This window comes from Neofelis nebulosa, chromosome 10 (assembly GCF_028018385.1).
Source record: "Neofelis nebulosa isolate mNeoNeb1 chromosome 10, mNeoNeb1.pri, whole genome shotgun sequence".
Taxonomy (NCBI): domain Eukaryota; kingdom Metazoa; phylum Chordata; class Mammalia; order Carnivora; family Felidae; genus Neofelis; species Neofelis nebulosa.
In genome coordinates, this window is record NC_080791.1 from 88,424,646 (window position 1) to 88,567,915 (window position 143,270).

Here is a 143,270-nt window from a genome sequence, read left to right on the forward strand (position 1 = left end):
CCCATTTGATAACAATGACAAATTAGTCAATAACTCAAGATTTAATTTTCCAACTTGGCTCTTTAAAGACCTAGAAATCTAAAATTTTTAGAGTTTTTCAAAATTCTTATTCTTAGAAAGGCAGGATAGCATAGTGGTTCAGGACCCAGGCCCCCAAGGATCTAGGTTCTGACATTTTGCTGGCTTTTAAGTTCCATTAGGTAAGTTCCTCCACCTCTCTTAAGCCTCAGATTCGTCATATTTCAAGCGGGGGATACTAAAACTTTCGTCATGAGATTGAAAAATTAAACGATATAGTCTGGCAAACATCTAGCAGCATCTGGCACACAGCAGATAGTCCAAAACGGGGAACTTCTAAGCCGAAAGGGAACCTAAAAGGCTGAATTTCCTTCCTAAGGATTTTAGACCATGAAGACCCTTAAGAACTTGTCAATGTTTCATTTTTTTCCGTGGAAATAGTCTGTGATCCAGGAAAACTAACGTGACATTTGAGAAGATTACTGGAATTCATCCCAGGATTTCTGACTTATTAAAATGAGCTGAGATCGTGTCTACGCCTCAAAGCCCCACCCCGCAGCGCCTAAGCTTTTCCTCAGCAAAACAGGCAGGCCACCAACCGTCGCTTCGCGTGGCAGCCTGAAGGATGCTGATAACCGGGGGGCAACATTGAGGGCCCCCTAAACGGGGTCCAGCCCCGGGCTCACAAATCCCGCCGTTTGGGGGGCGGAAGGGCGGAGCTCCCCCGCTTTTCACACACCTCTCGGGCCTTTCCCAGCCCCCGGGTTGCGTCTCCCTCCCGGAGGCCCTGAGCCTGGCCCCTCTTCTCCCGCCCATATTTGGCTTCCAATCCCATCCTGCCTGGCGCTCGAGCGGCCAATCAGGAGGCGGCCCTCCCTCGGGGGACGGGGCGAGGGGCGGAGCTGAGTGGCGGAGCCTGCGGTCGCTTACTTCAGTCGCGCGGCGGTAGACTGGTTCTCCAGCGGAGGGTGGAGACGCGTCGCCGAGGCTGCCAGCAACGTTCTGCGAAGCCAGTCGGACACCATGGCGGACAGCCGGGATCCAGCCAGCGACCAGATGAAGCTCTGGAAGGAGCAGCGGGCCTCGCAGGTATACCCTGCGTCCCTCGAGCCGGCCTGAAGGTTTGCGCAGAGAGCTGGGCGTGGGCAAGTAACGGCCCGGCTTCTGCGCTGCGGTGTGGAGAGGGGCAGTACCACTGATCACGCGCCGGGGTGGGCGCTGCTTGGGCGCTGCTTTCCTGTTTCGAAGGACTGTTCCATTCGTGGGGAGAAGGGGAGAGGTTTCTGGGGCCGGGGGCACGCCTGCAGGATTTGTCGTCGGCCGCAGGGCGTGAGTGATTGGCTCCGATTTTTGCACTTCTGCCAGCTGGGACAGAGGTCGCAGCTTGAGGGAGGAATGAAGGCTCATGGGGAAAGAGGCAGAGAGCCGCAGCAAGAAAGGAAGTGGGGGTGGGGGGGGAGTGGGAACGGGGCTCCAGCCTTGACCTTGATCTGGCAATAACTACAAGCTTCCATATTTGACGTGGGGGCAGGGATCGTGTTTTATCATCTCGTCCCCAACACTGCTCACGATACGAGATACTCAGTACGCACTGCATTGAACGACTAAACACTCCTAACATCCATTATTCCATTTGCATTTTAAAAACACCATGCCTAACTTTGTAGAGCTGGAAGCGACAGTAGGGATTAATGGCGTTTATTCACACGTATTCTTTGAGAGCCTGCGTAATCACTGAGCCGAGACAAGGTGTACAAATGCCAGTGAGGCAAGAACGGTAGCATTGAGAAGCTCAAAGTCTAGTCAGGGAGACAACACAGATAAACAAATGATTAACATACAGGGAGCATGGTGAGGGCTCTAATAGAGGTTATCTGTAAAGTGTAAAGGGAATGACCGGACTTGGCTGGAAAATTTCCCAAAGCACGTGCCATCTGAACGAGAGCTGTAACGATGAGAAGGCTTTCAGCTCAGTGGTGGTGGGTGAGGCATTCCTGGCCAGTATCCACAGGCGCAGTCTTAAAGAGCATCTTTGAGCAGGTTCGATCAGTTGAGAGTGCATCTGATCCGAGTCTTGTCATATTGGCCCACAGAGTCTGAGGGACTTGCCTAGTTCGCATGGCAGTTGGTTAATGGCAGAGGACGAGAGCCATGCTTTTTTCTCATCTTAATGCTCTTTCTCAAAAATAGGTTAGTATTCATGAACTGGGGTATTAATGCTAAGTGTCCATGGGTTGCTTTATTGTTCCCTGCTCTTGAGAAGGCTGTCTGTCATTCTCCTCTAAGGGCCTGGAACATCTCTCTTCTCATTTTGTCCTTTATTATATGCCAGGAGGGTAGTTCAGTTTTTCATGAGTTCCTGAAGTGAACCAGAGCGACTTAGAGTCTTATTAATTAAGGACAGGCAGCTAGTGGCAGAGTCAAGATTAGAACGTAGCTGGTGGGGCCAGGATTCTCTCCATATCCAGTGGTCACTAAATCCTGGTTCACGCTGAAGTTTTCATGATACTCTGTGAACTGAGAAAAATATGGACTATATGGTGAGTTTTTCATAAGGCACAATTTATTCATTTTTAAAGGCCCCCCCCCACGCCCCCCTTTGTTCTGAGACTAGCTTACCTCTTCATTTGGAGAATCAGTAACTGTTGTTAAGTCATTAAGACCCTACTGGTGATTTTCCCTACATGGTTGCCTGTGTGTGAAGCATCTGGCTCACAAAAGCACATCTATGATCGGGGGACTCATAGTCGAAATAGTGCTGTCTCCTCTGCCTGTGGTATGTCCATGCGCTGTGTAGGTGATCCTGATTGGCAGTCACTTCGATGTCTTGTTGCCCTTCACTCTTAGCTGCTCTGAGTGAAAACTACTTATTTCTTTGAGGTGATCCCCTCTCCTGATCCTCCAAAAGGAATTTCACATAGGTAGCCTTTACAATTTCCCAGTGCTTTTTGTGGAAAATTTCAAACAGAGCAGTTGAAAGAATTGTGCAGTGTACACTTATGTATTCACCACATTTTGCTACGTATCTTTTATTGTTATTCTATCTGTCCATCTCTTTGTTCATCCATTAACCTTCCCCTTTTTGGGGATACATTTCAGATTAGATTTTAGACATCAGTAGACTTTACCCCTAAACACTAAGCCTGCAAATGAACAGAGTTCCGTGTTTGATTGTGTGTTTAAGGTAATACCTACAGTGAAGTGTACAAATATTAAGTGTACCATTCCAATGTATTTTGATAAACATATACACCTGTGAATCCTTTTCCCTCATCAAGACATATAGAAGGTTATTGTCACCCTGGAAAGTTCCTTCATGCTGCTTCCTAGTGATTTATTGCATCCCCTGCAATCTTGCCCCACGCAACCACTGTTTTGACTTTTTTTTTTTTTTTAGCCATTGGCTTATGTACTTTTTTGTGTTAACACTTATGTACTTTTTTGTGTTAAATCTTTTTTTAAGATTTAAAAAAAGAAAAAAAATGTTTTAAGAGTCATTCATGTTGTTGCATGTATCAGGAGTTTGCTGTTTTTATTACTGAGTAGTATTCCACTAGATGAATACACATCACCATTTGTTTATCCCGTTGCTGGACATGTGAGCTATGTCCAGTGTTGGGGTGTTATAAGTAAAGCTACCTTGAGAAGTCTCATACAAGTATTTTTGTGCACATTTCATTTCTCTTAGGAAATACCTAGCAGTAGAACTGCTGGGTGATGGGGTAAGTGAATATTTTATGAGAAACTGCTAAGCCTTTTTTTCCGCAGTGTTTGTACCATTTTACACTTCCATCAGCAGTGTGTGAGAGTTCCATTTGCTCTACATCCTGCCAACATTGGTGTTACCAGCTTTTTAATTTCAGCCATTGTTGGGGGTATGAAATGATGTCTCTGTGGTTGTAATTTGCATTGTTCTGATGACAAAAGATAGCTGTCTTTTCATGTGCTTAGTGACCATTGGTATGTGTTCTTTTGACATACCTGTTCAAATCTTTTGTCCTTTAAAAATTAGTTTTTAATTGTTGATTCATAGCTCATATTTTAAATCATACACAAGCTAAGTACTGCAATAATCTCCAAATCTCTAATGGTATAAACACATTAGAGATTTCTTTCTCTCTTACCTGATGAGCTAAAGTGGTTTGAGGTTGAAGAGATGGGGTGAGTACTCTACTGCCACAGTTATTGAATGTTCCAGGCAGAAGGAGTGTCCCCCTTTGACAATACTTGGCTTTAAAGGTTGCCCTGGGCATCACAGTCCAGCCATGGAAGATTAAGGACACGGAAGAGGGTATGTGGCAAGGTTAGGGACCAGGCTGGAAGTGGTGTAGATCACTTCTACTCACATTCCATTGGCTGTGGTGCCACACCTGTTACATGACCACAGCTAACAGTGAGGGCACCTGGGAAATGCAGTCTACCTCTGTCCAGGTAGCCAGCACTACTATTTATCCGAACCATACATTCCATGTGAAAATCTGGCCATTTCTTATGATGGGGTGATGGGCAAGCAGATATAATCTTTTTTTAAAGATTATGTCATTTTTACCTTCTGGCATTAAAATATCCTTTGTTAGAAAATTATGATAGTAATAGATAATGTGTGTGTGTGTGTGTGTGTGTGTGTGTGTATTTCTTCTCTCTCCATACTTGGCAAATGCCTCTCTTTAAGTGGGCAGCTCTGTATCAACATCCTCCATTCCATTCCTTGTTTTTTTAGTTTTTTACTAGACTGTGAGAACTTGAAGTTTTGGAATTACTATAGGAAGGCACCCTGTTATCTCCTCCCTCAAGAACCAGTTGCAGAATGCCAAGCTGGGCGTATCCTCCTTTGGAACCAAAGTGTCAACCAATGTGAAAACAGTTTATTGGGAATCTCTCCTTGTAGTCAGATTTTGTTGCTAAAAAGTGAATTAGAAGCTTTGTAAACCTTAATAAGTGATCACTGAATCAAATGTTATAGGTATGACTTGGATTTTCTTAAAAATCTTTATTTCAGGGCGCCTGGGTGGCTCAGTTGGTTAAGAGTCCAACTTCGGCTCAGGTCATGGTCTTGTGGTTCGTGGGTTCAAACCTGTGTCAGGCTCTGTGCTGGAGCCTACTCTTGTGTCTTCCTCTCTTTCTGCCCCTCCCCCACTCATATTCTCTCTCTCTCTCTCTCTCTCTCAGAAATAAACATTAAAAAAAATCTTTATTTCTCCTTCTCTCAAAATTCATTGAAGGGAAGGAATTGGTTTTCCAGGTATTCCCAGTCACGTTGGATGAGCTTGAATAGGAACATTCTTGCTCATCAATTAGAATATTCTTCCTTTTGGATACTTAGGCTTAATTAGTAGCTTCTGATCCCTTTAAAATTGGAGAATTTGAACAGTTCAAGCTTTACCTTAAAAAATTTTTTTTTTCTTAATGTTTATTTATTTTTGACAAAGAGAGAGACAGAGCATGACAGGGGAGGGGCAGAAAGAGAGGGAGACACAGAATCCGAAGCAGGTTCCAGGCTCTGAGCGGTCAGCACAGAGCCTAAGCGGTCAGCACAGAGCCTGACGCAGGTCTCGAATTCACAGACTGCGAGATCATGACCTGGGTCGAAGTCAGATGCTCAACCAACTGAGCCACCCAGGCGCCCCCAAGCTTTACCTTTTTTAGACGGTTCCTTTATTACCTGGGAGAGAGATTGGGTCTTAGTCCATCCATTCCTATCGTCGTAAGACAGAGCCCATGAGGATTTATGTATCTTTCAGGGTAATTTGATAATACCTACATCGATATTACACTGCCAGCATTTGGGATGGAGAAGGGGTGATTTACAACTCCTTGTGCACATGTGCTTTTTTTTCTTTTGGGAATTACATAGGAGTGAGATGGCGGGGTCGTTGTGTGGCAGTGAGAGAGACATGAGAAGTGGAATCAAAATTTCTAAGCTTTCATGTGTTTAGCCAGCATGTAGACCACTCTATATTTTTCTCCAGGTAAGAAAAAGAGTGGCTGATGGCAAAAGGTAAAACAAGCAGATCTTTAGTTTTGTTTATTTTATTCTTGGTTTTGTTCTTTATTTTCCTCCCGAGTATTGTGACTGCTATGGTTTCTAATAAAAAGAGTCAAGGAATCATTTACATTTGTGGATCAATTATCCTTCATTTTTTGAGCCTTTTGTTACCATTTCCTCTTATTCCCTACTGTTTCGAAAGATTAAAGGACTAGGCCAGTTCTTAGTGCCCCTGTACTTATTTTAGACAGTTACCGAGGCAGAGAAAAACCTTTTGCAATAGCTATTCTTTTGTGTATTTTAAAGGTTTTATTATTGATAGGATTATTCTAAATGTTTGCTAATGATTGAAAATCAATAGCAATATTTTGACCATTTCTTAATGGAGACGTTAACAGCTCACCAAGAAGAGAGAAAAAAACCATTAGCAACTATCATGACCCTTTTGCTATTACACATACTAATATGAAACAGCAAACAGCCTTGCTTGGAAAACAGACGTGTCTCGTTGGGGCGGAGGAGGAGGTGTGTTCAGTGTGTGTGCGCAGAGATCCAGCCATGTGACCTTTAAGTCTGACATTTATCTCCCTTGTAAAAGGCAACTTTTGTTTCATTTCTTCTTGAATGAAAACTACCCACTAGTTCTCTTTCCTGGGATCCTTGGAATCACTTTTTATTTTCTTTTGTCGTTTGCTCCTCCTCCCTTCCCCCACTCAGTTCAACTCCGTGGACAGGCAATTCTTGTTGTGCCTGATAGATCTTACTGTTCCTTGCTCAGGGCATTGTTAGTCTGAGGCCATAAAGGTTGCAGATGTGGTAGCAAGGCACTGCTGAAATGGCCTGTTCAGAAGCTTTCAGATACTTTGTTTAGTACCAACAGGATCCCTTTGTGTTCTTTGTTAAGAACACAGTTGGGATATTGTAATAACATTGTAGGGTGACAGATGGTGACCACACTTATCAAGGTGAGCATTGAGTAATGATAGAATTATGGAATCAATATGTTGTAGATGTATGTTAATTATACTTAAAAAAAAAAACAGCTTGATTTTTTTTCTTACCCTTTTTGGATTTCACTTTTTCCATGATACGTTATTTAATTTTTTTTTTTTTTTTTGAGTGGCAACAGCCTAGATGGAGGATATAGGATAACTTAGACAATGAGTAAAATAAAATGAAAATCGGTCTTGCTTCTTGAACTCAGAATGACCAACTGGCATTGACTTTATACCATGGTGGCTTGACCATGATGAAGTCAGCTTGCAAAACAAAGTGTATCCCAGTGATGAAGTCCCCATGCCTAGCCCAGAAAGCATAGCTTTCAGTCATAAAGGCTATCAGAAACATTTCCTAGTGCTATCAATTCACGTATTTTATGCTTGTGAATCACCCTGGTGTGATGTGGCATTAAGGGGGGCACCTTCTGATGTTTGGAATGTTTTAAGGTTAATTAAAAAAAAAAAAAAAAGCCTATCAGGCTGAGTCAGGAATTTAGGATTAAATAGTCTACATGGTAGTTAGGGTTTTCCACATTTTCTGGTGACAATAAGCCCTCTCTGGGCAGGAGCCAGCATTAACCATCTGGCTGGTTGCCTCATGTGTGTTTTGTGTACAGGGCTGAGCTCTGCTCTTTGTCTTGACCAAACGGTTTAGGGTGGCAGATGGATTCAATCCGGAGTGTGGTCAGAATGAGCACCCATGTGTTAGGGTGACTGATGCAGCCCTCCCTTTCTCTTCCTTCAACTTCTTCCTTATTTCTTTTATCAGACACTTCTCTTTGATTCTTGATTTAAGAAAACTCTGAAACTTTATATTGCGGAAGATTTCAAACCAGAACTGAAGTAGAGAGGATTGTGTAATGAGTCTGCCAAGTGCCTGTGTCTCCAAAAGATAAGGACTCTTTGAGAATACCATTGTCGTGGGGCGCCTGGGTGGCTCAGTCGGTTAAGCGGCCGACTTCGTCTCAGGTCATGGTCTCACGGTCCGTGAGTTCGAGCCCCACGTCAGGCTCTGTGCTGACAGCTCAGAGCCTGGAGCCTGTTTCAGATTCTGTGTCTCCCTCTCTCTCTGCCCCTCCCCCGTTCATGCTCCTGTTCATGCTCTGTCTCTCTCTGTCTCAAAAATAAATAAACGTTAAAAAAAAAAATTAAAAAAAAAAAAAAGAATACCATTGTCGCATCTAGAAAAGTGAGTAGTAATCGCTTACTGTCCTCAGCCAGTCAGTGTGTTCACTTACCTTGATTGTGCAGAAGAGAGTTTACCTATATACCAGAGAAGACGGTCTCTAGAAAGGCCTACCTGCAAGGGTGGCCCTGGGCTGCAGTCTGGAAGTTGGATTTCAGAATGGCTCCCCCCACCTGAACTGATAAGAATGGCTGACCATGCCAAAGGGTGCAAACAATGTGGTTTATGTACCGAACACCTGCTTTCCTTCTGGGAGCCAGGGGGCACCTCCATGATCAGCTCCTTATGTAAATCCCTGGGCACTGAGTCTCTCATGAGCTTTCCCACTATACAGCATTTCGCATGTGTTGCTACAACTCGCTGGGGGATTAAGCGTGTCCCATGTGACTCCCCTGGGAGAGGACTCTGGAAGCTTGTGCTGGTTTCCTCCGGACTTCACTCCATTGTGCCTTTTCTCCTTGCTAGGGTTTTGCTTTGTATTAAAATGCTGTAAAAATTATAGCCCGAGTATGACTAGCTGCGACCCCTCCTAGGGAGTCACCTAGAGGTGGGTGGTCTTTGGGGACCCTTGACATGTCTGTCTGTCTCTTTTAGAATGCTTTGTTCAGAATAAGGTTAACACATTGCATTAATTGGTATGTCTTTTAAGCTCCTCTTTATCTTCTGGTAGTTGTAAACACAGTTTATGGTGGTTTAGTGAAGCAGTGAAGGGTCAGGCTTTACAGTCAGATAGGAGTCAGATTGTGGTCTGACTGCTTGTGGGCAGGTTACTTCACCTCCCTCCCCCATGGTTTCCCCATTTTAAAAATGAGATAATAATTCTTCCCACCTTGAAGGCTTGTTGAGGATTCATTTATGTAATATATATGTGTAAATTAATGTATGTTGATTACTCAGCACATAGAATGTCTACAGGACATGTGAGCTGTGTTGTTTAAAGAAATGTTATAGTGGTATGGTTAAAAGTTTGGGTTCTTGAGCAAGTTTGCTTGGGTTTAAATTCTGATTCTGACCTTTTCTAGGTGGGTGACTTGGAGGGAGTTGCATAACTTCTCTGTGCCTCAGTTTCCTTTATTGTATGATGGGAATTATAATAGTCCTTAATTAAGAGAGCTTGTGATAACCCAGGTCGAGTTTAGAACAATGCCTGCTTAGTAAGCTGTTATTACTGTTGTTCTGCGGTTTGAGAATGTCTAATGAGAATGTCTAATGAGAATGAGAATGTCTAATGTCACATGTACATTCCATACCCAAGCCGAAACAAGGAGTCAGTGGGATGAGTAAGTTCCAAGTGTGAATTGGAGATTGTGGCTTGGGAATTTTGGCCAAGAGAGCTTGCTGAGATTTTAACCCCTGTGTTGAATTGACTCCTCGCATTTAGGCAATGAAGATTACCAGGACTCCCCCTGGGAGAGCAGGATGTGTGCTGAAGGATGTGTGCTGCCTGTGGCCATTGGTTTCTAAAGGGGAAAGGAGTGGGGTCCCTGTGCAGGCCTGGATTCTTTTCCCAAACTGCCCACTCAGGGAAGTCTCTCCCCTTCCATGGAATGGACCAGGAGGCACTCTGCTATCTCTCCCACTTCCCCAGAGAAATTTGAGGGCCAAGACAGTCTTCGGTCTTCTGTACATGGGTCTGCACATTGTAGGTACTTGATGAACCTTTGTTGAATAAATGTAGTGTTTTAAGCAATAATTTTCTAGAAAATATCAGGCATATTCTGTGTTGGACTCTGAGAATGAGAAGCTGTGTCATTATGACTCCTTTGGGACTGAAAGTTAGGGAGGGGCGTATTACCAGTCTTTATCTATTAAAAAACAGGAGAACGATATTTAGTGAGTTCTTGGGCCTTCTGTGCGCTGAGGGCACTAATAAATGGAAACTACATCAATAAAATATTTTATCAGAGAAAGCCAACCTTACTCCTCCCAGGAAAATTTCTTCATTCATAGCTTAACTCCAGCCAAAAGATACAAAGAGCAAAGCTAAAATGGAATTTTACTTTGAGTCCCTACTTTTAATCATGGTGTCAGTTTTTAGCCAAGCCAAAGTACTTCTTTACCAGTTTCTGCAGCAGTTTTCATAACATTTGTCTGAAGGTGTTTGATCACAATTTGAAGTTATGAATTCAAATATTTCTTGTTTATTTCAGGGAGGGGAGATGCAGGGAGAGAGGTAAACTCTTGTTGCTTCCTCCTCCTACTTAGGGATAATCTTTCTTGGCCATTTTGGATTGGCCCATAGTTTAATTTATTCACACGTTGAATCCACAAGCATTTTTTTGTGTACTTGTTGATAACAGCATCGTGTCAGGTATCAGGGATATAGATGTAAAACAAGTATACTCTCTAGAGAGGAAAAACAGTGAAGCAGACCGGCAGTTATAAGGATTTTGTTCAGTGGGGTACAAGAAGATGCCCTTGGCCCAGCTCAAGGGATGGTGTAGGGGTGAGAGCAGGAAGAGTGGTTCAGGAGAAGCGTGTATGAATATCAGGAATAATTGGCAGCCAGAAGGATGTAAACACCTGAACAGGTACAAAAGCTGCTTTTCCTGAGAGAGAGAGAGCTCTTAGAATTATCCAGCAATTAAAAGCTTTTCTGTCATTAAAATTTCTAGTTCTAAAGTGATCTGAGTTTAAAAACAACAACAACAACAACATAATGATAATAATAATCAGCAAGTTGGAAGAAATCTCTTTGCCCATCCTGCTTCTTATATGTAACAAGTAAACCTGGGCTCCAACATTGAAATCTGTGTAAAATCAGTCAAAGTCTCTGATCATACATACAGCATCACTCATTACATGGGAATAATAACATGTCTCTCACTGGATTATTGGAGGCTTAAGTGAGGTGACTTATGCAAAGGTAGCTGGGATAAAGCCTTGCATATGGCAGGTGCTCCAGAAATGGTGGTCATAAAGGGAAATTAGGAGTTCTGTACAGTTCTGTCAACTGCATTGATTCTCCGCCTTTCTTGATTAACTTTGGACTGGAAATGGCCACCCTCCATCCCATTAGCAGAGCAAGCTTAGAGCTTCCAGCTCTAAGCTTGTGATGTTGTTTCTGTTTAGTGTGTGTGAAGAAAGCTGTTAAAAATTAGGGCCTTTGATCTATTAGAGCAAGGAAGAGAGGCTGAGTGCTACATTTGTAACTTTGAAACCCAGGTTTCATTTCTTAGCTTGATTGGTGTTGTGGTGGACATTCTTGCACAGGGTGGGAGGGAGGCCAAAACGCGGGAAAATTCCGGCATTCCTGCTTCCAAGTTTCCATGAGTCTGGGCCATGAGGGGAGACCATCTCATTCTTCAGTTCTTCACTCAGCCATTCATTCATCCACCTTACTATGCATGTACCTCCTCTGGGCATAGTTTTTATTCTTGAGCCTATCACTCTGACCTGGTCCACAGGAGGGGACATGTGATGTGGTTTTATCGCTTCCATGAGTGATGGAGGGATGTACGTGACACTGACCTGTTTACCTTTCCTTTTCCTGAGCTTCTTTGTATCTCCTGTCATACTTTCCTCCTTTATGCGATGTCCCCTCTATTTATTTATAGTTTTAGATTTCCTTTAGTGCCATGTTTATATGTTGAAAAGAGCACAGGAAGGTGTCGACAAATTATTTGCTCAGATTCTTATTATTTTAATTGTAGTTCACCCCAAAGCTTTAAGTCAGTGGTTCTTAATCCTGACTTCACTTAGGAATCACCTGGGGAGCTCAAAGCAATCCTGATGCCCAGGCCTCATCCGGACTAATTATATCAGAAATTTCTAGGTGGATGACCCAGCTATCAGTATGCATTAAAAAGCTCCCCAGGTGGAGCGCCTGGGTGACTTAGTCGGTTGAGTGTCTGACTCTTGGTTTTAGCTCAGGTCATGATCCCATGATCCCAGGGTTGTGGGATCGAGCTCTGCATCGGGCTCTGTGATAAGCATGGAGCCTGCTTAAGGCTTAAGATTCTCTCCCTCTGCCCCTCTTCTCTGCTCGCACTCACTCTCTCTAAGACAAAAACAAAAACAACAACTTTGCAGGTGATTCCAGTGACAGCCATAGTTGAAAATCAAGGTTTTAGGTTTCAACTAAAGGTGAACTTGTGCAATTTCTTCCTTCCTTTTTCTGATTCATTTTCCACTTTATCTTTTTTTAAGTTTACTTATTTATTTTGAGAGAGAGAGAGAGCATTCCTTAAATGGGGGGGGAGGGACAGAGAGAGAGAGAGGGAGAGAGAGACTCCCAAGCAGGCTCTGTGCTGTCAGCGCAGAGTGGGGCTCGGTACCATGAATGATGAGATCATGACCTGAACACACATCAAGAGTCAGATGCTTAACCGACTGAGCCACCCAGGTGCCCCTCAGTTTCTACTTTAAATTAATAATAATAATGAAAAGTATATAGTATCCCATGTGTTAGTACATGTGTATCTTCAAAAGAGAGTGTGGCACGATTGGGTGGTATCTGCTGATTACACCCTTAAACTTTCTTATGTTTGGGAGAGTTTGCAGCTGGGTGAGGAAGGGATAGGGTAAGGGAATCTGAATGGATGGCTGCACGTGTGCCATGGTTGTTAGAAAAAGATACCTAAAATGCTTTGCTTTTGTTATCAGAGCACGTTCACACAGCCAGTAAAACGTTAGCATGTGTGTGCCTTGTGTGGGGCCCTCATTTGGCATGAACTTAGCATTTTTAATCCATGCATTAACTCTAGGAGGTAGTTGTTTCTTGTCCATTTTACAGGTGAAAAGTTGAGACTCAGAAATAGTAAGTAATATGCTAGTACATACACAGAGCTAGCTGTACATACACAGTTGGACCTAGTGCTCACAGTTCCTCCACGGTTCCATGTTGGCCTCTTCCTATTTCCATGTGAATAGAACTCCGGTGGGCAGGGGGGGTATCCTAGTGTGTGTATGAGTCTTGTTTATTAATTCTGCAGATTCCAAGATCTCTCTTATTCAGTGCATTTTCCCAAAGAGCTCATGGTATTTTTATAGTTTTTTAAGTGACCCCTCTCCTCCTCATATCCCCTTGTAGAGAAGAGACAGGTATTGAGTTTATTTTACTACTCAGAGCGGGTGTGTCTCGAGAGCAAAAGTTATCCACTCCATTTCAGGTTTGCGAAAATTCTGTGCATAGTGCTTTTCTGGGCACAGGAAGCTGGTATCGTGGACTTCCATCACTGGACCTTTTTGAGTTGTTCCCCTAGAATGGAGGTGGCTTAGCTCTGCTTCACCCGCACATCTCCCCTGGTTTCCCAGAGGCCAGGGGAAGACATTGGAGAGACATTTGTCTCTGGTCAAGAGCAGTGTGTGACCCTAAAGCAAGATGATGCTAAGAGCTGTGCAGGATCACTAATTAAAACATACTGCTGGTCCCGTCCCAGAGAAGGGACAGCTGAGGGGCTTCCAGTGTAACTGACATTGAAGAATTGGGTGGATTAAAATGAATTCTTTAAAAAAAATTTTTTTTTTTAATGTTTCTTTTTGAGAGAGACAGAGACAGAATGTGAGTGGCTTAGGGGCAGAGACAGAACCTGAAGCAGGTTCCAGGCTCCGAGCTTGTCAGCACAGAGCCTGACGCAGGGCTCGAACTCACGAGCTGTGAGATCATGACCTGAGCTGAAGTCGGACGCTCAACTGACTGAGCCACCCAGGCGCCCCTAAAATGAATTCTTTATTACAGTGAAATAACCTGTCCCATTTCAGGGACCTTTGACATCTTTAGCAAGTTAATACTATAATCCATCTTGACCATCAACGGCTTATTTTCAGTGACAATAAAAGCCATTGAATTTTTGGGGTTTTTTTTGTTTGTTTGTTTTGGAATTGAAAAGAGATATTGGAGATAGCTGGTGTTTGCTGCTTGAGAGAAATGAGCGCACCATACAGATGACCCAGTTTCACATCTGTAGCAGTCTTAAAGCATCCGCAAGCATTAGCCAGCATGGCTTCTCCGGAGACCATCTTCTTACTATCACTTGGACATTCAGTGTTGAGCACATATGATCTCTTTAGGGGGGGTCCCCATCTGGGGGTTTCCAGCCCACTGGTGGCTGTATCTAGAGCAGGGGCCGAGCGAGGTGGCAGGCTAGGGAGCCTTCTTTCCACTCTTCAGAGCGGATTTCTTAGCAGATTGGGGTTGAGATTTTTCAAGGGTTTCCAAGACTGGCCTATACATTTCAGGCAATGGCATATCTTGTAGTATTTCAGCAGTTTCAGACACAGGAAATTTAAAAAGAGCTGGAGCAGAAGGTATAAAAATTGGAAAGCGGCGTGCCCTCTGGCAGTGTAAATAATGGTTCGATTGTACTCAGTCTCTGCACACTTTTGTGTTCTTTTGTGTTTGTTCACTTTAGAAACCTGACGTCCTGACCACCGGGGCCGGTAATCCAATTGGAGACAAACTTAATGTTATTACAGCAGGGCCCCGGGGACCTCTTCTTGTTCAGGATGTGGTTTTCACTGATGAAATGGCTCACTTTGACCGGGAAAGAATTCCTGAGAGAGTCGTGCATGCTAAAGGCGCAGGTGAGAGCTGTGTTTATTTGTTGTGAAAGGATTGTTTCATAACACCTGGGTTAAAAATTTACCTTTCACAGGGTTTGGGCTTCTTTAATAGAAGCAGCAAATCTCCATTCTTGGGAGAAAGGGAAAAAAATGTCCATCAGGAAAGGAGCTCGTAATTAAATGATGGTTATTTCTCTGGATTGAACGTTATATGTAAAATGCTTCATTTTACTAAAAATGAAAGTAATCTTCCTTTTCTTCCATTATACACTTTAGTGAAGAAATAAAAATATGAAAATAGAGACATGGGCATTCTGGAATTGTAGCTAGATTTAGATGGAGCCCTAATTGGCTACATACTGGGAAGAATGGTGCAAAATTGAGGATAGTTGTGTTAGGGTGGTAGATTTCTGGTGATTTTTCCTTTTTGTCCAAAAGTTGTGAAAACTTTTATCTTGCTTTTATTACAGAAACAAAAGATAGGGTGCTGTTTAGAATAAGGCCAAAAACTCAATTGGACAAGCAAGCTTGATGGGAAGGAAGAAAAAATTTTTCTCCTAGCTGCTTGCTTGGACTCCCGGTTAGAACTTTCTAGTTTTTTTAATTTTTTTCTTCCATCCCTCTCCAGCTTTTTCTGTGTGGCTTTTCAATCACGACTTTGGTATGCTGCTCAGTTTGTTGTTTGGCCTGTGGTGTCTTATTTGTGTTTATCCTATTCTTTCTTTCCCTGTGTTTTCTCCTCTTCTCCCTGTTCTTCTCTTTATCTCCTAGGTCCTACCTGTACTTCAAGGCCTCCTCAGGCCCTGTGTCCTTGGGTCAGCCTTGACTTGCTACTTCCACCCCCATTCGTCTCTTTTTCTTCTTGGCTCCAGCTGTGTAGCCCTTGGGTTACCGCTGAGTGGTAACAGGACTTTGCATTTTGTCCCCATTTTGTGTTTGGCCATCTATCTCCCCTTCTCCCATCATCTCAGAAGCTCCCAGAAGGCCAGTGCCGAACCATCGGCTTCCCTTGTCACCTAGCTGCCTATTGGCAGTGGGCCCAGTGGTCTGTGATGGTCTCACGATGAGGGTTTCTGTGTCTTTCTCATTAGGAGCTTTTGGCTACTTCGAGGTCACTCATGACATTACCAAATACTGCAAAGCAAAGGTGTTTGAGCATATTGGAAAGAGGACTCCCATTGCGGTTCGATTCTCCACTGTCGGTAAGTCCATCTGTTTGCGTGACTGGCACTGCGTAACTCAACCCTGTACCTTATTTTGTGCATTTATAACTTCATTTCAAGAAAAGCGTACTAGAAGGTAGAAAAAAAAACACTTCTCCAAATTATACCAGGTTTTTACAGCAGAAAAATTGTTTCGAGCCATGCAGGAAGTTACTTTTAATTCTGTTTGTCGAGGTCTTAGGAAATCACACTTATGCAGAGGCCACCACTGCAATTCTGTGACATTTGGAAAGAACCTTCCCACAAGTGGTTGCCTCAGATGGAAATGTGGAGTGGGAAGCTTATTCAGTAACCACAACAGCTACCCTTTATTGGGAATTAACTCCGTGCCATTCATCGTTGGGCACTTTACAGACATTGTCTGTAATCTCATCTGTAGGATCTGCTTTGCAGGGTGGGGCTGTTTCTATTTCCAGTGGTTAAGTGATTTTTTTCAGTAGCACGAGTAAGAATTAGATCTATCAACTACATCTTAATACACCACATGCATGAATAATTCCGTTTCTGTTTCAGTCTGTGTTTGTGCATTTGTAAAATACTGTGGATGCAAAAAATAAATGACGCTAAGAATAAGAATCTATATTTTAACTCATTTTCTTAATATTAACCTCATAATTTTGACAACTCACTTATTCTCTTTGTGTACTACCTTAATCTTTACAATTATTTTCTTCCTTTATTTTAATTTAAAATTGAATTACCTGTTTGAACTATTTTATGTTAAGTGGGTAATCTTTCCAGCTTTCACAGTTATGTAAAACTCTCTTTTTTTTTTTTTTAAATGTTTTTTATTTATTTTTGAGACAGAGAGAGACAGAACATGAGCAGGGGAGGGGCAGAGAGAGAGGAAAACACAGAATCTGAAGCAGGCTCCGGGCTCTGAGCTGTCTGCACGGAGCCCAACACCGGGCTCGAACTCACAAACCAGGAGATCATGACCTAAGCCGAAGTCGAATGCTCAACCGACTGAGCCACCCAGGCGCCCCAAAAACTCTCTCTTCTTAATCTCAATTATTTTGTTTAATTTGGGGACTGAATTGGCTGGCAGGTGGTAGAAATAATGGCTCAGGCACTTAAGTGACTGATTTCCTTCTAGGAAGTGGGTTGGAAATCATAGATCCTAATGTTTTTTATGACCTTAGGCTTATGCCTCATTTTTCCCATTTGAACCTTCTAGCTGGAGAGTCGGGCTCAGCTGACACAGTTCGGGACCCTCGTGGGTTTGCGGTGAAATTTTACACAGAGGATGGTAATTGGGATCTTGTTGGAAATAACACTCCCATTTTTTTCATCAGGGATGCCATACTGGTAGGTGATAAAGTATCTTGCACTCTACAAATGTTTGTTGATTTAAATTGGTTTCAGACAATCTGTTTTGACTGTCCTTTGAGGAGAGGCCTTGGGAAAAGCAGAAAGAAGAGAATTTGGGTTGGTTGGATTGCCTTTTAAAGCACATTTTTCTGTATTTAGTATCTTTTTATGAGATCAAGTAACAATTACTGTTGGTCCTCAGTTTGGCATTTCAAGATTCACTGACTTAGTGGGAATAGTCCAGTTTTCCATGTAATGGGACTATTCCCATTAAGGCCATGAATGAAAAGAGGCACTTTGTCCTGGGAACATGTAGAGGGTAAATTTTGTTTTAGGGTTTGGCAGTGTGAAATTCTGGAATTATACTATTCAGAATTATCATCCAACAATTATAACAATTATATTGCTTGCCTAACAATAGGCAATGTATAATGTAAGACACCATCACTCCGATAAACTTGATTTTTGGATTTTTGTCTCCTTTTCTGTTTAGTTTCCGTCCTTTATCCACAGTCAAAAGAGAAACCCTCAAACGCACCTGAAGGATCCGGACATGGTCTGGGACTTCTGGAGCCTGCGCCCTGAGTCTCTGCATCAGGTGGGGGCTCTCCTTTTTCACTGTATCAGAACATGTCACTGTTAATTATGCCCCGTAGTGCCATTTCTCCAGTGCTGGTTATCTCACTGCACTTGGTTTCTGGCTTTCTTTTTGGGAGCTTCCTCAGGTTGCTTGATCCTGAAGAGTTTTATAATCTGCATTTGTTCATCTTCCCTCACTCATAGGCCTTAAATGATCTAGAAACATTATCAATTGATATTACCCAATACTAAGGATTAAAGCCTCTAGTATGAAGTAAAGCTCTTTGTATCAGGGAGAGAAGGGAAAAGTGGTACCAAACACGTTTACTGTTAAAATAGATTTTGAATAACAAGTTAGCTAGTTTTCAGATTTGCTTTTGCTTTTCTTTATAGAATTTTGAGCCATGAGGCTAATGATTTACATATCATTCTGCTTTAAAATTCTTGTTATTTTGTATAAATGATACTAATGATAACCTTTCCTGTGGGTACTTGGTTAGTGTGTCCCATGTCATTAAGAGATTTTTTTGGAAACTTAGGAATGTCTTAAGAATCTAGGATGTTTTGATTGAAACTGAAAAAATTTAGGCTTTATTTACTTTTCTGTTTCTTAGGTTTCTTTCTTGTTCAGTGATCGAGGGATTCCAGATGGACACAGGCACATGAATGGATATGGATCGCATACTTTCAAGCTGGTTAATGCGAATGGAGAGGTAGTTTATTGCAAATTCCATTATAAGGTACGTGTTGCCTTTGGGGAAGAGGGGACAAAGCTCTCACCACCCATGTCTCCTTACTTCTCTTGAGGATTGGGCAGAGATCAAGGCCCTTTCCACCTTTCCCTTATGTCCACTCCGAAGGCTGGGAAGTATTGACTCAGTGGATCAGGACCATGACTCTTCTGTTGGCTATGCCCAAATGAACAGGTGTGCACTGCCCTGTTAGGGGAACTGTGTGGGCTCTCTTTGGTCTCTTTCCATGTGGCCAGAGGGTAGGAACACACAGCTGCTGGCAACGGTCAAGCTCTCTTCTCCTTCTGGGGTCCTGGGAGAAATGTGTAAATATTTGGGAAAATACTCATTTCATGCTGGCTGGTTCTCTGGGTTAATGTTTCTGGTGCTGGCAGGTGCGTATCCATTCTCCCTGGAGAGGGAAGACCTAAGGTTTTGTTTTGGGCTCAAACGTAAGGAGATAATACAGGCCTTCATGCTATATGAAAGGAGATTTCTACCATGTTTAGCCTAGCTTTCTAGACTTCTTTGTTGGAGTTTAGAGTCAAGCCTTAGCAAACAGTAAAGTATTATGTTGCTTTGCCTTTCCTAGCCCAGAGTCATCGATTTGAGCATAGATACCTTTTGTGGTCCAGGAGGGGACAGTGGCAGAAATGGGGACTTCCTGTCTATAATACCAATCTCACCATTACTCTCAATGTCTGATGCTATCTTTCCAGAAACATTTCTTATAACTTTTTAACTCCTCCATCCATTTATTTAGCATTTATCAAGGGTATATTCTGAATAGGGAAAAAAGTAAAATCAGTTACAAATGTAAGAAAATAAAAATTCTGGTTTTTTTTCATTTACTTTGATACAATCATGTCAAATAACTTTCCTTCAGGGGAAGCTTTGAGAACATTTGAATTAACTGAAGTGTTTTAAAGGGCTCTTCCTTCTTACTATGATCTTGGCATTTGTTGCAATAAGCAGTATTCTCAGAGAACTCTAGAAGGTTATTTAAAGAATCTCTGGTTGCCTAAGAACATGTTTCCAAATACTACTGCTAAAATAAGCACAGACAGAAGTGGACTGAGGACAAATGCAGTCTCCCTCTTAATGCTATCTGTCCCAAGACCTGTTCTTTCCTTCTGTCCTGTTTTAATCTTTATCTGAACAACTTATGTATGTATATCAAACAGGAAAACTGTCTCCCTTCTTTGTACTTATAACTTGGATCTATAATCTTTGGCAAGGAACAGTTTTAAGAAACAGTTGCCCTGTGGGCTTGTAAGTGCCAAGAGGAGAGGTGTAGTGTCACTGGGAGCCAGACTAAGTGATTGTGTCTGGTGCACCGGCATGGTGGTGGCTTTGTAGTTGGACCAGTCTGAATTCAACTCTTCCCTCTTCTAGATATCTGTGACTTGGTCTGCTATTATTGAAAGTTCTCTGTGCTCCAGCTTTGTCACTCTAAAATTGGGATAATCATAGCAACTGTCCATGATCCTGCAAGGATTGGGTTGCTTATGGGTCTCTTCAGCAGAGGGCCCTGGGATGGCCTGAGACCTACTTGGATGTATCAGTCTGGATTATTCTGACCTATGGTTAGTCTTTTCTGAGCCCAAGGGAATTCAAATAAAATCAGAAAAGTATTGCAATATTATTGCACAATTTAATGGATTCGCTCTCTGGGTGATCTGCAGATGGTGACCTCCAGTTTTAAATCTGGAAGGTGATTGTACTTCTGGTCTGATAGTAAGAAGAGTTCAGGTCTTGCCACTGGTTAGAGAGACTTGAGATTTCTGTGATAGAAAGAGTTTCAGAGTTCACTTTGCTGAGGAAATCTTTCGATGCTTGGCTTGTGGGGATCTTCAGAATAAGATATAGGTGGAAATCTGTTGAAGAGCAGTATGGTGTGATAATAGGAACACTGGTGACAGTGACTAACTTATTTGAGTTTTAATGGCTTGCTTGGGAAGTCAGAATACTAGTTTTGCCTAGTCGTAGTCAGAGAATTGGTTCAGAGTGGCTCTACTGAAGTTCTTTTCAGCTGTATGAACTATGATTCTACGATTTCTTTTAAAAAAAGGAAGACAGTAGAGGTGGAGGGATGCTAGCTGAGCATAATCTCAGTAATTTATTTGAGCTATTATAAAACAGGGAGTTAAAAATTACTTCATGAAAAAAGATAGTCCTTTTATTAATTTTTTGCTCTTTTTTCTGATTTGAAAAGTAATATGAGTATAACAATTGAAATAATAGCCACCTGGAAAACAATTTTGATGTTCCTCAAGAAATCAAACATAGAATTACCATATTACCTGGCAACTTTATTTTGAGATATATACTCAAAAAAATGTACTGAATTGGACACTTTAAAATGGTTAAAGTGGTACATTTTATGTTTTGTATATGTTACACCAAAAAGTTTTTGGCTTTTCTGAAGACAGTATCACAGCATTCTTATTATGGGTGAGACGTTGAAAATCAACTATATGTTAAGAGTTAAATTAAAAAAATTCAGGGTACAGAAAGGGAAAGAGAGGACTAATTTTAAATATGAAATGCACCTACAGAATCCCTGCATATTTAAAAGAATGAGGGTAACCAAGTGGAATTTCTTGTTAATAAATTCATATTTGGATCAGAGTTAAAGAGTGGAATTGTCACAAGGAAGGTCCAGTGTTTGTGTAGCATTGCTCATCCTCCTTAATGCATAACTGATTAAAGTTCCGTAACTTTGCCAGTACATTTCAGTGTGAGCTTCTTTCTCTCATTCTGCAGACTGACCAGGGCATCAAAAACCTTTCTGTTGAAGACGCAGCACGACTTTCCCAGGAAGATCCTGACTATGGCCTCCGGGACCTTTTCAATGCCATCGCCACAGGCAACTACCCCTCCTGGACTTTTTACATCCAGGTCATGACGTTCAGTGAGGCAGAAACCTTTCCATTTAATCCATTTGATGTCACCAAGGTGAGTCCGTTGACAGCCAAATTGTTTTCTTTTTTAAGTCTCTTTGTGCCTAATTTTACAGATTCCAGTCAAGCATTCATAATGATAGAGAAGTCATGTACAAAATGGCAGTGGTGCCTCTTTGGATTTTCCTAATCTGTGCATCACACTTCTAGTTCCTGTTTGCTGAGTTCACTGAGTTCTTCTATGTGGCTTGATCTATCGTTGTTAGCAGGGAACAGATCTTGAAAAGCTGATGTAGGGGCGCCTGGGTGGCTCAGTCGGTTGAGCGCCGACTTCGGCTCAGGTCACGATCTCGCGGTCTGTGAGTTCGAGCCCTGCATCGGGCCCCTGTGCTGACAGCTCAGAGCCCGGAGCCTGTTTCAGATTCTGTGTCTCCCTCTCTCTCTGACCCTCCCCCATTCATGCTCTGTCTCTCTCTGTCTCAAAAATAAATAAACGTTAAAAAAAAATTAAAAAAAAAAAAAAAGAAAAGCTGATGTACTTGTGCCCAGGGAAGATGTCAATATTTACCATTAACTGTTGTGAAAGATTCAACCAATGTACTCAGTTGAAGTTCTTTTCATTTTATTGGATTAAAAAAATCACTATTTTCACTTATTATCCTGGGCTTCATTATATTAGTTTCCTGTAGTTGGTTGTCTGGTAATTGTGAATATGACATTTATTTTTAGGTTTGGCCTCACAACGACTACCCTCTTATCCCAGTTGGTAAACTGGTTTTAAACCGGAATCCAGTGAATTACTTCGCTGAGGTTGAACAGATGGCATTTGACCCGAGCAACATGCCACCTGGCATCGAGCCCAGCCCTGACAAAATGCTTCAGGTAAACCCGGTGGATTGAGATGTTCAGAGGCAGGAGCACACACACACACACACACACACACACAGTGTAATTTGGCCTGACTTTTTGTATGAAGAATTAACCAAAACATCACTTAAATTTTCATCTAGGTCCTTAGTTTCCTCAGTTCCTGTGGGTCTGACTGAAGCATTTGTAGATTATAGTATTACAGTATAAAGCAAATTTCATAGTAAAGTCTCTCAGTATGTTAAGACTGACATTTAGTCTCTTAGTTTAAAAGAAGTTACATTAGAAAAACCTCAGTTATCCATAGAGTAAAGCACTCTTTGTTCAGTCTGTAATTGGTGGGAGGGAATATCATTAATTGATTATAACACCTTGGTCAGTATAACTTGATTCATTTCCTCTTCCATGGTGATGCTTGAATTTTTCCATCTGTAAAAGGAGACAGGAGATGGTTTTTATGAACTAAATGTCTGTTGCCACTGATTGAAGGCAGTGGGTTAATTTAACCATTTGTCTCAGTAATGTTCCTACTCATTCACTATTTTTTTTTAAATCACTTTCCATTATGCTCTTTCAAGAGTAGAAAGAGTAGGGGAGCCTGGGTGGCTCATTTGGTTAAGCGTCCGACTCTTGATTTCGACACCTATCATTATCTCTAGGTTCATGGGATTGAACCCAAGGTCAGGCTCTGCCCTGACAGCTCAGAACCTGCTTGGGATTCTTTCTCTCCCTCTCTCTATGCCTCTTCCATCCCCCCGCCCAAAGTAAATAAACATAAAAAAAAGAGTAGAAATAGGGAAAAATATTTTGGGGGGACCAGAAATCAGTAGGAAAATAATTGGTTTAATAATTAGTGAGTAAATCAATCTCTTGTGTTTTCGGACTCTGACCATGATACAGGGGTTAAAGATCATTACCCCAGATCAGACCATAGTGACGGATGCTTCTTATATAAGTGTCCAAGTCCAGTTCAGAAGTCACTGTCCATGGAGACAAGCTAAGGTGCCCTGTATTTTTTTTAATAGAACCTTGTTTGATTTGACATTGGGAACATTTGGGACTTTTATAGAAAATAAGTTTTTGTTCGTTTTCAGTTCAATTTAACTACTATAAATTGAATACCTCTGTGTGTGGCAAACTGCCCTGGCTGCTATAACAGATATAAAAACTCACAATAACTATAATATAAAGCAGAAGGCCCTGTGAATCAGGAGAAATCTTGTCTGTTAGGAGGATGATGACAGAGTTTTGAGAATGAGCTATCATTTGAGATAGCATTTGAAGAATGGATAGGATTTCAGTTTTCAACAGAGATGAAATGGGGCAGGAGAGAGACCTGAGTATAGATACAATGGTGGACCGTATTTAAACTGTAAGCAGTCACTTTTTCCTGAAGTAGAAGACGTAGGATTGGGTACATGGAACATACGTCAGAGGGGACTTCAGTGCTTAAGTAGAAGTTTGTACAGTTATACCTTTTAGGAAAAGAAGGTTTCTTCCGTTTTTAGAAATGTGATCTGTGATCAAGTAGCATCGCTCCAGTTGGTGACAGAACAAGAGAGAAGTGAAGGTTAGGGAGGAGAGAAGAAAGGCCAAGCAGAGTGCAGAGGATAGGCAGAAGTGCCTGTGTTGAAACTGGAAAAGAAAGGAAGCCAAGACAGCATGACCCTGGGCCCTCAACCTCCCCACCTGGAGTTGGAAGGCGGCTGGACCGTGTGAAGGAGGTTAATGGGATTTGTCAAGGCATGAACTTGGCATGGGTAGAGCCAAGACTGCATAGCCTTGGTATTGAGGAAACAGGGTGAGGAGCAAATGTCATCAAAATTCTTTTCACAATCCATGTCACCATGGGTCTCTGGGACCACAGTGAGACATGGAGACAGTTAACAACACCGAGTCATACAATTAGAAGAGCACTGAAGCATTGGGTGGAGGCCTAGGCCCAGGGAAAGGACCACATATCAAATACATGTTCTCTGCAACAAGAAAAAATAAATGTCTAAGCCATTTCATTGAAACTGTTGGGAAGAGAGTCCTGAGAAAAGATGATAAATGCAAACCATGCAATTATATGGGTGAATTGAATTATATGAATGAATCATATAATTTCTATCAGCATTGTGGTTGTGGCAAACATGTATTTTATATTCAATGTGCTGTCTTTACAGTTTTTTAAAAGTGTGTTTAGAAAGTGAAAGGGCTTTATGTAGTGGGCACAGTCAAGATATCAGTCCCTAGCCCGGTGTTTCCACAACTTCTCAAGTCATTGGCTGTGAGTTCTAATGCCTTGGAGCATGTGAGGAGACATGTAGGGAAGAACCGTGATACTCGTTTAGCCACTTGGTGACCAGTGAGGAAAGGTTTAAAGTAGGTAAGTAACGTAATCGGTGTGGGGCCTTAGGCCCATTCTTGTGGCGGGAGCGTGTAGGACGATACTGTCAGAGGAGGGGCGGGAAGCGGAGAGCCAGTGAGGAGAACTTTGAAGTTACTCCAACAGGAGCTGAGGAGTGTCCGAGGGTGGTAGTGGTTGTATGGTAATGGACAGTGGGTTCAGTTACCTTTCAGCAAGGTCACGTTAATAAATTTTCAAGGGTCATCCAAAGTGGTAAGCCAGATCACCGTGAAAAGGACACAGATTCCAGTTAGTTGCCTACGATGTGATACATCTCTGAGAGTAGGAAGTAATATAAGACAGGACGCTAACTTGTTATTTGAGAAAACAAAGGCGTTCTTACCGAGAACAGGTGTGAAAATCTGGAGTTGTTTCGCTGTGTGACGTGGAAGATTAAGAGCTGTTCAGTTAGGGAGAACTCATTTCATAAGGGAAGAAACTTTGCTGTCTTCAGGGGATAGTAGGCAGCGTTTTGTGGAACCCGGTACAGAGTGCTTTGTGCTACAAAGTTGAGAATGAAGTTTATAGACCCTTCTGTTTTGTTTGTCACTGCACAGCACCAATGTCTGTTCCATTTATAACTGTAGGGCCGCCTTTTTGCCTATCCTGACACCCACCGCCACCGCCTGGGACCCAACTATCTTCAGATACCTGTGAACTGTCCTTTCCGTGCTCGAGTGGCCAACTACCAGCGTGATGGCCCCATGTGCATGGTCGACAATCAGGGTACGCCTAAGACATTCGGCTCGCCCAGGGAGGGCAGAGGGCCCTGCTGAGTGGGGAGAGGGCAGGGGACGCCATGCCAGGCCAGCGGTTTGCCGTGTCCTGCTCTGTGGAGAAGACCCAGGGGACCTTCTCCTCTATGAAGCAAGGAAAGTTTATCTGTATACTTTATCTGATAGGTTTTATTGACAGTTCCCATCTCACATTTTTACTTGCTGTCCATCTGATAGTGAAAGGCAGGGAGGAAAATCCTTCACACACTGGCTGTTGTCGAGTAGCATTCAATTTAGGGGTTAGGTTTTAGGGACTTCACAAAGTAGATAGTTTCTTAAATCGCTAGGACTTAGACTCTTGGAAGTGCAACAGCCAAGAGTTCCTGTTTCTTGTTCCTCTTTGCACTTTGCCGGGGCTGAGGAGGAGCAAACGTAGCTAGAGTTTAGAGGGGATGGGGCAGGTGAGATAAGGGAGACAGAGTAAATCAAGGCATTCTTCCCTTTTCACTAAGGGCATGTAGTTGAATTCATGTAAATCAACTGGTGAGATGAGACTGTAGTGCATCATTTTGTTTTTTGGAACTCATTTTTCAAATTTATGATTTTTTTCTTTTGACTTCTGTTTTTGGTGCCATGTACCAGCAGCCTCTATTTGTGATAACTTGTTCTAATTAGAGACTGTTTAATTAATGTTTTTTTCCTTTTAATATTTTCTAGCTTAATATAGATTTTAATTTTCTTTTTGTTTTCTATTTAGGACACATTTATTTTAGCAATAGGCTGCTTACATTGATCCCTTTAGAAATTTTACTGATGATTTATATTTATATCTATGGCTATAGATATCTATATTCAAAGATGACTTTTCTATGATAATAATAATACATGTGCCCTAAAGAAAATTTGGAAAACATAAGGGAAAGAAGAGAAGGGAGAAGGAAAACCCACTTCCAGCCCCAGCCCTCAGAGACCACAACTGTTGCATTTTGCTGTATTTCTTGCTGTATTTTTTTCTGTGACTATTTTTTAATATACTTAACATTATTTTGTTTATATGATTTTGTGCCTTGCATTTGTTATCATCATGACTAAGCCTTTTCTATGTACTTAACAAGTTTACTTACTCACTAACTGATTATATTAGGTGTTTGCAATACTTCTGCTTTCTGAGGTTTATAGGGCTAACGGGGTGTGTTATTACCCAAAGTAATTGTTACTTCCTTGTATCTGTCTTCTGTATTTTTATTCTAAAGTGATTTTTTTTTTCTTTCATATTCCTCAGTCCTTCTGTTATTGAGACTACCTGTATCAGAGAGGTTCATGTAGATTTCAGAACTTCATTAATTAGTACCTGTTTCATGTTTATCATTCTTGTTTACCATTATAGTGGCATATGTATGAAAAAACTACTTAAGGCTACATTTTGACACACCCTTTGCCCAGTTTTAAAAGCCAAGCATTTGGGTTGTGCTCTTGAGTTTTGATGAAAGAGCTCAATTGTTCCCAGTAGTCAAAGACTCGAAGACAACTCCTACTTTGAGTAAAGGTCGGAACTTATTTGGAAATAGAATTTTAAGATTACCCAAATAGGCACATTTCAAAGAGCTGATTCTAAATGCAGAAGACCACTGTAGTGGCTGGTTGTTGGAGCACAACACCTTTGATATAGACGAAGCTCGCCTAGAATGACTTCCAAGGGCTAGTAATTGGGCTCCGTAATAGTATGGTGCCTTGCTTCTTCCTACGTGCACTTGGTACCTTGATCAGTGTCATGTACAGGTGCATCTTGATTATTCACTCTGGATAATCTGTTCTGGCAGTGAGCTGGTTAAAGTTCCAAGCTCAGACTGGTTTGTTCAGAACACTTAATATGTTTCTAGGCCACTCCTATTTAGGCAGCATGTGCTCAGGTAACTCAAGCTTCAGCTAATACCAGTCAAAGCAGGTAGGAAAGTAAATATGCCAAAATGAAAAAGAAAAGCCTTTTCGTTTATTCCAGAAGTTGTAAAATATGTTTTGATTGCATTTTATCCTTATTTTTTCTAGAAGTCTAGATAAATGAGTGCTGACATACCTGAAATACCAAATTTTTTTGAAAACCCTTTTTGGGGCGCCTGGGTGGCTCAGTCGGTTAAAGCGTCCGACTTCAGCTCAGGTCACGATCTCACGGTCCGTGAGTTCGAGCCCTGCGTCGGGCTCTGGGCTGATGGCTCGGGCTCTGGGCTGATGGCTCAGAGCCTGAAGCCTGCTTCCGATTCTGTGTCTCCCTCTCTCTCTGCCCCTCCCCCGTTCATGCTCTGTCTCTCTCTGTCGCAAAAATAAATAAACGTTAAAAAAAAAAAAATTAAAAAAAAAAAAGAAAACCCTTTTTTATTCATCTGTGGAGGGAAGCGAAAGTGAAGCTAGAGCTGAATAAAGTCATAGTCAATAAAGGAAAGAGACTTCGAGAATCTTAAAAACCTTGAAGGAAGGGTGAAGGAGAGCTCTGGAATGGGAAATGGGAAGATGGGTGTGCTGCAGTGGAAGGCACGAAAAAGATCCCCGACACCAGCTCTGCCACTAATGACCACGTGACCATGCGGCAGGCAGTTAACAGCTCAGGGCTCCGTTTATGTGTCTGTAGATTGAAGGAGCAGAGCAACTTTCAGTTGCTCCCAAGAATTCTGTGATTTGGGGTTTGAATTGAGCTCAAGCCCAAATGCAACTCTCAGATTTGAAACGTGTCTTTGGGTCTCTTCTTCTGTGGGGGCCAGATCAAACCTGTATGAATATATTCGTACTGGTAAGCACCGGAGGATTTTAAAGGTCAGATCCCTTGAAGTGTTCAAGCAACCTTGAGATGTCTTCAGCAAGACCCAGAGTGGGCCCGCCCATGTGAGAGCATTTGGAAGCTGGCATTGTTCTTTAAGAATCTGAGTCCTGCCTGTAGCTAAACAGAAGACCTTAAAAATAATAGGTACATGGCATGCATATGTATTGTATGTGTATATACGCAGGCATGTGTGTGTATATATGTGTATATGTAATTGCCACTTGAATTATATCTTATCACGTTGACTGTTTTCAGACTTACTTCAGTTTTCATCTCCCTAAGTGAATCCATATGGTTTTTTTTTTTGAAGGTGGTGCTCCAAATTATTACCCCAATAGCTTTAGTGCCCCCCAAGAACAGCGCTGTGCCATCGAACATAGCAGCCGGTGTTCTCCAGATGTGCAGCGCTTCAACAGTGCCAATGAAGACAATGTCACTCAGGTAATGACTCCTTTGTCAGCTGTGAGACTCATCAGATCAGTTTCTTGTTAGTGTCTGCATATTTCCCCCTCCTAAAGTGTCTAATATGTCTTAAACTGAATTCATGGAAGACATCCCTAATCATAAATCAGTCCCTTTATTAGATGGAGTTGAAGAGCTGTGTTGCTATGCTCTTTCAGTACAAGGTATGGAGACTCATTTCAGCTCCCCCAAATTTTATTGAAGGGGTTATAGGTGGGGGCCATTGGGGAAGCAGTGACACATAAGAATGTAAGAGATGGGCAAATAAGGCAACTAAGTACAACCACATCTAAGAAGATGGGCAGGACAGCCTAGATTTAAGGGGCTGGACCTTGATTCACAATAGCTCTAGGAGCCTCGGTAGCAAAAGTATGCATGTTTCCATCGTAGGGCACCCTGTTCATGTTACTCCACTGCTTTCCACCTGTCGTCTTCTGTTTTCTAGAACTGATTTCTTATTCTTACCATGTCCTCCCGAGTTTCTCCTCACCACCTCATAGCTTCTGTTTTAACATTGCTCTGACCATGGCCTAACCTTCTTTATGGCTTCTTTTGTATCACTTTTTTTTTTTTTTACACCATTTTTCACTCTCTCCCTCTCTCTCTCTCTCTCTCTCTCTCTCTCTCTCTGTCTGTCTCTCAATATTTATAACCTTCTTTATGGCTTTCTCATGTATCACTTTTTTTTTTTTTTTTTTACACCATTTTTCACTCTCTCCCCCTCTCTCTCTCTCTCTCTCTGTCTCTCAATATTTATATATCAGTTTCTGGAGAGAGGAAGTCTGATTGATTTGACTGATCTTTTCACTTCAGTTTGCATCATTGGCCTTTGGCCAGCCTATGGTTGACTGCCCTTGGTCAAGTACCCACCCTCTTTGCAATCCCCTGTGGCTGCCTAAGAGCTGTTCTGTGGATGCACTGCAAGAGACCCTTTGACTTTATAGAGCAGCCTCCTCATTAACGTGCCCAGTACAACTTATACCTCACACAAGAGAAGAATGAAATTAAAGAGTCTAGTTGCCTTAAGAGCTCTGTTTGGGTAGCTGGTGTTAAACTTAGTGTATAAACTTAGAATAGGACCTATATCTAGTTTCTCAGTTTATAAATGTGGGTTCCAAGTAAAAGATATTGAAATACATGAATTTATTCACTGTGGAGATACCTTTATTTGAAAGGCACATATGTGTATACATAGATATGTGTATATAATAAAGAAATTACTTTATAGTAGGATATAAACCACATTTAGATGAAATTAAACACCTAAAAGCCTTTTGTGGTAACTGCATTATTCTTGGTGAGGCAGGTGTTACCAAGTATATTATAATACAATCCCTGCCTCTCAAAGAATTTTGCCTGCATGAGGCCTATTCCAGTGTTAAACTAGTGAATACAATGTCTGCAAAAATTAATTTAGATAGTAAGTGGCTTCTAGAGTGAGAGAATATATTTGCATTTCATCTAACTAAAGACTCATGTCCAGAATATGTAAAGAACTTCTACAGAGCAGTGAGAAAAAGACAAATGAATAGAAAATGGGCAAAGACTTGAATAGGTACTTCACAAAAGAGGATATCCAAATGACTGGAAAACATACGAAAGGTGGTTTATCTCAGTAGTCATCAGGGATATGTAAAATGAAACCACAAAGAGATAGCACTACATATGCTCCAGGATGTCTAGAATTAAAACGACTGCCCATTCCAAGTGTTGAGAGAACAAGAAACAAGTCTAACTCTCCTGTGAGTGTAAATTAGTCCAGCTGTTTCAGAGAACTGTGTATCAGGATCCATTAAAGCTAAACACGTGTGGGTCTTTTCACCTAGTAAAGTACACTCTTGTGTGGGAATGCAATAGAAATGTGTACATATGAGCACCTGAAGAAACGTATAGGACTGTTCATGTTAGCAAATGCTCAACAAGAGCTTGGATAAGCACATTTGGCAAAACACAGTTAAAATATTAGAAGTCGGGGCACCTGGGTGACTCAGTCAGTTGAGCATCTGACTTTGGCTCAGGTCATGATCTCACAGTTCGTGGGTTCAAACACTGTCAAGCTCTGTATTAACAGCTCGGAGCCCAAAGCCTGCTTCACATTCTGTCTCCCTTTCTCTCTGCCCCTCTCCTGCTTGCACTCGGTCTCTCTTTCTCTCTCAAAAATAAACATTAAAAAATTCAAAATATATAAATAAAATATTAGCAGTCAAAAGAACTGCCTTTAGGGAGGCAGTTGGAGGGGAAAGAAAGTGACTGGGAAAAGGGACTACAGTGGGCAGATTTCTGAGTGTGAATGATCTGGGTGGTAGTTACATAGTGTGTTCACTTACAAATATTGAACCTCACACTTATGGTTGGTGCCCTCTACTATAGGCCTATTATACTTCAATTAATAAGCTTACTAAAGAAAAAAATCATTCTCTCACTTTGTATAGACTAGTAAAAATACCAGTTTTCTGGGGGCACCTGGGTGGCTCAGTTGGTTAAGCGTCCGATGTTGGCTCAGGTTATGATCTCGTGGTTCACGAGTTTGAGCCCCATGTTGGGCTCTGTGCTGACAGCTCATAGCCTGGAGCCGGCTTTGGATTCTGTGTCTCTCTCTCCCTCTGCCCCTCCCCTGCTCATGCTATGTGTCTCTTTCTCTCTCAAAGATGAATAAACATTAAAAAAAATGTTTAAAAAAATGTTTAAAGGGAATTTGGTCAAAGGTCTGTGGTTAAAGTGTTGGAGCTGATAAAGCTGTTCAGAATCCTTATCTGGCTAATAAATTAGAACAGCCGTCCCATGTGTGGGGTCCGTGCCACCTATAGTGAGCAACTGTAGATGGTGGTTGCGAGCCAGGTGTAAGAACATGCAGATCACAGCACCCTGGAGACTTCTTCAGTTTGACTTCCAAGTCCCAGCCTGCCTTTGACCTGAGTGGTGTGAATGCTGAAGCCAGGCTTAGATGGTAAGGGTTACATGCTATTTACATTGCAGTCGTCTTGTCCGCATGATGAGATAGGGGTGCTGTTCATCTCTGTTTGTACGTGTACTTTTTAAAAAACTTCTTGGAGCTAGACCAGCCAGATCCTAGGCAAACAAGTTTTTTGTATGGCTTTTATTCAGTGGTGTGTTGATAAATATTAGCAGTTGTGTGCGGGGCGGGCAGGGGAAGCCCTGGATTATAGTGCTTGTCAATTTTCTTGATGAAGATATTCCCTGGAGCTGATTTTAAGCTAGCAGCATGGTGTCACTGAATCTGTGGCATCGGGATATGATGTTCAGTATTTCCACTGTAGAGATACAGCAGACACAAATAACCTCAGGAGCATAGGTTACATGTATTAATTGGGAAATCATACATTTTGGGAGTTTATTATTTTTAAAAAAATTTTTTTTAATGTTTATTTTTGAGAGAAAGAGAGAGAGAGACAGAGTGCAAGGAGGGGAGGAGCAGAGAGAGAGGGAGACACAGAATTGGAAGCAGGCTCCCAGCTCTGAGCTGTCAGCACAGAGCCCAGTGCGGGGCTTGAACCCATGAACCGTGGGATCATGACCTGAGCCGAAGTCGGACACTCAACCGACCAAGCCACCCAGGAACCCAGGAGTTTATTATCTTTGTTTGTAATACAATTTATTTTATAAATAAAGTTTATAATGTAAGTTTATGTAATTGAATTTTTAATAACGGCTATGGTGAACAGGTCACAAAATTTGTAAAAAGATGACAATATGCCCTCATGAGCAAGCGCGCTCCAGCACCCTACTGAAATTGCAGGACCAGATTCCTTTCAGTTTGATGGTGATTGATGGGACACAGGATGCCTTACTTCTACTCATCACACATAGACATGCTAGATTTAAAAATTTTTTTAAAAAGTGGTTGAGCTGACAAAATTAAATCTCTAGGAATAACAACAGTGTGTGAACATTGAAGGAATATATATTACGGTGTGTAACCAGACCCTATTTATGACTTAAGGGGGTAGGAGTATAGGCTTCCACCAGACTGAGGCTGCAGCTTGTGGCATGTGGGCCCTAGATTTCCTGAGAAACTGGGGGTCCCACTCTTCTGCTCCTCTCCTCTAGGTGAGGTCTCTGTATTCTTGTTCCACTTAGAACCATAAAGAAGCCCTGAAGTGAGAGACAGTGGGTCAGTGAACCCTGCTAGGCTTCTGCAGAGATGGTGAAAATATCCCAAGACACCTTCATAACTTGGATACAGTTGGTTGTGCAGAAAACTCCTGTTGGACATGAGTCACAGGGAAAAATTACAGTACATATAGGGAAATCCATCGCCCTGAGAAATTGCACATGCAATAGATGGAAAAATCCTGTACATTATAGAATAATCTAAAAGGGCTTTAAAATAAGCATGTATACAGTATTCAAGGAGATACAGAAAGGAATATGATTTACAAGATAAGAATAGGATGTGTGGAAACAAAAACAAATAGATTTAAGAAAGATCCAAAGAGATATTTTTAGAATCAAAAAGTACAATTTTTCAAATAAGAATTTAATGGATATGGGGACTCAGTGGATGATTAAGCAATATGTTAGATATAGGTAAAGAGAGAATTAGTGAATTGAGGGAGAGATCTGAGAAAATCCCCATAATGCAGTACTGTGATTGGATTGTCTTCTTATCAAAAGTCAGATTTTTAAACTTTGGTATCAAACGTAAACTTTGCTCAGATTTTTAAACAATGTTTTTATGGCTTGATATTTGATAACATATTTAGAAAAGCTATGAACATTTTGACATTTTATGAATTTGATATTTTGGATAATGGGATTTTTTTTAACTTTATAAACATTAATATAAAGTGCATAGAACAGTGCCTGGTACATTATAGGTACTCAGTAAATAAGTATCGGTTGATTGAATGAATGAAATAGTAGAATAAAATCATAGCTATTACCTTGAAATGGTTGATTTCAGAAATGAACAAAGTCCATTAGGGCTCCTATACCAATACTAAGCTCCAATTTTCCATTTTAATCTATTGATATTAATTTTAGAGGTGAGCTCAATAATATAAACAAAATATCATTACTAACATGTATCTTCATAAAAAAATTTTTTTTTTCATTTTATTTATTTTAGAGAGAGGGAGTGCAGGGAGGGGCAGAGAGAGAGGGAGAGAGAGAGAGTCCTAAGCAGGCTACACACTCAGTGTGGAGCCCAATGCAGGGCTCGATCCCATGACCCTGAGATCACAACCTGAGCTGAAATCAAGAGTCGGGCGCTCAACTGACTGAGCCACCCAGGCACCCTGTGTCTTCTCCAAGAAAGCTTGGCTTCTGAAAAGCTAAGGATATATATTAATGAATTAGAGTTTTTTTCCTCTGTGGTTCTGGGTGAATTGAACAAAGGTTGTATTGTGCTGAATTTCTATGTGATGACAGCTTGCACACTTTGGACTTGGCAGTGTTAAGGTGTGGTGGGATTCTTAATTGTAGACTGTATGGTTTTCTGTTCATAAGAGATTGACAAACACTGACGAAGAAGGACGTTACGAAGAAGCAGTTGTGGGCTCTGATCAACTGAATTCTTTCTGTTTTGCTTAAAATAAAACAAAAAAAAAGTGATGAACTCCGCACAAATGACAATTTTAACTAGAACTTTAAACTATCCTTAAATTCTAAAATCATTTTCATTCTTATGCCAATAAGAAGTCTTACTTTTTCATTTCTTTTTTTTTTTTTAAATTTTTTTTCAACGTTTTTTATTTATTTTGGGGACAGAGAGAGACAGAGCATGAACGGGGGAGGGACAGAGAGAGAGGGAGACACAGAATCGGAAACAGGCTCCAGGCTCCGAGCCATCAGCCCAGAGCCTGACGCGGGGCTCGAACTCACGGACCGCGAGATCGTGACCTGGCTGAAGTCGGACGCTTAACCGACTGCGCCACCCAGGCGCCCCATTACTTTTTCATTTCAAAAGTGGCCCATCGGGTGAGTTTTGTTCATGATAAACTGGTTATTTGATTCTCTGCACTGTGCATTTTCACTGAGCAGGTGCGGACCTTCTATATGAAGGTACTGAATGAAGAGGAGAGGAAACGCCTGTGTGAGAACATTGCTGGCCATCTGAAAGATGCACAACTTTTCATCCAGAAGAAAGCGGTGAGTCACGCTTTGTAAGCCGACGGGTGACATCTGCTGGCCGAAGAGAGTGCAGCTGTGTGAAAGAACCCTTAAAAGGAAGTGTCATTTTTATTGTACTTGAGCTAATTGGACTTAAAAAAAACATCAATACTAATCCCCAGCCAACCTCTGATCCTTTTCTCTGTGTCTTATCTGCAGTGAGTATGGTGTATCCATTGATCCATTAGCTCCTTGTCCAGCGTGTAATAATTTAGTTGAGTTCGGGTGAATTCTCTCCTATGCTCTTTATTGACTGCAGCCAAATTCTGTTCAAGAGAGTACTGTCCTATATAAAAATGTGGGTCCTGCCACAATTTTTCTTAGACTTTAGAAGATAAGAAATACAGGGTGGTGCAGTTGGTTGAGTGTCTGACTCTTGATCTCGGCTCAGGTCACAATCTCCTATTTTGTGAGTTCGAGCCCTGCATCGGGCTCTGCACTGATGGTGTGGAGCCTGCTTGGAACTCTCTCCCTCCGTCTTTTTGCCCCTCCCCCGCTTGTGCACATGTGCACACTCTCTCTCTCTCAAAATAAAAAAATAAACTTAAAAAATTAAAAAAAAAAGAAGGTGAGAGATACAGATTGCAACTTTATATCGTGAAGCCTGTCTGGGTGTCATGACACGTGACCCTCTTTCAGAAGCAACTAGAAACTTCCATGCTCTCTGGGGAAAACTGAGCTGCTTCCAAAACTCAGGCTGAACTTCTGAGCGGAGGTACTGTGGTATTTCTGATGGCAGTTCACTGTGCTACACGGAGTCCTTCTCACTTGGCAGTTTTCTGGCCAGCCGCAGGGCTAAGCTTCACGTAAATTTAGGCAACCCCAGTTTCCTCGTCTCGTGGTTGCTGCTTTTCTGTTCAAAGGAGCAGCTGGCCGGCAGCTCTCTGGGATGTGTTCAAAGGCCTGGAGACAGGGACCAGCAGGCTGGGCGCTTTCTCTGTAGGCAAAGTTCTGTGTCTTTAACTGTCTTTCACAAGTGAGTGTATGAAAAATAACCCTTTAAATTCCTGAGGCACTATTTAATTATTGCCGCCTGCAGCAGAGAGCTGGACAGTTGCTCTGTGAGATAAGGGGGTACGGGTTTTAGCTCCTCTTACTGATGAGAACGAGTGAGACGTGTAGAAGTAGCAGAACTGGGCTCGGACCCTTGGCGTTCTTATCTCACATGCGCCGAAGCCGGGAGGCTTCATGTGGGTTCCCGGTGCCCCACCTCCTGCTGTCTGCTCCGGATCAGCCCCCGGTGAGGAATTCCTGCTTGAAGTATGTGGAGTTGTCCAGCAGGTGCCAGTGTCTTTGTGCACGTCACTTAAAATTCAGGTAGCGTCTGGGCCCATTTCTGTACACGAATCACCGTGACTTGAGCCACTCTGAGGTCAGTTCATCACACGTCGTTAGCGCAGCTCACCTCGTATGTGTTTTTCTTATAATGTTCTGTGAGGTAGGCTTAATTATCTCACTCATTTTATGGGGAGTGGACACTGAAGCTCAGAGGAGTGACTTATCCAAGGTTGCTCAGCCAGTATGGGCCAAGGTTTTCCCCAGACCCCGTCCCAATCTTACCCCGTGTCGACAGACCCTGTGTGGTTCTACCCTTCCTTCCTTCCCGACGAGTAAACACTGTGAACCGGACACCGGGGTCTGGCCTGTTAGGGGCTTGGGTAACGTTTACATCATTTTCATTTGGTTTCAGGTCAAGAACTTCAGTGATGTCCATTCTGACTATGGGGCCCGCATCCAGGCTCTTTTGGACAAATACAATGCTGAGAAACCTAAGGTGAGCCCAGTGCAGCCTGGAGGTAGAGGAAGGGTATCCTGGATTAGACGAGGCGTAGTTTGGTTTCCTTTTACAGTGATTCTTCTCAGGGCCAACTATTAGATTTCCGAAGCTGTCCGGACCCTCATTTGCCACGTAAAGAACTCACTTGCAAAGCCCATACTCTTCATTTTAGCTCTGGACGATATAAGGCAGTTTAGATAAACGAATTCCCAATTGTTACTATTTTAGTGTGAGCACACATTAAAGCAAAGACGAAAACCATGTTGCTGCTGAGGGAGTTAATTAACCTGCTGGTCTTGTTCTTTTCAAACAGAAAGCCATTCACACCTGGGTGCAGCATGGGTCTCACTTGGCTGCCAGGGAGAAAGCGAATCTGTGAGAGTCGGCACCCTGGTCCGGCCCCAGGTTGCTCTCCACCTGTGAAGCAGCGCACGGTGTCCACTCTTCGCTGGATAGAGCCTTCTCCTGTGCTAGGTGTGCAAAGGCAAGCTCATGCCTTTAAAATGATAATCCAGGTTTCTATAGCAAGTAATGCAGCAATGGCTTTTAATGCTGTTCCCCTAGAAGGAAGTGAGGGTTAGGGCTTAACCGGTCATATTAAAGAAAATGTATTTGCTGTGACATTTGGATTATTCACTTAAGATGACTGGAATGAAAGTTTCTAACAGAAAGATGATTTTATTTGATAAAAAAAAAATCTTGCTGAAGTTAGTATGTTTACATATCATCTCATGGCCTTATTAAATAAAAATATGTCTGTGATTATATAAGAAGAAAAGATAATCTGCTCAGAAATTTTAATTTCTCTCAGTTCCCTATAGAAAAAACACATTTAATGAATTGATATTTTTTGACAGTAACTTCAGTGACATCATAGCTTAATGCTTATTCCTGCTTGGAACTGCTCAGCTTTTTTAAACTTGGGATTACACTTATGCTAATATAGCATTGATTTTACGACAGACTGATTTGTAATTGTTACATTTTTACAATAAAATAATCTGTACATAAGAATAGAAGAATGGTATTTGATTTCTTTAGGCTCTTTCTGGAATTTGGACTCTTAATCCGAGTATCATGTGTTATCAGATGCTTACCCTTAAAATTGAAAATAAACCAATGTCACAAGGATGCTATCGTTATTTGTTTAAACCAGTAGCCTTCTGAGACACTGGGGACCAGGACTTTTTTTTTTCTATAGGGAAAATAGCAAATTTCCTCAAATTTGAAAATTGCCGAGATCTCTTGTCCATTAGCTCACTTCCTTATCTTTTCTTTCTTTATTTCTTTGACTCGTCTTTGCCTGTCATACCGAAAATCAAGTAGAGTGCTTTGAAGTACTCAGTGAAAACCTGTTTTCTTTGAAAACCCTTATTCCCTTCATCTCTGATCTTGAAAACCAGTTTGCACTCTGCTCGCAGGAACTCCCTGAGATCTTTTCAATCTTCTAGTTCAAACTTCTTTAACCCCCCACCCCCACCCCCTGCCAAATCCTACTCCCTAAATTCTTCCTGTGTGTGTTTTTGAAACTATTACATTTGTCAACATAGAAAGTAAGATTATCCATATGTACCCAGTGGTGAATACTTTCAATATGGTGACCTCACTACAGTTGTCTTTCTACAGTACATAAAAGATAAATATATGTATCTTTATGATATAAGATAAAGTCATACAAATTAATATAATTTGACAGTGGGGAAGGAGTTGATTTGAATATTGGTTATAAACACAGAGAGGGAGTTTTTGAGATAATTTCCCGTTTTTGGTTTATTCTGTCATCTAGAAATAAGTCAGTAGTTAAAATCACGTGCATTTAACGTGTTTCCTGTATATAAAAATCTGACACCTGGAAGTGTCTCCAGTTTTGCTCTGGAGACGTCTTACTGTAATTTTCAAAGATAAATATTGATGAGGTTAACTTCCCCAGTTAGGTTTTCCTTCCTGGGAAGTAATACCTAGTTGTATTCCTTTTAAGTGACATTAAGAGACATCCTCAGAGTTTCTGAGCTAAATTCATAAGGTGACTAAAATTAGTGAGACATGGTGTGTTATCCACCTGTGGATATTTGAGTAAGTTGCTTTACCTCTCTGAGCACTAGTTTCCTCATCTCGAAGTGGAATCAATAATTGTTCTTATCTCCCTAGGGTTGTATGGTGGTTATTCAAAATATTTGACTTTGACCACCACAGCTTTCCAGTTCAGCCCCCTAGGACTGTGTCTTGGTCAGATTTTGCATTGTAACAAACCACTTTAAAATTCAGTGACTTAAGTCAGATATCACCTATGTGTCCAAGTCAGCTAGGGATTGGCTGATCTAGGCTGGGCTCAGCTGGGGCAGCTTGGCGATGTGACTCTGTGTCACACGTCTCTCAGCCTTCTGGGATGCATGGTGATGGCTAGGCCATAGTGATGGCAGAAGTGTAAGAATGCAAGAAAAGGAAACCTCTTTTTCCTTTCTCTGGAAATTGAGATTGCAAGAGTAGAATCCCAATTGCACAAGGGTTTTGAAGCCTTTGTTTGTGCCATGCCCACTGATATTTCATTGGCCAAAGCAAGTCACATGGCTAAGCCCAAAGTCCAAGAGTGAGGAATTGAACTCCACCCCTGGAAGTGGAGTGTGCGCGCGCGTGTGTGTGACTGTATCTGAACATTAATTTACCATAGACTCCGCCCCCCCATTAAGTTCCTCAGCACTACTAGAACATTCAATCAGTTCTCAATGATCATCACCCTCTTCATGTCCTCACTTCCCTTCTTACTCTGTTTAAATTTTATGTAGTTCTAAATCATAATTATTCCAGAACCCAGCTTTGGTAAGGGACACCTCTCAGTGACTCAGTTCCTGCACTGGAAATGACCGTGACTGGAACAAAACACAGCCCTGTTGGCTGGACTTTTTAAAATTTGACCCCAAACCTCAGGTGGGCCTTCAGCACTGCCTGGAAATCTGTCTTTCCCTCCTCACTAAACTCTCCCACTTGGTTCTTCCTTTCCCTCTGCCTCTCAGCTCCTTGTTTCACCAAGGATAGAATAACTTCCTTAGTTTTTCCTCCACCGGAATCTTCCAAACTGCCAGCATCGACATCCACATGCTCCCCTTTCCTTTCTATTGACAGAGGTGAGCTCTGCTCCTACTGAAGGCCAGACCCCTCATGTGCACTGACCGCATGCCCTCCCTCCTACTCTGGGTTCTCCCTGTGCTCTCGTCCATCACCCCTGTGAGTATGAAAACCTGCTGCTCTAAGTCAAATCGTCTCTTGCCCTCGGAGGGCTCTCCTGTTATTGCCCCCTTCAGTTGACAGTTCTCCTTTATGGAAAAACGTCTTAAAAGAATTGCCTTTCCTTGCTATCCCCTCTGTCTTCTGTCCTCCCTTGAACCTACTCCAATCAGGCTGCCCTTGCCAGGGTCACCAGTGGCTTCCATGCTGCTAAAATCCAGTGGTCCCATTCAGCGATGCCACTTCTGGGTATATGCCCCAAAGAAGTGAAAGCACTGACTTGAAGAGCTGTGTGTACACCCTGTGCTCATAGCAGCATTATTCACAATGTCCAAAAGATGGGTAGAACCCAAGTTTCCATTGATGGATGAATGAATAAACATAAGTTTGGTATATCCAGACAATGGAATATGCGCCAGGCTTAAAAAGGAAGGAAATTCCAACACATGCTGCAGCATGGATGACCTCTGAAGGCATGATGCAAGAGAAATAAGCCAGCTACAGGACAAATATGGTATCATTCCACTTATATGAGGTCCCTAGAGGAGTCAGACCCTCTAGACCTAGAGTGGAATGGTGGTTCCCAGGGCTGGGGAAGGGGGACGTTAGTGTTTAATGGTCATAGAGTTTCAGTTTGGGAACAGGAAAAAGTTCTGGAGATGGATGCTGGTGATGGTTGCACAATGCTGTGAATATATTTAATGCCACTGACTTGGGGACGTACCATGATTAACTTATTAAATTTTGTGTTTACGTATTTTACCACAATGAAAAACAAAATCCCATGGTCCATCCTCCTTCCTTCTCCCACGTGGTCTCTTAGCAGTGTTTGACACAGTGGATCATTGGAACTTTTTAAAAAAAGATAATAGGGGCGCCTGGGTGGCTCAGTCGGTTAAGCGGCCGACTTCGGCTCAGGTCATGATCTCGCGGTCTGTGAGTTCGAGCCCGGTGTCGTCTCTGTGCTGACAGCTCAGAGCCTGGAGCCTGTTTCAGATTCTGCGTCTCCCTCTCTCTGACCCTCCCCCGTTCATGCTCTGTCTCTCTCTGTCTCAAAAATAAAGGTTAAAAAAAATTTTTTTTAAAAAAGATAACAGCTTTTTGAGACATAATTTACATACCGTAAGATTCAGGCAATTAAAGTATACAATTCAGTGGCTTGTAGTATATATACAGAGTTGTATAGTCATCATAATTGATTTTAGGACATTTTTGTGCTCCCCCCCCCCCCCCCCCGCAAAACCCAATCACTCACCCTGCCCCCAACTGAACCTTGCCCCAACCCTTGGCCATCACCAGTCTACCTGCTGTGTAGAGACGGGCCTGTTCCACACGTTTCATTTAAATGGAGGCCTACGACACACGGTCTTTGTGACTGGCTTCTTTCCCTCAGCATCGTGTTTTCAAGGTTCTTACATGTTGCAGCGTGTACCGTGCTTCATTTCCTTTTATTGCCAAATAATATGCCACTGTACGGATGTGCTGTGTTTTATTTACCTGTTCGTCAGTTGACAGACATGTGGGCGCCTCCACTTGTCGGCTACTCTGAATGATGCTGCTGTGATCGTTTGTGTGCCTGCTTTTGTGCGGACACGTCCTCTTCAGTTCTCACATCCTCACCTTAAAGGGCATTTTCCCTTCAGCTCTGGCACACTGCTGCCTGAAGATCAACTCCCGGTATTTTAAAATCGATGATTTGTTCTCCTGAGAGGAGTACTTGGTTGGGGCTTTTAAGCTCTGGGAGGGAGCTCCTTGTTCTCGTGAAATCCAGTGTCAGAATTTTGATGTAAAAACACATTCATCTTGTATTTCCCTGGTACATGAGCATCGCTCCAATTTATCTATGAAGGAAATGAGCTTTAAGACCTTAGCACGTGCGTTTCTGAGAGAAAGGCGGTCAGGCTCTGTGGCCACTTCTTGGCCTCTTAGTTCATGGCACCACAAAGCAGATGGCCAAATTCCACTTTCAATGAGCTGCTGAGACAGATTGAAGGCTTGAAAGTCCTCATCAGAGCTTTTAACAACGTGAAAGGTTAGGAGAGGTGAACTCAAAAAGTTCTGTATACTTTTAGATTTTGGACAATTTTCAACAGTCACGAATATACTGAAAGCTTTCTATCTAAAGCTCTACTGTGATCTTTTTTTTTTTTTTTTTTTTAATAAAGCAACCACTTTTCCCTCATTTGACTCTTTGAATTTTGCATTGTCATTTTTAGGGTTTTTTGTTTGTTTGGTTTTGGTTTTGTTTTTTTGCTCTAGTATCGTTTGCTGGCAGTGTGGTATTTTAAGCAGCTTTTCACATTTTCCGTTCTTTAGTGACTTGTGTCACGGAGCTCTATGTTCAAGTAAAGCTCACATTTAAATTTTTTTTTTTTACATTTTTTTTTTTTTTTTTTGAGAGATAGAGTGAGACAAAGCGTGAGCAAGGGAGGGGCAGAGAGAGAAGGAGACAGAATCTGAAGCAGGCTCCAGGCTCTGAGCAAGCAGTCAGCACAGAACCAGATGCGGGGCTCGAACCCATGAACCGTGAGATCATGACCTGAGCCGAAGTCAGACGCTCAACCGACTGAGCCACCCAGGCACCCCGTAAAGTTCACATTTTAAAGAGTATAGTGGGTTGAATTAAGTCCTCTAGAAGGATAGCCCGTGTCCCAACCTCCGGAAGCTGCGAAGGTGACCTTATTTGAAAGGAGTTTTTGCAGATGTCATTAAGTTAAGGGTCTCAAGATATGATCATCCTGGATTATCCAGATGGTTCCTGAATCCAGAGATGAGTATTCTTCTAAGAGACCAAAGGGGAGAAGGAGGGGCAGGCCACTTGCAGGTGGAGGCAGAGGTTGGAATCTTAGAGCCCTAAGCCAGGGAGGCCTGGAGCCACCAGAAGCAGAATGAGGAAAGGAAGCATTCTTTCCTAGAGTCTAGGGAGGGGGCATGGCTCAGCCAACACCTTGATTTCAGACTTCCAGCCTCCAGAACTGGGAGACAATACATCCCTCCTGTTGTAAGCCACCAAATGTGGTCATTTGTCACGGGCAGCTCTAGGAAACTAATGCGAAGAGGATGCTGGTTTAATGATTTTGTAAAGGGAAAACTTCTTGAGTGGCAGAGGGATACATTCTTTTGTTCTGTGAATTGCTCGAAGCCCCCCCTCCAGGGCTGGGCAGCATCTCTTAGGTAGCGTGTTACTCCTCCCCCTCCACTCCCCCACCCCGCTCTGACCCCCACCTCAGTCCCCGCCATCTCCCCCCGCCTCAACTTCTTGGTTCTTCTTCTGCCAAACTCTCTGCTGGAAAGTTCCCAGTCCTCTCCCGTCAGCAAATTTACAATTTTCTGGACAATCTCTTCTTTCAGTGGGACTGTGGGCTTTGATCCATCCACGGCCATGGCACTTACCTCTTCAGATGGCCAAGACGGAGGTCCCAAGTTCAAAACGTACAAGCATTCTGGGTGCATGGAAACAAACGCCACAATAGGGCGAGAACATAGCTGAATGTCCGGAAGGAGGTATGAAGTGGTGACCAGATGCTCTGCCCAAAGGGGGCAGTTTCTACTTAGCCCCAGGAAATTATTGCCACAAAGCATGGAGAAAACTAGTGTGGCCGGATCTGAGTTTTTAAAAGAAGCTGGAAATCTGGATTTTTCAGTCAATCCCCTGATTTTTAGATAAGGTAACTAATTCAGAGTGAGAGACAAAACCAAACCTCAAAACGAGCAAAAAAAAAAAAGTGTGTGTGTGTGTGTGTGTGTGCATGCCCACACGTGGATACCAAACAGAAACATATCTGTAGGTCCCACTCACCTCTGTATTCCATTTTGTTAGGGGAACCTCTGCCTTAGGATGTAGAGGTGGTGGGTAGGATTACTGCATATATTTCTTGCATCTTCTGGGGCTCTTTACACGTCCAAAACGCTAAGAAACGGAAGTGTCGTCAAAGGTTTCCCAGGTCGCTAATGCTTTGCCGAGTCTGCCTTGTGGAATTTAACGACACAGAGACACTTTAACACGTTAAATATTTTATTCACATTGTTTACAAACTATATCCACCTGGAAAACACGTGAATCCAAAAATAGATTATTTTACAGTAATTCACATTTTTTAAAACACGTTGCTTTTGAAGTTAAACTCTATGCACGGAGGTCCTCAGCCTGTATCCTGTTTCAGTGCCTTGTCACATGGAAATCCCTGCTCGGGTGGAGTAGCAGTCCTCGGGGCAGGCCACCTCATTGTAGGTCACTAATGGCTCCCCCCCGCCCCCCTCCTCGCCCCGTGAGTAATGAGAAGATGTCAGTGCAGACTCAAACCTGTGAACATTTACTGGTATAAATTCACTCTCGCTACTTTTGTCAAGGAAATGTGTTTTAGAGCTTGAGTACATGCCAGGAAGACAAAGCAAAAGAGGCTTATAAATTTAATCGGCCATTACAGAGTGGTCAGGGCACTGCCGGGTCTATAAAGGTTTAACGCCTTGGCCACTGACGGAATCAACGAGTTACAATTTTGTGGCACTGACGGCTGGAATCAGAAACAGCGGTGATTTGGAAATCGGTACAAGTATCTGTTGATTAACTTGGCTGCCCCCCGCCAGGAGGAGAAGAGGGGGAATAAACTCAGCAGGAGTAAATAACGTGCCTAATTTTAAGTGTGTTGCTCTAGAAAGATGGCCATGGGAGTTTTGCTGAGCGGCGCAAGAGATGCTCTGGTTCAGAAACTTACTATTAACCCATGCTAAATCCAGTCACGTCCCAGCTTGATGGATTAGCTCCTTTATTAATTAAGAAACTTTTCTATGGCGTTTGACGTGAACGACTTAAAATCTACAGTATGTTTGTCTCACCCACGTCTCACCCCCTCCCACTATACTAACTGCTTTTCCTTTGTGAGCTGCCACGGTTAAAAATGTGAAAACTTCTGAGCCTTTCGGACGGGAGCACCGGACGAGTCTCCGGTGGCAGAACTGGATCCTTTCCTCTGAGCAGCACCAATAGCGTGGGCTATTGTGTGTCTGCAACTCTTGATTCGGGAAGTCATGTTTCATCAAGGTACTGTGAAAGATCACCCCCTCCTCCCCCTTGGGTAAGAAAAAAAAAGGGAATTTCTTAAGAGCTGCTGCCGCTGTCCCCACGCAGATGACAACAACTCTGAATCCAAACGTAAGCTGACAGGTGGAGAAATTTTATCAGCACATTTGCAGGTTGACAACAACAAAAAGACTTTGCAATGTCTCTGGTGATCCGATTGTTTTAGAAGACAGAGATCCGTAAAACCGAGCACATCATAGCTTGTCTTCCTGCCACCCGTGTGCATTTTTGCCAAATTTGTACACTAGCCTTCGGTCGACTCGTTCCAGAATTCCCGTTTTGTAGTAGTACCTGAGAAAGGCAAGCAGAAGAGGAATGTGGGGAGGTCCACACCCCCGGAGAACAACAGAATACAAACCCTGTCCTTCGTTCCTCTTAGGTGAGCCGGCTGGTCTTTGGTTACCCTGGTATTTTCACACCCTGCTATCAGCTTACACTTAAACCTTTCCCAGACATCTTGAAGACTGAGCCTCCCCACTCTCAGTTCAAAGCGCGTTTTGTGTGTGTATGTGTGGGATGGCCTGCACTCGGCATGATCCCCGGGGCCACTGCCAAGAATGCGAAGGACGGCGTGTCCATTTACAAACCATAATCCCACCTGTAACTGAGAACCACAGTGTTGTCTCAGGACCTTTCGATTATCAAGGAAAGAGCTGCAAACACAGACTAATCCTCTGTGGCTCGCCATTTTGTAGAACTCTGCCCGAAGGCTCATGGCATTTGACGCTCTTAACTTACCTCAGGGCTCTGCTCAACTTTTCATACGTCATTCTGTCATTTTTCTTCCTTTGTCCCCACATCTTTGCCAGGGCTTCTGATTTTACCACCCGAAAGATACCTTGCTCCCTATCTTCCCATTCCAGAATGCCACAGTTTTCTTCAGGAGATAGAAGCAGGTCTCGCACAAATTCCCAGAGATGAGAACTTTGGAGGCCTTTTGAGAAGGGGGAAAAAAAAAAGTTACTTAAAAATCTTTTAAGGGGCACGTAGGTGGCTCCGTTGGTTGAGTGTCCGACCCCTGATCTCAGCTCAGGTCATGATCCCAGGGTTGTGGGATTGAGCCCCACGTCGGACTCTGGGCTGACAGCGCGGGGCCTGCTTGGAGCCTCTCTTTCCCTCTCCATCTCTCTGGCCCTCCGCCCCGCTCATTCTTTTCCTCTCTGTCTCTCAAAATAAATAAATAAACTTAATTTTTTTTTTTTAAATTCTAAGAGAAGTATACAACTTCTCATTAATTTATGAGAATAGCTGCTTCTTTTATGGGGTTATTTTCCATCGTTACAACCCAGTGCTCCACTTGGAACCTGACTGAGCTGTGAAATGTCTGTCTTCTATGAAAGCAATCAGAAAACACACTTACGGGGACGCCAAATTTATACTGACTAGAAACACCGTGGCTCACACACTGTCCTTGCTTCGTGGAGCTATGGACTAATTCTTAGGAATTAATTAAATGACAGTCAAATGGGCCGACAGGCATTATGGTTGTACTCAAATCCCATAACCCTACCTCTCTGGGCAGACCAATCCTACAATTATGTTTTTCATGAAAAGCTGGTATTTCTCTTGTTTTCTTAACCACTTAACCACACTTTTCCATTGTGGTTAAGACTGTCTGGAGAGTCCAACCACCTGGGTTTGGGTCCTGAATTCACCTCTTCTAGCTCTGTAATCGTGATCTCTCTAGTTATCTGTGAAATGGGATAAGAGTACCTACCTCCGAGCAGACGTTGGAGGATTACGATTTAATACAGAGTTAGTTCTGCACTGGGTAGATTTTAGGGCCGGTAAAGGCTAACAGAACTGCCAACACCTGGTGTTTTCTCTACTCTTGTCCATGAGTACTTCAGAGAGAAAACTCCCCAGTAGACCAGGAGAAATAGACCCTTATTCAGAAATTCAACACGGTTAGAAAATTTCTTTCCTTCCTCATTTTAATTCTTGTAACACGATGTCTAAGTGAAAAGCAATGTGATTTTGATGCCATAAAAGTCAACTTTCCTGGTACCTTCTTCGGGAAACAACTGGTCCCATTCAAACATTCAGTTTGAAAGGGTATTAGAGTGCTTGTCTCATGAGTGGTTTTAGGAAATTAGAAATGAGAAATGGCATCTCTACACTTACTCGTTCGACTATGACTGTGACAGTCTTGACTTTTGGTGCCACTGGTTTTCAAGCAGTTGGAATCGGCATCTGAAATAGAATCATTTGTAGCAGGAGAAGTCACTCAGAGCTTAAATCACACCAAAATGAGCAACTCTTAACTGGCTGCCTTTGTGGCAGCCAAGGCGCTTTGAGGGTAAATAGTAGGTGCGAGGTGTTTGCCTGCAGGAAGCGTTTGTACGCTGACCCGCTGGGTGCCAGGTTCTGGGCTCTGTGCTGGGAACAGGAGAGAACGAGACAGACCTGGTCCCTGTGCAGGTGGAATTTAAGGACCCACAGGCAAGGCAACACATGAGTCAAACAAACAATCCACCTATTTAAGGTGTTGGGAAGGAAGCAAGACATCAGATAGAGAACAAATTGGCGGTGGGGGGGGGAAGTGCCCACGTTAGGTGGGGTGGCCAGGGAGGGCCTCCTGTGCAGGAGGGATCTGGGCAGATGTGAGGAGGTGCGAGAGGGTCCCGGAGGGAGGGAGCAGCATGTGCAGAGACAAGCATGCAGAGAGAACCAGTGAGGCAGGCATCTGTGCCCAGGGGAGGGGCAGACAAGGATGCTGGGGAAGCCGGCTTCTGGCAGAGCCCACAGGGCCTTCCTTACAGGCCATAGTAAGGACTCAGGGTTTTATTCAAAGAGTAAAGTGAAGACTTTGGAGTTTGACAAGATCCACATTTAAAATTTTTTTTTTATAATTTTTTTTAACGTTTATTTATTTTTGAGACAGAGAGAGACAGAGCATGAACAGGGGAGGGGCAGAGAGAGAGGGAGACACAGAATCGGAAGCAGGCTCCAGGCTCTGAGCCATCAGCCCAGAGCCCGACGCGGGGCTCAAACTCACGGACTGCGAGATCGTGACCTGAGCTGAAGTCGGACGCTTAACCGACTGAGCCAGCCAGGCGCCCCAAGATCCACATTTTAAGAAAATTTTTCTGGCTCGGGTGTGCGGAACAGACTGGAAGGGACACTAGCAGGAGCAGAGAGAGACCAGAGCTGATGAATAGCATCAAGCAAGGCAGGAACTCAATACAGAGCTCAATTAGAACTCACGCTGTAAGTAACCGCTTGAGACCCTCGCACAGCATCGTTTCAAAGTAGTATATGGTTTACGGATAAACGAAACAGGTGGTACCAGATCTCACCCCACCCCCACCCCCACCCCCCCCCACCCCCGCCGCTCCCCTTGGTCACTTTGCTCCAGCCACACTGGCTTCCTGGCTCTTTCTGAAACTCACCTGCACATTCTACCCCAGGGTCTTTGCACTTGCCCTCCCTCTGCCCTGAGTGCTCTTCCCTCGGATATCCGTGGTTCGGGCCCTCCTCTCCATCTTTGCTCAAAGTCACCATCTCAGTGGAATCACACACACTCACCCCTACTCAGCATCCTGTATCCACAATCCCTTATTTTACTTTTTTTTTTTTTTTTTGCCTTAATATTTATCACCGTAGAACCTGGTAGAACATCTTTTATTTAGTTCACGCTTTATTCCCATCAGAAGTCAGGGATTTGTGTCTCCAGATGTATTGTCCCCCCGACACCCAGCCCAGGGCCTGGAGTATGGTAGATACTCAGTAGGTAGTACTGAGCAACCACTACACCACATGCCATTCTGTACTAAGCATGTGTACTGTGAGTCTAGTAGGTATGCTAGACTATGCTATAATCACTGGATGAAAGGGTAAGTATGTTGTCAAGGAAAGGAATGGTGTCCTGTGTCCCACACTGCTGACCAGGTCAGTCTGTCTCAGTGCTACTGGGTCATGTCTCTCCCTGGCTTACCATCCTGCAGTAGCCTCCTCTTGTCTCCAGGATGAAGCCCGCCACGTTAGTCAGGCCTTTCACAAACTGACCTCCACCCAGCTCTCTAGCCTTCTGTCTTGCTGCTTCCCAACTTCTTCCCTGCTCTTGAGTTAGACAGTCCCAATGCAAATCGGCTTTCTCCTGCCTCAGGGCCTTTGCATAGCCCCCTGCTCCCCACTTCCACCAAACCCACTCTCGCTCTCCAGACCTCTTCAGGAAGTCTTCTCTGAACTTACCCCTGGGTCAGGTCCCCTCTCTGTCTCCTAGCGACTGTGCGTGCCTTAGTATCACAGCACTAGTTCTACTCCACTGCAGTGGTTGATCTTGTCTCTTTTCTGCTCTACTGTGGAACGCTTGCTAAATGCCAAGTGCTTGTTAAGTGCTTCACGCAAACTATCTGATTTAATTCCTGCAACCACCTTGTGTGGTGCTGTTGCTATGTCCACTTTATGGAGGAAGAAATGGAAGCCCAGAGAGCTGAAAGATTTCATCCCCAGCGGTGGAGGCAGGACTTGAACCCAGGGCAGTTCCGTTCCAGAGCTGACGTCTGGAGCTATTACTCTAGCCTGTCTCTTTCATTGTAGGTGTTTGACAGACATTTCCCGACTAACTATGAGCTAAGCTTGTTGAGCGTGTGCTGTGGCCGGGTACTCACCTCACCCACCCTCGTGGTGACCCTCTGTTCCTATCCCCACGTGACACGGAAATAAACGGCGGCACAGGGGGCTCGGGGAGCACACTGCAGGTCATTGGCTCGTTGGTTCGCGAGTAGTGAGCCACCGCACGCCCACGCCACGCGGTGCTGGAGGCACGGCCCAAAAGAGGTCCAAGTCTCTCCTCTGAGACTTCCGAGTGGGTAGCAACATCTCACCAACAAGCCAATATGGACCATTTTGGCCGGTGATAAATGCTGGGAATATTGAAACCGGGCGGGGGCAGGGAAAGCGGCGCCCCGGATGGTAGGGGGGCGGGGCACGGGGCAGGTCACGTGCCTGGCCAGCGCCGGAGCAGGCCGACCTCAGAGCCCTAAGCTCCGGCAGCCCCAGTGCATGTCCACTGGAGCAAACAATGAGGCGCACGCATGCCTTCAGCCTTCAGGGTCCCTGGGCCTGTTCACCCTTTCAGATGCTACAGCCTGGAATTGCACTGATGTGGAAAAACAGGCCCACGCACACGGGCAGGTATGTGCAAACCACAAGTGAATGCCCGGGCGAGGTCAGTGGAGAACGGGGACAGCTGCCAGGTGGAGAGACGTGAAAGCAGGTGAGCAGGACAGACAGCTGGTCGACTGCGACAAGAAAGACCGATGCCCTTCTGTCCCCTCAGACTATGCTGCATGCACAGCATCCCCCACGGGGCAGACCTGTTGTTGGGTTAATTTAATCTTTTAAGAAGAGAGAAAGCAACTGGAGTGGTGAAAATAGACGAAGGTGAATTACTAACCGGTGAAGAGACAATAAGGTTTCGCTGAAATGCCAAAACGGCAAGAAGAGGGAGGGGAAAAGTCGGCCTTTTAATTTTTATGATTTCTTCCATGTGTTGCAGATGAGGGGTATTCGGCTGGCTGGGGTGAACACAGGATAGGTCAGTGTGAAACGGGGTTATGTGGACTGTGGGAGCCTCTCCTTGTGGGTCTTGCCACACATAACTCTGTTTTATCTGCCCCCAGTCCTCACTGGTGGCTTTGAAGCCACTCACGGGTCCCCTAGACTGGAGGCCTGGCTTGGCAGGGTGGCATTGGGGGGCCCCGGGGGCAGAGGCGCTGTGGCCATCAATGAGATGGCCAGGCAGAGGCAGGTTTCCAAGTCAAAGCCTCCACTGATGCCAGCCGGAGGCCACAGCACCCCCACGAACCCGCAGTATTTCTTTACCAGTGGTATTCTGGGGGACACTTCTCCCTGTCTCAGAACTATCTTTATCTTTTTTTTTTTTTTTTTTTTTTTCCAACGTTTTTAATTTATTTTTGGGACAGAGAGAGACAGAGCATGAACGGGGGAGGGGCAGAGAGAGAGGGAGACACAGAATCGGAAACAGGCTCCAGGCTCCGAGCCGTCAGCCCAGAGCCTGACGCGGGGCTCGAACTCACGGACTGCGAGATCGTGACCTGGCTGAAGTCGGACGCTCAACCGACTGCGCCACCCAGGCGCCCCAGAACTATCTTTATCTTGAATGTGTCCCCGCAGCTAGGCTGTGCCAGTGTGGGGTGACTGGGGCGTGGCCTCGGTTCTCTGCTGTCTCTGGGATTTGGAAAGGTTCGGTTGCCTTGAGGCTGGAGACTGTTAAAATGTGGCCAAAGGATATATTCTCAGTCATTGACTGAAGTCCAGAAGCCAATATGGGGCAGGAGAGGCAGAGTTTCCAAAAGCAGCTCATCACATCCCCACGACGTGAGCGGTGCCATAGAGCCCAGTCTCCGTGTCAGGAGGAGAGGCTCTGAGCCTAGAACCCAGGCCTTCAGGCTTTGTTTTCTGGCATTTCTGCAGTGGGGGGTGGGAGGGGCTGGGGCGTGTCACTTGGGCCAGTCCAACAGTTTCAGAGCTTGTTGGGCCTGGGTCCCTTCAGCAGGTACTAAGTTGAAAATCATCTCGTTCTCTGGATCACTGCAGAGCTGGGCCCAGACCCAGAAGATTCTTGAGCCTTGGGTCTCAGCTGAGGGGGCAACAGAATGAAGAGAAGGGTCTAGGCGCTTGTGCACATGTGCATGTTTGCGTGTGTGTGTGTGTGTGTGTGTGTGTGTTTGGTGAATGGCATAGTGTATACAAGAACAGACTTTGAGAAAATGAATTGGAATCCCATCTTATTTGCAAGTTATTGCTCTTCTGATTTCCTCAGGTGTGAATGGGAGTGACAAAACCACCTGTTGGAGTTTTAATGAAGATTAAATGGGCTAAAGTATGTGCAGTACTCTTCCTGGCACCGCTCTGGGCACGTGTTTTACAAATGCCAATGAGTGATGTTAATCTTCACCGAAGACTCATGGGAACGTTACCTGAAGCCTCCAGGATGCCAGTTGTCTTGGTTGGCCAAGGCCTTGGCCTCTGGCTGGCATAGCTCATTTCTGGGGTGGATGGTCATGAAACATCACCTGGGCGGTGAGCATCATGATCATATGTCCTGGACTTTCTAGAACAGGCCCCTTATATGATCTGTTCCTACTAAACTGTACATTAGGGTTTCTGTTTGGGGAAATCTGTGAGAGAGCCAGGGGCCCAGTGGGAAGGCTGTGGTTTCCTGGCTGTAGCCGTGGAGGCTGCAACTCGGCAAAGCTGTGGTGCTCATTTTCGGTTGTACTCACCAGACCACATGACCCTGAGTTCAGTCTAGAACTTGTTCCTCCCTGATTGCAGCAGGCTGGGCAGGGCATGCACTGGGAGTGCTTGTCTCCATGGGTGCATGTGCCAGAGAAGCCAGCTTAGAGTCCTTGTCTTATCACCACCTCTGCCTCCAGAAACTTCTCTCTGTCCCTCCTGTCACCTGGTCTGGGCCACCATCACCATCACTCTCCTCCTGGACAGTAGCCTCCTGGCTGTCCTCCTTCCTGACCTAGACACCGCAGTCTGGGAGATCTTCTTAAAATGCAGACGGGATCTTATCGTTTCCTGCTTTAGTGGCTTTCCAGACTGCTCAGAATGAAATCCAGACTCAAGAGCTGTACATGACCTGCCTCTGCCCTGCTCTTGGCCTCAGCTCCCACTCCTCCCTCTGCTGATGTGGCCAATGATCTACCAAGGTGCTGTCCAAGAGAACTTATCATGGTGACAGGAAGCTGAGCAGTCCTATGTGGTAGCCACTGGCTACCTGTGGCTATGGAGCACTTGGAATATGGCCAGTGTGACTCAGCAGCTGAATTTTAACTTTACTTAATTTTATTTAAATTTAATAGCCACCTGTGGCTAGTGGTTACCATATTGAGCCTCCTAGTGTGAGAGTTTCTAGCCTTTTTTTGATTCTTCCTCAAGGGCTCCAAAATTGATCCTGCTCCAGGGCCTTTGCACTTGCCACTCATTCCCTGGACCCTTTTCTTCCTTCTTTTCCTGGCTAACTTTCATCCTTTAGGTTTAATTTAAAATATCTCTTCTTCCAGGAAGTCTTCCCTGGTCCCTAATTTAAATACAATCTTTCCTCCATCACACACACAGCACCCTGTCTTTTTCCTTTGTGATATCGTCATACTTAGTCATCACATATTTATTATGGGGATTATTTGTTTAATGTCTCTCTCCCTGTCTTGCTTTATGAAGGCAAGACCAAAGTTATCCTCATCAGTGCATACATGGCACATAGTAAGTGCCTGGGCCTGGCTCATAGTAGGTGTTCAATAAATATTTGTTGAATGAATGAATGAAAAGGGAAATAAAAGGGGTGCCTGGGGGATTAAATTAAAAAACCTTAAAAATTAAAAAAAAAAAAGGGAAAGAAAGAAATGGGTAGGAGAGTAGGGGTTAAGGGCTTCAGATTTAGACACACTTGGGCTGCTCACCTTCCTAACCTTTAACCTCTAAGCTTTAGTTCCTATGTGGTACTAGGTCTTGTCTTACAGAGTTATTGAGAAGATTACCTAAAACAGTATCTATAAAGATTCTAGCACAGGGCCCAGCTCTTTGTAAGCACTCAGTAAATGCTAACTGCCATTATTATTATAATAGCAATGACTCTAATTGGGGCTAGTTGTATACTCATGTAACAACTTCTTCTAAAGAACTTATGACACGCTATCTCTTCCTAGCTGTGAGGAAGGCAGGTTGGCAAAAAGACACCCATTTATAGGTAGAGACACTGACCCCTGAGAAAGGGTCAGGCAGGTCAGACTCATTGCTGCTTAGGAATACAGCAGGTGCCTGCCCCTGGGCCTCAGTGGGCTCATTTCTTCCAGGGGCTTCTCCTGGCCTGGGCTGGGTGGAGACAGCTGGGTTTGCACCCTGCAGACTGCTGCGGAAGGATTCTAGTGGAGCTGGGAGAGGGACGAGGCTATGCTCTGAGGCCTGAATGCAGGGACGCCTCACGGAAAGCAGAGCTGCTCTTGTGAGGTCCACTGGGGTCCATGGGGCACCTCGGGCCTCTGTAAGCCTACAGAATGTGGTTCATGGATGCAGCTATTCCTGCACTAAAACTCTGAATGAAAAAACCCTTCATGGGGCACGTGGGTGGCTCAGTCGGTTAAGTGCCTGACTTCGGCTCAGGTTATGATCTCACAGTTCATGGGTTCAAGTCCTGCATCAGGCTCTGTGCTGACAGCTCAGAGCCTGGAGCCTGCTTCAGATTCTGTGTCTCCCTCTCTCTCTGCCCCTCCACTGCTTGAATTCTGTCTCTCTCTCTCTCCTCACAAATAAATAAACATTAAAAAATTAATTAAAAAAAAACCCCTTCATTAACCAGATAACCTGAATCCTCAGTTGATTGCTTGGGACTTTCAGAACAGAAACAATAAGTCATAAGAACCCATCTGTCTGTGTCTGCCCCTCAGAGGCCTCAGCAGTACCCATATGCTCTGTCCTGTCTCTGTAGATGAAGGAGCGAAGTCTATGGAGGGAAGGGGCCTGCCCAGGACCCAGCACCCACATCTCCTCTTAGTTCCCAAGCCAGGGCCGTTGTGTGGGACTTGGCAACTAAAAGTAATAACCATCATCGTCTTTAAAAAAATGAAAGCTCCAGGGGCACCTGGGGGGCTCAGTCAGTTAAGCGTCCAACTTCGGCTCAGGTTATGATCTCGCAGTTCATGGGTTCAAGTCCTGCATCAGGCTCTGTGCTGACAGCTCAGAGCCTGGAGCCTGCTTCAGATTCTGTGTCTCCCTCTCTCTCTGCCCCATTCCCACTCACGCTGTGTCTCTCTCTGTCTTAAAAATAAATAAAACATTAAAAAATTAAAAAGAAAGCTCCAAAGTTCCCTTTCCTAAACCTCCGTCTGCAAAAGTGAAACTGTGAGGGTTAGTTTTCAGAATCAATAGGGCTCTTGTAGGTCCTCCATCCCCTTGTAATTGAAAACTGCTTAGTGAGCTCAGATCTTGAGAGACATTTGCAGCTACAAGGCCCCCATGGCTAGTCATTATGATGATTATTGCTCACAGATACCAGTGTTTGGAGCGTCCACGTCGCTGGCATCTGCCAGCCACTTCATGTGCACTGTTTCTCCAACTCACCACGACCTGGCGAGGGCCACTCCATTTTACAGATAGGGACACTGAGGCTGGGGAGGGCAAGGAATCCATAAATCCAAGCCCCGTGCTCTGCCCACCACATTTCTCCCTGCTGTCTTCTCCTGGTCTGTGACCGTTTCTAGGTCATCAGCTTTTCAACGTGGTCACAAAAGGACCATCAAGCCCCCGTGCCCAACAGCAGCCTCAGCACAGCCTTGGACAGCTTGAACTTGGTTACTTACAGTCTTTGATGGCAGCCTTGGTCTCTTCTGTGTCATTAAAGAAGGAGTAACCTAGGAAAGAAAAAGAAGTCCACAAACCGCACCGTGATCCTGGGTTCCTTGGCCAGGAGAGGGGGTGCGGGGAGAAGGGGGGACAGCTGTCCTCTCTGTGGGGTAGTTTTATTTCAGAAAGAATTTTGGAGACCACCTGGCGCTAATTGGGCCACCCTGAAGCCATCCTTGGGAGATGACAGTCTCCTGGTTTTTAAAGGCCTCCTGGAGAGGGCCCCAGGGCCATGCATTCCAGCAGCCTCTAGGATTTCCAAGCGGGCCTGGACTCTGAGCTGGACCTTGTCACTGACCCCAGTGGGACCTTGCCAGTCACTCAGTCTCCAGGCTCGTGTTCCTCACTGGCCACAGGTGACAAAACTACCACTGAGTCCCCCTTCCGCTCTCAGGGTCTGTGGTCTATGATGTAGCCTCTAATCCTCTGGGGATTTAAATGCCTGCTACGTGCGGGTCACAGGGGAAAATGGACGCAGGAGGCCCAAAGAAGTGCAAGGCCCGCTGAGAGGCTTTAACAAGGATTTGGGGGGCCATGTTGGGGCCTTGGTTTCCTCCTCTGAAGCATGGGGTGAGTTGGGGGTGAATCTGGAGTTTCCAATCAAGTTACCATGTAGCAGTACAGGAAAAAGGACACCTCTGTCCTAGCTTGGTGGCCAGTGAGCACTAACTTCCACTGACTCAGGAGGCCGGGACAGGGCACATTTGGGACTGTTTATTCCTAGCGCCATTTTTTTTTTTTTTTTTTTTTTTTTTTGGGACAGAGAGAGACAGAGCATGAACGGGGGAGGGGCAGAGAGAGAGGGAGACACAGAATCAGAAACAGGCTCCAGGCTCCGAGCCATCAGCCCAGACCCCGGCGCGGGGCTCGAACTCACGGACCGCGAGATCGTGACCTGGCTGAAGTCGGACGCTTAACCGACTGCGCCACCCAGGCGCCCCTCCTAGCGCCATTTTCTGATGGGTTCTGCTCGGCCGGGACACCACGGTCCACTCTGCCCACAGGGCCACCAGAGCACAGGATAGAGGATTAACCGATGAGGGACCCGCTCCACCTCCACTGTGGCCCCCGCACTCCTTGCTGACCTCATCTTCCAGCAACCAGCGTCCCCGGGTTTCCAGGCCCTTAAATCTTACTGAGATACCTCCGAACCGGACAGCACGCTGGGTCCTACGCTGCCCCGTAGCTCCTCCCGCTGTCAAAACGTACTTGTTTTGTGTCCTATTCTTTTTTTTTTTTTTTTTCAAAAAAAAATTTTTTTAGTGTTTATTTTTGAGAGAGAGACAGAGCGCGAGCAGGGGAGGCACAGAAAGAGAGAAGGAGACACAGAATTTGAAGCAAGCTCCAGGCTCAGAGCTGTCAGCACAGAGCCCAACAGGAGGCTTGAACTCACGAACCAGGAGATCATGACCTGAGCTGAAGTTGGACGTTTAACCGACTGAACCACCCAGGTGGCCCTTCTGTGTCCTATTCTGCCAGAGTCCTAATCTGTGCAATAATAGAAGGCCTAAACTAGATAATAACCAGATCACCATATAATTAATTTATTATCCAAATGCAGGCACTTTTGAGAATGAAAGACAGTGCTAGTAACAACTACTCTGGGATAATAGGTGAAAACGATGTGTCCCAGGCAAATTGGGCCACCGTGAAGTCTGGTCACAATACGTATACTTCAGTTCACAATACACAGCACACATTCCTGCTTGAAGAACGTTGCTGGCCTGAAATTCCCCCGTTAGAGTTGGCTTTGTGACTCCAGGGATTCCTCAGAATAAGAAGGAGCCAAATATGGTCTGTTTGAAAAACAATTGTTTTGGGCTTGTTTTGCACCGACCCTGGGGCACTGGCACCAGGAATAGGGATTTGGGGTTGTAACATGTGTCAGGGAAGGGAGGTACCCATGCGAAGAGACCCCAGCACAGTGGCTGCTGGGGGCCTGGGGACAAACTTGATGGACACGATGTTTGGCTAAGGCCGGCAAAGCCAAGCTGCATCCTCTTCCTGGATGGGACACCTCCCTCTCTGTGGCCCAGGGGTTCTCATGCAAACAGGTTCCCTCAGAAGGTGCTGGAGCCTGGAGCTCTACTCGGAGCTGCTGTGATTTACTCAGACTTTCCCCTTTTCAGGGAGGGCCCACTCTACGCCCAGACCACTGCTCCTGGCAGGGCACTGTCACTTGCTAAAGAAGCCAGGACTAGACAACAACGGACAGCAGGTCTCTTTGTCCCTTCCCTGCCCCCGATGGGTCGTGGCTCCCAGGACAGAAGCTGAGCAGTGCCCCAGGGCCAACATCTATAGCTTGCCCACCCTCAGGCACTCATGATTGGGGAGAGCAAGGGGAAAGCAAAGAATTCTTAGAGTTGGAAGGTCTTCTGTGGTTTTCTGCCCAGACAGGAATCACTGCCCCAGCACCCCCATCGATCAGGGAGCTATTAGACTGCTTGATTATCTCCAGTGATGGGGAGCTTCCTACCTTGAGTATATTCTGAAGCAGTCTTCCCCCAAAAAAGGTGCTAACCTTTAGAAATGTCTTTTCTTAAAATTGAGCTGAAATATGTTTCCTTTATTTTTAAAAATTTCTTCCCCTTGGTTATATTCATAATGACAAAAAAAAAACCAAAAACACAACAGCTGCCATTTATTGCATTTACCCTTTTTTCTGCTGCTCCAGGCAATGTTTCACTGAAACCTGTCACCTGTGAAGGTGTATTATTATCCCAGGGTACAGACGAGGCAGTGGAAATCCAGAGAGTTGGCAAGCCCTTTGCCAGAGGACCTATGGCTCCAAAGTGTTGGAGTCAGGATTGGAACACAGGTCTTTCTGAACTCAAAGCCTTTGCTTTCTATTGATTTTCCATGAATTAACCCTGTTTGCTGTATGACATCGGAGAAGTCACTTAATAGCTTGGGACCATAGTTCCTTTATGTGTGACATGGGGATGCAGAATTATACGTTCTCAAAAAGAAACCTATCCAGTTTTAAAACACCTGTTCAACATTCCGCTCTCGCAGGGCCTGTTGAAATGTTAAAGAATGCCACTGACGCCACCTTCTGGCTGTTTCTCCTTGACCGTTAGGAAAGTGATCACGAAATGTCAATGAATCGGACTCCTCTGGAAATGGGAAGAGAAAGGGTCTAGTTAACTTTCTCCTCCTTCTGCTTAATGAAAAGTCAAGCAGAAACCTCTTCTTCCATGGTTTATGGTTGCAAATCTTAATTAACACAATACATTGTTTTGTTGTATCTGGTTCCTGAATGTCTTTTTAGTTTTTCTTCTCGTATAAAAAAAAGCACTCAACTTGCTTCCCCTTAACTTGCTCCCTCTGACCTACGATCTCTAATCCTAGCAAACTAGAACTTCCAGGTATTGAGAGGTTTTGGTGACGGGGATGTTAGTGAACAGAGAGTTCCAGCGAATGAGATTTTGCCGTGTGAGTCACATTGTGGGGTCATTCGGTCCCAGTCCCGGGCCCCTCCCCTGGAGGCCCGGCCCTCTGGACACTGACCTTGCGAGCGGATGTTCTGGAGGATGAAGTAGAGGTACTCCCCACAGAGGCCGGCCGCCTCGGTGAACTCCTCCTGAGTCATGCTGCACAGCTGCGGGCCGCTGATGTTGAAGTGGCAGAAGGAAATGCAGTTGGCATCCAGCTTGTACTGGTCACAGCAGAACTGGAGCCATTCCCAGACGTGGCGCTTGGTCCAGTACTCGGGGTGGACGGACGTCCAGTAAGAGTCGCAGGCTACGCCAGAAGAGAGGGAAGTGAGGGACAGCCGCCCCCAGGGAAGCCTCTAGAGGGCCCCCGAAGGAGGCTTCGGTTGTGTTAACACCCCCACCCCTCTGCTGTGAGTTAAAAGAGCCTCTGGCTTTGGGGTGCTCTGGGGCCCAGGTTACCTACTCCACTGCAAAAACCAGAAGAGACTGGATCTTACAGGTGGACGTCGGGGCAGGAGAGAGGATGACGGGTGAGAAACCCAGTCATGGCTTGAGAGTGCCTGGACCTAGTCCCGATGCTTAGAAAGAGGAGAAGTAGCGGAGAAGGGGAGAACAAGGCCCTTCAGTGGTTCGGTTTCAGACAACAGGTTATCAAGAGCACCCTCTTTGGGGCCTGACGAGCCCGGGTTCCAACCCTAGTTTGGCTGCTTGTGACTTGGGCGGGGTCCATAGACATTCAAGCCTCAGTTTCCTCATCTGTAAAATAGGTATAATATGCCCAACTCACAGGGCTGTGATGCAATTTGGAGTTAATGTATATAGGCTGTGTAGCGCCTAGAAAACGATCAACAGCTCAATAGTTATTAAATGCTGACTGTGTGCCAGACACAATCTGAAGCTGATTTGATTCCCTCTGCTCTTACAACAGTTGCCAACACTAGCTGTTGGTTCGTGCGCTGTTTCTGGTCATCTAGGGCCGAGGGTTCGAGCTGGTGAGACATTGCCCGCAGTCCGACAGAGCTTGGATCACCTTAGCGGTCTCCTCTGGGGAAGAGAGACGTGGGGGAGTTGATTGTATTGTTGCTTCTGTGGTTTTGATGATGCTTTTCTATCCTGAGGCCAGAGCCCCGTCACTCCGTCAGAGGAGCCCCGTACAAACCCAGAGAGAAGTGGGCACCATCTTGTCTGGGAGGCTGGGAAGGGGCCATGCTTGGCTTGGAACAGAGACTGGGTGCTCAACAGCTCTGTCCCAATGCCAGGAGAAAAGGGTGGCAGACGAGTGTGGAAAAAGTGAGGAGAAAGGCAGAACGTAGAGGATGGCACAGTGACTGGCTCAGGCTGTGTCGACGACAGAAAGTGTCACTCAGAGTTAGACTCCACAGCAAATGTCAGTGAGGCTATTCTGACTCCCTGGCAAATGCTGCATTTGCTGCCACAGTGAATCTATGGAGCTTCGAATCCAAGGCAAGAGAGATGTTCGCTGCCTGTCAGGAGTCTTGCTCCTTCAGGAGCTCCTCAAGCACCCCTGGTGTGTCAGCTTCTCAAGTGCCTCAAATCCTCCCAAATAGGAAAGATCAGGCTACTTCACAGAGGGGGAAACTGAGGCTCCCCCTAAAACTCAGAGCCCTTCCAGAAATCTCTTTCCCTACCGTGGAGTGGATTGAGGGGTGGTCAACTTAAACAATAGATTTGTTTTCATTTAAGTTTGTAATCAGAATTTTATATGCATGTGGATAAAGGGTCGGTAGTCTGGCAAGATGGTCGAGATCAATGTTGCCTCTACCTGGTGGGTGAGGAGAGCGAGGAGGCCGCCTCACTTCTTGCTTGCTGGTCGCTGGCTGCGGCCCGCCCACTAGCCCGTGAGGGGCACCTTGGGGCCAATAGGGTCTACTGGGAAAATAGGGCGGCCATTCCCCTGTCTGGTCTGTGCTTTCATCTACTGATTTCTGGCTTGAGTAAACCTCGGGGGCCTTTGACATTCCTGGTATTCTGATGAGGGATGTTTATGAGCCTTGAAATTCTTCCACCCTTGGTCCCTAGCTGAGTCCCCAACGGAGATGGCTATCGGTGTGCAACAGTTGGAGGATACAGTTTATTTCTTTCCGTGGAAAGGTTTCGCCAAGTCTCCATTCCCTCCTCTTTCCACTTCCACCCCCTTGTTATTTTCTTTGGCACGTGAAGAGGGCCATGTTGTTTCTGGACGCTAAAGGGCCTGGAGGATTCGGAGAAATGCTTGGGTGGGGGTGGGCACTGACACGAGGAGGTGTTGCTGGCAGGCTCTGTTCCCCTCAGCTCGCTCCTTTGAAGCTCACCCACAGAGCAGGCTTTGTGTGCGGCTCCCCCTGGAGAAAAGCCAGAGCCAGAGCCAAGCATGGCGGGCTCTCTTCAGGGAAGGCCTTCCCACAGCCCCCGGAGCTAAGAGGAAAATGGCTGTTCTCACTACACAGAGGGCAAAGAGAGTCAGCATCATGGGGCGCTTTCTGGTTGCCGTGTGTTTCCATGGTCCTGTCCTCACTAGAGGGGTGCAGCGATGAGGCTGACAGAGGTGAGGAAGGCCTGCTTCCTCTGGCCCCTCCTCACCCTCTCCCCTGTGGCTCCCTCAGGATTGCTTCTGGGCCAGAACAAGGTCTCCATCTACTGTCTCCTAACTAATTCTTGCTCATCCTCAAGACCACAGCTCACTCCCCCATCTCAGGGAGCCTTCCCACGTCCGCACAGCCCCCTCAGGTGTCCTTCTCAGAAGCATTCATGCCTAACCGCCGCCCCCCCCCCCCCAAACATTGAACTCCACATGGCTGGCCAGCTCTGCTTTGCTCACCCTGAGCCAGGAGTGCACACGGCCTGGCCTACCCCGCTGTGGGTGCTCAGTGAGTGGAACTGACTGGCTGAATGACCAAGGATTATTGTCCCCACTTTATAGTTGAGAAAAAGGAGATTCTGGGAGGCTATGTGACTCTACTAAGGCCATGTGGGTAGTCAGTAAAGGAGTTAGGTCCACATCAACTCTTCCATCTTGCATCATATCATACCTCACTGTCCTCGGTTGAGGAGGACCCAGTCGGACACATCTCAAAGACTGACTAAAAAAGATTTGGACGAAGGCATACTGAAGGCATAAACGCACATGATAATTATACACACACACACACACACACACACACGTGTGTGTGTGTGTGTGTGTGTGTGTATGGTATGCTATACATAAAAAGTTTATGTCTAACGTGTAATATGTAAAATATAAGATAATGTGAAATTTACATATATATGTATAATATCATACATGTATAAAATTTAGTTTAAAAAGGTTTAAAAAATCAGAAAGAGGATGAGAGACTGATGATGACCAGATTTACAGTCTTTAGAATGGCATGAAGAAGACTCTTTTGCCACCTGAAAGACATGAACTCAGGGCAAATAAAAGAAAGGATGGGGCCCCTGGATGGCTCAGTGGGTTAAGCATCTGACTTCGCCCCAGGTCATGATCTCGAGGTTCTCGAGGTTCACGAGTTCCAGCCCCGCGTTGGGCTCTGTGCTGACAGCTCAGGGCCTGGAGCCTGCTTCGGATTCTGTGTCTCCCTCTCTCTCTGTCCCTCCCCCAACCGTGCTCTCTCTCTCCAAAATAAATAAACATTAAATGGTGTGAACTGAAAACAAAAAACAAAAAAACCGTAATGTCAGTTGAATGTCTGACTTCGGCTTAGGTCATGATCTCACAGTTCTTAGGCTTGAGCCTTGCATTGGGGTCTGTGCTGATGGCTCAGAGCCTGGAGCCTGCTTCGGATTCTGTGTCTCCCTCTCTCTCTGCCATTCCTCTGCTCATGCTTTGTCTCTCTGTCTCTCTCTTTCTCAAAAATAAATAAACATTAAAAAATTTAAAAATAAATTAAAAGTAAATTTTAAGAAAGGAAAGGGTAATGCACCCACAGAATATATTATCTTTAATAGGTTGTGTTGTCTGGAAATACAAAGCGTTTTTCTCAATGCATCTAGCATTTATAAAATAATCAAAACTCTTTGGGGAAGCTGAGCATAAGCCCTTCTGCCTATGTGTGCAAATGACATCTCCTGCCTGGAAGACTTAATCTAAATATCCACAGGCCACTATTAAGCATCAGACTCAGCCAGCAACTTTGAAGTTGGAAGTGGGTCAGGACATTTGTTCAAGGGCCAGCTACACTGGGAGGAAGAACTGAGCAGCTAAGGGAGTTTTCAGCAATTCTGGTGGTGGTTAGGGGGTAGTTCTCACAAGTGATGCTATAACCTGCGGTATATTTAAACTCAGAGGGAAGACTTAAGCTTGTAGAGCTGGGCTGGCACACTCACATGCCCACATGGTCAACCGCGAATGTCCATGGAAGGCACTTAGAAGAGAGGCAGGCGTTTATGTAGTAAGTGCTCATTAAATACCATCCATTTATACTTGTTAGTACTGGGGCTACCCATAGCTCTACTTTGATTGTATTTCCTCAAATACTTCTAATAGGTTCTCTGTGTGTGTCTGTGTGTGTGTGTGTAGGTCGGCAGCTTTGTTCCTTTCCAGAGACTTGGGTTTATTTTCTTTATGAAAATAAAGGAAGTTATACTATAAAGCAAGCTAATTTGTCCTTGAATTGCCAGCAGGAGTTAGGCAACCAATGCTGTCCAAAATGTGGGGACACTGTGTGGTTTTGTAAAATGCTTGATGTTCAGGATGCACATGAGACCCATGCTTCCCCACTGGGGTGGAGGGGCAGGGGCTAAATCCCCACAGAGAGTGCCAAGGGTAAGGGGGCCCACATGATTAATGTCTGGGCATCTCCAATGGTAATGCCAGAGAGTGGGTCCATTAATCCACTACTTCCCTGCTTTGTTACAGACACCTGCTATCTTCTCAATCTTACGCCAAGTGCTCTTAAAAAAAAATCTAGGCGAGTCCCTTTGCCATCTCTTCCACATGAATTGCTGCCCCCAAGCCCTTCCTACATAGAAATTCTGGAGCCAACACTATTCATTATTTTGGAGCCTCACTTAAAGCAAAAATCTAGGTGGGGGGAGATTTTGACTTTTCTTTGCTATGCAACACAATGTGAAATCTGCAGACTGTAAAAATAGTTTGAACTTCGAGCTTTGAGTTATGTTCCCAGACCCTTTGTAGGAGAACTTGGTCTTTCTCCTCTGCTGATCGGGGAACTTCGATGAGAAGGTTTGTGAAGTTAAATGAACCTGCCAGCTCCTGGATTCAATCAGACCCTTGTTCCCATCCTCCATTCTAACTGTCCCATCAACTAACCTGATGTGGAAGGGACCTGAAGAAAAAGACCTGGAAGGGATTTGTGTGGATTAGCTGAGTTTGAGCTGCGGCATGGACCTTTCTGATTTGCAGTCCTGATTCTTCAGCATATTAGCTGTGCAGTCCTGACTTCCTAACCTCTCTGGACCCCAGCTTCCTTCTGTAAAACAAGAATAATAATAGTGCCTACCTCTTAGAAGGTTTGCTGTGAAAAGGAAAAGAAATGCCTGTAAAGAACTTAGCCCAGTTATCTGGACGGCAGTAAGCCTTCAATGGGAGCCACCTGTAATTTGTTACTATTTTGGGACTGTGTTTGTTCTCAGGGAAATGAGGTCTTCCTTACCAGAGCTTCAGTCTAGGTGAGGAGAAGCAGAACAAAGCAAGCCCAGGGCTCGGCGTGGGGAGGCAGACAGTCTGGGTCAGAGGAGGCCCGAGTTAGACAGCCTGGACCATAATTAGCATGATTTATTAGCATAGGGAGTTGGGAAAGTTTTTTGCCTGGGGCTGCACTGAAGAGAGCCGGTGAGTGGACTGGGTAGCACAGGGGCACCATCAATTGTGGCTTTGTCACCGAAAGGAAGGACTTTATGAGGGGGGAAGCCTGAAATGATAAATTGTTTCCAGGTTTCCTCCCAGAGATGGTCTGACTCCATCCAAGAGCCCTTCTTAGCATTCCTTCCAAGGCTGTGGAATGATTTAGACCATGAGATGGTGGAATGGGAGGGAAGCCCGGAGCAGCATAAGAAACTGGATGGGAAAAACACTGGAAGGGCTGGTGGCTATCAACAAAGGGCTGTGGCCTGGGGCATGTGGGGCTAGGAAGGGACAGGGAGCAGCCAGCCCTGAGTGGTCCTGAGGCCACAGCTGCCCAGGAGGCTCAGGTGTGTGCCAGATAGGGTAGCGGTGGTGAGTGCTGAGGTCTGTCTCTAGGGGGTGCTCGTGGGGTTGTGATCACTGCCACGGGCTCATCTCCCACTTTTCAGTGGATTTTGCTTATTTATCTGATTTTGACTTAGAAATTCTTAGACTCTATTTTGCGTGCGCTCTCAGACTTCTATACCCAGCACATGAATCTTGCTTAGAAATGCCACATGGGACCCACATGCCTCTCTCCCTGATCTTCCGGGTATTAATACCCAAAAGGTTTTCCACCTTTTCAGATAAAGTTCTTTCTTTAAATAAAATTTCCCAGGGGCGCCTGGGTGGCTAAGTCAGCTCAGCATCCAACTTTGCTCAGGTCATGATCTCATGGCTCACGAGTTTGAGCCCCGAGTCGGGCCCTCTGCGGTCAGCACAGAGCCTGCCTCAGTTTCTGTCTCCATCTTTCCCCGCCCCTCCCCAGCTCCTCCTCTCTCTGTGTCAAAAATAAGTAAAAACATCAAAAAAATGTAAATAAAATTTCTCCCGGTGTAACGATAGTTGACGCACGAGTGTTAGGATGTACCAGTTAGCATACCGGACTCTTTGTGCCCGTGGTATCGTCCACACTGTGCCACCAGGTCCTAGATCACATCACCCATTTTACAAAGTAAACCAAGAAAGTAAGGCACAGAGAGGTGAAATCCCTTTGTCAGGTCACATAGTGAGTAGGCAGCGGAGCCAGCAGTAGGTCGGGTACGTGTACTTCCGCGCCTACACCTGAGGCTTAGCGACCACCGTGCTGTACTGTCTTTAAGGTGCGTGGGGATGGGAGGGGGAGCCAGAGCCTGGCCTTCTCAACTGTCACCTGAGGTCCCCGAGGGACCTCTCAGGAACCCCCAGAACTGCCCCGATCTAGAAACCGCTGCTGCCGACAAACTATAAACCAGAATCCAGAGCAGAGGGGGTACCGCCTGGTGGTGTGGCGACTCCGCCAAACAGCGGGAGGGTGGCATGTGGGCGTGTGGGGAGGTTCAAGATGGAGTGCCAGAAGCTCAGCGCGGAGCCAGGATACTCCGTGGCTCGTCAGCGCTTGAGCGGGGAAATCTTTTACGAAGTCTCGTATGCTTGTAAAATATATGTAGCACGCCTGCCACGCTTGGATAAAATTGTCCAGTATTTGCAGTCCTTTAGTTTAAGGGAGCAGGAGGGAACGCCAGGGCGAGTGAATGAAACTCTAGGGTATGTTGCAATCTGTGACCATCCACTCCCCACACAGAAGGCGTGCTTCGAAGAGCAGGTCAGACCCTTTGTGGTTAGCGCGGGGAGGGCACAAATTCAGCTGCTGTCTGCTAAAGCCATTTGAAAAGGTTGTGAAAACAGCTGGTTTTCCGGACTGAGTTGATTATTCCTCTCTGCCCTCTTGTAGACATCGTTCGTCCGGTGGGCACACCCTTTCTTTCTCCTTTTCTTTCCCTTTGGTCTCCAAGTATCGAAGCTGTCAAACTCTGAATCGGAACGGATGAGAAGGAGACCTTTGTTGCTTTTGTTCACTGTGAAAACTGAAGAGAGGAGCAGGACCGTGAGGTGTTCCTGGCAACGGTGAGCACCTCCCAAGTGCCTGGCGTTTGACGATACGCTTTCTTTGTGGACTATCCGTCCTGCCAACCCTAAGAGGCAAAGGCCGTTCCAGCTGGGAAAGTATATCCCAGAGACGTTAGAAAAAAAACCTGCCAAAGTCACGGTGCTGGTGGTCAGTGAGAGCGTCAGCCAGACTCGAACAGGGAGCTGCCATTGGGACAACTGCAAATTCAAGATGGAGCTTCCTTTGAGGCTGCAGAGAGGTCTCACTGGCCACGGAGTACAGGAAGTTTGCAGGGTCATATCCAGAGGTGAACGTGCTGCATCCTTCTCAGAGAGGGCTGCAGACACTCAGACGGACGCGTCACCTCTCTGGGTGAGAAAGGACAGAGAGAGGCCCTGCTGGTCGCTCCTCCCACCGGTGGGAGAGCCAGGGCCTCCAGGGCCCACGCAGTGCCTGGGGAAGCGCTCTGCTACCCTTTCACATCCAGCTTCTCTGACCACCTTTGGGAGGTCAGAGACATTCAGCAACTTCTGGAATCCAGGGCAGGCAGGTGGCAACTCCAAAGCCGGGAGTGTTTGAGAGCTCGGTCACTCCTGGAGGATATCTTGTCTTCACTGGCCGCATGCCTTGGTGGGACTTTATATTTTCTCAACAGGTGGTGGGAGAAGAAGGCTGCATCTGTGGTGCAGGAATCAGAGAATCTTCTGGCAAGGGTTCTAGCAAAGACCTGGTCCATCCCCTTGTTACACTGATGGAAATGCAAGGGCCTCAGTCTTTTTATGTACGGCTGTTGAATTTCAGCCCCATCGGCAATCTTATTGGTGATCACTTCTGTTAACCCTTCAGTTTTGTTTTGTTTTGTTTTTACTGTGGTAAAATAGACCTAAAATTTACCATTTTAACCCTTTTCAAGTGTAGAGTTGGGTGGCATTAAGTACATTCACATTATTGTGCATCACCACTGCCTGTGGTGAAAACACCACTTTCTCATCTTCCCAAACTGAAAGTAGTCCTTCGTTTTCACTTATTTATTTTTTAGGAAGAGAGCTTGAGTGGGGGAGGGGGAGAGAGAGAGGGAGAGAGAATCCCAAGCAAGCTCCACGCTGAGTGCTGAGCCCAATGTGGGGCTTGATCTCACGACCCTGGGATCATGACCTGAGCCGGAATCAAGAGTTGGGTGCTTAAATGATTGGGCCGCCCAGGCGCCCCAGTCCTTCATTTTTATTTTTAAATTTTTTTTAATGTTTATTTTATTTTTGAGACAGAGAGAGACAGAGCATGAATGGGGGAGGGTCAGAGAGAGGGAGACACAGAATCCAAAACAGGCTCCGGGCTCCGAGCTGTCAGCACAGAGCCCGATGTGGGGGTTGAGCTCACAGACCGCGAGATCATGACCTGAGCCGAAGTCTGCTGCTCAACCGACTGAGCCACCTAGGCGCCCCGCCAGTCCATTTTTAAACGCATGTGTGTGCTTATCCTGTGCCTGACTGTGTCCCAAACACTTCACATATATTAACAAGTTACCCTCGCAACAATTCTATGAGGTAGGCGTTATTGCTATCTCCACCTTACAGATGAGAAGACTGAGGCATGAGAAATTACGACGGCACAGTTATTAAATATCAAAGCCAGACTTCACAGTTAGGATGCCTGGCTCCAAAGCCTCAGCTCTTGATGACCCCGGAAACTGTTCCAATGCCTGCAACACTTCCCCGGGGCAGGCAGCTGAGGTCATCTCCTCCCACTGCCACCCAGCTGCCACCTGGCAGAGAAGGCAGGGAGAGGGGGCTCCCAGGATGGCAGGTCTGGGTCATGCATGGGTGGAGGGAAGGACCTTCTCTCTGGGTCCTGCCATCATGGGGCATATGGGGAGATGATGCGGACAGGTAAGCCTTCACTTTCTTCCTTCAAATTCAGGAAATGAGGTGCTTCTAGGCCTTAAGGAGAATTGCAATATGTATCTGGCTGACTCAGGACCCTTCAGATAGAGTGAGAGACATCATGTGCATGCGTGTATACATGGGTTGGTGTTGGGAGCCCGTGCAGGACTGGATTATGGAGGTGAGTGCCTCAAGTCTGTCTGTGTGGCCCTGGCCCCCGGCCTGGAGGCAGGGGCTTCCTTCCAGTGGGGGACATTTTGCAGCATCCTCAGAGGCGTGGCCTCTGATGGACCCACCTGCTTCCTGCCCCTGAGTGTGGACCACGCCAAGCTGGGATGCACAGGGTTAAGGCCCCGTGAGGACTGACAGCTTGATTAGGACTGGCATCACCAGCCTCAGGGTGTGCACCTGCTGCGATAGCAGTCTGCCAGGTTTGCTGTGATGTGCAGTCACCCGAGCACCTGGGGACAGAGGCCCTCAGAAAGATTCTGGGGCAAAGCTCAGCTGGCTTCCCTTTGGCAGATTTGCATAAGGCCCCATGCTTCCTTTTTAGGTGGAGAAGACCAGCCAAGAGAGGATGAGGCGGGGGAAGGGAGGCCTGGGGGTCAGTGCAGGGATTTGTGTTTACTGAACATTTGCTTTGTGCAAAGCTACATATTTTACGCAGTTTGGCTCCTTTAATCCTCAGAGAGTTTCTCATCATCTTTAGGGATAAAGAAATAGAAGCTCAGAGAAAGCCAGCAATATTAATATCAATAACCACACGGTAATATCATTTGTAAGATGACCATGTAGGAGCGTTAAGGGTACAGGTGCTCAAGTCAACCCGTGTGAAGCTTAACCAACCGTAAGACCTCATACAACTCACTTAACCTCTCTGTGCCTCAGTTTCTTCATCCATAAAATGGAAATCATAATTGTTTGTTTCTCTTAGGTCTTCTATAAGGATGGGGTGGGTGCTTGGTGCAGGGCCTGAAACAATGCTAGTACTCAGCAAATGTTAGCTAAAACCATAATGACCAAGCAATAACAGTCTACTAGGCTCCGGGCTAAGAGTTTCTTTCCACTACCATTGTTTAAATATAATAACTCCAAGACATTGGCATTATCATCTGCTAGCAAAAATGAGGCTTGAAGAAGTTAGTGGAGCCCCCAAGGCCACAGAGCTGGGAGGAGTTTGGGTGAAGATTCCAGTGCTTTCCTCTCTGCAGAAGCTGTCCTTCCTGCCGCCCAGACCTCCTCCAGTCCTCCAATGCACACTGGTGAGCGCTGGCATTTTCGGGCCCCCAGCATGGCCTTGCCACCTCCTGGAGGCCAGCACCACCTCCTGCCCCAGTTCTCCCAGCTCAGATGGGCTTCTCTGGATGTACGCACCTGTCTGATGCTCAAAGGCAGGATAATACTCTTCATTGCTGAACAGATCAGTCCACGACATCAGGGGGTCGCAGAAGGACGTGTTGGGCAGGAAGGTACTGTGTGTCACTGAGTCCAACATCACCCTGCAACGGCAGGAGAGGACTGTGAGGAGGCAGACAAGGGCCACGCTGCAGGAGCCCCCAGCTGGGCACACTTGTTTTTTAAAATTAAAAAAAAATTTTTTTTTTTGTGCTTATTTATTTTTGAGAGAGAGAGACAGAATGCAAATGGGGGAGGGGCAGAGAGAGTGGGAGACTGAATCCGAAGCAGGCTCCAGGCTCCGAGCTGTCAGCACAGAGCCCGACACGGGGCTCGAACCCATGAACTGTGAGATCATGACCTGAGCTGAAGTCGGACGCTTAACTGACTGAGCCACCCAGGTGGCCCCACGCTTGGTTTTTAATAACAAACATGTGGCCTCCTAGGAACCAGGCACCCCTCTAAGTGCTTGCCACAATGACGTTATTCAATCCTTGCCACATCCCGTGAGGTTTGTACATCTATCCCCGGTGTGTATATGAGAAAACATAGGCAGAGGGGTTGAAAAACAGTTGCCCACGTAACATGGCCAGTAAGTGGCAAAGCTCAGGTTTTAAGATAGAGACTCTTGTGATGTAATACTGCTTTTTTCTCTACTTTTCCTACCGGCTCACATCTGACCCCTGAACTCTGGCTTATACTGTGTAACGATCTGCTTCTGAAAGTTGGACAATAATTGCTATACGTTAATATACCCGCAAACCCTTACCTACAATCCTGAAATCCAAAAGCTCTGAAATTGAAAGTACGTGTGTGTGTTTGGTGCAAACTTATTTTCCAGCAGAAAAGCTCCCCCCCTGCCAAACAGTTCTAAATTAATGTTAAACAGTTTTATGTATGGCTATGTATATATTATATCCATACGTCTGTATACAGGCATAGAAAACGTCTACTAAATATACGTATACATGTATATGTATATAAGTGACATATTATACGTATATAAACACATATAACTATAGTTATAGTTTTACTTATTCTATCTGATGAATATTCATATGATACATACAACACACATGGTTCCTATGATTCCTAGAAGGAATATTCTGTATTCTGCAGTATATATAACACTGGAAAACCTTCCTAATACCTGAAGGATTCTGAACTCTGCAGCGCATCTAGCCTCAGGGTTTTGGTTAAGGGAGTGAGGACCTGTGGTAATCGGAACATACACTTACTACCTGTTGGGCTCTGTGCTGAGCATTTTACTCCTTTATACTCATTATTCAGGGTCTCCTCGGGACAAACACTCTGAGACAGATTCAGATTCTGCTAGTGGTTCTGTGTGAGTGATGCAGACGGATGCTCTAAGATTTCAGGTAACATACCCCAAACCACCTGTCTGGCAGGTGGTGGAATTTGGGTTTGCCCATTTAAGAAGTCATGGTCCTAATCACAGGGCTGTACTTCCTGCCCACACTGGTGAGGAGGGAGATTTGGGAGAAGGCGTCTGGTCAAGGCTGGAAAGGGGGAATGGGCTGGGGGCCCTCACTCGTGTGCATTCTTGCCCATGCTGGTCTCATCTGTCAAGTTTGCTGCTTCCCATATTCCCACATTTTAGGGGAAAAAAACAAGAATTCATGTTTGGTGGGTTAGAAAAATCTGTTTGCCTGACTTCTCTTTTCTGATTATCACAATAATGTTGACGAGGTAGGGTGCTTCTGTTCCCACTTTGCAAAGGGGACCCAGCAGCTCAAGATCACACAGCTGGTAGGTAAGCGTCAGAACAAAGACTGGATGCCAGGTCTTGGGACATTGAGCGTATAGAATTTTCAGATGGCCAGGAGCTTATTAACCATCTAGCCCCGTGTTTCACAAACTTTAGTCATTTGCCTACCATCCCGATAATTTACTTAATCCGCTAAAAAAATCAACTCCTTTTTTGTTTACTTATAGGCTTGTTTATTTCCTTTTAAATAAGCTTATTTAAAAGGAAAACTTGGTATCGCCATGATAAATGGAAAGTCGGTATCCTTTTAACATGCATAAAAACAAAGACATTTAAATAAAAACTGTTGGCCCATGCAACACCTAAATCAGAGGTTAGCGAACTACAACTTCAAGGCCCATTCCAGGCCACCACCTATTTTTGAACGGTCCACAGCTAAAAATGATTTTACAGTTGTAAAGAGTTACATAGTAAATGGTTATATAAGTACCTACCTAATACAATTGATTTTGCCTTTTGGCCTGTATATCCTAAAATACTAACTACCTGGCCCTTTAAGTACAAGTTTTCCTACCTCTGATCAGATCTAGCTCTCGTATCGTAAGTGGTGTGAATGCCACATGTTCAAAAGTCCAGAATTAGTCCAATCTTTCCTTTTACCCCATCATTGTACAGTGGAGACAATTAAGGCCCAGGGACTTTGTGTATCTTGCTCAAGGTCAATGGGTGTCAACATTGTGTTGTAGAGAGTGCTTAAGGTTTCCGAATTTTGGCCCATCTGCTTTCTTTTCTAGAAACACTCACAGTCACATCTGCCTATAGACACACCCCTAACACACTTACCTATCAAATGGTAAGTACTGAGGTAAGTGCCCTCAGTACTAAGAAGGGCAGGGATTGTGTGATTCCAGAATCAAAGGCCGATTCTTTGGGGGTTCTTGAAGATCTACCATCATTATCGTCATCAAATGTGCATGAACATTTGGATATTAACAGAGGACAGAGAAATAGCCGAGTACAAATTCTCACGCTCTGGCACCCTTTATGGGCCATTATTAGAGAATCACCAGACCTCACTGGGAAGCCTCTTTTCTGATGCCCAGAGAGGGTTAATCTGCTTGGTGGGTTATCATGCTCATGGATCTCCCCCTGGGAGCCATAGCAAACAGAGGTCAAGGCTGCCTGAGTTTGGACTCTGATTTTCCCACGGATTGGCTGCTTTTATATCCTGAGCTGGGGGTAGGATGAAATGGGATGGGGGCGGGAGCTATGAGGGAGCTAAGGGCCGCTGGAGCCCAAAGCCCCTTCTGCATTCTGGACGCCACCTCAGAAAAGCTCCCCTAAGTGACGGCTGAAGGTAAAGTCTCAGAAAACCGAGGAAGAAGATGGCGGACCTTTGACATGACCTTCACGGGGAGGTTTGGAGAAAGGAGAGGTGTCCTTTATATGGAAGAAAATAGAAAACTGTTCCAGGTCTTCCCCATCAATTAGAAATTTTCCAGATCAAAAACCACAACAGCAGGAGTGAGCACTTCTTCACTTACACCTCAAAAGTCATTTGGTAAATTGAATTTGATCATAAAAAATCAGAAATATTTTACATCAGTAGGATATTTACCCCCTTTGAGGGTTTCTTTTCCATTTAATACCAACCTACTTACTTGCCCTGCAATTTCTCTACTGCTGTACGCAGCATCAGATCCGATTCCCTTTGGTAATCCCTTCTATGACAAATTATATCCATTAAGTTTTCTTAAAGGGCTCTCAGGTGTACCACGGGCTATTTTTTTTTTTCTGTAATTATTTCTTGCTTCTTGGAAAAATGTTTTTTTTTTATGAAAGTGTCAAATTTAAAAAAAATTACTATTTTTTTGCTCTTACAGTAGGAGGGGGTATCATTCATTAACCCTGGTCTTTCCACAAAAGACTCTGGCCACTTAGTCAGCATACGCTAAGGCGTGAGAGTTCAGGAATAATGACTAGTTGGTACCCAGTGGCCTAGCTTCCTAGGCCCTCGAAAGTCCTTGCAATAATTGAACATTTTAGCTCTTAAGATTTCTTTCACATAGGTGGAACAGGGTGAGGGTAGGGGGGAAAAGAACCACTATTTGAAGCCCCATTTCTCAACCAGTACATTGAGTTCCAGCAATAGGTAGGCCCAGGCTTGAAGTTTGACCGTGTGTTCCCAATGGGGGTGACCTTGACCCCCGAGGGGAAACATTGGTTCTTGGGGGTCAAAATAAATCTTAGACATTATTATGTCTCATGGTCCTCTGAAGGGCCACGGTACATAAATGATACACATAAACATAAACAGTATCTATGGGGGGGGGGGTGGTAATGCAGTAGTAATGACTATGAAAACATTATCTATAAAGCCTCCTTAGTGGGGACGACAATGAAAACATGGTTGAGAAGCCCTGGGTTAGACCTGGAGTCAGCCACAGGACAAGAGGGGAGATCCAAGGAGGGTCCTGGGCCTCCTGTTCTAGCCACAGGAGTTTTGTTTTTTGAGGTGCTGGCTGGTTTGTCATCATGGAAAGAACACTGGACTGGGGGCCATGATTTTGCCTCTTGTGTCTCCATTCTTCATTCACTAAATGAACCCACCAATGAGAGGGGCTCTGAGATGTGCCCTGGCCCCATGATTTTCTGCAGGCACCCACCTGAATGGACCTTCACATCCAGACATGTGCCCGCACACACGTACCCATACATGTTGGTGATACTGGATACCGTGGTCAAGCAAGCTCGCTAAGTTGGAGTAAAATCCAACCAATACAAATGGAGATTAAACTTTCAGCTCTGCCAAGTTCCCCCAGTTTCCTATTCTCCCTTCCCTCCTATGTCCGCTACTTTTAGCAGTGGGCTCTGGATATTCTTTGCCTGGGCTAGCCAGACCCCTTAAGCACTTTGGACCCTCACTCACTGCCCGTCAACACACCCACAGCTTTTGGAATCAGTTTCCCCCACGACTACCTTTGTAGCTGCCTAGTAAGTAGGAAAGGCTCAAGCACAGTCCACACAAGGGGAGGGAATCAGGTGGGTTCCCTTCCATGCACGAGAAAGGCTGGCCACAGGTACCTTTTGGAATGAGACAGTGATAGCAGGGAAGCTCAGATCCTTGATGCCTCTACTGGCTTTCTAACCCTTCTGAGAGCCGGCTCACTCACCAAATATGCACAGGGACGGTCCGCACAGTCAGAGGGACAGTCCTGTGGGCTTCCTGCCCCCACAGGAGTCAGAGGCAGCAATCACAGGTGTGGTGCCCATGCCCTGAGCAAACAGGCACCTCTGCTCAGCCTTCCAGAGAGAGAGGAAGGAGCAAACCACCCAGGCTTGGCCAGTTTACCAGAGGAGGAAAATTCCTTCCTGACCCTGGCAGAGATCATCAACTTTACTCTGGGCATGTGACCAAAAATCCACCCAATTAAGCATCTACACATTGGCTGTTTATGCACCAAAACATCACCAGGCAGAACAAGGCCATGAAGGTGGAAACCATAGAAAGGGTGGGGGGTGGGGGGCAAGAAGGGCCTTCCCTGATCCCACCACCTGGGCAGTCTCATTGGGACGAAGATGTTTTTCCTCCTTCAAAGCCTCGGCGACACCTAAGTGTCCCCCAGGTCCCGAGCTCTGGGGGCAAGGCATGGTCAATTTCCCATGCTTTGGACCTTTCTAAGAAGGAACACATGGAGGAAAACTCAGTGGACTATTTTGACACTTGCTGTTAAATAATTGGGGTGCTTGAATAGTTAGTTGTTTTAGGAGAAAAAAGAGCAACTGCGAGAACAGACTTGCTCTTGTCTTGACAAGTGACTCCTCATTTTCCTCTAGCTTGTTTAAGGAGCTTGCTAGTTTGTTCTTAGTTGTTTTCCCGAAGGTGTGGCAGAGACCCGCAAAAGGTAAGCCACACGGTTTACTGTGGGTTCCAATCCAAAGCTCATCGGCTTTGGATTGAATCCTCTGGGGGTTAATTCTCTCTTTGCCACCCACAAGGACGAGGAACATAGGCCACATTTCTTACTACCCAGCCTGTCAAAATTCTTTATTTTTGTCTCATACAAGGTGCACTATAGAAAAACCCATGCCCTTCTCTGAACTCATCTTTAAAGTGCCTTACCTTTAAAATGGGATTTTAGGGTTGTCTGGGTGGCTCAATGGCTTAAGCGTCTGACTTTGGCTCAGGTCATGATCTCGGGATTCGTGAGTTTGAGTCCCTCGCTTGGGCTCTGTGCTGACAGCTCAGAGCCTGAAGCCTGCTTTAGATTCTGTGTCTCCCCCTCTCCCTCCTCCTCCCCCACTCATGCGCGTGCGCTCTCTCTCTCAAAAATAAATAAACATTAAAAAATTTTTTTCAATGGAATTTTAACACGCAATCCTCATTATGTCCCGAGAATTGAATAAAATCAGATAAAATATGCAGGGGTCTGGGCATAATACACTTATTCCTGCGCCAGAGGGGGGAAAATCATCTGTCGCCAATATATCTAAAAGATTGCTATTATAGTGACTTCTGAGAAAAAAAGGCAACCGAGAGGTAGCTGTGAAAGTGCCTGCCTAGAAGACCTTGTGTTACGAAAAACATTCTTAGAGACAACATGAGGACAAAGAATTAAGCTTTCACTCAGGAGCAAACAACCCCTCTCCCTGGGCCTTTAGTCTAAAACACGAAGCTGTCTCCCTAAATCCCTTTATTTTTCTAGGCCTCAGTTTCCTCATCTGTAAAATGAAGAGGTTGTACTTTATGACCTCGGACCTCCTTTCCAGTTTGTAAAATTCATAAGTTCGTCCAAATGCAGGGCCCCCGGCTTCAGGTGGAGAAGGGGGCATGTGCTACCAGTGGCTGCCAGCAGGGGGCAAATGCACACGAACCCCACACACAGGGCAGAGTCTTTGAAAAGGTCTGAGAATACAGTGGAAAAACCCTAAGCGTTGCTTTTCTGGAAGCGGTCTATATACTGAGGTGGGAGGAGAGGGCAAAACGGGTTTCTTTTAAGCTATCATGTACAGACACATTCCTGAAAAATGCCCAAACCGTAATAAGGGAGCTCTCTTCTCTGTATCAAGGGGGAGCCACGAGCAGGCCAGTGGCAAAAGAAGTTTAGTAAGGGGGATGGTAGGCTCTCCTTGAAGCCGAATATTTTTCAGTGCGAAATCTAGCTTCCCTTCCTAAAGACAGCTTTAGGAAAGGGTAGAGAATTGAGTGCCTGTACATATTCTCTACCAGTTGCCCTTGGTTTGGTCAAGCGATCCGGAGCACGTGGGGGTGCCTAGGAAGGGGGTGGTTACACAGCCTGAGGAGGCAAAACCGACTCTCTCGGGCAAGCATTTAAATCCCAGTCAAACGTTTCCCAGGAGGCATTGTGACTGATGGAACTGGCAAGGGGGGCTGGCAATGTGGAGCTGGAGACAAGATGAATGGTCCCAGGCCCCGGCCCGAGCCTCTAAGCCCTGACACCCCTTATAATTCTACCAAAAGAGCAAAGAAAAGGTGCTTACGTGAGGACAGCGGTGACTAGGTCCAAAGAGGAGGCTTTCAAGGCAAGAGAAGGCAGGCGCTCCCAGCACCAGCATACAGTGGAAATAAAGGCACCTGTAGCCTTGTGATATAAGTAACACCTACAGACAGGTCCGTTTGGTTTTTCAGGTTTACGCACAGCCCCTTTGATGACGGTGACATACAGTGTGACACGGCTCCTTGGAGGGGGGGAATGGTTCTCACATGCAGAAAGTTTACCTTTATCCTGTTTTTGTGCCCAGCTCACTACCCGCCCCCACCCTCCCTCCCCCCCTTTCCAGGGGACTCAGTAAACAAGCTGAGAATTCTTGCCGCTGGGAGCTTTGCAGTGCATTTGCTGGGAATTCTCGTTCATGCAAGCTGGAGGGGAAACTCTGAAACTCAGCCCCGGTATCTGTCTCTGCCGCCTCCCTTCTGGGCTGGCGGAGTCCTGCACTTACCTATACCACGTCATTCTCCCTAACCCCCACGCGCCCCCCTCCCCCCCTCCATGTGGCAAAGAGCAAGGGCAGGATGGGGCAGTGGTTAAGAACACAGGCTTTGCAGCTAGATGGTTTGGGATTCAAATTCTAGGTTCATCGTTTTCTAGCTGTGTCACCTTGAATAACTTAACTAGCTAGATAATAAGTGGCTCTAATGCAAACAACAATACCTACCCACTGGGCTGCTGGGGGTCACATGAGGCAATGCAGGGGAAGCACTGAGTAAGCCCCTTGTGACTTATTTTCCTTGACAAAGCACATCAGTTAGAACCCCCCTTCTCTCCACCATTTCCTCCAACCTTATGCCTTGCAACACGATGAAGGCATTAGACAGCTTGTAGACCGATGTGGGGACCTCCTTCTACCTTCTCTCTCAAAACCATCAGACACATGAACTTATTTAATTTCTACCATCTCCAAATGCAGTGAGCCATGTGGTGGCTTTCTCCCTTTCCCCTCCCCCCCTTATAGACAGAGGTTTAGTGGCCCAATCGGGTAGATGGAGAAAGAGGTTTAACGGCCCAGTCAGGTGTCAGCTGCTACCAGGCTGGGGGCCTGACTCGCCTGCCAGCTCCCTGGTGTTGCAGTGAGAACTACCCACTTTGTAGTACTTCCCCTCCGGAGCGGAAACTCGACCTAATTTAGGCTGTGAAATACAGTGTCGCCGGTGGCCTATGGGATGACATTTATAATGCTATGCCTTTTCTGCACTGTGCTTCTAGCTCTGTTGCATAGCCAAGCCACTGTGTCCAAACTGCAGACTCCAATCTTTGAAGTGAAAGCAGAGACTGGTTCGTTAGGTTTTCTTGGGAACTCTGGGCACGGGTACAAACACACAAATACACACACACATACAGTGTGGAGAAACAAAAGGCCGTTCATTGGAGGGCTCAGGATGTCATGGAAAAACTGTTGAAGGAAGATAAGGCCACCGACTTGCTGTGTAACCTCAGGCAAGTCGGGCAGCTTCTCTGGGCTTCATTTCCTCCCATGGTAAAAGGAGGAGTTTTGATGGGAATAGCGATGTTCAAATTCATTCAGACAATTCCCGGGAAACCCCAGGGGTTCCAGGGAGCCCCCAGAAGTGCTGCTGGGGATGGAGGGATGGGAGCCCAGTGGGTCAGGGCTCTAGACCTCTCCTCCCTGATTCGGTAAGGGCACCTCAGCTTTTATATAAATCTCCAGGGTAAGATTTCATTTGAACAAAAGAATCTGCACTTTAAAAGAGTTTGCAAAGAACTGGATTAGATGCTCTTTGAGAATCCTCCAAGCTCTAACATTCTGTGGTTTGCCTCTTGCTCCTTGGCGTCTAGGGAACTGAGATGGTCCCACACTGTTGGGCGCTTCCCACCTTGTCGTTGGTTTCTGAAACGCTTCTCACGTTTGGACCTGCATACACGCACTCTTCTCAGTGGAGAGCTTTGCACGGAAAGCGTAGCGTTCCGCTGTTGTCTTTTGGAGGAATTGCATTTCTTTTTCCTGTGCTGTCTCAGCTCAACTGTTTCAGAGTGAAAAGTTCTCTGGCAGTGAATACGTGTGACAACAAACTCTGCTTGTCTCATGGTCCTGAGTGTACAATACGGCATCTCCGAGGGCCTATGTGTGAAATTACAGGCTTCTGGACCAGTGGATAAAAGGGGTGATTAAGATAAAAACCAAAATAAAAGAGGAATTTGACTCTAATTAAGTCTAACTATCACATTGACCCTAAATTTGATTAGAGTGGAGATCTTAGATAACATCAAACCCTAAGTTTATAAAAACTGTGTTGTGAATGTCGGTCGAAGACAAGAGGTGGGGGTTGGGGATGGGGAAGAGGACGGCAGAAGACAGTATGGAACATTTTAGAATTTCCAGCCTATCCTCCTGATGTCTCAACACCCAGTAACAACAGGTAACACTAATTAGGCTCATAAGAGCAACCTAGTGACCTAGACCAGATTATGGAAGGGGACTTCTTGTGTTTGAGTCCCTGCTTGGCCACCTGCTGGCTGGGTGAGCCTGGGAAGCTTCTTTAACATCTGGACCTCCCAGTTCCCTCATCTGGAAAATGGGAAAGACAAATGCGTCGCTCACAGGGTTGTGTGAATTGAATGAACTACGACCTGGGGAGTGGCTGGAGCCCTACGCAAGCGTGCGCTTTATTATCTATGTGCTGTTAGATTTCTCAAAGCAATTAAACAAGGAGGGCACTAGACTCCAGTGGCTCTAATGGCTGGTAGCCCGTGTCAGCAAACCGAAACCTAAGCTAGACTCGATTGTGAATGCACTGGGATCTGAAAAAGTGAGCTTTAAAAACCATCAGTCGCAAACAGCCCAAGTAGCCTTTCCCAAATGAGGCAAGTGCTTAAGCTATAGCCTATCAAATAATTTCCTTACTTTGCTTCCACGTCTGCTCTATAAAAGGCCTTCCCCTAGCTCTTGTTGGTTGACTACTTTCAGTCTGGCGATGCCTGACTGGAGTTGATGTTTGCTCAAATAGACACTTGAAAATTTTGGGGCGCCTGGGTGGCTTCGTCGGTTAAGCGTCCGACTTCGGTTCAGGTCGTGATCTTGCGGTCCGTGAGTTCGAGCCCCGTGTCGGGCTCTGTGCTGACCGCTCAGAGCCTGGAGCCTGTTTCAGATTCTGTGTCTCCCTCTCTTTCTGCCCCTCCCCTGTTCATGCTCTGTCTCTCTCTGTCTCAAAAATAAATAAACGTTAAAAAAAAAATTAAAAAAAAAAGAAAATTTTACATATGCCTCAGCTTACCTTTTAATACATTCATTCCGTTAAAATTCTCACAACTCTTTGATGAGGGGGTTACTTATTATGTCCATTTTACAGATGAGGGAACTGAGGCACAGAGAGGTTAAGTAACTTGCCCATGGTCACACAGCTAATAAATGGGAGAACGAGTATTTTAGTCCAGGCTGCCTGCCTTCATAACCTGTCCTCTTAACTACTGTGATCAGCCTCTGGGTGTCCCTGGGGTGGTTGTGTGGGGTCAGAGAGGAAAGAATCATATGCATAGAATATCTATCACGTGTCAGGCATTGTGCTAGAATGCTTACCTGTCTTACCATGGTTATTTTTCATAATAGCCCTGGGAATTAGCTATCACTACCTTCTTCTCAGGATGAAGAAACAGAGGTCCCAGGCTTGCTGGGTGTCATCCAGCTGGGAGGTGGCCAAGCCTGGGTTGAACTCGGGCCTGCCCAGGGTTAAAACCGTGCTGTAGACAGAGGAGCTCAGGTCGGCCTAAGCCTCTCTCTTTTTGCTCTGGCCTCAGCACTGCCTTCTGAGGGGACCCTGGCCTCTCTGTTGGTTCAAGATCCCTGGGTCTTATGGCCATTGCAGACATAGTCTGTGTCTCACTGTAGAGTGGAAATTCTGGTACCTCATGGACTTCCTGGTACTTAGTATGGCTCTTGGGACAGAGAAGGCACTGAATACATGCATGTGCCATGGAAGTAAATTCAAAGACAAGCCACTTGACGTAGGGCTGGAGGCTCCTACCCAATTCTTTCTACTAGATGTAATAGATTCCGTGCTCTTCCTTGAGCTTGCCCTCTTTAACCTGGGCCAGTGTTTCTGTAGTCATATCTTCTCTCCCTCTATCTGCCACTCTCACCACCCACCCCAACGGGCAGCGTAAGCTGAAAGCATGGCAGCTAAGAAACGACCTTTAGGTAAATTCATGGATGATGCCGTTAGCAAGAGAGATTTGCAGGCTGACGGTGAAATGGATGAGTCTTGGATCAGGATTCCTGTCTCTATTCTCCCAGTACTATATTTAGAAAAGAGTCTTTTGGAGAAATTCTACTTTTTAATGCTCTGTTGGCTCAAACGTTTAAGAATGAAAAGTGTTCTGTCAGTGAGTGTGTATGACCATAAACTCCTGGCACCTGCCACCTGGAAGACATTAGATGAGGCACGAACTTTGCAGGGCCTCAGTTTCCTCATCTGGAAGTACTTACTATGATTTCTGGTGCAGAGTAAGTTCTCGCCAAATGGTCTCTGGAGAGAAATGCAGATGTTGATCGAGATTGCTGACCTTTGAGCATTACCATATCAAGTAGGATAATGTTGCCCTTCTGCAATGAATAATCATAATCGCTACCATTTATCAGGCCTTTTCTAGGTGCCAAGAACTGTCTAGGCATGCTACATGTATTAAATCACTTATTTCTTACATCATTCCTCCAACACAGGCACCATTATTATTATCAAAAATTTTCTAATGAGGAAATACGCATAGAGTGTTCAAGTAACTTGCCCAATACCACACAGCCAGTAGAACACAAAACAGAATTTGAGCCTAGGCAGATGCTCCAGAGTCTACAAGTTTCACCATCATGCTATGGTTTGTTACCTCTGGAAGAGGCAGAATCTAAGTTGAAGAGATACCAGTTTTCTTAGGTATCCCAGGTTGCTGGCAGGATCCTTGAAAGTAAGGACAAGAGTTGTAAACCTATTGGCCCCTAAAACACCCAGCATGCACTTAAGCACAAGGAAGTGCTCAAGAAATTCTCGTTGATTGATTGTGTATTTGCCTTACTTCCTTTTGGGGTATCTGTCCCCAGTCCCCTATATCCAACTCACCCTTTAGCTCTTCGTGCTCTCCTGACCAGGAGCCCCAATTCAGTAGACAGCAACAGTGAGGTAGCTCCCCTGATAATCCCACCTTGGCCATGAGCCTCACAGAGGCAATGGGTCTTTGTGTGATTTCCGGCATTGAAGGCACAATGGAGGTTAAACAGAGGCAAAGTCCATGACTGGCAGACGCATAATGAAAATGAAGACAAGAATCCTGATTTTGTCGTTATAAGGTTAAATATGATAATGTTTATGAAAGAGCTATCACAACTGCATGACTGTATTTCTCGTCTCACTTTTTTTTCTGTAAAGACACTAGTAATCAAACTAATCAAAGTTGCCATGCTTTGGGTCAGCCTGAATGAATCTAAAGCAATAATGGCTTTTTAAGACCTAGATCTGGGAGGCCCAGCCAAGGAATGTCTTTCTTCTCAAAGGGAGGGTTCTTGAAGACAGAATTTTCTTCCGTTGTTTTCCTACCAAACATAGTCCCCTACAACATAGACATGAGGGCTTGATTTCTGAAAGAGTTTTTGGGGGTGACAATTTGAGGAATGGGTGACATTGACTCCTAGGGTCAGTCCATGCTGTTGGTTGGGGGGCAGCATGGCGCTCTGATGCCACCATTGAAAGCTTGGGTGTCAAATGGACCGGTCCCTCCAGCAATGGCTAATTAGCTTAGTTAATCCAGGAACCCCACTAATGGAGGTGAGGCTTTCAGTAGAAAATAAAATCATTCCATCATTAAAGATTTACTCTTCCTACGGGTAGGCTGACACCAGATTTCCTGGGTAAACTTAACTATTTGAACCTCAGTTTCCTTGCCTATCAGTGGGAATGATCACACATGTAGTCCGATAATGTGTGTGACCAGACTGACTTCCACGCCTCCAGATTGAACTCACTTGTGCCAGTTGTCATCCAAAGGCATGTCTTTCACCAGGACAGGGTGTGAGGATAGAGGATGGAGGGTGAGGAGGGTTGCTAGGGGAACTTTGTGGTTGGATCCATGCCGACCTATCCTCATCAATCAACCAAATCTTATTTCTAAGATGCTGTTGATTATAATATACACTGTTGACTTAGATAATCATCGTGGGGAGAAAGCATTATGTTAAATGTGCAGATAGATAGATTATAAAGCTTATCCTGATTTCAGAAATATTAAAATGTGAATGTGGTGTATAGTTATTAAATACACACACACACACACACACGCGCGCGCACACACACGACCAGTATTGTCAGGAATATTAAAAAAAAAATAAGACCTAGTTGTGTCTCCAACAGAGAATTCATGAGGAAACTCTTAGAGGGAGTATATAATTCCAAGCCAAACTTTGAGTTAGGGGCTGTAGGTCTTCAGAGAGAGAGAGAGAGAGGGGTCAGTAAGGGCTGGAACAGTCAGAAAAAAAAAATTCCTGTGGGTTGTGGCATTTGAGCTGGGCCATGAAAATTGGAATGAGCAGCTAAAAATGGTTGCTTATTATGTGCCAAGCACAACAACTGTAGGAGTAGGGGCTGTTATTATCCTCATTTTACAGAAGGGGAAACTGAGGCTCAAAGAGCTTCCGTCATTTGCCCAAGGTCACACAGCTACAAGTAGCAGAGCCAGGATTCAATCCTAGGATGGCCTGACCACTATGCTCTGTGATGTCTGGGATGAGCAGAAGGAGAGGTTCTTTCAAACAAGAGGACACCTGCAAATGTGTCCTAGGAGAGAATGAGTAGGGGATCCCCCAACACTGCTCATGGAGGGTTGGCCCTGGAGTTTTGGATCCTGGTTATGGATGGGGAGAGTCCCCGGCCAGTTGAATTTGAGGAGGCCTTGGATCTTGTCTGCTCTTCAGGGGAAAATTTGCACAGGTCAGCAACGAGCCCTGGTCAAAAACTTTGATTTTCACCACGCTCTTATTTCTTAGGGAGGTTATTGCTGGGTTTTCTTCTTCCACCAATTGCGAACTAATACTGTTTCCAAATAGCTGCTTCCTTGCAATCTCTTGCTACTTCCCACAGTTTAATTTGCCATTAAAAAGGACAAAGGTCCAACTTACACTGAAATTTCCTGAGTTTGGTTTTGTTCAGGAGCTCATGTGGAGAAAGAGTCTTGGTTGTAAACACAGAATGGCATAAGAATGTAGGCATTGTGCTTTTTTTACAGAAGTTCAGTCTATCACAGTTTTGACTTTTCCTGATTTCTCCCTTTATCACAAAGTTTGTCATCATATCCTAACTGAAATCCAGGGGTTCCTGGTACTTATAAATCTGAGGGGAGAGGCCTCAAATTTGGAAAGCTGACCGGCCTCACCAAAGGCTCACACCAACACTCACTCCTCTACGCCTTGAACTTGCAAACCCGGGGAGGTTCCCAGTGGGAACTTGTCATTCCCCAGGGCGCACGTCTGGGGTCGCTGAGCTATGGGAGTAGACAAGTGTCTTCTTTCGTTCTTGCCTGCATCTCTTTTCATGACATGATGTTTTAACTCCTTGTCGGTGTGTGAAGCCTGGTGGGCAGGATTTAGTTTCATTTTGAGTCAACAGCTGTCCCTTTGGTTCCAAAGAACCAGAGAGATATGGGACTTGCCTGAACATTGTCAGGTGATTCAACAGATAACCAGGGAGCAAAAGCCAGATGAGAAGGTAGCTAAGGAAAAACCAGTACTAGAAGGAGTGGGTGGATGTGGGTACCACTCTCAGTGCTGTCACTTGGTAGCCATTTACTTGTCTCCTTGAGCCACAATTTCCTCATCCAAAAGCCTGAGTAAATAAATGTTACTTCCTAGAATTTTGGTGAGGATTAAATGAGATAATGTAATCTAAGAAATACTTAGCTCAGTGCCTGGTGTATATTAAATACTTAATAAATGATGGCTGTACTACTACAAACTATAGTTATAATTTTTTATGTTTTTTAAGTTTATTTATTTTGAGAGAGAGAGAGGCAGGGAGGGGCAGAGAGAGAGAGAGAGAGGGAGAGAGAATCCCAAGCAGACTCTTCATTGTCAGTGCGGAGCCCAGTGCACGGTATGACCTGAACCAAAGTCAAGAGTCAGTTGCTTAACCAACTAAGCCGCCCAGGTGCCCCATTATTATTATTATTATTATTATTATTTTTATTTTTATTTTTATTACTGCTACTACTACTAAACTTATCCAAGCCTTAGTCTCCTATCAGTAAAATTAGAATAATATTATCTACTCACTAGACTAATTGAAATAATATAGGTGTATGCATCTGGCACATGGTAGATATTCATCCATCCATCCATCCATCCATCCCTCCATCCATCCATCCTTCCGTCCGTTCATTTTCAGTCCCTTATGTGGTATCCATCAAAAGTTTATCAACCTTGGGAGTTAGGAGAAGGCCATTGTATTTGGCAATAGTCCTTAATTATCTGAAATACAGCGATACTTTTAGAAGACATTTATTCCCTCACCCAAACTTGTTTTCCTCGGTTCCAATACGACCTTCTGCGAACAAAAGAAGCTCCAGGAATCCCCACAGCTCGCTGTACTGAGTGGCCAACAGATCTGCTACATGGTCATGGAGCTGCCAGCTGGCCCACGTTACCTCTTTCTATGCGAGCCCTGTGCATGTAGCACCTTCTTGCAGGGGAGAATGGATGCCACCTCCCCTTTGGGAGGGAAACAGTCACTGGGGCCTTTTAGCTTTCTGGTTGTATCCACCCCAGGCTAAGGCTACAGCTGTCACTTTGGGCAAGGTCTAGGTGGCACCTCTGCCTTAAGACAGAGGGCAGATTTTGCATGAGGCCTTCTGAAGGAGGAAATTACCAATTGGGGTCAAGCATTCCAGCCACAGCAAGCGGCAAGTTGTGCAATAGGCCAGCAGACATGGCCCCGGTCCTGGTATCTAATGCTGCAAGTAGACTGGGGGGAAGCGGGGAGATGGCCGGGCTGGCTCTGTGCCTGTTCTACTCTGGGCAATTGCTCACCCTCACAGAGGAGGGATCCTGGCCTGGGAGTGTTACCTGACACCCATCTGGTCACTCACTGTTTAACCAAGTTTAAACCAGAATGGAGACTTCGTGCAGGACAGCTTTAGTGTCTGGGCCCTAAGGAGTTCATTTCTCCTGCCCAGAGGTAGGTGGAGTTGACTTCAGCTCAGGCCAAACAATATTCAGGAGGAGTGCTGCTCTTTCGGGAATGCTTGCAACTGACAAACTGGTTTAAGGTGATGGACATTAAAGGCAAGCCAAGATAGGCCTGGAGATGAGATCTGAAAATTGCTGACAATTAGTGGCTAAAGAGGGCACCTGCAGGTGGAATCTGCAGTTGAGAACTCTCTAGACTGCAGCCAAGTACAAACAGGGAAAAGTGTATTCTGCAGGGACAGAGTTCTGACAAATGCAAGTAGAGAAACAGGCACAATTTCAAGTTCGGCTATGTAAACCTGAGCAAACACACACACACACACACACACACACACACACGCCATTAGTGCTACCACATATACTCCCGTCTCTCCCTCATGCACAGAGCCCACATAAACCTAGTTACCACTCCCAGCCCCTCTCCCCCTGCCCATATCTACCATGCCCCCTAATATCCCATCCTCCCCATAGACCAACCACACACATCACAGATTCCCCCCCACCCCACGCCATGCACACATTATACACACAGCCATCAGATAAACACAGCCTCCTTAGGAAGCTGATTAATAAAACTATTTTATCTTTAATTACACTTGGCTGATAATAATGTCCTCAGAGCCTGCACGGTTAGATTGGCTCAGATTGTAACATCCAGATTAGGGTTGAACTCCCTTTGAACTCTGGCCACACTGCTGGTCTCTCCAGCTCAGAGGCTAGAAATGGCTTCAGCTGGATTCGCCCCATGGAACTAGGAGGGTAAGTAGAATTTCAGCTCTCCTTGGTTCTCTTTTCTTTCCGACGCTGTGCAGATGATATCTCTGAAAACACATGGCCAAGACTAGGAGGAAGGCCCAAATCAAGTTACTGCCTCCAGTTCACCACTGTGTAGACCCCTGGTGGGTCTACTTTCAAAGGAATGTCAGTCTCAGACTCCATGGAGGAAGTTGCCCTGAATGCTGTCTGGAAGACCTGACACTTGAAAATAAACAGTTTAATTCCTGGATCTTGGACTCCTGGGGACAGGCTCTGGTGAACCATAATTAACTCTTTAAAGTCTTCACTCTGTCCTGCAAATAGTAAAGTATCTGATTCTTTGTGATGTAACGCTGAATGGAGGCAGCGAGGAGGCCTTTTAGGCTAATTACATGTTGGAATGAGGTTAACAACATGCCAAAGATTCCTTGCACAGCTCCTCTGACATTGACAAGTCACTTGGTAACACGCTAGGGCTAAAGACAGCGATGGCTTTTAAAGAGGGCGGGGGCTGGAAACTGAGCTAGACAGGCCCCTGACGTCATTCCCCAATCTTGTGTTTCCCCTGGGATGACCTTCCCATCCCTCAATTTCCAGGAGAGAGGAGATCTGGATTTGAACCTGGCATTCAATGCCCTGGGCCTGGACACATGCAGTGACACCTGCAGGGGGCTCATCTCTCTCTTACGAATTTTACAGTAGCCGAATTCAGCCAAGGATGAAAGCCAAAGCCACTATCGAGGGGATGCTTTGGGCTGAGTAGGAGGTATGTCGGTACAGATAAGCAAGGTGTGCATCAAAATGAACAGGAAAATGCCCAGTACACAGGAACGAGTTCCGGTAGCAGCCAACTGAAAGAGCTTAACATCATTATGATCCCATTCTGCAGGGGTGCACACTGGCGTGTTATAGTCACACGGGGACACCTGACCACTGCTCCTTTCCCATCCTTCTGCTGGGGACCAGCCATTACTTTAGTCACCTGCAGGGCTGTCCCAAAGGACTCCAGCCTAGACTCAAGGATGTCACACGCTGCTTTGCCAACTCCCCAGCATTCTGTATCTGGATGAAATCGGCTAAAAATGAGCCTTCTGGGGGAGACCGAAGGGAAAACCTAGCTATAAAAGACTGTGGCGCTTCATAAGGAGGCTTGTCCTACCCCATAGGAGTGGTGATGGGGGCTGGCTCAGAGGTTAGAAGGTATGAATAGGAGCCTTGAAGTTTCCTTGGCACCTGAAAGCAGATACTCACTTTTCCTCCCTGGAAAAGGAGTCGCTCCCCTGTCTCCCCTGGTGGAAGGACTGGGGCAAGGTGAGTCCTGCCCGCTGGACGCCGGCCTTCCCGCTCCCACCGGGGCCCTTTCCTCTCCCTGCACACCCAGACACGTAGCACCCACCTTAGCTCACTTGTTCCGCCAGGCTGGGCTAGGCTCAGGTCCTCTGATGTTGTCATCACCCTGTCCAGAGAGGGCCCTGGTTGGGTGGGCCCCTCCTCCTCAGCGAGAGGGACACCGCATGGCTGCCTCCAGGCGGAAGCCGCCTCCTCTGGGTGTCCCAGCCCCACGCAGCCTCCCAGGTGCAGCAGGGTCCCGGGAATGGCAGCCGCAGGTAGACTTCCCGCCTCCGCGAAACCCAGGGGTTAGCAGAAGGGTAGGCGGGTTTTGACAGGAGCTACCAAAAGAGAGAGACAGGCACCTGAGGAGTGATGCCTGTTCGCTTGCTGAGCCTTGTGAAGCGTGGCTGCAGGGGGCTGCCCACGGCCGTGGTCTCCAGCGAAGGCGAGGTGTGGCGACCAGAGGAGCCAAGGAGAAATGTGTCAGACAGAGTTTGTCAGCACTTCAGCACCCTGCCAAATAGTAATTACTAGAGCCTCGTGCCACCCAGCAGAGGGAGGGCAATATTTTATCCCCATTTTATAGAAGGGTAAGTGGAGGCCCAGGGAAGTCAGGCAACCACTTCAGCCAGTCAGTCAGAGGCTAAACTTGGCCCTGAGGGGGGCTGACTCAGAGGTTACCAGGGGAGCTTGGGTGAAGCCAGGCCTGTTGGGGGGAGGGGGGGGAGGACAGCCAAAGGCAGGGCTGCCTCATGGCAGCTATGGGCCTCCCCAGTTTTGCAGCCTTCTGTTCTCTTAGAGGTTCCCTTATCTCCAGGTCTGCTTCCTCTATAGCTCTTATCTGACCCTGCTTTACATACTGGCCCATTTGGCATTTCTCTAGAACATGGTTCCCCTTTCCAGGGAAATGTTAGTCTCCTGAAATACTGTGTGAAGAAAAATGTCCCCAGCCAGCTAAGTTAGGACGGGCATGTCAGCCTATTAAAGCTCTGAGAGGTCTTTCAGAAAAGAAACCTGTTTAATTTTTCTTAACCCAGCGTTTCCCAAACTTCTTCGATCACCTTTTTCTAGTAACACCCATTAGCACCGCGCCCACCGCCCCCCCCCCCCCCAGCTAGTGTCCCACCAGACACACATTGGGAAATCCTAATGGAGACGGTCACCTCCCCAAGAGAAGGGACTGTGCCTTTCCCCAGGGTGTTCCCTGCCCCACCCCCTCATGGCAGGCTTAGTAAATTGGGCAGAACTGAGTAGCACTGTCATTTCCCTACCTACTTCCTCAGACACAGAAGCCTGAAGTCCTCTTCAACATTCATTCCTCAGAGCCCCTGAATAAATCCAGCCACCATGTCATGTGGATTCTACCCCCTGCCCACCCCCCCTTGCCACCCACATGATATTTCTTTCACATGTATCCGTCTTACAGTCAGTGTCAGGTGACCTGCCACCTCCACAGAGAGGCTTTTCCTGACCCTTTCTAAACCATAGCACCTCCTGTCAGGTTGGCCATGTTGCTCAACCCCAGGGGGTGCCATTGCCCGGAGACCACAACACCAACGGTGCCTGATGGAGTTATGAAGCAGGGCGTCCCTCTGATTCTCCTTGCCTTATTCACATTAGTTTTCCTTATGGTACCTTATCTACTTAACATGTATTTACTTACATATTGATTTACTTACCGATCATCCTCAGGAAATCACCTAATTGCTGGTTGCTTCTTGCCCTCAGGGACTCGGCCAGGCATTGTCTGGCGTCCTTGTATCCTTCCTGGGTCCACATCAAGATGGCAAACTCGTGCATCCAGTAAGGGAGAACAGGTGGAGGTCCAGCCTGAGCTCTGCTTTCTCAGCCGAGTGTCCTGCAAAGGGGCTGCATCGTCCCCTACACGCGCCTGTATTCATTTGCACAGAGGGATATCTATTTGTCCACTGTGTACCTGCGGGCTATGTCCACGCAGCAGGGGACCCTTTGTCTAATTTACACAAAGGTGCCATGTAGGGTAGCCTCCCGGTCTATTCTACAGAATGTAAAAGCCCCACGAATTGGGTGATCATTTAGTTTTTTTATTATCCCAAAAAGGGCAAATGTGAAGATAAATAAGGCACCATTTAATAATTATGTGGGGACAACGGACAAAAACTGGGACTGTCCTGGGCAAATCAGAACAGATGGTCGCCCTGTCCATGTGGAGCAGGCTTGTTTATTGCTTTATCTCCATTGTCTAGCCCAGTATGTGGCACAGCGTATTTGTGGAATAGTGATTGAGAGAATGACTCCTGCTCTCATCCCCAAACTGCCTGCTTCAAGTCCCTCCCCTCTTCTCATCCATCCTACGCAACTAATTCTCCTAAAATTCCACTGCATATGCATAAGCCTCCCACATGCATCTTTAAAGCTACTGAAGCTCCATTCAAAGTGTCTTCAAGGAAATACCAAATCCTGGCACCTGGCTGGCTCAGTTGGTAGAGCATGAGACTCTTGATCTCTGGGTGATGAGTTCGAGCCCCATGCTGGGTGTAGAGCTTACTTAAAAAATATAAGAAACACTAAATCCAGTGTGATGTGTTAAAAAAAAAAAACAACAAGGGTGCTATGGATTCATATTTGGGAACACTTGTATACCCTCAATGATATGGTAGAGGTGAAAGGAAGAATTATAGGAAGGAAACTTGCTGAACTTTGTTTAGTTCAGTGATCGAAAAATGCATATGAACCTGGAATTTCTGGGTTTTTTATTAAAATTTTTAAAAAATGTTTATTTTTACTTTTGAGAGTGAGAGACAGAGCGTGAGTGGGGTAGTGGCAGAGAGAGAGGGAGACACAGAATCTGAAGCAGGCCTCAGGCTCCAAGCTGTCAGCACAGAGCCCCAGGCGGGGCTTGAACTCATAAACCGTGAGATCACGATGGAGTGGAAGTATGACGCTTTATGAACTGAGCCACCCAGGCACTGCTGGAATTTCTGTTTTTGACTTACTGCATCCAGTGGAGTTGCATAGGAAACTTGGAATATTCAATAGGCCAAAATCCTTAATTTGATATTGAAAGGCAGTCACAGCTGAGCCCACGTATTTTTCATACTGAACTCCTCCAAGTTCTCCTATAGGAAACCTTGGTCCATTCATTCATTTAATAAATGGGCTTTTTTTTTTTTGTTTTATTCTGGTTTTTTTTGTTTGTTTGTTTTTTGAGAGAGAGGGGGGCAGGGAGGGGTGGAAAGAGAGAGAGAGAGAGAGAGAGAGAGAGAGAGAGAGAGAGAATCCCAAGCAGGTTCCACATGGTCAGCGCAGAGACAAATGTGGGATTTGAACTCATGAACTGTGAGATCATGACTTGAACCAAAATAAAGAGTTGGACGTTTGATCAGCTGAGCCACCCAAACGCCCCTAATAAATGTTTCCTGAGCACCTACAATGTGCCAGGCCCTGTTTCAGTGGCTGGGAACACAGAAGTGAACAAAGCAAATGAGATCCCCCTCCTAGAGCTCACAGTCTAGATGACTAGGAAGGAAAACGTATCCCTTCTTTAGCTGGTCAGGGAAGGCCTCTTGGAGGAAGTGACAGTGGAACTGAATGTCACCTGAACGGCTTTAGTGTTAGGTGAATTGGTTTGTTCTCGGTTCCCTGAAGACCTCATATACGTGCTGTCCACCTCTGAGCATGAGATCCCACTCTCCTTTAAATTTGGGCTTTTCTACCTTTTATCCTTCACTTCTCTAAGTCTTGTTTTTCCTTCAGTGTCTCCCTGCAGTCAGGAGTCTACATTCTTGGAGACCTCTAAACTCCCCCAACACGCTGATGCATCACATGTTTGGCCCTCGGCACGAGGCTACCTGGCATTACCTTGTATCTCCTTTTTATACTTTCCTGGGCCCGAGACCTAGACTGTAAACCCTTGTATACCTTGGGGGCTCGATAAATGTTTGCTGCTAATGAAAATATATTCTCCCACAGAGGCTAGATGAGACATGGGAAGCAACTTTAATGTCCCACGCCAAATTGGACTGATGGCTATTTCCACCTGTGGAACTGTGGGAAGGGGCCTGATACTGTGTGGAAGGAGGGTCACACTCTGTCAGCAGGGTCTTCCACGTGTGTGTGTATGTGTGTGTGGCAGGCAGAGCACGGGCACTCCTATTTGCTTTTCCTGAACTGGGCCTTGCAGAAGGTCAGGGTTATCAGCTCACATGGGCTTCCGTGAGAGTAGGACTGAAGGGATTCTCTTGTGGAAGATTCTCAGGTTGCTCAGCCTCTGTGTGTGCTTCCTGTGAATGTTCTGCGTGCCAGAGGAAAGACGGGCAAAATGAGAGGAGACACTCTTCTTAAAGTATCAGTCTCTGGCTTCACTTTGCCTTGTGGTGAATGCAGAAAAGAAAATGCTGCAGGACACCCTTTGCTCACTTAGCCTCTCGGGATGGAGCCTAAGCCAGGAAAACTGGCCTCCCTTCCTGAACTATAACGCTGGGCTACGGGAAGCTTTTAACATCCTAGCTTTAGATGGACAACTATCTGAGAAAGGGCAAAAGAGAGGGGAATACCTTTGAATGACATATGAGAACTGTAGAACTGTAGTTACAAAAAAATAATGAAGAAATGGGGCACCTGGGTGGCTCGGTAGGTTGAGTGTCTGACTCTTGGTTTCAGCTCAGGTCAGGATCTCAGGGCTCCTGGGATCGAGTCCCATGTTGGGCTCTGCACTGACAGCATGGAGCCTGCTTGGGATTCTCTCTCTCCCTCTCTCTCTGCCCCTTCCCTTCTCGTGCTCTCACTCTCTCAAAATAAATAAACAAACTTAAAACAAAATAATGAAGAAAAATAAAAAAGGAAAAAAAAGTCATCTATAGTTTCTTATCCCGAACAAAGTACCTTCTCTGGGCAGTTTCTTCATCCCCTCAACAAATGTTTACTTTGTGTCCATCATGAGCCAGGCACTGGGCACTGGACTAAGATAACACACAGACTACTGAGTATCTAAAAGGAAAACGTTAGATTTCTTCTTGTTGATTATGAAGTACAATGGTGGAAAGGTAGCCCCTGCAAAGACATGTCCATGTTCCAATTCCCAGAATCTGTGACTGTTACATTGTATGTTTGGGAGTGAATAAGATGTGACTAAGTTAAGGATCTTGAGAGGAGGAACCTGTTCTGGATTGTCCAGGTGGGTCTTAGGTGCAAGGATCACATTGACACTTTATCAGAGAGAGGCAGAGGCCACCTGGAGACAGGTGCACAGAAGAGAAGAAGGTGATGTGGAGATGGGAGGAGACAAGGGTGTTGTGGTCTCAAGCCAAGGAACACTGGCAGCCCCCGAAGCTGGGAGAGCCTCCAAATGGAACCCCCCACAGAGCCTTTGGAGGGAGCACGGCCCCACTGATGCCTGATTGCAGGCTTCTGGTCTCCAGAACTGGGAGAGAATAGATCTCTGTTGTTGTAAGCCACAATGTTTGTGGCAACTTGTTAGGGCGGCCCTAGGAGTCCAATATACAAAATAATGGTACTCTCTGTAGAAAATGCAGACAAATCCAAAAAGAAGAAAGGTCCTAGTAATTCCACACTAAGTAATTCTGTGGTTAAGGGACACACACACACACACACACACACACACACACACACACTATGGGATTATTCTAAACACTTTTCCACGTCTTATTGTCTTTTAGCATGATTTTAATGACTTGCACTCTATTCTGTCTTATGCGCATGCTATGATTAAACTGATAATCCTCATGTTAGATGTTTAGGTTGTTTCTATTGCCAAAACCAGTGCAGATCTTTTTGATGGTAGCAACTGGGGCCACAGCAGGGTCGGCACCTCTCCACTGCCCGGACTGTCGTGAGCTTCCTGAAGCTGAGCGAGGGATTGGGCAACTGGCAAGAGCCTGGGCGGGGTTGGGGGTTGGGGAGGATGTGTAGGACTGGTCAACATTACTAGCATGAGGGAGTCGCCTCAAACCCACAATAATACTTTTTTTTTTTTTAATGAATAGGATTAAGAAAAGATTTATGACCCAAGTGAGAAGAGCAGAAGGGTGTTTTCAACTTTGGATTTAGAGAAAGGAAGGTAGATTTTAGATTTATGGGTGAATGTAGATTTATGGCTAGGCAGCGATGTTGCTTGGAGTAAATGTTGGTGAGAGGCTGTCTGTTGCTTCAGCTCTGCCTCACCCCATGGGATGCAAAGCTTAACAAAGCCATTTCCTGCATGAAACACATCTCTCCCCGAAGGGGCAATGGGTGGCCGTGTGGCCTTCAGAAGAATTTGGAGCTATCACCAAACATTCTGTACGGAAGACTGCATTACCTTTGTAATCAGGAAAAATCTATTTTGTGTTTCTTTGGTGTGCAGTCACTGTCTTGGGTATTATCATGTCTCCATATTTCCATTTGGGAAGAGAGTGACCTAAATTGGAGGTGTAAATGACAAACGAGCTTAGAAAGAAGTGGTCAGAGACTGAAATTTTGACCTATGCTTACCACCATGAGACCTAGGATGAACCCTGAAGACATTACGCTAAGTGAAATGATCAAGTCAGGAAACAACAAATACCGTATGACTCCACTTGTGTGGGGCCCTTTGAATAGTCAAATTTATAGAGACAGAGAGAAGAATGGTTGCCAGGGATGGTAGGAGAGGTGGGGTGAGTAGTTCTTAATTAATAAGAATTTCACTTTGGGAAGATGAAAAATGTCTGGAGATGGTTGGTGGTGATGGTCATACACCATTGGGAGTATGTTTAATGCCACTGAACTGCACACCTAGAAGTGGACAAAATGGGAAATTTTGTTTGGCATGGTACAAAAAAAAAAAAAAAAAAAAAAAAGCTTTTTTAGGAGTCCTGGGCAAGAAGGTAGAAAAAGAACAGAGGGGAATAGGGAGAGAAACCCTGTAGACCAGAGTCATAGGACAGCTACCCTAATTTACACGTCAGAGATATACTAAGCACTTTGTATGCCCATCTCATGAATTGTATAGGAGGTACGTGATGATTTTCCTGTTTTACGGACGCAGGAACTGAGGATTAGTGAGGTCTAGTAGCTTCCCAAGGGGGCACTGTAACAGAGCTGGAATTCAAACCCAGGTGTGGTACGTCCAGAACTCACTCTCATTACATTTATGGAGTCTTGACCACTATAGGATGTGCTTTGCACATTTGTTTCACTTAATTCACATAACAACTGGGTCAGTTTGTTATTTTTGTCTCATCTTTTACACAAAGACACTGAAGACTTGGATGTTAAAAGAGGTTTGCCTAACCGTACAGATAATGAGTAGCGGAGTCTGGCTTTGAACCCACACCTTCTGGGATTTGGAACTGAAATGAGGTTTTTCTATGGCTTACTGGCTTAGACAATGCTCCAGGGTAGAGTTTCTCATCCATTCTCCTTTCAGTCTAGCTGTCTGCTGCAGCAGGAGAGGGGAAGATTGTTTGCTGTTGTTCTCTTAGATTAAAGATGGTCCCTGGCTATCTTTATAGGGTCTTTTCTCTAACTACAGAAGTTGTGCAAGTCCTAATTTGCCTGCCTTCATTACTTACCTAAGAATTCCTGATACCAATACCCTTTACTCTGAGACATTGTATTACAAAGATTTATTGACTCATCTGTCTCGTCTACCAGGTTATAGGCTCTAAGCGCTTGTGAGCTCTGATTTCTGTTTCTTTAGTGTCTACCACTGTGCTCTATACCTAGGAAGGGCCCATTAGATAGATGTATGTTGAAAGAATGAATGAAGTAAGCCAGGGGGTCAAGGAAAGATTTTTATTAACTCCTCAACAGAAGACTGATCTGGTCCATTAATAAACCAATCTATGAAGAACAGCGGTCTGCTCTTGCCCCTGACCTTGGTGTTCGCCTCTATTTATCTGAGAGATATTGACTGAACCCTTGCTGGGTGGGCTGGGAAAGCAGAAATGAATATGATAACCCCCTGCTTTTAAGAAGCTTACAGTCTAGAAGGTGGTGCAAAATTACACACAAATCCTTAGAATAGTGGTCACAAGGTTAGCAGTGTTGAGTGTCCTGCAGAGAGATGGGATTTCTGGAGAAGGACAAGAATGGAGACAAAGTGAAGTTGTTAAGATCCCAGGCGTTTATATCCAGGCTGCTTAGGAGCTGTGTGACTCTGGCAAATTACATAATCCCCTAAGGCTCAGTTTTCTCCTGTAAAAAAAAAAAAAAAAAAAAAAAAGTGTTTGTTTTTTGAATTGTGTTCCCCCACAAGGGTTGAAGTCCTAGCCCCTGTCAGTACCTGTCAGTGTGACCTTATATGGAAATAAGGTCTTTGTTGATGATCAACTTAAGGTGACGTCATTGGGCTGGGTCCTAATCCAAAATGACCAGTGTAGTTATAAAAAGGGTAAGTTTGGCCTCAGACACAGGCACATCCAGAGGGAAGGCGATACGAAGACACAAGAGAATGTTACCGACAAGCCAAGGAATGCCTGGAGCTACCAGAAGTTATAACAGATTCTCCCTCTGAGCCCTCAGAAGGAACTAATCTGTTCAACATCTTGATTTTGGACTTCTGGCCTCCAGAACTGTAAGATAATAAATTTCTGTTGTTGAAGTCACCCAGTTTGTGGTACTGTGTTATGGTAACCCTAGGAAACTAATTCGGGGCAGTAATAGTGCTTATCTCATGGAGATGTGAGGATTAGATGAGACATCAGCAAAGGGCTTAGCACAGTTCTTGGTACATAGTAAGTGCTTGATGATTGTGGGTAGGACGAACACCCTTGATGTGGAGGCAATCCAACAACGCCTCACAGGGGCGATGGCATTTGCCTTAAGGCTTGAAGGCTGGGTAGGGTGTGAGCATTGAGAAGATGTAGGAAGAGGGATTCATGGAACTGTCATTTGCAGTGACATCTCGGGCCCAGAGAAGGCTTAGGCTGAGCCCTGAGGTTCTTGCCTTCTGGCCCAGGGGCAAGTAACCGTTGGGGAATGTGGAGGATTCCTGTTATTTTTACATTCCTTGTCTTTTGATAACAGCCACTCAGTCTTCCTTTGGAAAAGTCACCCCTCCCCTGCTCTAATCATGGCTCTGTCCTTCCTCAGGCCAGTGAGAGGTCTCCAGCCTGCTGGGCCTCATGAAGAGTCCAGGAGGTGGCATAAGCCCAAACAGGGCCAATCAGAGTTCTCACTAAGGATAGATATGGATGGTGAGAAAGGGAGGATCTCTGATCCTCTGGCGTGGGGAACAGTAAGGACAATGAACCTGGTGCTTCTTGGGGCTATTTTCCCTGACTGTGTCGAAGAAGCCATCTTTGGGATGAGGGAAGCAGGCTAATGTGCGAATGGAAGTAAATCTGAGAGTTGGAAAGTGATGGAGATGGATGGATTGATGGCTGGCTGGCTGGCTGGCCGGCCAGATGGATGGATGGATGGAGAGAGAGAGAGAAAGAGAGAGAGAGCAAGAGATCTGAAGGCAGTGATACAGTGTTTGAGGCCCAGGAGCCAGCATTCCTGAATCCAGAGGTCCATGGACCTTAAAGTAATGAAAACAAATACTTTTTTTCCCCCTTACACTACTTTGTGTTGGGGTTGATTGCATGCATCCAGGAGAGTCCTGGCCTTGTCATTATCTTCAGGCACCAGCCTTTCCCCAGGGCAAGCAGCTCCTGGGTATGAACTTTCAAGAGGGTGATGTAGGTGGCCATGGTGGTGACAGTGGTGCCTGTTACAGCCTAGTGGGTCACAGAGGCCAAGACGGGCCTCCAGTGCAATTTCACATCAAGATTGGCTTCCGTCTGTGACGGAAATCCACTGTGGGAGTAAGGCTAGTCCTGCTCTGAAAGAATTTCAGAGATTTTAAGAAGGCAGAAGCCTTACTTCTCACATCGAATGAAGAATTCCAAGAGTGTGAGTTGAGAGACCTTCAGAACCATTGGAATGGGTGTGGAGAGGCATCCCTTTTCTCTTAAGGTGCCAAGGAGCTAGATCTTCTTGGCATTTCCACTCAAGCTTAATTTCTAGTCCTCCTCGTGTGTCCACCTCAGTGCTGATTTAGTTGTTTTTCTCATCCACAGGGATCACAAGAAGCTCTGGGGTCCAGATTTTACACGGTCGCCCGTCACCCAACCACGTGTGCAAATACTTGTATTCAGCTAGAACTCGAGTTTGTCCAAAGACCAATCATCTCTGAATATCTTCTGCTAAGAATTTAATATATATATTTCTATTTAGCCCTCTAGTCTAAAGGTGAGTTGTTAGTATGCGAGGTTCCTGATAGAATTGAACACTTTCAAAATTTTATTTTTCAGTAACTAGTTAACGTGGGAACACATAATGTGTACTAAATTGTAGAGTTACACTTATGTGTATCAGTTTTGTGCCAGGAGGGTTGAGGGAATGGTGGGTACATCATGGCTGCTTTTCACCCATTGAAAGTGCTATGCTCCAAGCCTTCTTGGGAGAATTAAGACTATAAAGCTGACATAGGCCAGGTGGCACAGGAACACATAGTGAACATTTGTAAGCTTATGGCAATGACTACCATAGTGTCTTTACAAACTGGTTTTGACCACATGTTCATAAAAATCCTAGTTACTGACTGAAGGCAATCAGTGGGTTCTGCCCTTTTATTGTCTACTCAAACCAGATACATTGTTTATGGCTAGAATAGTGCCCAGCACAGTGTAGGCCCTCATTAAGTAGCTGGTGGATTCCTTAATGGGTATTGGTAGCGAACTCTGTTTCTCTTCTCTCTCCATGTTCCAGCTCTGTTGGACTTCCCCTATTAGTTCCCAGAATGCTCTGCACTTTTTTTTTACCCCTGGGGCCCTTTGCACATGCTAGTCCCCCTGCCTAGAACACTGTGCACTCATCCAGCAAGTATTTATTGAGTGATAATTATGTGTTAGGTAGGCATTTGTACAGGTCCTGGGGCTCCCACAGTGAATGAGACGATGGAGCCTGTGTCGTAGCTGGGGGAGACTGACGATAAAGAAAAATCAGTACATATATATTATATCAGCTGAAGAAAAGATCTGCAGAGAAAAATAAAGCTGGGAAAGAGGAAATTGTGTCTATGTGGGTAGGGGCTGTTGTTGCACATTTTAAAGAGAAAGTGACAGCTGGCCAACTAACTGCCACACCTCCTTCAGGCCCTCTCTGCACCCCTAGACTACGTGAACACTCCTTGTTTCCGGTTTCCAGAGCATGTGTGCTTCCTTTGTCATTACGCTCTTTATAACTACAGTTGTTTTATGGAAACTTTTTCCCTGCTGGATTGGGCTTCACAAAACTGGGGCCATGTCGTCTTATTTACCACTCTGTTGCTGCCCTCCGGGACGGCCTTGCCCATGACAGACATTCCGTGGCTATTTACTGGGTGAACAGATGAGGGAAAATAGGACATCACTTAGAAAACATCCTATGTTTTCCTGCTTGCTATGTGTACAGTAGAAATAATGTATTGGCTCTTTGGCTGTTGTACATATTAGGAGCTTTGGAAAGCAAAGTATCAAATAATTAAGTGAGCCTAAAATTAGTGTAGAGCAGGGCTTCTCAAACCTGAATGGGCACACTAGCCACCTACAGACCGTACTTTCCAGAGATGGCTGGACAGCACATCCCAGCCCACGTGGTCTTCTTATGGTAACATTGACATTTCTCCCATTGAGACATGGGGTCTCTTTCTCTCCCTTCCAGTCTGGGTGGAACCATGGCCAGAGGAAGTGACCCTATGTGACTTTTTGAAACGTCTACTTTTGGAAATCATGCTGTGAAGAGACTTGATCTCAGGATCTTTCTTGGAGCTCTTGGAAAGTAATTTCCCTTTCTTATGAATGTGTAAGCCTGGAGTTGCTGAGGGTCCCTCATGTGGTAGCAAACTGCTCAAGAGTGAGACCCATATGTAGGGAAGCAGAGCTGACACGGAGAGACCAAATCTTGATGATTGTCTGAGCTGCATGATCCGGATATACCTGAAGTCCCCTTAGAGTTTTCAGTTAGAAAAGCCAATAATCCCCTTCCTTTTTTTTTTTTTTTTTTAACTACTTCAAGTTGGGTTTGTGTCACCTGCATCAGATGAGGGGTGCCTGGGTGGCTCGGTCGGTTAAGCGTCTGACTTCGGCTCAGGTCATGAACTCGCGGTTTGTGAGTTTGAGCCCCAAGTTGGGCTCTGTGCTGACAGCTTGGAGCCTGGGGCCTGCTTCGGATTCTGTGTCTCTCTCTGCTCCTCCCCCACCCCCCCCCAAAAAACAAATAAACATCAAAAAAATCTTTTTAAAAAAAGACGATTCATGATGAATATGAATTCATGCCAATATCCTTGGCAACACAGAGTCTATAAACCTAGCTTTTGAAAACTATTTAGCACTATAAAAAAACAAGGATATTGCTGTTCCTACTTCCCTAAGAATATCCTCTAGGAGCCATATCCATCAATTACTATTAATGAGCACATCCCAAATTCCGGCCTTTGGTGATCTGGGCACCCTCATCAGGTATTTCCACCCTCTTCCCTCCGTGACCCCTGCAGTTTCCCAGGCTACCCTGACTCCAAGATAACCTACACCTGTTCTCAGCATGTCCTGCGGAGACCCAAGCGAACCCCTTGGAGATTCTGAATGATTCATCTTGAACAGAACCCTGGGTTTGCCTGGGACTCTCAGGGGAGCCGTGTGAGAAACTCTAAAATACACATGAATGAGTAAATCGGGACTGAGTGCCAATTTGGAGCGATTAAAGGATCCCGTGAAAGTTGAACCCCTGGAGAGATGTACATGCTTCTGTTGTATAATCCCGTAAGTGCAAAGGGGCATAGGGGTAGCCTCTTTTGATGGAGCGCCTGTGCACACCCACTCTTGCCCCTTGGGTCCTTGGCACCCGCAGAGCTCCTGTCATCACGGAGGCCAGCCCCGGGCTCTCTCCTATCACCCTGGGAGTGTCTTCTAAAGAATTCCTCCAGAGCCGTGGTTCTGGGCTGCGCTGATTACTCCTAGTAAGTTTAGCCCTGGCCCCTGGCTCTTCACGGCAGGAATGAGTTGCCAGAAGGGTCACATTCTTCCTCTGAGGCAGTTCACCGTCCTTTCTTTTAGCAGGAGGTGGTGATGTGTTCTTCCCTACGTGCCGCTCCTCTCTCGCTAAATCTCCATCTAACCTCAAGACTCTCAGATGCCACCTTATCTGGGAATCCATCCCGGGCCCTCCTTTTTCACTCAGGCCTGTCTAGCTTCTGCAGCCTTAGAGCTTCCGGGACTCGTTATACAGGCGTCGTTAATGAAGTTTTTGGCACAATGTCTGGTACAGTGCTTCGGTGGTGATGATCCGGGATTCAGAACAGCTTCTTCAACTCCCCTCTTTCCCGGACGGTGTCTAAAACTGTCCAGCGGGCTGTGTTGTAACCCCACGGGCTCCAGCCGATGGGAAGTCAGGATCTCACCTCCCTCCCTTCTGGAGAGCTGGGCGGCTAAACCCTGGAGCCCAGAGACCTCCTCCGTCTCTTGGTAACTCGCTTCTCATTACCTCACTTTTCTTATCTGGACAATGGGGATCACGATGAGTTCTACTCCTCAGCATTGTCATGAAGAGTAAATAAAATATCCAGGTACAGCTAAGTTTCATAGAGTGCTGGGCACATAAGAACTCAGTAATGCCATGGCTCCTATAACATAATCAATGAAAATCTACTGAATATCGAATAGAAGACAGGGCAGAGTTTTAGGTTCCAGCTCTGGGCCTTGCGTGGAATTGACTTCTCGGTGACTCGAGGTGGTGTCCAGACCTTGCTGTGTGTGACCCGTTGCATGTGTTCATCCGCTCAGCAGCTGTTCACTGCCTGGCTGCTCTGTGTCTACCATATATAAGCCACAGCTCCCACAGTGGCGTTGTGGGAATCGGGAGTGAGGCCAGGAAAATATTTTGCAGTTTTGGCCGAACGATGGGTTAGCATTCTAGACTGTTTATTTCTTCCCTAGAATTTGCTTTGCCAGCTCCCAGCCCTGTGGTCAGGGGCAAGAGGTCTTTACTTACTTTAAGAGAAAGCCGAGGGTGAAAATAATACTCCTGTTTCTGCTGTTTCTGAAACAGAGGAACCGTAAAGGAGGCTTCAGAGAAAAGTGTGTGCGTTCAGACAATGCTTTCTGGCTGGTAAGGAATGAAACCACAAGGATTAGGAGGCACATTGCACTTAAAAAAAAAAAAAAAAAAACAGGAGCAGGCAAAGGACTTAACTCTATATGTACTGGGGTGAAGTTCAATGTTTGTAATCTAGTCTTTGGCTATTGTAGTATAGTGTTCAGTAAATATGCATATATATTTAGCATGTATTATGTTTAGAATTCAGCACCGTTTGCCTGACTTTAGATGGAGGGGCGTTTGTTATATGTAATACTTTGACCGTACAGTAGGATTCTGTAAACAGAACTTTCCCCCTTAAATTCTTTCTGCCCCTTAGATTCTGCCCAAATATTTAATGGTAAATATCATATAAAACTCTGGCAGGCTGGGGTACCTGGCTGGCTCAGTCAGTAGAGCATACAACTCTTGATCCTGGGGTCATGGGTTTGAGCCCCACGTTCAGCATAAAACAACAACAACAGCGGCAACAATAACAACAGAGAACTCTGGCAGGCTGTGGTTCAATGTGCTGACCGTTGGTCTGACGGTCGTTATCAATGTTGATTGCTTACAATTCTCTATCAAATCTGAATGCTGTTGGCGTTTTAGGTAGAATGACTATTCTTTTTTGCTGGAGTGTCCATTGCATTCCCACTAAAAGTCAGTAACGGCCTCCAGTTGTTACAACTGAAAATGTCTCCCCCCATTTCCAAAAGCCCCGTAGGGGGACTGTGCCGCCCCCCATTGAGAACCACTAGATCGCATAGCATCTTGTTTAATGATCGCACGGAATTGAGTTCAGAACTTTCCCCACTAGACTTGAAGCTTCATGAACGCTGCACAGACCCATGTCAGGTATTAATCTCTGATGGTTTTTTTTCTGGTGCTTAGAACAGGGCTTGACCCTTAGTGGGTTCTCGATAGATACTGTGCTGGGATGATGGCAATGCCATATAGTACACTATTAATTTTGCAGAACTTAGTCAAACTGCATTGCAGAGTTTTTTGTAAGCAAGGGTGATATTCAAAATATTTAACAAATAGGGGCACCTGAGCGGCTCGGTCGATTAAGTGTCTGACTTCCGCTTAGGTTATGATCTCATGTCTCACAGGTTTGAGCCCTGAGTCGGGCTCTGTGCTGACAGCTCGGAATCTGGAGCCTGCTTCTGATTCTGTGTTTCCTTCTCTCTCTGCGCCTCCCCCACTTATGCTCTCTTTCAAAAATAAAGAAATAAACATTAGAAAAAATATTTAACGAATAATATTGCACACGCTCTGACCAATAAGAACTTATTGGAGAGTCTGGAGGCCCCCTTGCTGGCACAGGAACCTTTAGTTGCTGGCTCATGGGACAGTCCAGAGGGTCCCAGGAATAGGACATGGGGGTGGGGTGATAGGAGGGGACAGTGTCAAATTTTAATAGCCAGCAAGGCAAAACGAGAAGATGCTTCTGAATATCATCAGAATGGCTATCGTGTAGAGTGCAGCATACAGAACGTTTTCAGGATACCCCGGGAGCTATTCATCCGTTGACCAGATATTGTGAAATATCTGTACAAAAGTTCTCTGGCTTCCAGGCTTTCTCTACTTTTCCCCCCAGAAGTCTCTCTTCATTTTGTTCAGTCAATGCCAGACCAGATTGTTCAAGAAAAGCCTGAGAAAGAACATGGGGGTGCCTCCTGTATTTCATGCCCATAACCCACAGGCAAATGTGTGTTCCTCGGGAGCCTGGCAAGATTCCCTATGTTAGCAGTGCCTTCCCACCCACCTGGCTCCTGCGGCTGAGGCCCTAACCCTTTTTTCCAGGTGAGCCTCGTAGTCTTCTAAGTCTCTAGAATTTGGCTCAGCAGTTGACTGTGTAGGAAGGACAGTGACAAAGTTTTGGATTCTGGGACACCTGGGTTTTAGTCCCACCTCTTCCCTTACCGGATGGGTGATTGTAGGCAAAGACAAAAAAAAAAAAGAAAAAATCCACACTCTGCGTTGGGTGCCTGTGGACAAATCATGTAGCCCCTCTGTTTCATTTACTGTAAAATGAAGGATCCACGCTGGCTGCTCTCTAGAACTCTCCCTGCTGAGTCGTTAGATCCCCTGGGTTGTGGAGGTGGAAGGCATGTCCTTGTGTGGATCCCAGACCCACTGCTCTAGCCTCACTTGTGTGGCAGAGACCTGGGGGCCTGTGCATGGGATCCAGGCTCTGTCCGCCCTCTCTTGGCTTGGGCCAGAGGGCCTCCAGCCCTAGAGCTTAGCTCTGAGGTTCTCCCACTGGAAACGACGGCCACGACCGCTTCCTCCTCCGTGTCCTCCCTTGCACCCCTCTCTCCTCCTCCCTCACTTTCCTAAGCTGTTGCTCTTTCTCTGTTTTCTCTCTCCTTCTCCATCCTTGGGGGACCTCATCCCCTCACCTGCTTCAACTTCAAGGAAACCAAAACGCTAAGGCCCCCTGCCCTGTCGTCAAACTGGGTCCTTGGGAAGTTCCTTAACCTCTGCTTGACTCAATTTCCTCATTTAAAAATGTGATAGTCCTTCCCACCTCAAAGGGTCGTTGGGACCGTTCAGTGAGACTGTACGTGTGAAATACTACAGCAGTGTCTGGTCAATGAGACTTGAGCCTCCTTCGTTAGTATTTCCCTTTTCCCTGCAGCAAGTTGACTTGGCTCATGGCATACATATGGGTGTGCTATGATTAATCTGCCCTGGAAAGTTTGCATTCTCTTTCCTTCAAGCATTAAAGTGTGTGAATAAATAAATAAATGAATTCATGAATAAATGAATAAATAAGTAAATAAATAAAACCTACTTGCTGAGCTTTCTTTTTTCATGCAGCCTCTTGCCGTTCCCATTCCTTCCTGTAAACACACACATTCTTCAGCTTGATTAAACTATTTGGAGTTCCAAGGCTCACTAGACTTTCTCATTTTTCCTTGTCTCTGTATCTGGCCAGCATGCCCTTTCCCCAATCTATCTTTTTTTGTCTTTGGTAGTGGTGGGACAGATTGACCTCTTATGAGTAGATGCTTCAGGAATTGGCTCACACGCCACCTCCTCCAGGAAGACTTCCCTGGTTGCTGCCACTCCCCAAGGTAGAGTTAAGTGGTTTTTCGGTTGTGCTTTTTAGAGACTGTTGTCACAGGGCTTACACCATGGCAGTACCATTATTTCTGCTTACTTGTCTCTCTTTTTAAACTGGCAAGTCCTTGAAGGCAGGAACTTGGCTGTATCTATTTTTTTATCCTCAGCACCCAGCCTTTTTATTTTCTTTCTTTCTTTCTTTTTTTCTTTTTTTGGAATCTAATATGTGCTTAGTAAATGTTATATGAATGAATGAAGAGGATGGGAAAAGACGTCCTAAGAACTCACTAGAAAAGTCGCAAAGTCATTGTACTAAAGGAGATTCATTTTACTAAGAGGAACACTTCTCTGTTCCTGTTTCTTTCCAGATATATGTGCCTACTTTGGGCACAATTATAATAATTTTGATTTTTAGAAAGTCCATAGCTGGTAGAAAGAACAGACTAGAAGGAATGGAGGTAAGGTGTTAGAGACAAGGATCCTGAAACACCTGATCCTCTGATAGTGACAGGCACAGAAAAAGTACAAAACACACAACTGGGCACCTGAGCACAGGGAAACAGCTTTAAGCCGCACAGAATATTCCTACACAGCCCAACAACTGACATTCAAAAGGGATGGCCTGAGTTACTGAAGGTTTAAATTATACTTTGAAGAGTCTGCTGAAGAAAACAAAGCTCTAAAACTGATTGAATTTTTCGTGGAATAAGTTTCAGTCACCGGGAAACGGCATGGGACTGTTCAGTCATTAGGATGCTACTTGGACATTTTAAGACGGAAACTATGTTGTGGGTCTGGAGACGGTTCTGCAATCTCGTAACGACTTTCGCCAATACACAACAGAATGGTAAGTAAAAGATGTCTTTAGGACCTGGCTTGTTGAACTCATATGGAGCCCTGGGAGGTTGTTGGCATTCTTTTGAATATTGATGCTGAGATGGGGGAGTACGGGAGCTTCCCTCCCTCTCTTGTCATCATCAGCCTCCTATTTTCTATGCAACAGGCTGGGTGTAGGATTTTGTTTGAAGGAAAGCATCCTCAGCTAAAACATGCAGTAAGCATGTTCTTACAGGAGCATGCATCCAGATATAAGTTCTTAGGAGGCAGTGATTATGAGCATCGTCTGAATGAGTTCAGGTCTGGGTGTCTGGGCTTCACCTCTCCATACCTCGGTTTACTCCTTTGTAAAATGTGGATAATTATAGCCCCCGTGTCACTGAGCTGTTGTGAGAATTAAACTTGTTAAAATAGGTAAGGCGCTTAGAAAAATGCTTGGCATATAAGAAATCTATTTTGCTATTTGCTATTCAGGTAGCCCCTTCATCAAGCCTGCCTCGTAAGGGGTGAGGCAAAGCTTTGAAAGCCAGTGCTCTCTGAGCCTTGAAGAATGTAGGGAGGGGCAGGGCATTTGAGTCTAAGAGCAAGGGAAGGAGGGGGAAAGATCACACGTTCAGGCCCTGGGTCGGGACCTCACATACACGAGAGGAACACTACGTGGCAAATATGTTATTACTAAGCAGTGGCTCAGGTCAGGCAGCGTGCAAGGTGAGAGGGAGGGGACAGAGCACAGCTTCGGGGAGAAGAGGAAGTAGCTTGAGCCATGTGTGGGCTCCCAATCCGTCTGCCTCGCTCACGAACCGGAACTAATTTCAACTGGCGTCTTTGGATCTGGGTTTTAGAAAGCTACTCTGGGAAGTGCTGTGGAGGTTAGAGAGTTGGAAGGAGAGGAGAAGGACAGAGTCAGTGGCTGTTTCAGAGAAAAAACACCCAGGGTGGGGTGGGAGGCACGGGAGAGGACAAAGATGATTCCAGAGTTTCCTGGTTTGGGCAACTGGGTGGATATGATGCTGTTCATCAAGATAGAGAAGGCAGGAGGAAGAGCAGGTTTGGGTGGGGGAGGTAATGAGTTCATTTCTGGGACAGGCTGAATTTGAGGTGCCTAAGGGAAGTTGAGGCGGAGATACCCAGTAGGCAGTCGGGTCTGGAGCTCAGCTAGGAAGGGCAGGGCCAGAGATACGGATCCCAAGTTGTGAACTTATAAATGAGAGTTAGAACTTTGGGAGCGGTTGAGTTCACTCAGGGAAGAAGCGTGAAGTGTTAGAAGAACAAGAATGGAATGGCAAGGTCATCAATGGCTGGGGGTGGGGCTGAGGAAGGGGTCGGCACGAGAGACCAGGAGGGGCTGCCCATGTGAGCCAAGTCCTTGGCTTGAGCAGGTAGGATGCACAGCAGCCTTCAGTGGGGCCCTTCCCAGGCCTTGGCTGCCCCGATAACTTAAACAAAAAGCATTATTGCTCTCAAAGGGCAAGAAGGGATTTGTGATCTTGAAATCAGTGTGCTTTGGAGCTGAATCTCAGAGATTTGATGATCCAGTGGTGTGTGTGTGTGTGTGTGTGTGTGTGTGTGTGTGTGTATTTTGTTAAGTTTTCAAGATGACAACCTTTAGAACAAAATGAAACCTGTTCCAAATCCCAAGAGATGATAGAGTGATCAACAGAGGTCTTGTCATTGAGGCTGGGGCTGGGTGGCTTCTCTCTAATGTCTTAGGGCAGCATATGCACATTCATCCCACGTATATTACTTAGGTACCAAGTATATGGCAGTCCCTGTGCCCAGCTCTGGATAGAGCTGTGGCCAAAACAGTTTCTGCCCCTGGGGCTAACTGGTTCTCAATCTTGGCTGGACCTTAACATCATATGGGGAGTATTGAAAAATTCCCCCATGCCTAGGCCGTGCCTCATACCAGAGAACTCAAAGATCCTTGGCAATGCGGCCAAGTGGAAGTAGCTTTAAAAACTCTGCAGACTTGGGGGTCCCTGGGTGGCTCAGTCGGTTAAGCGTCTGACTTCGACTCAGATCTCACGGTTCATGAGTTCGAGTCCTGCGTCGGGCTCGATGCTGACAGCTCAGAGCCTGGAGCCTGCTTTGGATTCCGTGTCTCCCTCTCTTTCTGTTCCTCCCCTGCTCTCACTGTCTCTCTCTCTCTCTCTCTCTCTCAAAAATAAATAAAGATTAAAAAATAAATAAAACGAAAAAACCTCTGCAGATGATTTCAATGTGTAGCTACAGCTGAGAACCAGCTGAGTGTAGATAATCTAGTGCACCCAAGTATTTCCACGGAACCCCAATGGCAGACTCTTGACTCAGTCCAGTTGCCTTAATTTATCCCTGAGGGGCCAGGAGTTGAGTTGGCCAAGGTGGCCCATGAAGGGCCTGGGCTGAGAGCTCCTGTACCCCACTCCTCAGCCAAGGAAGAGTCTTGCACACCGGTGTGGCCTCGGCCTGATCTGTGCTGTGGCCCTTAACCTGGCTGGCCACCCAGCTTTGATGTTTAAGTAGAACTCTGGTGAATGATTTACATTGTTCTCTCTTTTCACCAGGGCTGTCTTCTTTCTCTGTGAAAAACCAGTTGAATTCTTTGTCTAAATGGGCTATTCATTCAGAGGACACACAATGGACCTCTTTCACTCGCAACTAAATCTCTAGTAACAGAGACCAAGGGCCTGCCAGCAAAGTCCTTGTGAAACCCGTCCCCGTGCGCCCGGCTTCTGGAAATGAACCGTGAGCACTGCCGTTTGGAGAAACAGGGGTCCCACATTGTGTAGGGGGTGGGGCTGAGAGCCACAGACTGCTCTGACGCTTCGGGCAGGTCTCCGAGCTCACACTGGGGAGCCCTGGAGTTGCTCCCCACAAGGGCAACCAAGCCCTTTTCTCGGTGGGACCCCCAAAAGCATCAGTCTGGCAATCACCGTTTAAGCCTGGAAGGGCAGCTGTGTGACTTTGGGTTACTGGCGTGACCTCTCTGAGCCTGAGTTTCAGGCCGAAACATGGGGGAATAGGGTTATCGTGAGGATTGAATGACATAATATGTGCAAAACGTGGGGCACCTACGGTTATCTGCCATGTCCTAAATTAAGGCCCTTTGATATATAATGCAAAATTGAACGCAAAGAACTAAAGCAGCAAACGAGCTGTTGTGGCTTGTCATCCCTCAATTATAAATGAGGATACTGAAGCCCAGGGAATGGAAGAAACGTGTCCAATGTTGCACAGTCATCAAAGGAGATGGACTTTGAACTCGGGCCTCCCACAGTAAGAGGGCAAGAGTGGATTAGCTATTACTATTTTCTGGATGTTGCTTTGGATTCAGACAGGAGGAGAGAAGGTGTGGGGAGTGGGGAAGGGTTTTCTTATTACTTTGGAGGATGTATTCAGAGCCATGATACTTAAGCCAGACGCTGCAGAGTTTCATCCTGGGAACAGAGGAAAAGGAGCCAGTTTCTGCTGGGACCGACTAGGTGCTAGGCAGCACGCGAACCCTTTTTGGGGACACTTGTACATTATTTAACGCGCAGGAATAAATCTGCAAGGGAGGTGGTAGGGATTTTTATCCCTAATTTGGGGTTGGGGGGGGGAGGGTTCAGAAGCTCAGAGAAGTTAGGCAACACGCCCAATGTCACAGAGTCAGTGTTGAAGCCTGACTTTGAACCAGAGTCTGTCTGGCCTGAGATGCACCTGCTGCTTTGCTTTTGCTGAATGTATCCTGTTGACCTTGAGAAATGAGGTCTTCTCCGTGTCTTCAGTTTACTCTCTCACTTTGTAGGGATCTCATCTCCATTTCCTAGGTCCTGAACAATTAGAGAGTGTGGTTTCCTAGGCTGTTTGCTTGGCAGCCACGTCGGGAGGAGAGTGGCAGTGATACTAAAATTAATAATAATAAGAATAATAATAATAACAACAATAATTATCACATTGAGCACTGTGTCCCAAGCACTCCATGTGTTCCAGACACAGTTGCAAGAACTCAACAGACCTTACCTCAGTGTAACCCGCACAACACTCCTGTACAGTTGGGATTATCACTCTTCCTGTTTCTGCAGATGGGAAACTGGCACAGATCAGTCCAGCAACTTGCCTAAGGTCACACAGCTAGTCACCGTGGACCTGGGATTCGAACCATGCGGTCGGACCCAGAAGCTACTTGGCAGAACTTGCTGGAAGCAGATGTGGTCTTTGTGCCTCCTGACCTGGCTTCCAGTTGGCAGCTGACACAAGAGGTGTTCCATGGGGAAACGTTCCCTGGGGAATGACTCTCCTGTCACTTCGTCTTGAGGAAGGGGTTGTTCCTGGTATGTGGAGTTTCACTGATGTTGAGAGGGTGCTTACTCTTTCCGCCTGTAGGTTTCCTCGGATTGGTCTTTGTTTAACTTGGCCCTACATACTCACTCAGCTGGGCTCTCAGGCCCTCCTTTAATGAGGCAGAGGCTCCCTTTGCAGGAGGTCAGGCTCCTGTGCCTTCTTGCCTTGTCCTCTGGCCACACTCTCCTCTGCAGGCTGCCTCTGTGTCCCCAGATCTCAGATCCAGGAGCTGGACCCAAACCCTGTCGCAGATGGCTGGAGAACCCTCGTGAGTCTCTGACCACCTGGGGCCACCAGCCCAGCTCTGGTCCTGTGGAACCTGGCCACAGTGGGCACAGCATCCCAGCGTGTCGTATCTACACCCATGCACCTGGGGCTTATATTTCAAGGAAGGGAGATTCTGGTTTTCCCCAGCAAGTTTTAATTCAATCCCCTGGCTTTCAAGAGGGTGTGAATACTGTAGCATTCTGTCCTTGCATTCTGTCCTTTGTATTCTGTAGTTAAAAAAACAAAAGATAAAAAAACCCTAAACTTTGCCTTAATAATGAAATGAGCAGCAGTGATTTATTGAGCACATACTATGTGCCAAACATTCCACAAACAGCATCTCACTTAATTCTCTTCACATTTTTGAGGGGAAGGCCTTGGTTATCTTGTTTTTATGGTTGAACAACCTGAGCGCAGAGGGATTAATTTGCTCAAGGCCACACGGTAAGCAGTGGCCAAGCTGGGATTTGAGCCCAGGTCAGTCTGACACCAAAGCTCTTAACCACTATCGGTACTACTTTCCATTTCTCTCCTTACCCATCCTCCCTTCGTCCGGAAGTCCAAAACGTTGCACGGATGGGTGAGAACTTGGACGATTTGAGTGACTAGAGGAGCTGTTCCAGTGGCTCTTTTCTCCCTGCCCACACGGTGTGCCTGTGGTTTCTTCAATCTGGGACCAGGGAGACCTTGTAGCGTTTGTCTGGGGCAGAATGTAAATGTGTCACTTGTCTTTCTCGGCTCGACAGCAACAGCTCTCTCATGTGCCAGTATGCGTGTGCATGCACGTGTTCTGCCCTTACTTGCTCCTCCTGACAGATAGCTGGTCCTGTGCCTGAAATTGATTCATTTCTAATGAAAAACAACCCGACCTGAAGATAGGAATTCACTCAAGCAAGATTGGAAGGAGAGATAATGTGGAGTATGCAATGAGTTCGTTTTAACTGGTGACTTATTCCACCTAAGAGTTCTCATGTGTCAGAAGGGAGTCCGGGTCTGGGAAAGGTATGCAGAGGAAGCTGGAAAAGCCCCTGAGTTCTGCAGGGGAGCTGGACCTTCCTACTGCAAATGCTTAGGAGCCTGGACCCTGGGCCAGGAGTGGAGGGTGGAGTACAGTGACTGATGCAGGCCTGGGGAGGGGGGCAGGGGCTTTCATTCGCTAGTGAGTGGGCATTTCCCATGTGGGTGGCACCTGACTTTCTGGGATATTTTCTTAAGTTTGTCTCTGCATTCTAACTCTTGATTCCCCAATGGAGGAGCTAGGCGTCTGCCTTCTCAGCACCCCTGTGCATGGAGTAGAGAGTCGTGACTTAGGCTCCTTCGATGAGACACCGCCTCCCTTCCCCCACTCCCCCGAAACGGACTTTGATCTTCAGGAAGGTGGCATTGCAAAGGATCCATTTTCAGGGCCAGCTATGGTTGGGGTCCTGGCGGAGGCAGCATGTGGTCCAGGCAGGTGGTGGTGGCGGGGACATCTTTGCAGGAAGCAGGCCTGTGGTAATGCTTGATTCTTAATTGTTCTTGGTGGCAGAGCTTCCATGTCTGACTCTCCGACCCCCCAGGAGATTTGTGAGCTACCCCCAAGTCCTGTAAATTTGTGGAGGTTTGCTGAATGGCCCAGGATATAGTCTATCTTCATACATGGTCCGTGGATGCTTGAGTATTTATTCTGCTGTTGCTGGGTGAAGTGTTCTCTAAATGTCGATTGGATTCTGTTGGTTGATGGTGGTGTTGAGTTCTGTGCTCTTGTTGAGTGCTGTCTAGTTGTTCTATCAGTTATTGACAGGGGATGTTGAAGTCTCTACCTATAATTGTGGATTTGTCTAGTTTCCCTTTCAAGGTCTAGTGATAACATTGCTTTCCATATTTTGCAGCTCCACTGTTTGGTCAGGATTCTTGTGGACTGAAGGTTTAAAACCATTATGCAATGTCCTTCTCTGTCTCTGATCATTTTCTTTGCTCTGAAATTTACTTTGTCAAATATTAATATAGCCAACTGCTTCCTCTCGATTAAAGTTGGCATGACGTATCTTCTCCCATCCTTTTAACTTTCAACCTGCCTATATCGTTATGTTGAAAGCGAGAGACCGTGTTTTTAAATCCACTCTGACGATCTGTCTCATTTAATCTTGTCTGAGAATGTCTTGATTTCTTATTTGTTGTTCTGAAGGATATTTCTGCCGGATTCTGAGCTGACAGGGTTTCCTTTATTTATTTGCTTGTTTTGTGTGTGTGTGTGTGTGTGTGTGTGTGTGTGTGTGTGTGTTGTGCTGTTTTGTTTTGTTTTGTTTTCCTCAGCATTTGAATAATGTTGTACTACTCCCTTCCCTCTTCCACAGTTTCTAATGAGGAATACACAATGATTTAATTGTTTTTCCTTTATAGATAAGGTGTTGTTTCTCTCCAGCTGCTTTAAAGATATTTTTATTTGCCTTTCGTTTTCAGAAGTTTGACCATGATGTGTCCTGGAATGGATTTTTTTTTTCACTTATCCTGTTTGGGGCTTGCCGCTCAGCTCCTTGAAACTAAGGCTTATGTCTTTTGCCAAATTTGGGAAGTTTCAGCCTTTAGTTTCTTTGAATGCTTTTCCAGCCCTGCCCTCTTTCACCTCTCCTTCTGGAACTCTGATGATGTGAATGTTAGATGTTGTTCCACAGGCCCCCGAGGCTCTGTTGAGTTTTTCATTCCAGCCTGTTTTCTCTCCATTGTTCACACTGGGTTATTTCTATCAATCTACTTTCAAGTTTATTGATTTTTTTTCTTTCCTCCCTCCATTCTACTGTTGAGCCCACCCAGTGAGTTTTTTATTTCAGTTATTGTATTTTTCAGTTCTAAAATTCCATTTGGTTGTCTTTTATATCTTCTATTCACCAAATGTTCTATTTCTTTGATGAAGCTTTCTATTTTTTTTCAATTGTTTCAAGCATGTCCATAATTGCACGTTGAAGCATTCGTATGATACCTGCTTGAAAATCCTTATTGGATGATGAGAACGTTTCTGTCATTTTGAGGTTGGTCGCTATAGATTGTCTCTTTTATATTCAAGTTGAAATTTTCTTGGTTCTTGGTGTGAACAGTTATTTTCTATTGAAACTGGACATTTTTGTTATTATGTCTGATACTCTGAATCTTGTTTACATTTTCTGCTTCAGATGACTTTTTTTGACATTGCTCTGGCAGGGGAAGGAGTCGGTGCTGCCCTGTGACTGCCAGGTGAGGTTAGAAATACAGACTCCTCAGGGACACCTGGGTGGCTTAGTCAGTTAAGCATACGACCTAGGCTCAGGTCATGATCTTGCGGTTAGTGAGTTCGAGCCCTGTGTTGGGCTCCATGCTGACAGCTCAGAATCTGGATCCTGCTTCGGATTCTGTGCCTCCCTCTCTCTCTGCCCTCCCCTGCTTGTGCTCTGTCTCTCTCTCTCTCAAAAATAAATAAACGTTAAAAAAATTTAAAAAGAAGGGGGTGCCTGGGTGGCTCAGTTGGTTAAGCGTCCGACTTCACTTCAGGTCATGATCTCATGGTTCGTAGGTTCAAGCCCTACGTCGGGCTCTATACTGACAGCTCAGAGCCTGGAGCCTGCTTTGGATTCTCTGTCTCCCTCTCTCTCTGACCCTCCCCTGCTCATGCTCTGTCTCTCTCTGTCTCAAAAATCAATAAAAACATTTAAAACATTTTTAAAAATTTATGTTTATTTATTTTTGAGAGAGAGACAGAGTATGAGCGGGGGAGAAGCAGAGAGAAAGAGAGGGAGACACAGAATCCGAAGCTGGCTCCAGGCTCTGAGTTGTCAGCGCAGAGCCCTATGCGGGGCTCGAACTCAGGAACAGCAACATCATGACCTGAGCTGAAGTTGGACGCTTACCGACTGAGCCACCCAGATGCCCACCAAAAAAAAAAATTTTTTTTTAATTAAAAAAAGAAAAAAGAAATGCATACTCCTCACTTGGCCTCTGTTGTTACCTGACTTGGGGAGGGATTCCTCATTCTAGGCCAGAGGTGGGAGTTCTGGTTCTCTGTTAAGGCCTTCACTGACATCACTCTGACTGGGAGGGGTAGGAGTGCCTTGTTACCGCTCACACGTGTCTTCCACTGGACACTACAGTAAAGAGAGGTGGCCTCATTGCCTCTGGGTGGTGATGAAAGTCCTGACTCTTCCCTAAGCCTTCTCTAACACCAGAGGGGAGGGAACAGAGCACCTCCATAGTTCTAGGTAGGGGTGGAAGTCCAGACTCCCCAGGAGGGCTCCACTGACATCTTGGGGGCATAGGTGTTGTTCCCATTTAGTGTGTGTGGGGGGGTTAGTTTCCAGCTCCGTACTTGGCTTTCTCTGACACCACACTGGCAAGATGGTTGGGGAGCCTCATGACATTCCACAAGGGAGGAGTCTAGATTCTTCACTCTGTCTTTGCTGGCTTGGGTAAGGAGAGGCACTTTTCTCCCCATGATGTTAGTATGGAGTACAGTGGTTACTGTCTGAGAGTTTTCTGTCTTCATACCCTTTTCTGGCTAGAGAGAGGAGGCTTTTGTTGGGGCTTTTTCATGTTTGGGATCATTTGCATTTCTGGGCCACATGTTTCTTCAGCTCCCAGTCTGGGATATATGAGACAAAGAGAAAACCCAGAAAACTCACCTCCATGTCACTCCTTGGGTCCGAAGTCCCTCACCCATCTGCCTTCCTCTCCCCACCTTTGAGAATTTTCTGATGATTTTTTTTATATATAATGTCTATGGTTTTTAGTTGTACTTGGTGGAAGGAAGAGAAAGAAGTATTATCTACTCCTTGTTCCCAGAGAGCAAGTCCCAACATCCTTTATTAAACTGTCTTTCTGCTGAAACTGGCCACAGTGGGCTCTGTTGTTTGCAGTGTAGAACCCTTCCCTTTGAGAAGGACGGGGCCACAGGAGAGCTGTCCCCTTGAGTGGGAACACTGGTCTTGTCAATACGTTTTGAGAATTGGTAGTTCTCTTGTGTGTGAATGGTTTTCCTCTGTTTTCTCCGAACCATACAACTTGTCTTCTGAACACAAACAAAAACTTTTTCATAATTTAAAAAAAAAGTTTATTATGTTAATAATCTCTGCACCCAATATGGGACTTGAACTCATGACCCCAAGATCAAGTGTTGCATATTCTTCCGACTGAAGCAGCCAGGTGCCCCAATATAATCATATATATATTATATATATATATATAATATGTATATATATATATATATATATATAATATATATATATAGTACATATATAATTAATATATATATACTGGTTATATATATAGGTTATATATATGTATTATATATATACTAGTTATATATATATAATACATATATATATATATACATACACACACAGACACACACACATATAATAAAAATGTGATCACACTGCATTTTTTGCTTAGTAACCTGCTTTTTCACTTAGCCAGATACCCTGATATCTTTTTACTCAAATAAATGTAGCTTAGATCATCATTTTTTGATGGTTACATAAGGTTCCATTGCAAGAGCACAGTAATTTACATATCTGATCCCTATTGTTTCCAATTTTTTTCCACTGTAAACAATTCTGCATGGAACATCTTTGTAGATAATCATTGGGTACTTGTCTGGTTATCTTAAACTAACCCCCTAGAAATGGAATTGCTGGGCTGTAGGGGACACACATTTTTTAAAAAGAGCTTTTGATGCATATCTTTACTTATCCTTTCCATCTTGCTTCTAGTTGTAGGACCATTGCTTGGTTCTCATTCCCCTCAAGTTTTCTCATTCACTAACAGGCATCACCCCTTCAGTCTCCCCTCTGCTTCTCTCTGTCCACTAGTGCTAGCTTGTGGCAGGATGATATGTGACAAATCAATGCACCTATAACACCTTCCATATTCCACTTGCTTACGTCCTGAGGATCTTTTACCATTCGTGGCATGGTGGGACTTCCAAACTGAGATGGCAGTTCAACTGCTGAGGGTTCAGATGGAAGATTCCGGAAGTAGATGTGATCAGCCATTTCCTTCCCTCACCACTGACCTCTGGTTCTTAGGGGAGAAGAAAAGTAGAGATGAAGTAAGATGGTGAGATAGGAGTAGGAGTGGCCCTATCTCATGTATCCCTCCGCCCCACAAAATGAATCTTGGCCAGGGAGGGGCATGATAGAATCTGCCTTGAAGTCAAGAGAACCTGTTTCAGGCTTCCCAGGGTGTCATCTGGGGAGGCATCAAGTTTCAGGTCAGTTCTCTATTCATCATGGAAAGGCTACCATAGAAAGGAAATGGTGGTATGGTGTCTCTGGTGAGGGGACAGTGTAGGGACAGCCTTCCAATTTTCCCAGAGCCTTAGAGTGCTGATGGTCATATATCTGAGTGTCCCAGTGGCATCAAGTTGGGGTACAGAAGAAGAGGAAAGAGGAGAGGAAATATAAGGAGGAGGGGAGGGGAAGGGGAGAAAGCAGGAGGGGCGGGAAGAGAGAGGAAATGAGAAATGAAGCTCAGAGGCCTACAAGAGCTCCTTGCCTGAATGTGTGGGCCTCATGGCAGAGGTTGAAGGGTGGGTCATGCTTGCAGGCATCTGATGAGAACATGGTTGCCTCTCAGATAATTTGTTAGCATGAGACACAAGTAAGGATCAGATGAGTTACATTTGAAGCCAGAGGTCAGAATGGGACCAAGACAGATGCAGACAGTGCAGTAACTTCTTTCTCAGCCTAGATGCAGGGTCACATCCCCATAACACGCACCCACAACACCTATACATACACATACATGCACATCGAGCCAAAATGGTGATTAAAAAGCACTCTTTTTGACTTTGTTTACCTGCAAATAACTAGATTACTTATGCTACATTGGGTAGAATAGGGATCCCAGGCAGAAAGTACACTGTTTGAGAAAGGGGCAGGTGCGGGGGGCGGGGGCGGGGAGAGGAATTTTTGTAGTCTTGAGTTCACATTGACTGAAAATCCTTACCAAGTTTACTTCTCTAAACTACCATGGTCTAAGAAAATATGTTTTCTAGATTCAAGCCTTTGCATATTCCCAAGCAAAATCTCCTTTTATTTATTTGTGTTACCTATGTGCACAGTGATTATTGAGGTTTTTTAAAACTCACATTTTGTTCAAACAAAAACATTCATAGATGGCCAATATCATGTAAAGCAAATAAAAATCAGATCTGGGGGAGGGAGGATGCTTCCTCTCAGTCATCTGAGGTTCATAAAGGGCCTCTATGGAACCCTTGGGACTCAACAGATACAAGGCTGTCATGTATGGAATGCCAGTGTTGGCCAAAGTGCTCCATGGGAGCTGAAATCCAGCTCATGTACCACTCATCAAGACTCAGCCTCTGGCACAGGGCTGTACCTACCCGGGGATAGCATTGCCTTTGTCTTTTTACAAAGTGTAGTCTGCTTATAAGCCATGTGTCCATAGAACAGCATGTATCAGAGAAGATTTCTTCTCAAATTCAGCCACCCAGATGGGGCACCTTTTGTACACAGGCCCCATAAAGGCAGCTAATGGTCCTGCGTGAGCGTACTTTGAAAACAACAGTAAGTGTTTACTGGTACATAGAATTGGCTTTCTATTTTGAGTTCCCCGTTTGCTGCTAAATTTCAAAACAAGTTCAGTACATTTCCTTGTCCCAGACTTAGAACGTTACTGCTCAAGTGTGGGCGAGGGGCCAGCAGCCTTTTGGAAGAGCAGTAACTGATACTGTCATTAGACTATGGAGAAATACACCAGGCAAGACTTTCCCTGGGTAGAATCCCTTGTGATTTGTTTTGGGGTAACTGTAAAAATCAAAACTAGGAGACCAGCCAATCACTTTAGTGAAACATTCTAGTTTACAATCAGGAAATGATGATCTTGAGAAATTATGGCTTATGTTCAAGGCCATAAGATTCTAGTTGGTGGAGCTGAGACTCAAATCTAAAGCCTCCTGGCTATGATCCCAGGACTTTTCGGTTGGCTGTGTGATGATAGAAACCGTATAGCCAAAGAAATGATGGGATCTTCTTCCCTGGCCTCCTTCCTCCAAAGACAAATATTTACCATTTGGAGGCACTCTAGGGACGGTCCTACATTGAGGGAGGTGAATACCTCACTCCACATGGCAGCCTAGGAACGTGCCATCGTGTCACGTCGATGAAATGGGTGGTCTCCCTGTCAATAGCTTCTGCAGTGCTGAAACGCTTCCTTATTCTGCTTTGGCGCTGAATCAGCCACGGGAGTCATGTCTACTTCCTGGGCTGCAAGATGGCAGCCCCAAATAACGACAATAATAATAACAACACTAATGACGGCAAGCACCATCACCACCTTGTTTGGTCCAGACAGACCACCTTGGATCTGGGGATTTCTAAGCATGTTGCCAACATGATCCAGCAGCTAGTGTCATTATCTCCCTTTACAGACAGAGAAAATGAGGCGCAAGATGCTTCAGCTAGAGGCTCAAGGTCATGCGAGGCATCATTAGTGGAGACATGTGAGGAACTCAAGTCGTTAGCTCTGAAATACAATCTGTAGGCACTTAACAGGCTTTAGGTTGGCAGTGGCTGCTCTTTATGAGGACGGTATATTTTTATAAACCGTGCCATGAAACTGAATACCGATCATTAGATTTCATTTCAAGCATGTCTTTCACAATCTTCAATGCTGTGAGCATGTGGCAGATAGTCCCCTGCTCCAAACAGCCTGGTCCACACATAGTCCTTTGTAATACTAAGTGGATCCCCAGTGGTTCAGGAAGGTGAACCCTCTCTACCAAGAATGAAAGCTGGCATTGTATGACAGAAGGAACATTGGTCAAAGTCTCAGGGAGGGGGGCCTCAATTTATCATTTTCCCCCAGCTTTATGGAGGTATAATTGACAAATAAAATTGTATATATTTAGAACGTAAAACGTGATGATTTGACATAACTTCTGTTTTGTGCAGTGGTTTCCCCAATTCTGTTAACTAACACACCCATCACTTCACAGTTCTTTTTCTTTTTCTTTCTCTTTTTCTTTTTCTTTCTTTTTTTCTTTTTCTTTTCTTTATGTGTATGTGTGCCTGTGTGTGTGTAGAGAGAGAGAGAACGCTTAAGTTCTACTCTCTTAGCAAATTTTATTTTATTTTATTATTATTTTTTTCTTAGCAAATTTTAAATACACAACACAATATTATTAACTATGGTCACCATGTTGTACATTAGATCCCTGGAGACTATTCATCTCGTAACTGAAGGCTTATACCCTTTGCCCAGCTTCTTCCCACCTCCTTAATATCTCAGTCTCTGATAACTATCATTCTGCTCCATTTCTGTAAGTTTGACTTAAAAAAAATTTTTTTTTAATTTTTATTTTTTGAGAGAGAGACAGAGTGAGAGTGGGGAAGGGGCAGAGAGAGAGAGAGGGAGACACAGAATCCAAAGCAGGCTCCAGGCTCCAAGCTGTTAGCACAGAACCTGATGTGGGGCTTGAACTCACAAACTGTGAGATCATGACCTGAGCCGAAGTCGGACACTTAACCAACTGAGCCACCCGGGTGCCCCCCACCCCTTTTTTTTTTTTTTTTTTTTTTTGGTTAAGATTCCATATATAAGTGAGATCATACTGTTTTTTCTCTGGCTAATTTTACTTAGCATGTCTTCTAGGTTCATCCATGTTGTTGCAAATGGCAGAATTTCCTTCTTTCTCATGGCTGAAATAATGTTCCTATATATATATATATATATATTTCCTATATATATATAGGAAAATTTATATATATATATATATATATATATATATATATATATATATAAATTTTATAATTGTTCATTCTATTTCCATGAAAAACATCAATGGAATTTTGATAGGGATTACATTGAATCTGTAGATTGCTTTGGGTGGTATGGACATTTCAACAATTAATTCTTCCAATTCATGAATATTTCTATATTTCTCAGTTTCTTTCATCAGTGTTTTACAGTTCTCAGCATACAGATCTTTCAGCTCCTTGCTTAAATTTATTCTTAAGTATTTTATTGTTTTTGATGCTGTTATAAATGGGATTGTTTTCCTAATTTCTCTTTCTGACGCTTTGTTGTCAGTGTATAGAAATGCAACTGATTTTTGTATATTAATTTTGTATCCTGCAACTTCACGGGAATTATTTATTAGTTCCAGCAGTGTTTGGGTGGAATCTTTAGGGTTTTCTATATGTAGGATCATGCCATCTGCAAGCAGAGACAATTTTACTGCTTCCTTTCTGATTGGATAGCTTTTGTTTTGTTTCGTTTTTCTTGCTTACTTGCTCTGCCTAGGATTTCTAGTACTACACTGAACAGGAGTGGCAAAAATAGACATTCTCATCTTGTTCCTGATCTTAGAGGAAAAACTTTCAGCTTTTCACTGTTGAGTACGATGTTAGCTGTTGGGCTTTCATATGTGGCCTTTAGTATACTGAAGTACCTTCCTTCTATACCTAATTTCTTGAGAATTCTTCTCATGAAAGAATGTTGAATTTTGTTAAATGCCTTTTCATCTTCTATTGAGACGATAATATGATTTTTATTCTTCCTTCTGTGAATGTGGTGTATTACATTTATTGATTTGCAGATGTTGAATCATCCTTGTATCCCAGGGGTGAATCCAACTTGATCGTGCTATATGATACTTTTAATGTGTCGTTGAATTCTGTTTGCTAGTGTTTTGTTGAGGATTTTTTGCATCTATATTCACTGGGGATATTGGACTATAATTTTTTGTTCTTGTAGTGCCTGGCTTTGGTATCAGGGTGATGCTGACCTCAAAAAGTGAATTTGAAAGTGTTCCTTCCTCTTCAGTTTTTGAGAAGGGGTTGAGAAGGATTGGTATTAATTCTTCTTTAAATGTTTGGTAGAATTCACCACTAAATCCAGTCCTGGGCTTCTGTTTGTTGGTAGGTTTTTGATTACTGAGTCAATATCCTTACTCACTATTGGCCTGTTTAGATTTTTTATTTCTTTGTGATTCAGTTTTGGTAGGTTGTATGTTTCTAGGAATTCTTGGACTTCTTTTAAGTTATGCAACTTGTTGGCCTATAATTGTTCATAGTAGTCTTTTATGATTCTTTGTATTTATATGGTATCTCTTGTTACATTTCCTCCTTCATTTCTGATTTTATTTATTAGAGTCTTCACTCTTTTTTATTATTTAGTCTAGCTAAAGTTTTGTCAATTTTGTTTATCTTTTTAAAACACCAGTTCTTAGCTGTGTTGATATTTTCTATTGTGTTTCTTGTCTATTTCATTGATTTCTCCTCTGCTTTTTTTTTTTTTAATTTCCTTCCTTTTGTTGACTTAGTTTGCTCTTTTTCTAGCTCCTTGAGGTATAAAGTTAGGTTGTTTATTTGAGATCAATCTTTTTTCTTAATGTAGGCATTTATTGCTATAAATTTCCCTATTAAAACTAGTTTTGCTGTATCCTGTAAGGTTTGGTATGCTGTGTTTCAATTTCCATTTGCTTCAGGATATTTTTTTGATTTCCCTTTTCGTTTCTTTTGTGACCCATTCTTTGTTCAGGAGTGTGTTGTTTAATTTCCACATATTTGGGAATTTTCTAATTTCCCTCCTATTGTTAATTTCTAGTTTCATATCATTGTGGTCAGGAAAGATACCTGTATGATTTTAATGTCCTTAAATTTGTTAAGACCTGTTTGTGACCTAACATATAATCTATCCTGGAGAATGTTCCATGTGTGCCTGAGAAGAATTCATATTCTGCTGCTTTTGGATAAAAATTTTTGTGTATGTCTGATAAGTCCATTTGGTTCTAAAATATAGTTCAAGTCCAATGTTTCCTTATTGATTTTTTGCATAGATGATGTATCCATTGTTGAAAGTGAAGTATTGAAGTCCCCTACTATTATTCTATTTTTCAAATCTGTTAGTATTTGCTTACACAGGTGATCTGATGTTGGGTGCATATATGTTTATAGTTGTTATATCCTCTTGATGAATTGATCCCTTTAGCATTATAAACTAACCTTCTTTGTCTCTTGTTACAGTTTCTGACTTAAAATCTGTTTGTCTAATATAATTATAGCTACTCTGCTCTCTTTTGTTTTCCATTTTTCATAGAATATTTTTTTCTCATCCTTTCACTTTGCACCTATATATGCTTTTAAAACTAAAGTAAATCTTTTATAGGCAGCATGTAGTTGGGTCTTGTGTATATATATATATATATATATATATATATATATATATATATTTGGCCTCTCTATGCCTTTTCATTTGAGAATTTAATCCATGTAGATTGAAAGTAATTATTGATAGACAAGGATTTACTAATTCCATCTGATTGTTTTCTGACTGTTTTGTGGTTCCTTTTTTCCTTTCTTTCTCTTTTGTGTCTTCCTTTGTTAATTGATGGCTTTTAGTGGTGGTGTGCTTTGATTCCCTTCTCTTTATCTTTTATGTATTTCATAGATTTTGCTTTGTGATTATCAGGAGGCTTACATAAAATGTCTTTTAGTTATAGTGGTCTATTTTAGGCTGATAACTTCGATTGCATACAAAAAGTATACCCTTTTACTCTCCCCCTCACCTTGTATTTTTGATATCACGATTTACATATTTTTATATTGTCTATCCATTCACAATTATTGTAGCCATAGTTATTTTTAATGTTTTTGTCATTTAACCTTTATACTAGAGTTAAGTGATATACACATCACCAGATTACAGTATTAGAGTATTCTGAATTGGCTATACACTTACCTTTACTGATGTGCTTTATACTTTCCTATGTTTTCATTTACTAATTGGCATCCTTTCATGTCGGCCTGAAGAACATGCAGCATTTCTTGTAAGGCAGGTCCAGCAACGAACCACCTCAGCTTTGTTTGTTTGGGAGAGTCTTTATCTCTCCTTCATTTCTGGAGGACAACTTTGCCAGGTAATGTGTTTTTGGTTGGAAGTTTTTTTTTCCCTTCAGCATTTTGAATACATCATCCTGTTCTCTTCTGACCTGCAAGATTTCTGCTCAGAAGCCCACTGATTTCACTCATATGTGGAATTTAAGAAACAAAACAGATGGACATAGGGGAAGGGAAGGAAAAATAAAATAAAAACACAGAGGGAGGCAAACCCTTTAAATACAGAGCCTCTTAAATACAGAGAACAAACTGAGAGTTGCTGGAAGTGAGTTGGGTGGGGGGATGGGCTAAATGGATGATGGGCATTAAGGAGGGCACTTGTTGGGATGAGCCCTGAGTGTTATATGTAAGTAATGAATCACTAAATTCTACTCCTGAAACCATTGCTACACTATATGTTAACTAACTTGGATTTAAATAAGTAAATAAAAAGGAGTCCACTGATAATTTTATGGGAGTTCCTTTGTTTGCGAGGAGTTTTTTCCCTCTCTTTCTGCTTTAAAAAGACTCTTTGATTTTAGATGGTTACATTAAAATATGTCCTGGAGAAGATCTTTTTGGGTTGGATTTTTTGGGGGACCTATGAGCACCGTGAACTTGGATATCTAAATTTCTCCTCAGATTTGGAAATTTCTTAGCCATTATTTCTTTAAATAAGGTTACCACCTTTTTCTTTCTTTTCCATCTGAGACTCCAATAATGCATGGGTTGTTTTTCTTGATGGCATCCCATTAACTCACATAGGCTTTCTTCACTTTTTTTCATTCTTTTGTATTTGTTCTCCTCTAAATGGATAATTGAAAATGACCTGTCTTTGCACAGATTCTTTCTTCTGCTTGATCAAGTCTGCTGGTGATGCTTTCCATTGCATTTTTCATTTCATTCATTGTATTTTTCAGATTCAGAATTTCTGCTTGGTTCTCTTTTATGATTTGTATCTCTCTGTTAAAGTTTTTGTTTTACTTGTACATTGTTTTCTTGGTTTCAATTGAATTGTCCTGTGTTTTCTTGTAGCTCGCTGAGCTTTCTTAAAATAACAACTTTGGATTATTTATTGAACAATTCATGGATCTCCATTTCTTTGTGGTTAGTTACTGGAAAATTATTGTGTCCCTTTAGTAGTGTTATATTGCCTTGGTTTTTCATGTTCCTTGAAATCTTACATATACCGTCTTCACATTTGAAGAAGCAGTCACCTCCTCCAGTCTTTACCGACTGGCTTTGGGAGAGAAATACCTTCTGTCTCAGCCTTGCTAGGGATTCTTTGCCTTTCTCAGATCTTTTCTACGGACTGACCTGCTTTACACTTCTTGCACCCTCCTGGTGGTAGGGGGGATTCTTAAAATTGTATGCCTTCTCTCAATCCTGCAAAGCCAGGCCACCACTGACAGATTCCCATGTGCTTACCCTAGGGCAGTGCTTAATCTCAACTTTCTCCCAATCCTGCAGAGTTGGGCTGGCTTTCTCTGCATGCTCACTAGCTGTCTACAAAGGCTTGCCCTTGCTTCCTTCATAGGAAGCCAGCCATTGGGTGGGGGTATGTGTAGGTGGGGTGCGTAGAACATTGGGGGCGCCTCTGGGACAGTTGGGGGAATATGCAAATGAGACAGTCCCAGCAGCTTGTTGTTAGGCTTCTTGATGGAGTCTACAAAATGGTTAGTAGAATCCACATTCAGGAGACCTCAGTTTGAACTACAGCTCTGCCTTTACTGCCTGTGCCACCTTGGAGAAGGGACTTAGATTCACTGGGCCTCCTTTTCATCTTCAATTGTAATGGGAAAGATTTGCATTAAATCATTGATGCTACATTTTAAAAATGAACTCATGGCTGTGTGGCAATTCTTTCTACCACATTTTTTCCTCCAAACTTCTGAGGTTTCAGAGAATCTGCCATCTCTCAGTTTTGAGTCTTTGGAGTGCTCTACATCGTCTTTGTTGCTATGCTATCTATTTTCAAAGGCTTCCAAACTTTTTAAAGCAACATAGATCCAGAGTTCAGTGAAGGAAATAGCCACCACTCCGTGTATTTCAAGAAGAAAGGAATTCAGTCCAGGGAATTACAAGCTTATAGAACTGTTGTAAGAGCTGGAGAAGTGGAAATCTAGAGAGTTCCACTGGGGAGCACTATTTCAAAGTGATCCCTTTGTAGTTGTGATCCAGAGATTAGGAAACTGCTGCCCTGGCTGCTTTCACCACAAGTGCCTCTGGCACCCATGAAGCTCGTGACTAAACTCTGGAATGAGGAGTCCAGTGGCTGAAATGGCTCTAAGCATTCGTGTTTCTACTATAATGCTGTTTCACACAAGGGCATTATTTGGGGAAACGAATTTATTTCTAGAACCATACCTTCAAAGTGTCTGGGAAATGTCGATTTTTCCTTTCTAGCTCTCGAGTTACAGGGAATGGGAAATTAATGCCAACAGTCCTATTCAGCATGAACACTTGTTCAGATTTCATCTTACATGATGTATTAGTCAGGATAGGCTCTGTTATGCTACCGTAATAAACAACCCTAAAATTTCAGTGATCTAAAACAATAAACATGGATTTCTTACCACCAAATATCCGTTGCAGGCTGGTTGACCTTCCTCAAAGGTGCACCGTCTAGAACAAATGACTTTCAAGACATTAAGGCAGGGGAAGGGAAAGGTAGAGGGGGCACATCAGCTATTAGCTGCTTCGGCTCAGGAGTGGCACATGTCACTTATGCCCACAGTCTATAGCCAGAGCTAACCCCATTGCTGCAAACTAAGCTGGGAGGCAGGCTAGAAAATTAGGAGAGCACATAAAATACTTGGTGAATACTTATTTTCAGTCACGGAAAAAAAGGAGCACTTGGGTTCTAAGTGGGTTGATCCTGCTGTCAGTCTCCCTTTCCCTCTGTGAAAGCCTCTGAAGACAAAGATCCCAGGGCTCCTCAAATACAGATGTGCCTGACTTACATATTAAAGGAGCTATAATCTAGATATCTGTATGGCATCCTTGAGGAATCAGCAAAAAGATTTCCTTCTCCATAAATATCTCTCTCATTGGCCTTAACTGGCACTTAAAACTTCCACCATTGACATTACTTTTTGTGTACTCCCTTAAAGATATGCATATTTAAATAAGTTAAGGCAATTTGTCATCTTGGATTGCACTGGAACACTCTCAGTGAGCAGGGAGCAGGGTGTGGGAAATGGACAGGAGGCATGCACTGAGGCATGAGAAAAGTAGACTGCTGTCAGTGGATTCCATAGATCAGCAAGAGGGGCTTGAGGATGGAGAGCAGGTGGCTGGAAGGGAGTAAGCAAGGGACCCCAAGGACGAGGAGAAGGGGGCTTTAAGCAGATTCTCCACATCACATCTTTGCCAAGGGCCTGACTTATTTTGGCCTCTGGGGCAGCCTTCCACAACTGCATCCAGTAAGGTCATAAATGTCTCTTTGAACTGAACCTGCTTTTAGAAGATAAATTCAGAAATATCTATCCAACTAGACTGTGGTGAGCAGAATGAGGCTGAAATGGAATACTTGACTCCCAAGTCCAGAACTTCTGGACAGAGTCTGAGTGTTGACTTTATTTTTTTTATTTTTTAAAAATATTTGTTTGTTTATTTATTTTAGAGATATAGTACAAGCAGGGGAGAGGTAGAGAGAGAGAGAGAGAGAGAGAGAGAGAGAGAGAATACCAAGCAGGCTCTGCACTGTTAGCAAGAGCCCCATATGGGGCTCAAACTCATGAACTGTAAGATCATGACCTGGGCCGAAATCAAGATTTGGTTGCTTAGCCTATGAGCCACCTCAGCACCCCTCAAAATTGACTTTAAATAATACTGGCACTCCTGGGCACGTTTCAAATACAACTGTGTGATCTTGAGCAAGTTACATGACATTTCTACATCTCTGGTGTGAGGATTAAATAAGAAAATGCATTTTAGGCACGTAGCAGAGAATCAGAAGATCCTCAGCAAGGATTGGGGATAAAACCAAATGTAGAATCCCATTTGGTCTGTTCAACAAACCTGGTGGATGGGAAGCAAAGGGGTGATGGTCATTAAGACATGGCAGTGTCCCCAGGGACCAGCAAGAGTGAGAAGTCCTTCCTAGCCCTCAGCAGATGAACCCAGTGAACGCTGGAGCCATGGGAGATGGGCTGTCTCGTGGGATCCATGATCATGGCTCAGGGGACACAGCTACCGAGACAGTCCTGGCCCAGTAGTAAGGGAGTGAGGGCAATTAATTGCTCATCCCTCTCTTCTCTTGCCTCCCAATCTCCTCCTGACATCTCCCACCAGCTGAGCATCACTAGAAGGCAGAGGGTAAAGGAGGCTGGGAATGGAGTCCATAGAGGTCAACTTCTTGAGGCCCATAGTAGAGCCTGGTCCACAGAAGAGAATTTGCAGAGCTGGGGAGCAGAGCAGAATCAACCCCAAGCAAGAGGCTCCTCAAACTCTCGCAGCCAAGAAACCAGGACACCCCTCCCCCCAGCAGTTGCTCAAACATGGGCTGACCCTCTCTTTCTTTCTCTCCCACAGCAGTGGTAAAGAAACCATGGACCAAGTGGGCTGTTGGGCAGAGGAGTCCCCATGCTGTAACAGGGAGTAGAGGAGATACCTGATTTCTTTGGCTTGTCTTTCCCAGAAGATGAGGAGCAGGTATGAACCAGCACTCTCCCCCAAGACAAATGTCTCTCTATTCATGGGAGGAGTAGAGCAGACTCACATTTGTCATTGATGTCACGTGGCATACGGAGTTGGCCCTTTATGTATATTGCCTCTTTGAATCCTTAGGTGATTAACTCGTGGAAATCAACAGCTCCAGGGCCAGCTACCATTGGAGGGGACAGTCAGGCCTAGCTCTTAGAAACCTGGTGACACTTAGGAAGCTTGACTGTGAAGTCTCCCCTGCTCTCTGGCTCTCTGAGACCCACCTCAGCCCTGTGGGCCAAGCACCCATGTATCTCTCCTATCAGGAGAAAATAAAATGTCTGGTGAAGTTATTCACTCCAGGTGTTAGGAACTTAATGCATAATACCTCCCAGGAGAATGTGTATTTCTCAGGACAGCCAGAGAGTGGGCGGTACTGAACCAAAAGAGTGAATCACTAAGAGTGGAATCCCAGGCATTTGGGGAGGTCATATTTCTTGGGTGGGTTCCTTCCTGACATTGTTTGTATTATATGAAGTTGACAGCCACCTATTGTCCCCCTAAAGGAGATTGTCCCTATGGGTGCGGTGATGATGAGGAAAGAGAAGAACATTCAGGCTGGAGCCAGGGTGGTCTGATTTTCAAAAACAAATCTGCCCCTTAGAATGAGAAGTGGCTTAAACACTCACACAGCCTCCCCAAGTGTGGCGAAGAGATCCTGTCTCCCCTCTGCAACCAGGTTCTCTTCACCTGGAACGTGGTGCTGTCGTTATGCAATGTCCCTGTTGGCAGAGGTGTTTGGGTCCCTTGTTTTCAAGTCTGTGCCATTTCCAAGAAGGAGCTGTGGCCTTTGAGTAGGACTGAGCTACTGAATAGCAGCCCCAGTGCCAAGTGAAGGAGCCAAGAAGAGGCAGAGAAGAGAAAGTCACGACTGTCACACAAAGATGAGACAGCCGCCCCCCGTGGTAGCTGGATGGCAGTCCTGTTGTCCTGCAGCGGCCTTGGGGGCAGACTGGGATCAAAGTCGGGCTGCGGGCAGAAAGAAGCCAGGCCAGGCCAAGCAAGAGAGAAGGGCAAAGCCCCTGGGTGGTAGGATGTGAGAAAAGTTACTTTTGTCAGGAGGGTATCACTCGACATTCAAATCCAGTGCCCCATGAATTTATAAAAGCCAGGCTCAAGGGAAAGTTTTTCCTATTACACTTAGCCACATCATCAATAACAATAATCACTGTTACTACTTCTTAAGTGTTTAATCCAAAGCCAGTATGGAAGTTATCGATTGAAGTCCTGACGAAGGTCTAATTCACTCACCCAGCATGTATTTATTGAGTTTCTACGTAAGTCAGGCACTACCCTAGGCACTTAGGGCAGACCAAAGGTTAGGACAGACAAAACCCTGGTCCCAGCGGCAGGGCCACCACATGCAATTAACAACACATCACTCTAGGGGGCACCGTATGATGCCTGGGCTACTTTGTGTATTGAGCAGCCTGGCGGCCCCTGTCTGCGGTGCTCTCATTCTAGCAGATGTAATCGAATACCAATAAGGTGGGCGAAATTCTCCTATTACAGTTTGAGACACAGAGGGCTCAGTAACTTGCTGAGTTTTTCAGCCCCAAAGGACTGAGTCACAATTTATACCTAAAGACCTTGCAATTCACCTGTGCCACGTATGTGCCATTCTCTCCCTGGTGGGTGTAGAGATGAAGGTGTAGACAGGCTCATAGAGGCAGAGCTGGGTTGGTTGGCCCAGTAGCAGTACTGTGTCCTGACTGGATAGACTGGAACCAGCTCAGTGGTAACAGAGGATCTCTTGGGGAAGGCTGACTTAGCTATAGGAAGGTTTGATAACATCAGCTGCCTTCATAGTAAGGGTGGGGGGACTGGCCTTTTTATTTTTATCAGCTGGGGACTTATGTAGAAAGGTCCATCCCTGGGTAGACCTTGCTGTCGTGCAAGGCCAGAGGCAGCTATTGATTCTTGCATGTATTTATCGTTTATGAAATCTCCTAGTTATACTGGCAGAGAAGTAGGTCCAGGTTTGTAAGGGTAGGCTCCAAACTCCTCTGGTTGAGAATGGAGTAGGACAGGTGCCCTTGGACAGGTTTCCTGAATAAAGTGAGCACGTGCAGCGAGAACGGAGAAGGTGCTCTCCTCTGATGAGCTCATTCTGCTAGGGTTGGATCTAGTTTTCAGCGAACAGCATGAGTCTTGCCTTTGGACCAGACTCTGTGCTACCCCAGTCATGAAAGGAGGACAGCCACGTCTACGTTCTTCTGCCTTTTGTCCAAGCTTCTGTCTTGAAGGAAGAAAGATGGCCTCTGGTTGTCATCCCCTCCTCTTCTGCTGGGTGTCCCTTCTCCCACCTGCAGGTGTACCAGTGTGTGCCTTCTGAGCCAACCTTCTGAGACCTGAACTGGGCCGCCAGAGATCTAATGGCTGCTGCTTTGGTGCAGCAACCCTTGAGACTTGACAGTTTTTCATTAGCTCCCTGGAGAAATGGAGAGGCTAAAGTAATAGAGGACAGAAGGTTATTTGGTGCCGGAGACTGGGAAAAGGGGAAAGGCAGAGGGAAGCTCGGTGTCCTAAAAACAAATTTCACCTCCCTCTCCGTTTTACCTAAGACGGGTGTTGCCTAGACAGCGTAAGTTCTGCAAAAGTGATTTTCGTGATGGTTTGGGCCAGGGGTGACAAACGTCTGGCACATTTGCTGTCATCTGTCTTCTCCCCACACCTTCTCCTGGCCACTGGGATGTTAGCTTCAGACCCTTCTCATTTTTTTTTTTTTTTAATATATGAAATGTATTGTCTTCAGACCCTTCTCAAATCAGCATTCCATGCAGGCTCCATCCATCATAGTTGGCCTTTGAGATGAAGTCCCTTCCCTGTGCCTGTTTAGAGACCTTTTGCTGTGAGTTCTTTATGGTAGCTTTTTCCTGAGGTATCTCATCTTATTGTTGTGTCTTTCGCAGAACCTGGAAAGTCCGAACACAATTTGGTGTTGACTCACAGAATGTCCTCTGAATCGATGACCTTCGGTGTATGCCAAAGCTGACTGACTCACTGGTCCCTTCCTCCAAACAAGCTGGTTCTCTGGGCTCGGCAGGAGTCCTGACTGAGACCTCTCCTTACTCCATATTCTCTTTATTACTAATGAGGCGTTGTTCCTTAATTACTAGGTACTGGATACGAGAATTGATTTCCTTTGTTTCAGTGAATTTAGGAAAAGGCTTATGAATATTTCTTGAGCTTGACATGAACTGCTTGATTTTTTTTTTTTTTTATTATTTCCGGCCTGCACTGAAGGGAGACAAGGCGAAGTGACGCCTAGAGCATCAGCAAGTATGAAATTCACCTTTACCATTGAAGCATTCAGATCCTTTGATACACATTCCCTGGACACTCTGCTGCCTTATTTCAAGTGAAAAACAACCAGAATGTGGGAGGTGCCCCAGGTAGCTCAATATTCTATGAGCTAAATGAGTGATATCAGTATATTAAATCACTAATAGCCCTCGTTGTAAAAAACTGTTCCAACACAGATGAGGCTAAATTTCCTACCTTAGGGTGTCCCACCTCTTGAACATAACTGACTCCTTAATGATTCAGAGTTTCAAAACCTCAGGGTCCTAATCCTGAGAAGCAGAGAGTGGGGAAATTTTGCTGAAGTTTGTTGGCTGGCTACGGGATCTATTAAGAGATTGTCTTTGTTGGTATTAAATCCAAGACTTTTTTTTTAAGCCATTTTTTTTTTCTCATAAAAACCGTAAAGTTAATGAAGGTAGAGGCTGGTTAGAATTTCATTTAACGGATGAGCTCTTTCTCGAAGTCTTGGAGCGCTTATGTCTGAGGGCAAAATGTGTAGTTGTGATGATCTGTGTTGGCCATTCCAGCACAAATAGCCTGAGGTTGCAATGGTTAAAATCATCCACACTGTCCCTGCCAAAACACGGATCCTGGCAGGTCACCTAGCCTCTGTTGGCCTCAGTTTCCTCCTCTGTAAAATGGGCGGAATAATCAGGCAAGGTGCAGTATTTAACCTAAGTGAGGAAAGTGGATTATTATTGCCCTAAAAAACCTGTAGAAAGACATTACAAATATTTGTATTCAATTGCATGTTGAAATTTATTTTTAAAAGAGGGTTTGTTGAGGCATCTGGGTGGCTCAGTCAGTTGAGCGTCTGACTCTTGATTTCGGCTCAGGTCATGATCTCATGGCTCACGAGTTTGAGCCCCGTGTAGGGCTGTGCTCTGACAGTGTTGAGCATGCTTGGGATTCTGTCTTTGTCCCTCTCTCCCTCTCTCTCTGCCACTCCCCCACACGTGCACACTCCCCCCACCCGCCCCCGACCAAATAAATAAATAAACTTAAAAAAAAGATAGAATAGGATTTGTTGAATGGGTGATGGATATTAACAAGGGCACTTGTGAAAAGCACTGGGTGTTACACGTAGGTGATGAAATCACTAAATTCTACACCTTGCCAAAATGAAGCTCTCTACCCATTAACTAATAACTCCCTATTTTCCTCTTCCCCAGTCCCTGATAAACACCATTCTATTTTCTGTCTCTAGGAACCTGACTATTCTAGATGCCTCATATAAATGGGACCATTTCTAGTCATTTTTATAAATGGATTTTCTTAAAAAATGTGAACCTAGCCTAATGAATATGCAATTCAGCATCCTGATTTCTTAACATTTTAAACATCTTACAAGATATTATAAACATCTTTTTGTATTGCTCTATATGAACATACCCGCAAAGGCTGGGCATTATCACATTGAGTGGATATATCATTCATTATTATTCTTCCATAGTTTCAACTGCTTGCTATTTTAAAGAATGTGTTGAAAACAGTTTTGTGTAGAGCTTTTGTCATATTGAGGCTCACGGTCTTTAGGGCAGATTCAAGAACTTAATGACTGGCTTGAAGGGAATGAGAACATTTTCAGGCTCGTGATCTACATTACCGAATGGCTAGGAAAAAAATTTCAGATGATGTCATTGACAGCTGGGTGGGCTTCCTCTGGGGCTGTGAGGTCCTAGTCTCTTAGGACGGTGACCGCTTGTAGGGTTGATTCAAGCATTGACTGTGGTGGTGGGAGGAGCAAGGATAGTTCCAAAATTCCTCTGTGGGAGAGGGCTAGACATGCTGATATCTTCATTAGGGGGGAAGCAGAACATGTGAAACAAGCCCTGTTTTCCCTTTCAACGTGTGCTTTTTCGGGGGCAGCCTGGAGGTGTGCTGATGGAGGTTATGGAGAGTCTAGAGCCTTCTCCCACCCTAGACCACCTTTGGCTCCTCCAGCTGGTGGGATGGGCACTAGTGACCTTTTAAATCTTTCCCATCTCTGTGTTTTGTGATTCTGCCACTGTGCAGGTCCACTGGCTGGACTCATCCACTTTAGTTTTCTCACGTCAGCGTGGGTCATCCAAACCTCTCTTTGGTTCTGTCCCAAGTGTCACAGAGAGGTGGACCCACCCTCTCCCTTCCCAGGAAAGCCCGTGTTGCAATGGGCACTCCTGTGCTTCTCCCCAGTGCTTTCTCGGTAGCACAATCGGATGACACTGCTCTCGCTGCCCTCAGCTGCCCTCTGAGAAGACGTCACAACCGCGAAAGATCCCAATCAGTCTGCTTTCTCCCTGTGGCACTGTGTGCTTTGGCTGCCTGGCCAGAAAGCTGGGCCTATTTTTACCTATCATTCTGATACTATCTCGGGTATAATTGGAATTGAGCTCTCAGTGTGGAAATTCTTACTCAGAACACAAAGGATTGAAGAGAACTCGGAGGCTGAACTCTGGAAGGACTCTTGCCCGACTCCTCTTGGCAGAGATGGCTCTGGTTTCTTGGAGCGGTGGTATGGCCAACAGGTGGGTGTTGCCCAGGAAATTATTTTTTCTGCTTTCTCAGTAGCTACGGGCCATGGGGAACACTGCCATTTCTGGCCTTCTCTGCATTATTTGATGAAAATGCAGGTGAACTGCCCTGTGGTTTAATTCCAATGGCAGAGCAGTTAGCATTTGCTGGTTTTTCTTGTCCCAGTGGGAACGCTGGTTTGCATCTCACTGTGCTTCCCTTGAGATGTTGTGCAGGGTCCTTTAACCTGCAGCGTGCCCCTCTGAGCGACGCCCACCCAGATTCCAATCAGATCTAAATCAATGGTCTCAGCCTTGAGAGCTACCTGTGTGTGTGAAGGCCTACAACTGCTGCCCACACCAGCAACATCAGCCAAAGAGTGTTTTCAAGGGACATCACTGCAATGATCCGTGACATCTGTTTCTTTTCTGAGTTTTTCCCTGCACAGCTAATGCAATGATTGTTTTTAAATTAGATTCTCTTTTTTTCTGTCATTCCTGTTATTTCTTGTGTGAGGCTGATTCGAACATAATAGCAAACAGTGGACGCACATTTCCTAGACAAAGTCATGATTTTATGAAGACAGGAAAGGGCTTGAGATAATTTCTGTGAAATCCATATTTGATCGTTCTTCTCCTTTCTCAGCTGAGACTTGAGTTATGACAGTGCTCAGTACAAAAAATATAAGGTTGTGATTTTCTTTTTTACATTTTAACTATTTTTAAATCTTTATTATGGAACCAAAGCATGCGGAAGTGGAATAACTCAACATACCCTAGATAGCTACCTCCAAGGCTCCATGTTGATCAGCCTTTGGCCAATTCTGCCTCTTCTGATCTCCATCCACTCGCTGACTCCAGATTCCTTTGGAGCATATCTTAGACATCCTGTCATTTCACACCTAAGTTTTGTACTATGTAGCTCTAGAAGAGAAATATTCCCTTGAAAAGTCTATCTCTACTTTTTAAGTGGAGAAACATGTGGAACATTTTCAGAGAGGATTTAGAAAAGGATGATACTCTCTCTCTCTTTAATTAAAAATTGATTAAACTCATCCACATTAATTGTTACTAGGACAGACGTATTAGGAATAGGAATGGGAATAGATACAATTAAAGAGAAGTCATTCAGAAGGATATGTTGTAATTTTTTAGTCACTTGTTGAAATCAAGGCTTTATTCTGCAGAACACAATTATTCACATGGTTCAGAATTATATATGTTGAATGTATCTCGCCAGAGGTAAGCTCAGGTCCAACTGATTTACTTTTCCATTTACGTGACTGTGGGTTAGTCATGTTAGCTTTGTCTAGATGTCTCCAAGCATTTTTGACTGCATACTTCTATCAGTAAAGAATTAAGCGTGTATCCATAGTATGAATTATTTATTTAGAAATGGTCTGTATACTCTATTATGGTGGTAAGTGAAGTATATTGTAAACCACATATAAAATAGAAACTAAAGAATTAACTGATAAATAGGTTATCAGCAGGTCTAATAGGTACAGCAGGTCTAATATTTTCTTCCTGCCCTCAGTGGATATTCTTGTGCGTGCCCCAATTTGAAGACAACTGGAGAAGGCAGTGCGAGGCAATATACATCATAGCGAGGTATCAGTTGTCAAGCAGGACTGCCTGGGTTTGAATCCTGGTGCTGCTGCTCCTTAGCTGTGTGATTTTGTACACATAACTTAGCTCCTCTAAATCTGTCCTCTCATTTCTATTACGAAGGCATTCATGCCTTATAGGGTATCGTAAGGTTTAATCCTTGCCCAGTGCCCAGTGTGTGGTAAGCATTCAATACATTTTAGCTAATAATGATGACGATGATAATGCAGTCCTAGAGGGCTGGACCAAGGTTTGGCTTCCTCTTTTTACAGAGTGCCTGGCACACACTTACTGGCACTTATTTCAGTGTTCGGTGTGCTGATGGTGGTGTGGGTGATGACACTTACGGGGATGGTCATACTGATGATCAAAAACACAGCGTACGTATCGTCTCTCACTCGGTTTTATTTGCATTGATGATGATGGTGACAGTATGATGACGGTTACAGGGACGGTCACATTGAGAGTGGTGAATATGACCAGCAGCAGAAGCCCTTTTGCATTCCCTACTGGAACTACATCATCAGTGTTTGCATTTGTCTTTCCTAAGAATTTACCCATCTGACAAATATGTTGACTAACTTGTTTTGCTGTCTCCCTTCCTGGCCTCTCTGCCCTGTTGATCTGTTGTGCTGCTCTGCCCTCCTCTTGTGCTCTGTGTCTCCATCTCTCTGTAGAGCCTGCTGCTCCGCTTGCCCACACACAGGTCCAGGAGACGAACCGGCCCCTGTTCAGTGCAGGGCCATTTCTTTGCCAGTGGCTATTTGGTTCTCATGTCAAAGAACCTGCCTATCAGCCCCTGAGGACTATGGGTAGTGCTAGAACCTATGAAGTGTGGCCCTTTATGGCCTTATGCAAGACCATATGGCCTTTATGGTCTGTGTCCTTTCAGGTGTGAAAAAGGGCAGATGTGGTAAGAAGTAAACTCATCTGCTTATGTAAATCTGGGGCAAATGCCCAAACCTGATCAGGCAGGGGTTCCTGGAATGCTCTTCTTCAGGAAGTCTGCCATCCAGCTCTGTGCCTCTGCTTCCCAAGGGAGGGAAGAGGGCTCCTGAGAAGGGCCGGATCCCCACTGGCATGAGATCTCAAGAAAGCTCTTGAGGAAGGACTTTCTCCTTTCCAAAATCAGGACAAAGGAAGGCTAGGGTTGTGCCCAGTGGTGCCAAAAGTAAGGGTAATTACAATAAAAATTTGCCTTAGGCTCTTTTTCTGGGGGCTTGTGTTTTTCCCATGAACCTCGTTGGCTGGGCTTTTGGGAAATATGCCCCACCCCCTCCAGGAGTGGTTCAGATTTTAAATGTTTAAGAAATTCAAAGGTCTGAGGTTGACATTTCATTGGAAGCACCCTGAGCTCTTTAATTCTAGATATTGACTTGGGAATTAATCTCTTTAAGGAATTCCAAATAGAGTGGCACCTCATACCCTTCCATTTTTAATCTTTGTCTATAGACCATGTGGTATCTACCTCTAATATTCTGAAAATGAGTACTGACACCTAAGAATATATGTTTATCTCTTCATACTAATTCTTCAACTGGGATGTTGCTCGTGTCTCAAAATGACTAGAGTATGGAGTATGTGATTCTGTAGAATGAGATTATGTGCTCCTAAAACACTAGCTAGGGGGAATTGCTCTTTAATACAAATATTCTAATGACTTCAAATACTTTACCAGTTCTATACTTAATTCTAAATATTCTTGGGGTTAAAATACACTTATCTAATAACCAAACAGTCATGCTATTCCAAACAGTTTGGGATTGCCTTCCCATCCACGGTTTTGGAAGTTTCCTTGGCTGGGAGACTCTAGGCCAGGGAAGAGAAATATATTTCTATTTGTGACTCTGATGAAGTGGACGGCATCCTTTGGATAGTCACTTGAACAAGGACTGGTCACGGGACTGATTTCTCAAGCAGAGGTGAAAATGAAAGCCAGGCTGCTGTGTGGTTGGAGAGATGGAGCTTGCGTCCATACTTAGGAGCATTGTTTGGGCTAAACATGGCGGACTTGCCAGTCACATGTATCATCTCCCTTTTCCAAATCCAACCCTTGATGATAGGAAAGGAATAAAAGAGAAGAAATATGTCCATCCACTGATGAACAGATACACAAAATATGGTACATCCACACAATGGAATATTATCCAGCCATAAAAAGACATGAAGTCTACATCTACAAAATGGATGAATCCTGAAAATGTAACGCGAAGTGAAAGAGACCAGTCACAAAAGGTCACATATTGTACGATTCTGTTTATTTGAAAAGCCCCAAATAGACAAATCCATAGGAATAGAAAGCAGATTGGTGGTTTCCAGGGGATGGGACCGAGGAGAAGCAGGGAGTGACTGCTTAATAGGTATGGGGTTTCCTTTTGGGGTGATGAAAATGTTTGGAACTAGATAGAGGTGATGGTTGCACCACATTGTGAATGCACTAATTGCCACTGAATTGTATAATTTAAAATTGTTAAAATGAATTTTATGTTGTGTAAATTTTACCTTGATAAAAACAGGTAAAGGGCAAGAGGAGACATCACTGGAGACGTTTCCCAAATTTTGGAATATGAAAAACATTTGAAGAGATGGCAATTGACTTAACAGAGTGGAGGAAGCAATAACCTAAGTGACTAAGGGAGGAGGATAGGGGGTTGGTACCAATGAGAAATGAGCCACATTACTGGTCAGAACCATAGAAAGGCTGAGGCTTGGAGATACCAGGTGCTACAGTAGGTAGCAATAAACAGGGAGTTTTCTTGAAATTCAAGATATAGAGAATTTGGATGCTAAGGTCTTTTTTTCCCCTATGCCAAGCAGCCAGGAGACCCTTTCCTGCCCCTTTCTCTGAGTTGGAAAGACCTAGAGACAGTCAAGTGCAGGGTGGGATCCCATCTTAAACACAAGGGAGAAGTTCAAGTTGACAGGTGAGACATCAGCTGTCTTTAGAATGCCCACAGCCAGGATTGAACCAGCCCCTTAGATTATCCTGCCCCAAGAAGAAGACTGGAATATTCCTTTCCAAAGAAACTGACTAGTCCAAAAGAAAACACCCATTTTCTTAATAAGACCCTTATTTTGGGGACTTCCTCAGTATAAAGGCAGCTCACTACATCAGCTCCTGGGGATGCTCCTGGTCAGGGTCCACCATGAACCCAGACCTTCTAATTGGTTGTATGATACTTTAGTTTTAATTATGGAAAGACAGGCTCACTTTTGATGAAGCTTCTAATATGAAAGAGAGAATAAAATAAAGAGGAAAAAAAACCTTGGTAGTATAAAGAGAAAAGAAACTTGGCAGGAAAAGAAAATAAGTTAAAAAACAGAAACTTTTATATAATTAATACCCTTTGGAGACATAAAGAGAATATTGCATCCCTGAAAGAAGTAAAAGTTGCTATGGAAACAGATAAATTAGAGGAGAGAAAAGAGCTTCTGGAAATTTAAAGAGTGAACAACAAAATAAAAGTGAAAAATTAGAAGATTGGAAGATAATGTTGAAAGAATAAAACTTCAGATTTCAAAAACAATGCAGAATCAACCTGGGAGGTGGTGTGCAACCAGAAGAAATTTCTGGAGACTAGAAGAAAGGGAGGGATCTATCTATGTGTCTATGTGTCTAAGTATCTATGTGTCTGTCTATCTATCTATCTATCTATCTGTTTTTAAAGTAGGCTTCATACTCAACCCAACATGGGGCTTGGACTCACAACCGTGAGATTAAGACCTGAGCTGAGGTCAAGAGTTGGATGTTTAACTGACTAAGAAAAGTTTCTGGAACAATGGCCATGAGGTTTCCAGATCGAAAAGATTCACCTTGTATTCAGAAAAAAACGGAGTAAAAAAACTTCACTGAAACCCATTCCTGTGAAAGTTTAGGACAAGAAGACCCAAAATTTTTCAGAAGGTAAAGTGGGTCAATATACAAAGGACATGGACTCAGAATGGCATCAGACTTCTCTTGGACAATACTGAATGCTAAAAGAAAAGAAGCAATGCCTTAAAATTTCCAAGAAAAAAAAAAAAAGATTTTTAACTGGAATTCTATATCCAGTTCAACCAAAATCCTGATGTAAGGGAGGAATTAAAATATTATCAGACATAGAAGGACTCTAAAATTTTACCTCCTATGCACCTGATCTCAGAAGGTATTGGAAAATCTACTTCACCAAAACAAGGACGTATATCAAGAAAGTAGACGTGGGATCTGGGAAACAGGGATGCCACACAATACAGGGCACAGCCAGGGTGTGGGGGTGGGTTCCCAAGAACATGGCAAGGATGAACAGTTCTTGAATGGACAGCACCAGAGGAAGAAACAAAAGGGATATTTGACCACCTTAAGCATTTGGAAATAATATTCAAAATGTGTATAACAGATATGTCACAACATTTGTATAAAAACAGAAGACACAAAGAAAGTCAGACAAATGAAGAGTAAACAAGGCAATGCTTAACTCCTGGAAAAACAAAAATAAAAAAAGCTTTCAAGAAAGGAAATGCAGGCTTCTTGGTTGGCTCAATCAGTTAAGCGTCTGACTCTTGATTTCTGCTCAGGTCATGATCCTGGGGTCACAGGATTGAGCTCCATGTTGGGCTCTGTGTGGCGTGTGGAACCTGCTTGGGATTGTCTCTCTCTCCCTCTCTCTGCCCCTTCCCTGCTAATGCTCTCTCTCTCTTTCTCTCTCTCTCTCTCTCTCTCTTTCTCAAAATAAGTAAATAAACATTAAAAAAAAAAAAGAAAGGAAATGCAGTCATGGTATACCACCTGACTAATTGGTGGATAATAATGTGCATAGTCACTGAGTTTGGTTTGACCCCAAGTTGTGACATTTTGGAGGAAGGGGCAGGGACAGTGGGGTATAAAAGAGCTAAATCTAAACCTTCATTGGTGATAATGTCTAAAATTGACGTCGACTAGTGGCAGCACAGGGACATTATTTCGAGATGGGGTTGCAAATACCAGAAGAAAAAAGCCAAGAGAGGCAAAAGTGCTTGCCTCTGCAAACAGAACTTAGCAGGTGATGGCGGGGGGAACAGGAACTTGCTGCTTCCTTGTTGTTATCGTGACCCTTTTGGTGCCATCAACCAGGTTTTCAATAATGTTGAAAAATTTAAAAACATGTATTTGTCGAAAATAAAAACTAGTTTAAAATATTCGCCATGGTGGAGGGTGTCAGTGGATGAATGCCAAGACTAGACAGTTTTGGTGACTTCCCTGTATTCGCACCCCGAATGAGCCCAGATAAAAACGAGTGGCATTTACTGGACATTTATAATACACCAGCCTCTCCGCACTGTCTCCATGAATGTTTACCACAACCCTGGGAAGGAGGCTCTTTTCCTCTCTTCTTTCCCAGACGAGTAAACCCAGGGAGGGAAGTGACTTGCCCAGGGCCCTGCAGCCAGCAGCCTGGAGGTGTGGAACTAGGATTCAAACCAGGTCTAGGAGACCCCTCGGCCTGTGTGCTCGCCATTGCAGTTTTGCCACCTGGCCTTGTCCTCTGAATCTTCGTGAAGTGCTCTTCGGGCCTAAGAGCTCTCTGCGCCCTGTGCTGAATGCTGTAAAGGTGAATCACGGTGGGCACAGTGCACCATGATTCCCGTTGAGTGTAACAGGTCAGAAATCATGGAAACGCACACCCATTGCCCATTGACTCGGTGCTGGAACACAGTGAGGGGGTGGTGCAGAGAGCGCCGGGGGGCCTGTAATTTGGGGGACCCGGATGCGATTCAGGGGTGGGGTACTGGTGGGCAGGGACGTGAGAGAAAGAAAGCTGCTCTTCTGGGCCAAACCTATCCCTCATCACTTAATCCATCACCATGGAACTCCCCTTTCCCCTTCTACAAGTTCCCTCCAAGACCCACTTTCCAGTTTCTCTTTGTGTTCAAATCTGATGTTCTTTTTCGAGGAGTTGATTTCATTTTCCTCCTGTATAAAATATAAAGGTGGACTTACTTTTAATTGAGAAATACAGAAAAGCAAAAATAAATCATTCAAACACTTGGCCACATTTCCCCTTTGTTTCTTTAAAATCCATTTTTATTTGTTTTTTAATCAAACAAATACACATTTATAGCTTAAACATTCAAATGGTGCCCCAGGGTTATAACGGCCAACCATAGTCCTTCCTAGCTCAGCACTCCAGTTTTTTCGGGTGCTGCTTCTGGTCCTTATCTCCATTGTTCCCAACATGTTTAAATGACTTTTCTTATTGATTGATTGAGTTTATTGCCATTCAAAATGAGGACTTGGATCAATCACTTACGGCGCCTTCCTCTCACTGTGCCCACTTTCCCCATCTGTATTCACAGTCCTGCCCATCTGCCAGGGAGTAATATCACCATGTTGAGTAGTCAAGAGTCACTATTTATGCGATAACTACACAGAATGTTCACAGCTGAGCCACTTAATGTACTAGGAGGAGATATTATTTCTTTCACCAGTCCTCATCCTCTCCCCCCACCTTCCACCTCCCCCAGCATTCACAATTACATTTTTCCTTTGCTTGATCTTCCACGTACCTGTCACTAATTTTTCTCTCAACTCCTTTCTCCAAATCTCAGTAAGGCTTTTTTTCCCCTCTCAATAAGATTATCTCATTGGGTAGCCTACCAGTTCCACCTTTTTCCCTGTAGACGTCTCTCCCAGAACCCTCCACTTGGTGGTCATTCCTACCGGCTGCTCCACTGTCTTCCTGGGATTTCTGACCTTGCCTCCATCATCCCTGGAATTCTGGTCTCACTGTTCCTGTGTTCGATCAGTTGTGTCCTGGATCCCATGTTTTTCTGTCTCTTGAGTTTATTCCCTTCGTTGGATCTAATTCACCACCTACGAACTTCCTAAGAAAGACTGAAAGATAAGTTTTTTGAATTCTGGACTGAATTTTGAAGTCACCAGCCCAGAAGCCTTTATTGCTACACCACGATTCCCCTTGCACTGTAGATAGTCCCCCTTCTATGTCCCCAGCTCGCCGTGCACCCATCCCCCAGGACAACAGTGTTGAGTGTCCTCGTTTGGCACGAGGCCACTGCCCATGCCCAGTAAGTGCCAATCAACAGCACCTGTCTTAATAATACCTTAGCCTCAACACCCAAGGTTTCAGTTGTATTAATCACCTAATAAAGAAACCTTCACAAGTGCTAATTACTAGTCTAGTCTTCATATGAGGCCCATTTAAAGAGGTGCCATTTTAGAAGCTGTCGTGCTGATAGTCACTTAACAAACGTTTATTAAATGTCTACCATATACAGGACACCATGATAGAGCTTTAACATTTAGTCTTCATGGCAATCCTGCGAAGTGGGCATTATTGCCAATTCTAAGTGAGGGAACAGTTTCAGAGAATAAAGCTTCTCCAGCTAGTCATTCACCACATTTACTGAGAACCTACTATGTGCTGGGTGAGGAGGATACTGTGAGGGGCAGACCCACACGTCTCTGGCCTCTCGGAGAGTCTAGGTGAGCCAAAGGAGACAGACATCAAGCAAATAATTTTACAAATAGTTTATTAAATACATTCGAGACAAGTGCCATGAGACAGAAGTATGAAGTGCCATGT

General features: G+C 44.9%; 2 protein-coding genes and 1 long non-coding RNA gene across 9 annotated transcripts in view; 2 read left to right on the forward strand and 1 right to left on the reverse strand.

The window, feature by feature from the left end:
- Nucleotides 1-929: 929 nt before the first annotated feature.
- CAT (catalase) lies at nucleotides 930-37,728 on the forward strand. Its single transcript, XM_058688605.1, has 13 exons — nucleotides 930-1,107; nucleotides 14,542-14,713; nucleotides 15,784-15,894; nucleotides 17,093-17,223; nucleotides 17,720-17,824; nucleotides 18,420-18,545; nucleotides 21,303-21,494; nucleotides 22,169-22,321; nucleotides 25,286-25,424; nucleotides 28,537-28,667; nucleotides 34,692-34,799; nucleotides 36,511-36,594; nucleotides 36,911-37,728. The coding sequence occupies exons 1-13, from the start codon at nucleotides 1,042-1,044 to the stop codon at nucleotides 36,974-36,976; spliced, it is 1,584 nt and encodes a 527-aa protein (XP_058544588.1). The 5' UTR covers nucleotides 930-1,041; the 3' UTR covers nucleotides 36,977-37,728.
- Nucleotides 37,729-44,972: 7,244 nt separating this feature from the next.
- Nucleotides 44,973-88,722, reverse strand: ELF5 (E74 like ETS transcription factor 5). Of its 3 annotated transcripts, none has more exons than XM_058688606.1 (7): nucleotides 88,276-88,722; nucleotides 69,680-69,804; nucleotides 58,787-59,020; nucleotides 55,234-55,284; nucleotides 47,024-47,092; nucleotides 45,638-45,833; nucleotides 44,973-45,190 (listed from the first exon to the last, which is right to left on the reverse strand). In XM_058688606.1, exons 1-7 carry the CDS (start codon nucleotides 88,329-88,331, stop codon nucleotides 45,094-45,096), a joined length of 828 nt encoding a protein of 275 aa, XP_058544589.1. In that variant the 5' UTR covers nucleotides 88,332-88,722; the 3' UTR covers nucleotides 44,973-45,093. The 3 variants fall into 3 exon arrangements, with proteins under 3 accessions (XP_058544589.1, XP_058544590.1, XP_058544591.1); XM_058688607.1 differs by lacking the exon at nucleotides 88,276-88,722 and adding an exon at nucleotides 76,932-77,051; XM_058688608.1 differs by lacking the exon at nucleotides 88,276-88,722 and adding an exon at nucleotides 74,603-74,762.
- Nucleotides 88,723-96,576: 7,854 nt separating this feature from the next.
- LOC131487691 (uncharacterized) overlaps nucleotides 96,577-143,270 on the forward strand; it is a 57,542-nt gene continuing 10,848 nt past the window's right edge. For 2 of the 5 annotated variants that reach the window (XR_009249890.1, XR_009249891.1), the window contains exons 1-4: nucleotides 96,577-96,747; nucleotides 98,237-98,408; nucleotides 99,861-99,977; nucleotides 128,135-128,254. This is a non-coding gene — a long non-coding RNA (uncharacterized LOC131487691). Of the gene's footprint in view, nucleotides 96,748-98,236; nucleotides 98,409-99,860; nucleotides 99,978-106,054; nucleotides 106,192-128,134; nucleotides 128,255-131,217; nucleotides 131,425-143,270 lie in introns of those variants that run through there. The other 3 variants (XR_009249889.1, XR_009249887.1, XR_009249888.1) reach the window with 3 other exon arrangements.

Bases quoted from the DNA above. Each gene is read 5' to 3' on its own strand.
- ELF5 (XM_058688606.1), bottom strand. From the start codon at position 88,331: ATGACAACATCAGAGGACCTGAGCCTAGCCCAGCCTGGCGGAACAAGT. The intron at 55,285-58,786 runs GTCAGTGTCCAG...TTTCTTTCCTAG, and splicing joins CCAGAACATCCGCTCGCAAG to GTTACTCCTTCTTTAATGAC. The intron at 47,093-55,233 runs GTAAGTAACCAA...ATTCTATTTCAG, and splicing joins CAAGGCTGCCATCAAAGACT to ATGCCGATTCCAACTGCTTG.
- CAT (XM_058688605.1), top strand. From the start codon at position 1,042: ATGGCGGACAGCCGGGATCCAGCCAGCGACCAGATGAAGCTCTGGAAG. The intron at 15,895-17,092 runs GTAAGTCCATCT...TGAACCTTCTAG, and splicing joins GGTTCGATTCTCCACTGTCG to CTGGAGAGTCGGGCTCAGCT. The intron at 17,224-17,719 runs GTAGGTGATAAA...TTTTCTGTTTAG, and splicing joins TCATCAGGGATGCCATACTG to TTTCCGTCCTTTATCCACAG.